We start from the raw sequence: 127,425 nt of genomic DNA, 5'->3' as shown, positions 1-127,425 counted from the left end.
TGAAGAATATCATTTAGCTCCAGAAGTGATTATATGACTAATTTTAAATTTCTATGACTCTTTCTTTTCCTCTTCAGCATCAATTCTGGGACCATAATGGGGGTGGAAATCTACCACTTGGCCTGAGAAATTGAGTCTGATTTCTGGGAAAGAGGCAGCCTGGCTCCTTAGCTGTAAGTAGGTCAGTAAGACTACACACACTGGGATTGAATGGCCCTCCGTCCCCGATGAGCTAACCCTCAGAGGACTGTGACGTCTGCCCACAGGACAATGACAGGAGGAGAGAACACAGCTCCCTGGAGAAGGGCAGTGCTGCACAGTGAGAACAGTGGCATTGGTCAAGAGGCCTGGATTTAGGTCTCTGCTCTGCCTTCGTTTGGCGGAGCCGCCAGGGCAAACCACTTCCTCTAGCTGAGGCTAGCTTTGTCATCAGTGAAGTGGGGTGAGTGCTTGCCTCTGCTTGCGTAAAAAAATGGTCAGGGCGCTATGAAAAAAAATATGAAAACTCTTTGTAACATTAAAAAAAATGGCCAGGACCTGGCCAAAGTGGCTCAGTTGGTTGCAGTGTCATCCCATAGCTGAAAGGTTTTAAGTTTGACTCCCAGTCAGGGCACATCCCTAGTTGTCTCCGGTCCAGGTACATATGATCTTCTGTGCAGGCGAATAGAAGAGACAACCAATCAATGCTCCTTTCTCACATAATGTTTTTCTCTCTCCCTCTCTATCTAAATGCAATGAAAAAATGTCCTTGTGTGAGGATTAAAAAAAATGGCCTGGCTATATATTGATGGGAATGGGCTTCGTTAAGAGTAGGCTGTTTACATTTGGAGTCATTCAAGGCTCTGAAGTTTCCAATGACTCTGTCCACAATCCAGCTCCATTCTTGGGCTCTGGGAGATTCACGAACCCTGTGAACAGCTTGCAAAGGCCTACTGCTGACTTTGTAACCTCACTTCAGCTCCCCTTTCCTTCTGAAGAAAGGGATAACTGTCGCCAACTGGCAGGGAGCTGGTCTGGCTCAGGGCACACATTCCCAAGTGCCCCGGCTCTAGTTGCTGGGTGTGTGCAAAGTTGCAAGGATGGTTGAACATGGTACTCTCCTTCCACAAGAACATTAATCAAGGACTTGAAAAGAATTGCCACCTAGAGCCCTGGCTGGTGTGGCTCCATGGATAAAGCACCTGCAAACTGAAAGGTTGCTGATTCAATTCCCAGTCAGGGCACATACCTGGGTTGTGGGCTGGGTCCCTGGTTGGGGGTGTGTGAGAGGCAACCTGTAGGTGTTTCTCTCCCTCCCTTCTCCTCCCTCTAAAACTAATTAAATAAAATCTTTTTAAAAAGATTTTATTTAGTTAGTTTTAGAGAGAAGGGAAGGGAAAGAGAAAGAGGAGAGAAACATCCATGTGTGGTTGCTTCTGGAGCACCCCCACCTGGGGACCTGGCCCGCAACCCAGGCATGTGCCCTGACTGGGAATCAAACTGGTGACCCTTTGGTTCACAGGCTGGCATTCCATCCACTGAGCCACACCAGCCATGGCTAAATAAATAAAATGTTAAAAAAAAAAAAAAAGAAGAAGAAGAATCATCTCCTAGATACTACTGTGTAACACATGCCCACATTTTAGTATTGCCCATGTATAATGTGCACTTATTTTTTCCTAAAAAATTTGAGCAAAAGAGTGTGCATTATACATGACAAAATACAGTACAGTCCTGATTTCTGAAACTTCAGCAGGAAGAAAGAGAATAATTACCTTCCAGTACAGTCAAGGCTGCATATAGAATTACACAGGAGGGCTGTTAGGAGGGAAAGGAGGCCCTCTCTAAGAATCTTCCCTTAGCTGAGCCAGGTTACATAATCACAACACAATTATAAACATTTGGAAATTAATATGGTACAATACTATTCAAATTTCACCAGCTGTCCTGCTAATCTCCCTTTGGTGGTTCAGGATGGAACCCGGAATCATAGGCTCCGTTCGGCACTATGTCTCTTTAGGCTCCTTTAACTGGGAACACTATCTCCGTCATTGTCTTTCATGTTTTTGACATTTTTGAAGAAGTACTTGCTAGGTTATTTTGTAGAATGTCCCTTTTTTAGGTGTCTCGTGTTTTTACAGGACTAAATTCAGACTGTGCATTTTTTTGACAAGAATGTTACAGATATGACGTGTCCATCTCTGCCTTCTATCAAGAGGCACACGATGCTGACTTGGTCCTCCACTGGTGACATTACCTGATCACTTGGTTAAGGTGGCTGCCGGGATTCTTCACTGTGAAGTTACCATTTCCCCTTTGTAATTAGTCATTACCTCGTGGGAGATACTTTGAGGCTGTTAATATCCTGTTTCTTATCATATTTTACTTACTAATTTTATCCCACACCGATGATTCTCCTGTAAAACAATTATTACTGTGGCATTTGCCAAAGGGTGACTTTTCTTCTACATTTCTTAACTAGAATTCTAATAATTGTATAAACTCCAGAATTTGTGAAGAAGAGCTGCCTTTCCTTTACTAATTATTCACTTACGTATTGATGGCAGCATGGGATCATAAGTTCTTACTTTGCCTTGTGGGTCACGACCCATCGCTTCCGTGATGGTGTCAGGGGAGCCCTCCCAGTTTGGCCTGTGTCTTTTAGTCATGCCCCCTTCATTTGTTGGCACCTCAGCAAAATGACTATTTTCTGGCACCACAGGATGTTCTGGGATCATCTCCAAGCCTGCAAGGTCTCCTGTGTCCTCTAATCAAAGAAGGATATTTAGAGTGATATTAGATATTGAAACCTTTAGATATTTAGAAAGATCTATGAGTTACCATGTCCATATTACTACTCTGAATGTTTGTAGTTGTGTTTTCCTTTGGACACTATGGGCCATTAATCCTTTAGTCACACACTGAGCACACACACACGTACTCACGTTTTGGTAGGAGACAGTCAAGGAGCTGGATTTCTCTTACTTCACTTGACCCTGCTGAACCTCAGCCCCAATATTCACTTGGTGCTGCCCACATGCTCACACCCAGCACCCTCCCAGCCGCTCCCATCACTTCTCTCCTCTTCTGGGACCCTTCCTGTTCATTACCTGGGGTCCCTGAAGGTAGCTTCTCCCTGCTTCCCGCTCTAATAATATTAATACTACTAACAATGGCAGCTACCTTTTTCTGAGCACCGGTGCTGCAGGTAAACATGATTTCATCAGATCCTTATAGCAATCCAGGAAGAAGGCATTATCCCCATTTTATAGCCAACATATTGAGGCTCCAGAGGGTATGTCACACAGCACAGTAAATGACAAGGCAGGGATTCTCGTCTAGCTCTGCCCTCCCCTACTCTGTGCATGCACCCTCCCCTAAGGCTGACTCTGGGTCTGCCTTCGGGCAAACCCTCAGGAGCTGAGCAGTTTAAGGCAGCAGGACCTTCAAACTACTGGACCATGCCATGCTGAGGGGCATGGAGTAGGGAGGCAGTGGGGACCAGCGCAGTGGAGACAGCTGCTGGACTCTCCACCTGAAGGAGTCTAGCAGAGGTGGGGTTGAACATGTCAAGTCCTTGATGGGCCCTAATGGGCCCTGCCCCAGGGAGCCCTCCTTCTTCCTTCTTCGCATGCACTCTTTCCGACCTCTGCTCCCTGGCTCCCAGCAAAATGTTCTCAGCCCCCTTCTTTGAGAAGGCTGGAAAATACAAAAAACACCCAAATACCTGGCTAAGGAAAGGCTGTGCTAAGGACCATTTGCTGAGGGTAAAGAGCATCAGATCTCTTCCTACTTGAGTGTTACCCATCCTTCAGAGAGATCATGAAAGCCTTCCACCTAGGAGCTGGAAAAGCAATCTGGGAAGAAGGCCCTTTTCTTCCTGCAGTAAGAAAACCAGAGACTGTAGCCCTGGGCACTTCCTGCCCCAAGATCTAGGGCGGGTGGGCACTCAGCCAGGCACCAGCTACAGGAGGAAGGGTGGCTCCTGCCCTGGATCAAAGGAGCTCCGGATTCTGATCTGCTTCCTCCATTGCCCTCACCTCACAGCTGAGTTCCTCTGTTCTCATTGGTTCTCAAAGAGCCCTCTGGAACTAGGAGAACTAGCAACGTCCTTGTGAGAAATGCAAATTCTTGGGCCCCCGCGCCTGACTCACTGAATCAGAAAAATGGGGCTGAGGCCCAGCCATCTGCTTAATCAGCCTTCCAGCCTGCTCTCCTGCCCCCAAGTTTGAACACCTCCATTCTCAGGACCTCAGATGATCAGATTATGCCATGGATGGTGACCATTCTAAAATGATGATGCACTGGGGCCCAGAGATAGTGGGAGGAAGACTTTGGTTGGCCTGGCTAGGCAGCCCTCAGCATGATTCTGTTAATTAGGCTAGATTTAAAAAACAACACTTGGGTGTGCTAAGAGCTCCTTAGGACAGAAGGGGTGTTAAATCAAGAGTCCATTAAATGAACAAAATAAACTGATGAAGAAAACAGAAACAGAAGCATGGATACATGGAACAGACTGACAGCTGTCAGAGGGGAGGGGGGCTGGGGGCTGGATGAAAAGAAGGTGAAGGGATTAAAATATATATATTTTGTATACATATTTAAATATATATAACAAAATATATACATATATATAGAACATATAGACACAGACAACAGTGTGAAAGCCAGAGGGAGAGGGGAGTGGGGGGAGGTGGAGGGGGGCAAAGGGGGTGAAATGGGGGTGGAGAGACTGCGTGGGGTGATGGGCCCACGATGCAGTGCGCAGATGATGTTTTGTCGAGGTGTATACTTAAAACCTGTACGGTTTTGCGAACCATTGTCACCCCAATAAATCCAATTAAAAAACAAAGTAAAAAGTTCATTAGAGTGAGAACCCCAATGTTAGCAGACACAATTGAAAGTTTGGTGAATAATGATGAAATTACTTGGTTCTATGGCATACTATATTGTTGACAGAGCCTGGGAGTATATTCTCAATTTAAAATTGTTTCATATCTTCTCTCCATGTCAAAAACCAGGGGGCCATGTCCCACCACTCCAGCCCCTTCCCCCAACAGGTACTGGCTGCCACTTCCTCGAATCTAACCCTCCCTGCCGCTCTCTGGTCTCTTGTGTGAACTTGCTTCTACTGTCTCCTCCCTCCTGCAAGGAACAAGCAGAAATACTTGGAGTTATTAAACATTGACATCAATCCTTGCAGCTAATTTGACTGGTGGTGAGGGAACAGATGTTCTCCAGGTTATTAAACAACAACAATCTGAGAGGGTTTATCAGTAAACATGGGATGGAATAAGGACTGTCATGCGTCCCTTGTTCCTTTTCCTACCCAGGATTAGACTCAAAATGGAGCATTCGGGTTACATGAGCCTGAAATATTTTTACTTACAAGACTTCTAATACCAAATGTATGGGGTTTTGCACACCAACAACCAGTTAGTTCTCTAATTCTCTGACACCACTTGGGTATCCAACAACTCAATTCAATACTGACACTAACTAACAGAGTTAACCTTGGATCCTACAGGTCAAGGGCTCAGTCCCAAGAGGCTGCCCCCCATTGAGGTGCTACTTGCCAGTATTGGGTGCCCAGAGTACCCAGTCTTCTATCCAACTTGGCTACAAAGTCAGGTGTTCTCACAACTCCCTCCCTGTCAGGTTCAGTAATTTGCTAGAAAAAGGTTTCAAAGAACTTAGAAAAGCGCTTTACTTGCGATGATCAGTTTATTATAGAGGATACAACTCAGAAATAGCTGAATGGAGGAGGTACACAAGGCAAGATAAGGGGGTAGAGGTGCACAGAACTTCCATATCCTCTCTGAAAGCAACACCCCGGTGCTTTCTACACTGTCATTTAGGGGTCTCATTACACAGGCACGATCGATTAAATCATTGACTATCTTCAGCCCCTCTGCCCTCCTCACAGGGCTGAAAGTTCCAACCCTTTAATCGCGCTTGGTCTTTCTGGCCACCACCCCAGTCCTGAAGTTATCTTGGGCCCAGCCCCCTCCCGCAGCCACCAGTCATCTCATTAGCATACAAAAAGCTCTCCTCACTTTAGAGAGTGTAAGGGTTTTAGGAGCTAAGTGCCGCTGGTCAGCGGCAAAGATCACCTGCTATATCACAATCCGCTAGGTGAGAGTCCACAGAGCAGTAAGGGTGTCAACTAGAAGAAAGAAAGGCCCACCTCAAAGGGCACGTCCTCCAGCTTCACTACCACTTGCAGCTGCACAAGTCTGAGATGTCCAGCCTGAGCACTTTCTCTAGCCTTAGATAAAATCTGCCTTCCATGGCAACTAAATCCGAGGAGCAAAGTGCACGTCCACCGGGCGCTGCGACTATGGCAGGGAAAAGGGCAGAGGGAGGGGACCATCTCCTACTGCAGTGGAATCTGGGGCTCCTCCAACATTCTTTACTTCCTGCCTCTGCCACGCAGACTGACACCCACACTCTCAAGGGCCCTGGCACAGGAGCTGAAGCCTGATTGCTCACCATCTTGATCTCCAGCCAGGCCCAGGCAACAGCATCTTTCCAGCAGGCTCTACTAGGGCTGATTTCCCAAGCCAAGGACAATATACTGTCTAACAAGAAGTTGTAACAATTACTTCCTTCTCCCCAGGCATCTTCTCCCTTCAAAAGTAAAGAAGGAGTTTGAACTATTACCCATAAAAGTTAGCAGGCTAAGAAACTGATTCTGATTAGGAAATGATTTTTTTTTTAAAGCGCACTAGCTCTGACTTTTCAACTCACCTGGATGGTTTTTCACTACACTGAAAGGCGGCCATGGGTGCTTTAAACATAGAGCAGAAAGTTGCTTCTAACATCGTTTCTTTAAATTGTATTATAGAGCAGCATTTTTCACAGGAATTAACATCACCTGACTGGAAAGGTGAACTGAATTTGAGACATTTGAGCCCACCAAATAATAAAGCATTTTCTCTGGTACTAGCCTTTACAGCGGCAAAATAAGTAGGAATGTGAAGGATGATCTCCATCCCCTATTTTTCTAGGTTAAAGTTCCTTAAGCCCTATATTTATTATTATTATTATTATTATTATTATTATTATTAACATATCTGTCGACCTGTGTGTGAGGTAATGCTCAAAGTTCTTGAGAAACAGCAGTGAACAAAAGAGAAAAATAAAAATTTTGTCAGAGGTGATGAGTGCTTGGGGAGAAAAAGCAAGCCCGGCAAGAGAAGAGGGAGTAGGAAGGATTCTGAACACTTTCGGGGGTGACTCCCTCCCGCCCTGATGTAATTTCAGTTGAAGCCATCCACCATTTGGGCAGTCCCCTGTGCCTGTCCTGTGCTCCTGAGGACCTAAAGATAAAAATGGAATAAAGTTGCCCAAATTTTTCCAGGGGTGATGTCCCTGAAAAGCCCAAAAGAGTTGACCAGCGCGTTGATTTTCCTCCTGAACAGGATGTACTTGCTTTCTGTTCAGCGGCATCAGGAGCTGCAGCTCGCAGCAACTCCGGGGCGGGCTGCTGCTGGCGCTGCCTGGTGGGGAACGCAGGGGTTAAGCGGTTTCCGCGAGGGCCGGGCCCGCCCCGCCCCCGCGCTTCCCGCCTCACCGGGTTCCTCCTCCGTGGGTGACGCGCTCTGGCTTTGCCCAAATATGTCCCTTTCCCCCTCCCTCGCCCTGCGCCCTGCGCCTAGCGGCACCCCTAAATCCAGGGGCTGGCACTTGGACGTCACCTGGCCTTAGGGTCCTGGGCCAGCCCTGCGGGGAGCGCTCCTCCGTGATGCCCTTCAGCAAAGGTAGGCGGGGTCCCCACCCGCGACCAGCTCGGTGCCCCGTGACCTGCGCGGGCCAGGTGAGGAGCCCGCGCCGCGAGCTGCGGGCAGCGCCGAGACCCGGCGCCGCGTTGTCTCCTCCGGGCCAGCGCTGCCGCTCGGAGCCCCTGACTTCTCTGCCCCGGCCCGGCGTTCCAGGCTCCCGCACCGCCCCGCCGCCCCTGGCCAGCGCCGCCTCTCCTGCCACTCGCGGGCCGTGTGCCGCAGCCTGTGCGCAGAGTGCTGGGCGAGAGTGTCACCACTCTGAGCGACCACCCCCCACCCCCCATCCCCACAATCGCTCCCCGTTCAAGTTTCGAGATGCAGGTGGAATGGGGTTCTCCGGAAGGACGATCCGGGAGTTTTGCAGCGGCGGGATCTTTGCAGCGCTGGATCGCGGCTGCGCGCGCTCAGTGCAGTGTGAATTTACGCGGCGGTCGGGGGGCGGAGGTGGAAGTTGCTGGGGACAAGGTTTGTGCAGATGGTAAATTACAGTGTGAGTTCCGTCTCTATCCTTTCCCGCCTTCTATCCGTGGGAAGTCATTTAATCACGCGGAGTCTCGGTTTCTTCACTGGCAAAATGGGCGCTTGAATAGGGAAGGCTGTGTGGGAACTGGTGAGACGGTGCCCGTAAGAGCCATCTCTTAGCGAGGTTAGATCGGCCTGGACTAGAAAGGTGCCCTCTGACAAGATCTTCCAGCGTGCGCTGGGCACCCCGCGCGGAGCCCAAGCTGGCCCGCCTGCGTCCCCTCCCTAGGCGGTGATGCCTCCTCGAATTTAGGCATTTCACTTTCTCTTCTGCGTGGGATGGTGGGCGTGTGTGCGAGGTCTGCCAGGAAGTCTCAGATGCTCCTGTGGTGCCTGCCTGAAGGGGGTCGCCGATGTGTTTGGCCCCACTTTATGGGCAGGGCGACGGAGGCCCTGCTGCTCCCAAGACACTGTAGAGCTGGGCTGGGACCCTGGGGCCCCCTCAGGTGGAGCCTAGGATAGGGAGGGAGACTCAAATTTACTTTCCAGTCAGAACTATCTGACTCCTCTGCCTTTTCTATTTGTGTCGAGAGAGACTTGGACTCTGGCGACTTATTGTCACGCAAGACCTAAGGCTTCCCCACCCCCACCTGGGTACAATTGAGAGTGAAAAGAACTGAGAGGAAGCCTTGACTCTGGGGTACCTGAGACCTGGTACCCGGGAGCACGCTGTGAGCTTCCTGCCTTCTCCACTCCATCTTTCGTGACCTGTCGTGACATCTCTCATAATTCAGATTGTCCAGTTAATGCTGCAGTTGCTGTGATGCCATATTGGCCTTTTCCCCTTAAACAGAGGTTGCTAAGGTGCCAGTACGAGCTCCAGACTAAGAAGGGGGATTGTTGGCACTCCCTGTCCTGTCGGGGGTGGTAAGAAGGAAGGAAACAGCTAAGAAAAGGGACGGTGAGTTCTCTTAGGTCCTCAGCCAGCTAGCTCTGACGTTTAGTCCCCTGGTTACTGTCCTCAATGCCTCCATTATTCCATATATAACACGGCCACCTTCTCTCAGGAGGTGCTCTCAGAGTCCTCCCCCGACCTCATTTAATTGCAATATGGGTGACCATTTCTCCGCCGAGTTGGTCACTTCCCCTGACCACTGTGTCCTTGGGGTCTCTGGTGGTAAACTCCTAAAAGGCAAAAATGGTTGCTTACTTGTCACAGCCCTCGGGAAACCCTTATGCAGCACGGACCAAACAACTGAGCAGCTAAAGGATTTTGATATGTGAAGATGTCACTTTATGACAGCATGTTTTAGTGTATTATTACATCACTCAGGACAAGACATGTACACATTGGCAACCATGTTAAACCTTTTGTATTTTTTTTTAATCTGAAGAGAACATTGCTTTCTGAAGAGGAGAATACTGTCTCTTCATTCTGTGGATGCTGATTTCTGAAGCTCCCGGGGTGTGAGAAACACTGCTTGCGTTTCCTGGGAGCTTTGGTGTAAGCTAGGGTGGGGGCCGTGGAGGACTTCGCGTCTAAGACAGAACTTCCCACTTTACTGAGTTGTGATCTCCTATTTAGAAGCAAACACAAGTGGAAATTACAGGGGAACAGGGTTTGTCCTACATCGGGATGAGACATCACGTGGAGCTACGGAGGTGGAAGGTGTGCCTTCCAGGCTGAGCCCCGCACTGCAATCCTGCAACTGTCAGATGGTGGAGATTTCAGGCTCCTCCCTCCGCCTCCAGGCAGATCTCACTTTGCTCACTGCTCGCTTTTCTGTCCACCGTTTCCCACACAGGAGGCCCTATTCCAGCGCCTGTTTTGCCAACGAACAAGCTGAGCTCCATCCAGGTGGTTAAATGACTAACAAGGGTTGAAAATTCTGGATTTTTAAAAAAAATTTTGAACTCTATGAATGTATTAACTATTTAAAAAAGTAATTTGAAAAATAGGAAATGAAAAGACTTTGCTGTTCCTCCCCAAGACGAAGAGAAGCCAGATGAAGAACTTTCTTCTAGCTAACCTTCTAGAAGGTTAATTAACCGCCAGCTCCCTTCCCATTCTGTGCTTCTGTGTCTTGACAAGTAAGCCTTTGGAAGCAGCTTATGCATTCATTCCTTTGTTCATTCTCTACATTGAGTGGCTTGCTATGTATGCACCAGGCACACGTGAGGCGCTGGGTTAATAAGACAGACTTGGCAATTCCTTCCCCACAGTTAGACCTTCCTGCCTCTTCAGCATGGCCCACAGTGCTATGATAATGTCAGGCAGAAACTGTGTAGCGTGAATGGAATGGCTGAGATTGGCCAGGGCAGCAGCTGGCAGGTGGGAATGAAATGTAAGCACTGCGCTCACGGTCATGTCTCTTCTCCGCCGGTTCCAGGGTGTGGGTGGCTGTAGTTGGGGAACAAAGTTGGGTCCTCGGGTAGGGTGCTGGAAGAAGTAAGTTTTCAGATTAATTTGAGTAAGGAGAAGGAAATGTTCCTGCGTGAAACACGAAGGGAATTTGTGAGAACAGGAGGAGCAGGAAAAAAATGAGACTCTGGGAGGAAGGTCATGAACTGGGTGATTAAATCTAGAACCTCGCTATAAAGGGAGGCTGATGCGGTTCTTTGAAAATAGGATAAGTGGTGATTTTTTTCAGGTGATTTAGGTGTGGCTCTGCCCAGAGATTGGGGTCTTGAGTAAATTCTTAATGTCTCATTCAGGTCGGGAAACCTGTAAGCATGTCTTCAGACAGGTGTGCCCCCAGTAATCTTGCAAATCCCCACCTTCAGAAGGGACAGAGGACTAGCAGGTTGAGGTTCTAATAATAAATAACAATAGATACCAAACTAACACTGAGCACCTTCCAAGTCCTTGGTGTCATGCTAAGTACCACACATGGGCTCATTTATCCTCGCAACTATCCTCTGGGGTGCCTGGTGTCATTACTTCCATTGTAAAGGTAAAGGGAGCAGGGTTTAGAAAAGTTGCGTAACTTGTCTAAGTTCGCTCATCAAACTTGATGCTAAACAGAGCTGGGACTTTGACGTCTGTGTTCTGCCATTCCAGCACAGACCACATGCTAGGATATGATGTATGATAGGATATGGTATGATATGATATATGATATGCTGTATGTTCAGCAGAAACCATATAATATGATGTCTCATTAAGAACCAGCAACTTCTTTCACTTCTAGAATCAAGTAGAGAGACAGACAGATGCTGGACTCATCTGAATCTTTGAGAGATGAATGCAGCCAGACTGAGATGGTCTCGCTCATGAAAACAGCTGGCCTCTGCCTCTCTTGAGGTGACTCGGGACACCGTGGTCGGTGCTGAGTGCATAGCTCCTGTTGGGTGTTGTGGAGGTGATAGGACTGCCAGGTGTCAGACCACAGCTGCACCGTGAGCTGATGCTAGTCACAAGGATCCAGGGATGCCCAGAGAATGGAGGGAAAAACAAGTTATGCCATCACGGAGGAAGCGAAACCTTTGGAATTCCTGCAGATCAGCTTCTTGCAGGAGGAACTCAATGACAGATAGATCAGCATTTTTGGACCCTAAACCAGGTTCTCTCTTTCTTTTCTCTCTGCACTGGGAGTGCAAAGAGCAGATCCTGCAAAGACATTGTCTGGGAGGACCTGGGCTGGCCCTCGGTTCTTTCCTTCCTTTTCCTGAATGCTTATGCTGTGCAGGGCTCCACCCTCTGCTCTGGGCAGGCTATGTTCTGGGGTGCTCTCTCCTCCCCTGGGACCCACCAGCTTTCTGGATGAGAACAGGTCTCCCAGGCCTTTTCAGAGCTCTGCCCCTGACACAACTACAGCATGCTCCCCAAAGATGTCTCCCCACGGGACATCGACTTGGGCTCAGTGTCTTATTGGGGCCTTCCATGTCCAGGCTTCCCCTCTGCGGTTTATCTTGTGAACTCTCAGTTGACAGTGTCTTTGCAGGCCTTTTATCATTGAGCTGTGCCCTTCTAACATTTCCTATTGCTCCTTAAAGTGCATTCTCTGCGTGGTCAAGGGTGTTCCTCATCATCCAATAGTGGCCAGCCTACGACCACCCTGTGCTTTTGTAACCTGTTGCTTCCCTCTAACACCCTCTCCTTTTCTCGGACCCAGCTGCACCCTCCCAAACGCCGACCATCCTTCGTGCTGCATTTACGCGTGCATACGCATGCGCCCATGCACGTATACACGTGCCTGTGTCTCTCATTCCCTATGGCCCTCCCTGCTCGAGTTCTCTTCTGCCCCCTTTCCATCTCCTCTGTGCAGACGGGACTTCTGTAGGTATGTCCTGTCCCATAACCAGAGATTTAAACTTGTCCTCAAAAATGCTTCCTGGATGTTCAGGTGTCAGATATTTGGGGGAGCGTCTGTATATCATACTTCTGTAGGGCCAGGTGGTAGCAAGTGCTTCATAAAGACTTGAGCTTGGTTGATTTCTCAAAAACTCCAGTTTCCTCTGGAATGGGTAGTTGCAGAGCCAAATTAAGGTCATCAGAAACCACAATCACGGAAAGATTATGGTCCTCTCCCCACATGCAGATTTAAAATAAAGACAATACCAAGCCTTAAATGTAAGCAAGGTGGACACATTTCTGATTTTCACTTTGGTCACCATTTTGCTGCTTTGGGGGAACTATCAAGTTCTGAACAACATTAACAATATCAACGGGTGCTATGAGCATAAGGTGCAGTCTGCATATTGGTTAGTTCAGATAAGGGGCCGTCTTACGCAGGCAAGAGCTGAAAGTACCAGTAGGTCTTTGAATTGTTTGAGCATCCATCACATTCTTATCTCCTCTGCAGTGAATTATGAGTCTCTCCTCTAACTTTACAGGCCACTGGGATCTTCCCAAGGGCAGGGTCTGGGCCTTCATCTTTGTCCCAGCACCTGGCCTTTCTCTTCCCTCCATATTGCAGCCGATCCCCAGGAGGTATGGGAAACAGCACCTTGGGGGTGTAAGGAAGGCCACTCTCCCTGTCCTTCCCAATTGTTATATTTATAGTAAAATGAACTAGGGGGGAAAGAGGGTCACAAAAGGGCAGTTGGAGGGTGCAGAGGCAGTGGGGCAGAGGAAGGCAGAGAGGGGAGGGGAAGGGAGGAGTGCCCCCAGCCCTCACCTTGCCTGCTGTTCTGTAGGAGTTGTGGTCTCATGTAATGAAAGAGTCCAGGTCTTCTGTAACTTCAGCCGGTCCCCCAATACGTGGCTCCCAGGTGACTACATGTGAGACCACTCCCTCATTCTGCAGGAATGTGGCCATGTTTACAGATTGGTTGGCCTCTAAGTATTATTAATCCTTTGCCAGAACAGTTCTGAGAGTGGCCCTGGCAGATACCCACAGGCAGTAAAAGTGGTGAGTCAGGACGCTGGGTGAAGCCTGTGAGGTGTGGCAGCACACACCTCTCATTAGGAATAAAATGTGTAGAAGACACTGGCCTGGGGGCGCAGAGTCTAGGTAGTGACAGGTCCACCTGTGTCGGTAATTGGCAGGGTGATCTCATATAAGCCATTTCAGGACACTTAGCCGTCTGTAAAAGAAGGGGGTGAACTGAGATTCCATCCAGCCGTGACTCAGAGATTTATGCTTCCCAAACGCTTGCTGCAAAACGGTGCCCCAAGCTTCTAGGCTAAGCTGGCTGCGGGAGGAAGAAGGAATTCCCTCTGTGCCTTGTCCTGGGATGCTGGCCTGCTCCCTCTCAGCATCTCCAGGTGAGAGGCTAAGTTTCAGGCAAGTAGCAAATGAAGAAGTCACGGTCCTGCCTTCTCTGGTCTCTGCTCCTGCAGCTCTGATTTCAGGACTGAAATTTGTGCCGAAAGGAAGTTGGTGTCGGGGTCTACCTTCTGTAGATGCACACGATACCTTTCTGTCCTATTAAGCCAGCCCGGAAGTCTCTGCCTCTGATGTTAGCCTGCCGTAATGAGGTCTGCATTTCCTTCAGGTAGCTCCAGGGCTAAGAACTCTGCTACTCTTCCCAGAGTCTAAAGTAGTCATTAGTAGCAGGTCCTCCCATGCAGAACCTCAAGAAAGAGTGACTGTCGTATACGTTCACACAGGGTCAGGGGAAGAGATCTAATTCATTTATTTCACAAATCGGAAGCCCTAGTGTTTTCCATATATGTTCAATTGTAAGCAAGTTGGAAAATGCCGAAAACTATAAAGACACAAAAATTGCTCATCATTTCATGACCTGAAGAGGGTTAGTTTCACTGTTTGCTCACGGCGATTAGGCCAGTGGAGGGGACAACAGTAAGAGAGGAAGAGTAGCCACTCTTCTTATCGGCTCCAAACAGCACCTATGGCTCCTGGCTGCTTCTCGTGTGTCTGGGGACTGGAGCACGGGGCGCCTGGCCTTGGGGTGTCTGATGTCCCGGTTGGAAGCCAGGGTGGGGAAGTCTGAGGAACAGACGGTTTTGTGGCTGTCCTGCCTCATTTACAAGCAGCGCCTTGAGATGTTGCTCCGGGAGGCATCTGATGGAACAGTTCAGCAAGCGCACTTCCCCGGCCTGGTGTTAACCATCAGTTTGTCAGAAAGAGAGACTTCCTCCTCCCTGTCATCGGCCAGACCGAAAACAGGCAGGTCTTACGGAGGTGTGGGCCTGGCCGTTGCTTTCTTCCCCCGATGAGCAGGGTGCAGAGGTGTGCTGGCTCTTTGAGGAAACAACTATGTTCGTTTTTAGGCCTGAATTGCATGACGCTTTGCCTCTGTGCTTGACGTAGTGAACCCCAGAGATCAGATTCAGGAAGCCCTCCCCATGGCTGCTGAGGTCAGGAAGCTGGGGACGTAGGCCACCTCAGGCACAGGCAGAGCAAGGTTTCGTGAGTCAGTGGGTGGTGAGCAGGGGTTTTGAGAGGTGCCCCCAAGGAAGTGTGGGCTTTGAAGCAGGAAGAGAGAAAGAAGATCCTGGCCACGAGAAAGACGCATTTTGATGCAAATGGACTCCAGGGAAAGCTTGGCCATCAGCGCCACAGCCACCTGATTCTCAGGGTGGCCAGATGCTGGCCTGGAACAAAGGGTACAGAACCACCCATTCTCCAAGAACAAAGGAACAGACCAGACACCTGTGGCTTTTATTCCAGACCACACTTTCAAGGTAACTGGGGAGTTTTTTAAGAAGTCTGATGTGCCAGAAAGTCTGACTTAATAGTTCTGGGTTGAGGACAGGACAGAAATATTCAAGAAACAGTACTTATCCTTGGAATAGAAGGTACACTCTGACATTTTTAATCTATTCCATTTCATTAGAAAAATTTCTGAGCTGCTCTGTCTGTGGAGTAGGACATTTTGTGTCTCACTGCCTCACTAATAAACTTACTTTCACTTAAAAAGTTCTGGTCTTGATCCAATAAATTGACTTCTAGGCCGCTAAGGGGACTAAGCCACAGTCTTGAAAATGCTATTCTAGGGCAATAGCTCGTACTGCAGATGCTGGGAAGCTGTTAGCTGCATTCCCCAGACTCCTTTCAGTTAGGGTTTCAGGTCTCCAGCAAGATGTGGGTAGTCCTGCTTCAGGCTTCTGCGGTCAGGCACTGGAGGTGGACAGCCTCTCTGTGGGGGCTTCCTGAGCCAGGCGGCTGTGGAAGGAAGCAGTGAATCAGGATGAAAGATGGAGGCCCCACAACAACCGGCCATTGCAGGTGCCACATTTCTCTGGGGGCATTCACAAAATAACTATTTTGGGAACACTAAGAAAAGGAGGGTTATAGACTTGGTAGCTGAGGAAATTTGGTAGAAAAGGCAAGAAACACAATTGGAAGCGAGCTGGCTGCACCTGCCTGCTGGTACCTGCCCTGGCCTGTGATGTTGTCAGTCACTTCCATAAGCCCTTGAGTCATGTGGCAAACAGCTGTTCAGTGCCTACCAGGCCAGGTGTGGGTGAAGTGCTGAGGGCACAACCTCAAGCAAAACAGACAGAAACGCCTGCCTTCGAGGAGCTTACGTGGGGGCTGACGGGCAATAAACAGATAATGAGAAAACACAGATGTGCCCGATGGGTACGGGTGCTGTGAAGAAAAGCAAGGAAGAGGAGACAGAGTGGGAGTGAAGGCAGGGGCACTTTAAAAATTGATTTGGAGAGAGAGAGAGAAGGGAAAGTAAGAGAGAAACATCGATTTGTTGTTCCACTCATTTATGCGTTCATTGGTTGGTTCTTGTCCGTGCCCGCAGCCTTGGCTCTACCAAACTGAGCTACCTGGCCAGGGCCGAGGCAGGGGCCTTTGAAATAGGATGGTCACTGAGAGGGTGACCCACAGAAGGGAGTGAGGAGTGGACTCCATGACATCTTTTTTATTTGTTTTTTCTCCATGTGACCTGTTAGGCAAGCTCTCCAGCAGGGAGCAGTGTAGGTGCAGAGACGGGGCCTCCTTGTGTTGAATGCTGGAAGCCAGTGAGGCTGGAGCCGCCTGAGTGCAGGGCTTGGGTCAGAAAGGCAGGGACAGGTCCTGGAGATCAAGGCCACTGTAAGGCCTTGGCTTCTTACTCATGGAATTAATTTTATATAAAATTACACACACACACACACAGTATGTGGCTGCCTACTGCGAGTAGCTTGTGGGTGATGAGGGCGAAGCAGGGAGACCAGGTCTGTTGAGGAGCAGTGATTGTGGCTTAGGTCAGGGTGGTAGAGGGCAGGTGGCTGTGAGTGATTGGATTCTGCATATGTTTAGGAGATAGAGAAAGCATGATTTGTCAATGGGTTGGATGCGGGGTGAGAGAAAGAGCAAGGAGCTGCATTCTGGGTGAGGTGTAGAGATGCTACTGAGAGCACTGACTGGTTTGGCCCAGCCGCACCACCAGCAGAGGCGGTGGTTACTGGGAGTTTGGTGCGGCTCTGCAGCTGTGTTGAGTAACTACAAGAGTAGAAGCAAAGGACACTTTCCTGAGGTTCAGTTTCTGTCCATGGGTCAAAAGGATTGGGACTCAGCATGCAGCCTTCTAGAAAGATCCATTATGCTCTGGGCCAATTGCCTGACAGACCCTTCTTTTAGGTAGAAACTGGCTTTCAAAATCAGGATTGATGATTATTATTATCATCACCCCTAAGGGATTTGTAAAGTTTTGTTGTGGTTTACATATGGGTACTGAGCACGGATATTTTCCAGGCTGGTAGGGAAGCATTTGGTAGATTTTCCAGGTTACCAATGTTTCTATGTTAGTAGTACCCAATTAGCAGTTAAATTTCTCTCTGTTCCTCAGTTTCCTTGAACTGTGAAAGGCTCAATTGTAGGGGAAGGGAAAAAACCTGCTCCAGGAAGGCTTCCCGAACACTCAGCCCAGCCACCAGCTGACCGAGTTAGCCTCCAAACAGGGCAACCAGCTCAACCTGCTTTGCCTGGAATCCACCCCCGCACCCCGTTTTCGTATGGAAAGTCAGGAGACCCAGCAACCTCCTCCGTCCCAGGCACACCAGGATGGTCCATCACCCTATTGACCTCCAACCCAGCCCCAAGCCATAGGCTAGATGACTTCATTTTAGAGAAATGGATTTTAAAACCTCATTAATGTTTGAATAACAGAAAGAATCCAATTTAATTTTATGGCTCTGGGCTACAGACTTGAAACTATGATGATATGTTTCAAAGCAATTCTGTCAACAGATGTATTAGAGAATCAAAACAAGAATTATTTTATCATCAATTTGCCGCCTTATAATAACAACAAAGGAATCTGAATCTATAAATTGCCTGATTTCTGTGTGAAAAATCCAAAACTTGAATGTCATCCCTTTATAATAAAAATGACTCAGTTAGCATCCATTTTACTATGAATCATGTTTGCTGTTGTTACATCATTTCCCAGCTAAAAATATAGAACAAAAAATGAAATCTATTAAAGTTGAAATCATGTTTTGTGCAAATCCTGGGTTGTATAAAAGCTATTTGAATGAAGCAAAAGGTTATGTTGTCACTACTGCTTTGGGAAATTGATTTCTTAACCTTACAGAACTTTAAAAAATTCATTTTGAAATGCATGCCAATAAGTAATGTGCAGCATGACAGTAAAACCATAATCCATTCTACAGAAGAACCAACTGTACCGAGCAAGGAGACAGTCCTTTTTTCATTTTCTAAAATCATTTTTTAAAAATTTATTTATTTGTTTTCAGATCAAGGGGAAGCGAGAGAGAAAGAGAGGGAGAGAAACATCAATTGGTTGTGTCTTGCACGCCCCCAACTGGCCCATGACCCAGACATGTGCCTTGATAGGGAATGAAACCAGTGACCTTTTGGCTCCCAGGCGGATGCTCAGTCCACTGAACCACACCAACCAGGGCCTCTTTGGCTGTGTTCCTTTCGCTGGTTTCTGTTAGAAATAACTGAATGAATGGTAAAGCCTTTTAAAAAGCAGGCAGTGTATAACATAAGGGAATAAATTTAACCTGTTCAGTGCGTGACAAGGAAAATGCAGATGGAAACTACAATGGGAGACACAATTTCACCCTTATCTGGTGGGCAGAAGTGAAGAAGTTTGACAGCTTTAAGTGTTGGAGAGAATGTGGATCAGGAGTGTCTCTGGTACATTGTGGTGGGCGTGTAAATTGGTCCAAGTGCCTTGGAAACAGTTTGGATTTATCTGGTAGAGTTGAAATTCACATACCCTATGTCATTTCAAGGTTTGTCACTGAGAGAAACTCATGCCCAGGTGATGCTCACAGCAGCACACTAATAGGAACACTTTTAAGCAACCAAATGCACACAGAGAGGAGAAGAATGAATGAATTCTCTGCTGGACAGAGCTAGGAAACAGATTTTTTTAAAATCCTAAATGGTTGCTGCTATCTCTTATTCTAGTCCAATACCAGAAAGTTCTTCCTCTCCCATTCCATAGTTGTATCTTCCATTTGCTTTTTATATTTTCTCCAGGGATGTTTTTTTTTTAATCTTGAATTTCCTTTATTCCTGGTATTATTAATTAGAAAGATAAAATCCTCAAGATTAATATCTAATTCCCCATGAGTGAAGACATTGAGGAGACCCTGAATTCAGCACAGAGGTGAGGGCTAGGATCAAAGCTCCTGGGGCTTTAAAAATAATCTGCACAGACCAGACAGTCTGGAATATTCTGTGTTCTTTCCATGTATTCTTATCATTTCACAATGAATGTATATTACTTTTTAAATAACAAATATAACATTTTAAGGCAAAACCCCCACATATAGATTGAATGTGAACATTTTGGTGTATGTTGTATGACACCATGTATATGTCCTATATATTGTGGGACAGGAAAAATAATTGTAACTCTATTCATCTAGGTTGTTGACTGAGACACCCCTACCTCCAATACAAAAATTAACAGGAGGAAAAAAAACCCAATTTTAATTATGGATGTACCTACATTCAGGAGTCCCACAAAGATGAGACTCAAAAGGCTGTCAGGTAATAAGGCCATGGGTACCACCACCCTGAGCTAAAGAAAGGGACAGGCGTCTGGGGCTTCAAAGGGGAAGAAGAAAATTCATAGGAAGGTAAGGACAGGAAATGTATGGTAAACAAAGTTTGCCGTGCCAAGCACGCAAGTCTCTCGGGTGCCGTGATCTCTGGTCATTGGTAATGGCTTTCTTCCTGGTACAGTCCCCCTTTCTAATGTCAATTTCTCTTGCAAAACGTAACTTCTGTTTTCAGAGCTTCCACTGTGTCTACAACTTCTCAAAAATAAGCCTAAAGTAATCCTTAGGTCAAGGAGGCATATTTGGGGGTGGCATATTCTGGTACCCTTCTATGGACTTCCTGGGAGCCAGGCATTGTGGGGACAGGATGAGCAAGGACCCAGAGATGAGGGGCAGAGGCAGGGGAAAGGGCTCTGCGGGTCTCACTTTAGGTTGGGAGGACAGGGAGGGGCCAGCCCAGCTATTCTTGCCCTGCCTCAAGATGCCCTGCTTCCCCCTGCCCGCGCCAACCTTCAGGCGGTCCTGGTACCAGAGGTCGCCTGTCGGGACCGGGGCGTGGGGCTGGAGCCACCTGGCAGCCGGGGACTGCGGGGGAGGGTAGGGGGGAATGCGGATGGGGACGGGCCAAACGGCCCGTCTCTCCCTCCCTCGTATTGATGTCGGGCGCGCAAGCGAGCTAAGCTTGGCTGGCCGCGAAGAGGTCAGCCCGGGACTCGCCAGCCCACCGCGAGGGGCAGGGAGGGAAAAGATCTAACGGAGCGGAGCGGGGCGGGGCCGGGCGAGGGATGGGCACGACGATTGGCTGCAGGCGCTGCGCACGAGCTGATCAGAGCACGACCCACCCCGCCTCGCCGCGCTGCACGCCGCGGTCACGCGTCGCCGCCCCAGCCTGCCCCGCGCTGCTGGGCTCTGCACGCGGAGGTAGTATGCGCTCGGCTCACGCTGGCCCGTGGTAGAGGTTTCGTGCTTGCCGTTCCTGTGAGCTGTTTTCGTTTTCCTGGCCAAGCTTCCGTCCCCCACCCCGCCCCCAGAAGCCCTGGGAGCGGCCCTGCTCTGTAAATTCGCTGGAGGTACAGGTCGGCAGGTGGTTTGCCGAATCCTGGGTTGGGTGGGGCTGGGGGAGGCGGCCACTGGCCGCCGAAGAGAAAAGCGATACATAGAGGCCTTAAATAAAAGTTATGAACGTGGGAGATTGCATAAGACCATGCAGTGTTTTTATCTTTGGGGAGTAAACAGTCTTTAAGTGCCCTACGCTACGTTTTCCTGTTTGGCAGAAAGGTGTACCCAAACCCGCTGAAAGTGTACGCGACGTTCTGTGTAACTGTGTAAACAACCCAGGCAGCTGCTGTGGGAAGACGCCTCCTGAGGGTTGAGAGCCACAGTGGTCCCCTGACACCGAAGCCTCCTGTTGAATGTCGCACTTCCAGCCTCTGGTTTGGAGCCAGTACTCAGACCCCTCACCCCCAGGGCCTAGAATACCTTGGGACACTGACCACATCAGACTCTTCCTTAAGGAGAGTGACTCAGCTAGTGAAGGGCCCAGAGACCCTGAGGAGTGGGGATGTTTGGCCCAGACTACACAGGCCCGGAGTGCACCTGAGCCTTTATGCAATGTGTGTTTAAGACTATTGTTAACGAGATTAGACTGATCAGTTTGCCTGAGGGGAGGAGAGATATTTGTCAGAGGTGAATTTCAGGTCAATTACAGAGGGGGCAGGAATGAACTTTACGGAGTTCCATCCAGGAGCTAGGTACAGCTAAGTATTTACATATATCAGTAAGAAAATGGTGGAGCTAAGATTCAAATTCTCAATTGCCAGAATCCAAAGCCCTTGCCTTTTATGATGCATCTGTTTTAATGGAATGGGTTATTTTGGGAATAATGATTGTGCTAAGGGTTTTGGCATTGATCGAACTCATTGGACTAGTCTAGAGGGTTCATTCAGCCCTGTTTTAGCTGCGTTACTACCTCCAGTGAAGAGGGAGGTTGCCCTGGGCCAGAGAGGATACCAGAGCTACATGAGGTGGAAGAGGCCTCCTACTTTACCAGGAAGTCAGACTTTCCAGCAGGGCATATCTGTGACCCATTGTCCCTGTAAGTGCTGTCACACCTGTTAAAACAGTAATTTTGACATTAACAAATGTGATCACAGTATCTTGCTGTCATCTATTTTTTTCTTACTGCCTCCTAGCCCTTCCTTTTTTGAAATCTTACACTCCTTCCTCTTGTCCACCCACTGTACTTAGACAAGGCCTGAAATGGGACCAACACAGTGAGAATGAGGACTGGGGGAGTGAACAAATGGACTCGAGTGAATTTCACTCCCGGGCAACACCAGCTACAGTGCCCTGAAAAGTCGGGAGGGAAAGACCTGGGCTGGTCTGATTCTTGTTGTGACCCTCAATGTCTGATATTTCACACTGGAAGTTTGTAGGAAAAATGCATAAAGATCAGAGGTCTTGGGTTTCATTTTATGAATTAACAGTTTCATACTTTGAAAAGACAAGAGCACTTTAGGAGTCTATTTTTGTCTCTGCTACGTGTATGAATTTGTCAGATAAAACCCATTTTAGCATCCCTGAGAGGAAGGAAGGGGTACAGAATGGGTCTAAAGAGGCACTATCTGGTTTTTCTTGGACCTCTAGCAAAGCTGGTTACAATCTCTTACCAGAAACACAGCTGGAATTTGCCTGAACACAATTTATGGAGCTCTAGAAGCTAGCTGTCTATGAAAGTCCACTTTCCTTCATTTCAGTAAGTCACCTGGTTATTCATCCTTAACCTCCTAGGTCTTAATTCTCCCCTCTGCCTCCGGCGCAGGAAGTCATTGGAGCTCCGTCAGCCCGCCCAGTCCTGAGCAAGGCTTAGAGAAGGTCCCCTGTTTCTGTTTGGCTGCTTCCTTCTGGTCCCTCTCCCTAGGTTAGTTTCTAGGTCTCAGGTACTTTCCTGTGCTCTCCTGCACATTCCTCAGGTCCCTCACTGTCATCATCTTTAAGTGATAGTAGCTCAGTTTGCATTGTAACTGACCTCAAAGATCTTTAACACAGGAGAACCCTATTCTAGTGATAGACTTTAGGGCATAAAAAACTTAGGGTTGGAGTAGGGTCAAAGGTTAGAGCACACTGTTCTGTTTTTCTTAGCCTCCCCCATCCTCCCAATGTCAACATTCTCTTCCCAGAATAGCTCCTGGGGGCAGCTGTGAAGGTGGAGGTAATGAGCGCCTTGGGAGACCAGTCATGAGATCTCTGCTTTGTTCCTGCTTACTGAACCAAGGCCCTGGTCACCCACCCTAACCATCTTTGAGTTCAATTATAAAGGGCCAGGGATTCATTTAATAAGCTCAAACTCCCCTTTCTCCCAGGCTCTAAACTGGAGTCTGGGAGTGCAAGCCAAAGAGGTGGGACATTTTGCGTGGGCTCTGGGGTTGTTAGGCTTTCTGGGTTCAAACACCAGCTCTACCACTTAGTAGCTGTGTAATGTTGGTTCCTTAATCTCTCCGTGCCTCAGTTTCCTCACCTGTGGTTGTGAGGATTGTGCTCAAAACACTCCAAACGCGGCCTGGCACATGCTTAGTGCTCCATAAGTGGTGGCTGTTCATTTCTGTCTTGAAGAAGACCTCAGTCCAGTGATGAAAGTTCTGCAGTTGTTGCCACCACCTGCTTCTGTATGAACTTAAATGGGCTGGAAGGAAGGTTCAAGGACAGGTGGTAGCACAGCAGCTGCCCCAAGTGCTGTCTGGTCTTCTAGGCCTAAACCTTGTAGTCTGCACTGATCCACCCACCCAAGACAGCACCTCCTAGAGTGGTCCTTAGCCGAACACTTCTCCTCCCTGTCCTCCCAGTGTTCTCTAACACAGTGCCCCCTCATACTTTCTTGCCAAGATGCAGCTGCGTGGTGGTCAGTGCGGCCGGGGAAGAGGTTCTCCATTCTTACGGTCTTACCTGTGGGATTGTAATAGGGTATCTGGTGGCTACAAAGCAGAGCTGAGTCTTAATTTTAATAAAAGGAGGAATGAATGTGGCTTAAAACTGGCCACAGTCGTTGGAGTTGTTGGAAGGGGGTAGGAGACAGGGGTCATAGGTAGATACAGAAGCAGACCCATCTTCCCTTGGTAGTTTTGATGTTAATCTTGGGCATGTGGTCCCCAGGTTGCCTTGTTGACTGGTGGAGGGGGAAGTGGCAGAGGAACAGGGAGAAAGGGGGCTGTTGCTGAGGTCTGGAGGGAGGCTTACAAGTGTGCAGAATCTTTAAAAACCCTTAAAAAAAACACCTCGACACCCTGTAAATCTTGTGTCCTGATGCAAAATCCCAGTCACTGAGCACTGTGTGCAGAATTGGCCACGAGAGTCAGAGGCCCGAGGGACGAAGGGCCCTTGCCTGACTCCCAGTTTCATTTTTATAGAGTTTCATTTTGTGGGTGTGTGCTGCCTGAAACCTGTCCGAGCTTTTTTGAGGTTCTGGGTCTAGATACTGAGAAGATTGAAATATTTATTGGTAGTATGTGTGGCTTGCTCTCTGGGAAGACTTTTCCTATTTGCAGAAACCATAAACTAGTAACATTTTGGGAATCTTTTTTGTGTTGAATTTCCTGAACTTCTGTTTGGGGTTGTTTTGAAGTGGCAGGACTGGGGGAACATGCTTTGGCGGCTGGCCATCTGGTTCTTTGATGAGGAGACATGTAGATTTGCTTTCAAGCAGGGGACCCATGGAGGAGTGTAAGGAGATGACCTCGGGACCGGATGCGTGGAGGTACGGAAGACTGAGAGGTTTCTGAAAAATCAGAGAAGATTACTAATTCCACGACCCCAGAATCTGCATTGAGAACTCTCCCTTTACTCCAGCAGTTGGGAAAGGCAGGGCTCACCTCATGTTCTTCCTTGGTCACCAAAGGATTGCTTTGGGTGCAGGGAGAAAACATTACAGCTTTGCTCTCTATTTATTTTTTAGCACATTGTTTGTACTTTCTAATTTTTTCCTAAGTTTTATAATGTACATAACAGATCAGTGTAGCAGTACGAGGATATAAATTACAACCGAAGGAACGTCTGATTGGGAGTTAGTAGTTTGTGACCAAAAACGCTGGGTGCCACTGCTCAAAGGAATGACGGCAGAGCAGCCAGACAACCAGCGTTTCTCAAATCCGACTACCTGTGACTCACTGGAGTGTTGTTAAAATGTAAATTTCTATTCAGTAGGTCTGGACTGGAGCCCAAAATTCCGCAGTGGAAGGCTGACTCAGGAAAAGCAAGATGGTGTTACTCCCTTTTGGTGCAGTATTCCGTTTGGTGTCTTAGTCAGAGAGGGAAACCCCAAAGCCAGCAGGGGGGCAGGATCAGATGCCGTGGTGTCTCCTAAGTGGAGCACCCAGAACTTACCCTGGCGCTGTGAGGAAGTCCCCGTGCGGTGAATCATCAGAGGAGTTGCAGGCGTCTATTCCATAAGGGTTGTGTCATTGTTAATGTGATGTCGATTTGCTTCCCGGTCAACGTGGCTCTGGCAGCCCACTTCACAAGAAGGAAAGGTGGGGGGTGTGGCCAGCAAAAAGCCGAAAAGCTGATACCTCTGAAGTGGGAGAAGGAGGAGGGTGCGCAGGTGCACTCGTTCCAGCTGGGGGTGTCCCCTACTGCCGTCTGTGCTAGGTGGACTCAGTCTTGAGTTAATTACCTTTCTTGCATCAGTCCTGGGAGGCCAGTATTCTTTTTACCACTTAGCGAGTGAGGAAACTGAGGTCCAGTATGGTTAAGTGCCTTTATCAAAGATCTCAGATCTTGTAAATAGTAGAGCAGGGCAAATTCTTCTGACTGCATGCACAGTGCTTCTTTTATTTGAATAAAAACTGCTTTTATTCTGGGAGCCAGTGGAAGTTCAGAGGCTTGAACTTTTGAGGATTTCAATTCCCATTCATTCATTCAAGTAAATATCTACACTGTGTCCGGTACTAAGTGTTCTGAATTTGGAAATGAACGATGCAGTCCTTGGCCTTGAGGAGAGAGATGGAGAAGCAAAGACACATTTACCAGACTTTGTTGAATGCCGTCATGGGGTCGGGTCACTGCTCCATGGGAGGGTCACTGTGCTAAGGGAGGGCCCCTGGGTCCACAGAAGGGACAGCAGAGAAGGTTAACAGGCAGAGAGGTATCTAGGCTGAGAACTGAAGAGTAAATAAGAGGGGGAGGCAGAACCAGTAGGGGAGTCAGTGTGCAGACATCAGGAGTTTCTCAATGTTACCAAAACAGACATGATGGCAATTAATATGTTCGAAATCTAATAAAGATAATCCTAATCACTTACGCTCATCAGTTGTTATGCCTTCTTGCTGGATCCGCCCATTCAATCACTATGAAATGCCCCTCTTGAATGCTGCTAATAGTCTTTGTTCTGAAATTTACTTTGCTGTTATTATAGCTACTCTCTTTTCTGTGGATGCCTGTTTGCATGGAATGCTTCCCTCATCTTTTTACTTTTAACTATCCATGTGTTCATGTTTAAACTGGATTTCTTATAGTTGGGCTTGCTTTTTCTTTTTATCCAATGTGGTTATGTCTTTCAGTTAGTTTTTAGACCATTTATGTTTAATGTGATTATAAACTGTTTTCAAGCACAAGAACCAAAAGCTCACTGTCTCTCATTCCCCTCAGGGGACAAAGATGTGTGTCAATGGAACTTGTTCTTCTAGTCCGTTGTGAGCCAGAGTCTGGATTTGGGGTTGGCCTACTTGCTCTAAAGATTCCTCAGTAGTCAGCCTGAGAATCAGTGACCCGGGCATGGAGCTCAAGGCTTCAGGTTTGGAGAGCTGGCGTGGGAAAGGACTGGCCAGTGAGCACTCAGGGCAGGAAAGCTTCCTCCACGCTCTCACCTGTGTCCCGTCGCTGGGGGCCTCCAACCTTTCCCCTTTCTGGCCTGAAAAGCCCCCTGGCCTCGCGATGACACCTCAGGATGGTAAAGAGCTGATTAGTGCACAAAAGAATGAAGAGCTAAACAATGTACAGTGTACTTATGAAAGGCAATGTAAGTCTTATGATAGTGGTCTGGGGGTGTGGTGAGCAGCCCTGACCCAGCTTGAGAAAAATCTCTTTGAAAACAGAAGTTTTAACACTCTCTCAACCTCCTCTCTCAACCCTTGCTCCGCATCTGCCCCCCATTTGATCACTTCAGAACTCACCTCCTTCATGAAGCTTTCCCTGACTTCTTTTGACCGAATTGGAATGCTATTCTCAGTACTTCCACCAGGCCCTTATGTACTTTATCATTGCAGTCATTGCTTGTGTTCATGCCCATGGCCACTAGCAGCCCTTGAAGGGTGGGAGTGACCTTTTGTAACCTTTTGTTCCTAGTGCTGACCACACACTTCACAGAGGGAAAGCTTGTCAGGAAGACTGTCCATATTGTTGGTTTCTCTGGTGTGTGAGTCAGTCAACACATGTTTTTAGCACCTGCATCCCATAGGGATTGTGCTGTATGCTGGGTTGAAAACAGAGAATATTCATGTTCTGAAGAAACGTAGAGATGGGTGGGAACACACACAACATATGTCCACTCACATGAAAAGGTGCAGACGAGACACCAGTCTCTGGTGTAGTATGGGAAATAAAAGCTTATGGCTACAGCAAGGGAAAGATGCTGATAGACATGGAGGATGGGTAGGGGTTAAACAAAAAGGAGAAAACGGGTTTTAGCAGAGATAGGCAGAGAGCTTGGCGGGGGACAAAGCAGATCAAACGGTCAGAGTGGGAGGACAATAAGGGAGAAAGGCTGCTTGAGAGCCCACTGTAGAGGACCTTCAGTGGGGACTGAGGAGGTTGAAAGTGGTCTCAGAGGAAGTAGGGATCCGGTGATAGTTTCTGAGTGAGGGAAGAACAGGACCAAAGTATCATTTCAGAAAACAGCTCTGTCAGTGCTGTGCACGATGGTTTGGAGTAGAAGAGGCGGGAGGGAAGGAGATGGGAAGTGACGACTTATAGTCTAGGTTAGGTTTTTAGGGCTTAAGTCTGAGTGGAGACAGCAGAATGGGAGCGCACAGTTTATTTACGTGAGGAAAGATTTAGGAGTTGGGGACTCCTAATTAGCTATGGGGATTGCAGGCACTTGAAGTAGCAAGTTACAGTGAAAGGAGGAATTAGTACTTGTCAAGTGGGTCTTGCTCTTGGAGCCCATGCATTGTCTGCTAACCTCTCTAAGCCTCAGCTTCCTTGTCTGTAACGCAAGGGACTTGGATGTCTGTGACTCACCGTGGTCTCATAGCATGGACCAACTGTTTATATCATTTCACTGACGCAGGCCTGTTTACCAGAAGAAGTCAAGCCCTCTCTTACCTCTTCCCATCTGGCCAGATGACCTATTTTCTCAGTCCATGGTAGGGGTTCTTAGGAAAGTCACCATGCCCCCAGCACCTGCTGTGGCTATGTCACACAGCGTCCAGGCAAAACACCCTGGTGCACAGCTCAAGTTCTGCAGAGTGAGGGCTTCCACAGCCTGGGCTGACCTCCTGGGCCTGCTGCCCACAGCTGCCCACAGAACCGGGGCCAAGGCGGCCGAGACTGGAGGCCCAGCTGTCAGGTGGATTTTTGGCTCTGAGAAGCCAGGCTGGTTGACACTGGACTGCAGAGACCCGGCCGACAGGGCTGAGCCCCGAATGCAGTACTTCCCCATTTCATGTCTCCTTCAGTGGCGAGCTTCTCATGAGGCCGGAGGAAGGCTCTCCTCGGCTGTGTGGCTCAGGGCTGCTCTCCCACAGCCCGGGTGTGGTGTGGGCTGTGTGTGCCCCACGGACAGCTCCTCTTTTGTTTCTTTCCAGCGGGGGTGAACGGCCCGGCTACTCTACCCGAACACCAGTTTCACCCTTCTCTGATTCCCACGTGCAAGGGGAGTACCTCTTTTTAGTTGGGAAAAATGTGAGGTTGCTGCATAAGTGGTGATAAATTAACAACAAATTGTGAAATTTCATCTCAATCTTGCTCTGTGTCCTCTCCTCTTTCTGGGCAGTTTTGGGGGCGTCCAGGTGCAGAATGGTAGGTATAATGAGCAGTTATGATGTGCAAGCATTGTTCTAGATGTGTGCACATTCAAGCTTACGGAATGAGGTCCTGTGTTCTCATCCCCATTTTACAGATGGCATAGCCGGGGCACGGAGAGGGATGGACCGGCTCAGAATGACAGCTGGAACATGAGCAAGGCAGTCTGGCTCCAAGCCTTTATCCAGGAGGTGGTTTAGTTCCTGTATGTATAGAGCCACAAAGGTCACTATGGAGAAACAAAAAACAGAAACCAAGCAAACCAAAAATAGCTTAACGTGAAAACAGTCATATATCAATCATCTTACAGTGGTGATAAAAGAAAATATCCAAACGGACAATGAGCAATGAAAAGCTTCTCTACTTCCTTAATCATCTAAGAAATTCAAATTGAAGCCACAACCAAAGACTACTATATACGTATTTTAGCCAGAATGGCTAAAAAGAAAAAGACCAAGTATTGGCAAGGCTTTGAATAACAGGAATGCTCATGTGGTAGTAAAACTTAATATAATCTCTTTGAAAAACTATTTGGCTATGTTTACTGAATGTATACATGCTCTGTGATCCAAAAATTCCACTGCTTGGCTTAGACCCTGAAAAAATGCCTGTTATGTGGCATTAAGATGTGTACAAGAATGTTCCCAGCCCTGGCTGGTGTGGCGCAATGGATTGAACACCAGCCTGTGTACCCAAAGGTTGTCAGTTCAATTCCCAGTCAGGGCACAGGCCTGGGTTTTGGGCCAGGTCCCCAGCTGGGTGTGTGAGAGAGGCAACCTGTTTCTCTCACACATCATGTTTCTCTCCTCTTTCTTCTTTCCCTTCTTTCTAAAAATAAGTAAATAAAACCTTAAAAAAAAAAAAGGAATATTCCCAGCAGCATTATTTGTGATAGCCCCAGAGTGGAAACAATTCAGTGTTCTATCAACATGGATAAATAAATTGTGGTATATTTGTACAATGAAATACTATAGAACAATGATAAGAAAGGAACCACAGCTATTAGAGGCAACTTGGACAAATCTTGTGAGCAACATGGTAAGTGAATAAAGCTAGACCCATTAGATACATGTGTGCAATTCCACTGATACAAAGTTCAAACCATACAAACTGAGTCAAGATTCCGTTCACCTCGGGGGTGGTGACTGGGAGCACGGGGGCCTCCTGGGGTCCTGGGTGTGACCTAGTTCTAGAGCTGGGCAATAGCTATTTAGATGTGTTAACTTTGAGCATTTATCCGGCTATGCATCTTTGTATGAATGCTACACTTCAGTAATATGTTTATTTATTTATTTTTAATTTAATTAATTTATTTTTAGAGAAAGGAGAAAGTGTCCCCCCACCAGGGATCTGGCCCACAACCCAGGCATGTGTCCTGACTGGGAATCGAACCGGTAACCCTTTTGTTTGCAGGCTGGTACTCAGTCCACTGAGCCACACCAGCCAGGGCATATGTTTATTTTTTTAAATGACGTGGGGCCCTGTTTTGGTAGCTCAGATGGTTAGTGCATCGTCCCAATATGCTAAGGTTGTGGATTTCATCTCTAGTCATGCATGGCTCATACAAGAAGCAGCCAACGAATGCATAAATAAGTGGAACGACAATTTGATGTTTCTCTCTCTCTCTTTTTATCTGATCAATAAAAAAAAATAAGTTTTTTAAAAACAAATGACCTGGGTTCCAGCTCTGGCTGGTGTGGCTTAGTGGATTGAGCTCCAGCCTGCGAATCAAAAGGTTGCAGTTTGATTCCCAGTGAGGGCACATGCCTGGGTTGTGGGCCAGGTTTCCCAGTTGGGGGCCAGTGAGAGGCAACCACACATTGATGTTTCTCTCCCTCTCTTTCTCCCTCCCTTCCCCTCTCCCTAAAAATAAATAAATAAAACCTTTAAAAAAATGACCTGGATTCCAGTCTTAGCTGCCACTAACTCCTGAGTGCCTCAAACAAGTAACCTCTCTCCAGATTCACTTTTCTCTAAGATCAATGGCTTGGATCAGATAGTGATTTGCAAATCTATCATAGCCATAGAACCATCTCTTCAAACAAAACCTTACCTGAGCCCTGGCTAGTGTGGCTCAGTTGGTTGGGCGTCATCCAGTAAAGCAGAAGGTTGCCAGTTCGATTCCCAAGCAGGGCTCGTGCCTGGATTGCGTGTTTGGTCCCCATCTGGGGCTCAAGCTAGAGGCAACCGATCAATGTTTCTCTCTCACATTGATGTTTCTTTCCCTCTCTTTCTCCCTTCCTTCTGCTCTCTCTAAAAATAAATACCATCTTTTAAAAAACAAAAGCTCACCGGAAATCTAAGTTTGCAGAACAGAGCGAGTGGGCTGTGATAACACTGGGGATGAAATTAGGGTGGGAGAGGCAGGCTGCCATCCAGCCGGGCCTCCAGGAACCATGGTCTGGCTGACGTGGGGATCCTGTGACTCTGGGGTAGACCCTCAGCCTACACACAGCTATTTCAGCACGTAATTGTTCTGTAATGGCTTCTTACGTGACACATTTCTTAGCTCTGCAATGAACTCTAACAGAGCAGGGCTTGACTGATTTTGATAGGGGAACTCAAGAATTAAAGATTTTAGCCTCAGTCATAGTTCATAGGCTTAAGTGTTTAATGCACGTAGAAAGCTGTTATTCTGGGAACTGGAATGCATGACCAGTGATCCAGGAAGTCTCCACACAATTCATCCTTGTGCCCCAGGGGGTCTGCAAGCACGGAAGGTGGTATTGGAGTCATTGTGTTCCAGGGAGGGAACGCCAGTGATGCAGATGAAGAATTGTGGACCAATGGGTAGGTAAATAAGTACTAGGAAAGTTGCCACCAGACTGTAACACTTACCCAATTAACCTTTTTCCCAAACCACTTACCTACCATTTCGTCTTCTTAGAAAAAGGTCAGCTTGAGATGATGGTTTTGGAGGGTATGTAACAGATAGTACCCTCAAATAGTCAGCATCTGAATAAAGCATGCATAAAGATTCAATCTTTGTCTCTACTTACTGGTTCTGGCAGTGATGGGCAGCATGAGCACCAACTTTTCCGGTTTCAATTTGACTGGTTTTCCTCCTAGTGGATGGAACAAAATTCACAAGGTACCTGACAACTGAAATGCAGCCATTCACATCTTAGTATAAATTACTCTTATCAGATTTTTTTCCCCTACACATAATGGAGTGCAATAAAATGGAGTTAATGGGAAGTTGCTGAGGCAGGGATGGGGTGGGATTGTTTGAGGAGTATGGAAAACTACTGTGAGGCTGAGAGCTTTGGGCCTCTGGGAGGATGTGTGTATGAGGGTGGGTGCTGTGTTGGGGGCCTAGGTGAAGACAAGTTCATCTAGGGGAAGGGGGAAAGTACCTAATGAAGCTCCTAAGGCTGCAGGCTGATCTGGTTTCAGCCTTGGTCATAATGGGAAATTTAAGGAATCCAAAATCAATGATCGCCAGACTGTGGGGAAGAGCCATGTTTAGTCAGGTCCTGGTTTTCCTTTGGTCCGATTGCTTTAGGCCTGTCTGTGAACCTCTCGGTACACACTGACTTGTACAGCCATCACTAATTCCTCAACAAATTCATCCATCCACTCAACAGATGTTTATGGCACACGTACTCTGGACAGGGGTTACCACCAGTCACCGCCTTTGAAATGCCTTGGGATGTGCTTTCTAGTCCCAGTTTCCTCCTCCCTATCTTGGGTAGCCTCTGTAAGGCCTGCATTACTTCCACTCTCAGTGTCCTAGAGCAAGTTATTTAATCTCCCTGAGATTCTTTGCTTATCTCTAGAACAGCCATAGTACCTACCTGGTAGGGTAGTTACAAAGATTAGAGATAATCTGTTTAAAGTACCTAATACAATGCCTGGCACATTCAATGAGAGGTAGCTATTATGAATTTATCGGCTAAGAGTAAAAGTGGCTAATACTTCTTGGGCTCTTTTTTTTTTTTAAAGGTCTCACATGTTTATTACTGGTTCAACCTACTAGTGCAGAAACATAGTAACATAAAATCATTCTTCCGATAATATCCCAATAAAACACAACACACCAAGCTGTCTAGATAGTGACCTTTCCAGTGATACGGTAAGACGTAGGCAAACTGGATACTAAGTGTGCCATCTCTTGTGCGATTCCTTACAGACCCAGCTTGGTTCTTCTCTGTTGTCTCCTCTTGGAGTTGTACCTGATTTTATAGCAGTTTCATCCGAATCCATTGGGGAATGGGCCAGTTCTGCTTTTGTTTCTTGACCAGACCTCTAGAGCAGGGATGTCAAACTCATTTTCACCAGGGTCCATATCAGCCTCGCAGGTGTCTTCAAAGGGCCAAAATAATGTTAGGACTGTACAAATGTAACTACTCCTTAACTGTTAAGGAATTGAAATTACGTTCGGCCTTTTGAGGGCAACTGCGAGGCTAAAGTGGCCCCCCGGAGAAAATGAGTTTGACACCCCTGCTCTAGATCCTGAACGTCTTGTGAGAAGACATGACAAAAAAGAGTCAACTGCACACATCACAAAGGCAGAGAAAAAGATCTTGGGCTCCATTATCTCACATTTTACCAATGAAGAAAGTAAGGCACAGAGAGGTGAAGTTCTTGGTACAAGGCCACACAGCTGGTAAGCAGTGAAACAATTCGAGCCCAGGCAGTTTGGTTACCACGGGGAGGAGCAGCAGATGAAGACGAAGCAGGCAAAAGCTTGAACTTGTCTGGCACTGTGCTGGTTTTGGACTGTTTGTCCAAATCCCTTACACTTTGCTCAAAGGTTTCTGATCATCCGCCTCAGTTCGTTCCCTTCTGTGCCTAAAGACCACGCCTATGCCGATGTAAGAAACATCTAAACCTGTAGGGATTTTTTTTCCTTCTCTCTCTTTTTTATCTAGGGAATTTTTATAAGAATGTATTTGAAGCCAAGTTGACATCGTATGATGGGGAGCAAGATCTAAAATGCTCTAGAGAATAACAGTTTTGCAGCTCTTATGCATTTGAAATTAAGGAGCAAAGATTACGTGGAGGTGGGAAAAAGCAAGGCAGAGATTGGATTATAAGATAGTCAACAAGATTATGTTGAGGGTGATTATTTCAAAGGTGTGTTAATTTAGATGCAGAGAGACAGTGGACAGGGCTTGCTTATTGCAAAGATAAGCCCCTTTATTAAAGGTGTTATATGCCTGGGGCGTGACTACCCACCCTGACCTGCCCTGTTAGGAACTTATGATCAGATCACTCTGTGAGGCTTCTTTTCATGGAACTCTTTTTCTTCTACAATGCACAAGGCTCCTGAAACTCTGCCAGTGTTGCATCAGATATGTGAGGGGGTGAGACTGGGCAAGTGTGAAAGTGCATCACAAACAAGAAGAGGGGAATGGGAAGGAAAAGCAGCCGATGGGAAGGAGTCCGGTGCACAAGTAGGGCACCTTGAGTCTTAATGCCACTCTGGGAGAAGCAGAACCCCCTGACCCACAGGCCTGGCCCTTTCCCGAGCATCTCCCTGGTCCAGCTCTGCATGCCAGGCTCTGTGTTTCAGTCTAATTGCAATGGGACTGGCAGAGCTGCAAGCTCCCGCCTGGGGGGCTACAAATGGAAATGCAGCATGTCCCTGCCCGGCACTCCCAGGCTTAGGGTCTCTTCCAGGCTCTGCCACACCAGGCTGAGGTATGGAGCCTTTGTTCTGAGGCCAGTGGGAGCCAGTGGAGAAGGAAGGCGAGACTGCCCCATACTCACTGTCTCCGCTGGACGGTGCCCAAATGTGGGTGAAGTCTGTGGTCCAGTCCAGGGGCTGGAGCCAGGGCCAGGGCCAGGAGGGGGAGGGTTGAATTTCTGCCAGACAGTGCGATCCTTTATCAACACCCCGAGGTCCCCACTTGCTGCACAGCAGGGTCAGCGAGAGTGGTTGTCTGCCCACATGGCCCCACCCTGTTGGTCTCAGGCTCAAAAAGTGGACATGGCAAGCCCTGCAGGGTCTGGAGCACCAGAGCTGAGAATGCGCACATGTGCGCACACAGGTCTCATCCCCAGGTGACTTAGTCCTTACATGTCACACCTGCTGCTGTCATCTGAGGACTTTACTCTCTGATGGGTGAGGGGACTGGGTGGGATAAATGAGGTTTCAGGGGACTTTTCCATCCTATGATAGCAGGTGATGGGAACGTTCTCTGGAAACTACCTGACAGTTTATTGTCCTAAAAATTTATCCAGCCTTCCTTCAGAAGGTCAACCAGTTATGCACTCTCAAAACCAAAACGAAACCATAAAAAAGTTCCATGGCTGCTAAATGGCTTGTCACAGCCACCTGGAAAGCAGGCTGCAGGCATGGCAGAAACACCAGTTGTGAGGGGCTCACTCATTCTAGACTCGACTTTTTCTCTGGATGATTCTTTTGACATTGATTTTAAAAACCGGTATCTATATTATGGTTTAGGTTAAATGTTCAGATTTGTGAGTTCACTCTTTTTTTTCCCCTTTAGACTAGCGTATCAGCCTGGGATCTCAATTTGTTGAAACCCAAAACATAAAACACCTGTTTCAAATAGCCAGGAAGCCAGTTTTTCACTTTATGTGAGTACTCTTGTGGAAGAAATACTAAGGTGAATAGATCATGTCCCAGATGGCTTCCTGGTGAGTCTCTTACCTGCCCAGAAGGCCTTCCAGTTCTTCCCATACATCCTTACTGGATCCCTCATTGTTACAGAAACAACTGCTGGGCTTACCTGTAACTCATTTACAAAGCATCCCAGGATGGGCTGTTTGTGCAGGTGGCTTAACTCATCCACTTTACATGGATGCTTTAGTGTCCAGTGGCCAGTGTGTCTGACCTGGTCTCGAGTTCTGGGGTGCACACTGTTGGGAGCCTGTGGCCTCTATTTACTACTTAATACATGTGTGATACCCACTTTTGTGTCATCATTTTAGGCAAAACCCTCCAAATGGTACCCCTAGAGGCCTTGATGTTATAGGGGCCGAGGAGTTCCGTTCTCTGTTTCGTGTAGAAAGGGGCAAATGGTCCATGTGTTCTTCCAGCAAGGATGCTTCATCTCTGAGACAACACACAGGGACCTCTCCCTTACGGAGTCCTCAGGAAGAAGGCTCCTTTTGGTGTGTCATAATGTGTCAATACATCTGAACACATTGCAGGAAGTGACAGAATTACCCCCATCTAGGTACAGCCTGGGCTGTCTCCTGCTGACCCAAAGTTAAGCTGCCGGGACCCAGGAATTTCTTCTTCTCTCTCCAACTTCCAGTGAGGCGCCCCTGAGTTCTCTGGCACAACTGCTACCTCACCCCTCCCCTCTCAAAAAAAAAGGAAGGACTCAGACGACTCCCTCTCTTACACTTGGTAATTGTTAATGGGCTAGTGACATATTTACTGTATTCTATTGTTTTTATTAAAGTGTTACTTAATCTAAATTTGCATTTAAAGTCCATTTGAAAAATGACAGCCTGTGTCTTCCCAGGCAAATGTTTCAGCATCAGCAAATAAGTGAGGAGAAGAGAAAGCTGCTGACCTCAGGCTCACTGGCTGGGAAGTTAAATTTTAGAAGGAGGGGGTGGGGGCTCCCAGATAGCCCTTCCTCTGGGTGACATGGGGGGTGTCCAGTGGCCCCTCCTGCCTGAGGTTCCCTAGCAGACCTTCTCTACCCCAGCCCTGCCGTTCTTCCTCTTTTCTTTCCCCCTTTAACCAGGTTCATATAAGTGTATTCCTTAAAACAGGTCTCATTTCAGGAGGCCAGTGGGGCACAATAGTTAATATCATGATTAATTTCAGTTTTGCGATCTGACACATCGGGATTAGAATCCCTGTTGTGTGACCTGGTAAAAGATTTTTTGCCTTTCAACATCGATTTCCCCCTCTGAAAAACAGTGACACTGTTAGTTACCTGGTTGAGCTGTTGAGAAAATATATGTAAAGGTTTAGCACAGGACCTGATTGGTATTAGCAGATTTTGGTGAACCTCATGATATATTTGCTAGTTAGGAGTTGCTTTTGGCTCCAGGTAACAGAATACCTGACCAACAGTAGGTTAAACCAGAAGGATGTTGTTTATGGCTTAGTGCAAAGAACTGGTCACGTGATCACATCCAGACAAGCTACTGGTAAGGGGCTGAGGTGGACGAGCCCAGTCAGAACTCACCCCTGCGGAGGGGATGGGGGGCAACTTATCTTGAAGTTGGTGGTCTCTGCCTCCCCCCATCTGCCACATCAAGGTTCAATCAGCCAGGAAGAAATGTGGAGGTGGCTGAGAGGCCACAGTGAACGGTGTTTCTACATAAATTGAAATAAATCTTCAACTTTTTATATTTTACATAACTCATGCTCTTTAACTTAGTTGTGGAAGGAAAATATGACAGATAAATTCAGGAATGGCATTGTACATTCCGGGTTGGAGATTGAAGTTTAAGCGTTGGTCTCGTCTGAGTGCAGAGCCTAATATCTTCTCTTACTCTCTTTATAATAGAAGACTGTATCTCTTGAAAGGCATCTGTTGAAAATTGTCATTATACTTTGTCTTTCAATATTGGGTTTTGAAATTTTAGAGATGTCATTGATTTGTTATATAAGGACTTTGATCAGACGCATGCAACTTCCAAGTCTGAGGAAGATCCTTTTTAGGTGAATGTGCAGAATTTTTACCATTTTATGGTCCTCATGAACCTAAAATGCTTGAGTTTTAAAGTTCCTTTTTTTTGGTATGTGTACTGCTGAAGCTGGGACTTATTTTTCATTATGAAATAATTCCAGACTTACAGGAAAGTTGTAAAAATAGTGCAAGATGTTCCAGGATAGCCTTCACCCAGATTTTGCAAATGTTAACATTTTATCCTATTTGCTTCATTATTTTCTTTCAATCTTTCCCTCATTCCTCTGCCTACCTATTATCTATCTATCTACCTATCCATACATCCATACATCCATCTATCTGTCCTCTCACGCACCCTGGGTACCTCATATAAGTGGAATCATAACAGTATGTGTCTTTTTTTGTGACTGGTTTATTTTATTTAGCATGATGGACTCAAGGACCCATATAGCAGGATTTTCTTCCTTTCTAAAGGCTGAATAATATTCCACTGTATGTAGAGACTTTTAGCTTACCCATTCATCTGTGGCTGGACATTTGGGTTGCTTCTACTTCTCGGCTACTGGGAATAATGCTATTATGAACATGGATGGGTGTGCAAATATTTCCTTGGTATCAGGCCATTTCTTTCTTGAAGTCTCCCTGAATTTGGGTTTCTTTCTTGCTTCTTTATGACTAGATTCAGGTTCTGCATTTTTGGCAGGAGCACCTGAGAAACAGTGAAGTGTCTTCAGTTCATCAGGTAGGAGACACATGATATCTCTCCCATTCCTGGTGGTGGAAACCTCACATAGGATGGTGTCCACCAGGTTTTGCTACTGTAAGGTTACTATTTTATTTGTAATTAATAACTACTTTGGGGGGAGATATTTTGAGACTACATGTATCCCAGTTCTTGTCAAACTTTCACCCACTTGATGATTTTTGTCTGAAGTAATTATTACTATGGTGATTACCAAATGGTGACTTAGAAATGCCATCATTCCTTCTCCATTTATTTGTTGACATTCTGCTGTAAGGAAAAGCTAGTTCATCTCTTGCCCTCATTCATTCATTCATTCATTTTATTTACAGTTGAATGGATTTGGGGATTCCAATTCTTCTCAGGGTTATAATCTATTAGTATTATTCATTGTGTTGCTCAGAATGTGCCAGCTTTGGCCAATGGAACCCTTTAAAGTAGGCTCTTGTGTCTTTTTTGACATATCTTTATCATTTTCTCATGATTCATATTTCAACATCAGCGTTTTCTATGCTTCCCACCTTTCAGCAGTGACCCATTATGAGTATATGTTAACTGAGATTAAATCCATCTGAAGCTGTACAATGGCCAAACCCATCACAGTGGCCAGTGATAACTCATCTGAGTGATAAGTCAGCCAAATGCCAGGAGCACACTCATCTTGCACCTTAAGTTCTGCACACTTGATACACACTGAGATGCTCTCAAGCTATTCTATTTTACTGTAAAATGTATTGGTTTGGTTCTCTGCCAAGCAGACATTAAGATGGAGCTGGAAGTGCAACAGATTTATTGGGCTAATGCTTGTGAAAAAGAAAGGGGGCAGGTTGCCGGTCTGATACCTGTGGAAGGCGAGGGGGAGGGAAGTGGGGGTGAGGGGAGAGCCTCGCACTACAGGATCGCTCTGAGAATTCTCAGCTGGCCCTGTAGGGAGCTCAGTGCAAAGCTCCCTGTAGAGGAGCCCCTTTGTGGGGGGAAATGGCCAGGCCCTGGTTCACCGTTGAGCTTAGTCACTGCCTGGGAGCTGCCAGGAGGGGCATGGCCTCAGGGCAGATGTTGCCACAGATCCCCAGGAGACTCATTTATCTGTACTCTTTGCAGGTGATTTTCTTAAAGGGAGATCAGACTGGCATGCCTTTAAGGCTACCACAGGAAAAATCTTTAACAATTGTATTTATTGATTAAAAAATTAAATATTGAAACAACACTGTTTCTACTTGGAATGTGGACCCCCTTTTCACACTTTTGTGACTCCCTGAGGTCTCAATGGTCACTAGATAGGGAATACTAGATAGGGAATACTGGGATAGATGTCAGACTTCTAGTCTGGAGTTTTAAGCTAGAGTCTTTGATTTGCTTGGGAGGTGCCATAATAATCTCCATTGCCCCAAGATATGAGTGGAGAGAAATTGTAGCACAGTTCACATGGTAATGCCAGCAGGTTGCACTCCAAAGGGCTTGTCAAAGGGATGCCCCACCCAATCCATGGCCCCGAGCCCCTTGACTACCCAGGTTGATTAAATACTAGATTACTGGTATTACTAATTACTAGTATACTAGGTTGATTAAATGACTAAATACTAGATCAGCAGCTTTATACCCAGATTCACTTAATATTGCAGTTCTAGACTTAAAGACTTTACAATAGAAAAGGACCATTGAGGTCATGAGATCATTCCAGGCTTGATGTGCAGAGAAGTGTCCTGTTCAAAGTCGTCAAGTTGGTGAGCTGGGATTGGGGCTCAGGCGCCCGCAGAATCATAGGATGCCCCATCTGCAGGGCTAGCCGGAGGCCAGTTGTTTGATTGCCAGCTCTTGTGGGAACCCTCTACAAAGTTTTCGACCACAGGACATGTAGTTGCTGCAGGGAATCCTAAGGGGAGAGGCAGTTCCTGTTTTTCTACCCCACTGCTGTTTGCTGTGGGGCAGTCGAAGCTACTACCTCCCTTGTGTCTTCTGGCAAAGTGGTTTCTGTTCCTGGGAGCAACACAGTGCAAGTCAGCTGCTCCTGTATTTGTGAGTGGTTATCATTTTATCTCGTATACTTGTTCTCTATCTCACATATCTAGCTCCTTAGCTATTTCTCACAGAGCATGGCTTCCAGGTGGCTTGAACATCCAGATTTTCTTTCTCTGGAGGAATATGAGTTTGTTAATGTTCCTGTAAAAGATGTCACCCAGAAATGAACACAGTTCTGCAGTGTGGTCTCAGCACGGGCGATTACAGTCCCCTCAACTGTAATCCGAACACTACACATTGTTAGTACAGCCCTGCCGTGGTAGGTTTTTCAATATCTAGTCAGCAATGGTTTCTAAAACCTGAACTAAAACAAATGTTTTTCCTTGCTCGGGCTCTATTTTTAGAATGCGTTGCACTGGGAGAAGCAGCAAGCAGTACGAGGGGAAACAGAAGGGAAAGAATGCCAGCTCCGATGTGCTAATCTCAGAGTTGCACCACCCCGCAGACTGGTGCGCACCGCAGCACCGCAGCGCGTAAGCGGGCCTTGCAACACAGTGCCCGTTCCCCACTTTCTCAACCTGCGCTCCCCCTGAGCAGCGCCAGGGCAAGAGGCGCTTTCCATGCTCAGCAGAAAGGGGTTTGGGTGTCAGTTTCTTTCCCTTTTTTTTTCTTGTCAGTTTCTGTTTCACTGATCCTCAGCTGTCCTCAGCTCCTCCCCTCACCTTTGTGTGTGTTTGGGGGGGAGGAAGTTGATCTGTTGAGGAAACCAAGGGGTGGAGACCAGATCGCAGAGCAGTCCAGTATCTGTTCAGGTATTTCAGTCACCCACCCTGGGGAGGACCTGGACAATTTCAAAATGCTGATGTTCATATATTTGTTGAGTACTTCACAGTGTTTCCAAGAGCATTTTTAATCATATCTGATTTGGTCCTCATAACCACCTCTAGAAGTAGGCAGGGCAGCTACTATCCTCATTTTACAGATGAACCAACTGATGGCAACAGTGAGTGGCTATCTGTTCACCTCCAAACCCTGTGTTTCCTGAAGCAGTTATGGAAGCTACTTCCAGCCTGTGATGTGAGCCACACTGAGTCATCGCAAATATAATCATTCTTCAGCAAACAAACATATACTGAACACCTCCTCTGTGCCTGGCACTGTAGTAGGCTCTGGTGATACAAAGATGAACAGGTGTCCCTGTTTTAAGTTGCTTATAGTTTAGTAATTAGTGTCAAGTTTACACTGACATTTCATTTCACTGGAGAAGTGGAAACAGTGCTTAGAGGACATCTAGATGGCTCATTGGCAGAAGAAGGATGTGGGGTCCAGAGAGAGAGTTCTTCAACCTGCTATAGACAAGGTCAGTTGTAGGGTCCAGGCCTGTAGCTCCCTGCCCAGAGCCCCTTCCTCACACTGTCCTGTCTCATCCTTGCCCCCCACACCCACTGAATTAGCTCAGGAGCCCAGGCCAGTCTGGTTCTCAGTCGTTGAGAATCTAAACCTAGATTATCCGTAGGTTCACTAGAATTGCTTTTTGTCCTAGTAACTTTGAGTTCTGGCTCATTTCAGTATTTGCCATAAGCCTGATGGTGTCACTCAACATTAACTTCTCCCTGGAACCTGATTCTTCTAACGTCATGAAGCAAATTCACGCTTTGGTTGGCTTTGCTCTGCGCTGTGTGAAAACTGTGTTTACCCTGTTTGAAAGCCCAGCAGTGGGCCTCACAGCCTGACGTTTGCATGTTTTAATGGGAGCATGCTAGCTGCTCACAGATGCCTGAGGGCTGGAAGAGCACACTGGCTTACTGTGTACTCAACAGCAGAATGAGAACTAGCAGGAGAAGGTACAGGAAGATACATACATTTGGCTCAGTGTAAGAAATGTCTGTCTGGCTAGTAACACTGTCTTATAATGGAATGAGCCTTTTTCTGCAGTCCCACCTTAGCCACTCAGCTATGTCTAACTTGCAAGTCTGAAAAATACCATGTAGCTGGGCAGCTAAAAACTGAAGTTCTGCTGCCAAGGAAGATGGGGAGAGTGGCTAGTGGCAAATGTGATGGTTAATTTTATGTGTCCACCTGACTGGGCTAAAGAGCTGGTAAAACATTATTTCTGGGTGTGTCTGTGAGGATATTTCTGGAAGAGATTAGCATTTGATTAGGTGGACTAAGAAAAGCAGATGGTTCTCCCAAAGGCAGTGGTCATCATCCTATCTGTTGAGGGTCTGAATAGAACGAACAGACAGAGAGTGAGAGTGATCTCTCTGCGGAAGCTGTGACATCCATCTCCTCCTGTCCTGAGACAGCAGAGCTCCTGCGTCTCAGACTCAGATCAGGACTCATAGGATGGGACAGACCTAGGCAGGGCTGCTTCGGCTCACCGAGAAATAACAGTCACAGTGACAGAAGTGAGACTAGGCAGGGCTGCTTTTCACTGAAAAGTCAGAGAAAAGGGGGCCTTGGCGACAGCTTCATGGGGTTGGCACTGGACGAGCTGCTGCCGTCCCATTGTTCCCCGGGCTGCAAGTCTCATGGGGGCCCTTAGAGTTTAGGAGATGCGTTCCTGAGAGGGGAGAAAGGCGTGGGCACGCTCCCGGAAGGGAGAGTGTCGCCAATCAGTCTTCTCTTACATGTACATACGTGTACGTATGTTTCTCTGGAGAACACTGACTAATACAAAAAGGAATGGAACCTCCCGAACACGTGATTGATTTCACAGAGTCAGATGGAGTGGGAGAGTAGGAGAAATCAGGGAAAACCCTTCCTTTTCTAGCTTAGATGCCACCTCCTGGTTTCGAGTTGAGGGACTGACATGAATTCTACAGAAATCTGAAGTCTTGGTTTGCGCAGAATTCCTGGCTACCAAACCTTGAGCATACACTTTGCCAGGTACTCTGCTGTGTGCTTCTCACATGAAAACTCAATTTTATAGGTAGGTATTGTCCCTGTTTTAGAGTTGGGCAAACTACTCCAGTACAGCGGGTCAAACCCAGACTCAGGATGGATACATCGATGAATATGAAGAAGGTCCCTTCCTGCCCTGCGGATTGTCCATTCTACTTCGCATTGATGTTAGCTTTGCCTGTTCTTCTTACTGCTGGAAAGTTTTCAGCTATGACTGTAGCTCCTATGGGACTGCGCTGCCCCAGAGCTCAGGAAGACGGCATCCTATTGAACACTTGGGGAAGGCCGCCATTCTGTAAAAGTGTATTATTAACAATATTGATTTGAGATTTTTCTAATAATTTGAATGACGGAGATGTAGGGTTATGTCTTCTTTCCCTTACTAATAAATTAGGACATCTTAAAACCTTTCAGAAGTACACAAAAGGCCCACGACCTCCTCCTCCACATTTTTTTGTTTAAGGTTGATTCAGTTTCATCTCATAAAACTGTTAGTTCTTTTAAAATTGGCTCTCCTAGGGTAGTGACCACGTGCCTTTTCTCCATCATAAGGCAGGGACTCTCTAGGGTTAACTGCTAAAATGTAAAGGTCTGTGAATCTTTGAGAGGCTAGCTCTTTGTTTTCCTATGTTAAGTCGGATTTTTCATTGTAGGGTCATTTGAAAGTTTTTAGTTATTAATCTTTGTAATAGTTTCTTAAGATTATTCTTATTCTTATTCTCATATTATAACCAAATCCTAAGTAATTTAGAGATTCTCATCAAAACTACTTGCACACAAAATTTTGTTGTTGGCATTGCTGTTTGGGAGAGCACTGCACATTCTAGCTGGAAAGTAACTCAGTTGGGAGAAAGTTGGAGGACTGCCAGGCTAGTTGAAGATCTTGATTTTTATTCCTTGGCTTATTCACTATGTGATCACGGGCAAGTAATAAGTATTTCTGTGTCTCAGGCTCATTAACTCTAAGGAAAAAGGTCGGAGGTGCACGTGAGACAGAGAGAGAGAGAGAGAGAGAGAGGAGAGAGATGGGGGGGCTCTATAAAATTCAAAAGCGAATATGTAATTTTGACAAGGACCACATATTACTTGACTTACAGTCCCTGGAGCAGCTGGCTCTCAGTGAATACTTGCTGAGCGTAGAAAGAAATGAGAGAACTTGACCTTAGTTCCATTTGTTCTCTTGGACTCAGCAGAGATAAAGTGAAGAACAATGAGACAGATATGAAATTCCCAACTGATCTGGGCCACTTATGAGCAGACACATGGATTTATCCATAGCCTGCATTTGGCATACTCTTGCCTCCCCTAACACCTCTGTCTTAGCTCCCTAGTTTTATCCTAATATGTGTATGTTTCCTTGCTCTGGTCTTAAATTATAAGTTCTTGGGCCTGGAAGCTATGTCGCTGTCATACTCAGCTTGAGGCTCAGCACAGGACACCATGATGACAGCCATTTCACCTGCTTCTCCTCCCTGGCTGGACCCAAGATGACTGAGGTTCCAGTTTGCTTGGACCCTCCAGTGTAGCAGTGTCCGACACACAGGTACTGCTCGTGAGCATCTAATAAATGCTGGGTACCAGAAGAAGACGGACAGAGAGCTTCTCGAGTGTTATTTATTTTTGTGCCTCCTCTCCTATCAGAAAAAAAAGGCTCAGCTTTGACCTCTTGGAGTCAGTCCTCAGTGGAACTCTGCACGATTGTCAGAGATTGTCAAGAGTTCAACGGAGAACTTCTTCAATTTGTTTGATGTGTGTAAATTGGTGACAAAGATTACAAACCCATTGATACTCTTCCAAAATCTTTGCAAAGCCCAGAAATAGAATCATCCCACAAATTAAAACATAGCTTGAATTTGATTCCATTTTTTCTCAGGTGCAGGATTTGTGCAAATTCTGTTTGTATCGTGTGTCATATGCAAGAAGCAAAGGTGTTAAAAAAACACATGCAAATCTTGGCTACCTTTCTGCCAGTTCCCCTCACCCTCAGTGCCTGTACAATCTGTGCATTCATGCCCCAAGGTTTGAGCAAAATGAGCTACGGCTGATTTTAATTTTTTTTACACTTTTTATTTTGAACTACAAGAAGTTACAAAATAGAACACAGAGTCCCATGAACCCGTCACCTAGCTTCCTCTAAAGGAGACATCTTACATGACTGGAGTGAAGTATCAGAACCAGGAAATTGACATTGGTACCATACTGTTATCTAGACTACAGAATATCTGTTTTTTAAAAAGCAGAAATATTTTAAAGTCATAAAATAATACTTTTAAACACAAATAATATATGTCTTGATATTGAGTGGGGAGGTTGACAGAAGTGTACATACTCTGAAAGCAGTCGCCAGGCGTGATGCTGGATATGAAACACCAACAGGCAGTTTTAAGATCTCGCTCCCAAGCCCCGGGGGTGCCCTCAGGCAAGGAGAGGCAGGGAGTGGGGCAGCATGGACCGGGCAGAGGAACCTGGCTGGACGGTTCAGTGGGGCTTCAGTTGCACAGTGTCTATTCATCCGGGGCCAGGCTGTGGCCACCAAGAAAGCGTCCTCACACCCCCACAACACAGCATTAAGTCTCCTTGATTGGAGAAGAGTGTACGTGACATCTGAAGAAACATAATGATTTTTGGGGAGCAGTTTTAGGTTCACAGCAAAATTGAGAGGAAAGTATAGTTTCACGCACCCGCCTGCTCGCACACATGCACAGCCCCCCCCGCCCCTCTCACCATCACTTTTTTAAGGATGCATTTTTTTTAAAGGATGAACCTATGCTGGTACATACATCATCATCACCCAAAGGCCGTAGTTTACATTAGGTTCCCTCTCGGCATTGTGCATTCTGTGGGCTTGGATAAGTGTATGATGACATGTATCCACCATCCTGGTATCGTACAGAGTAGTTTCATTGCCCTAACAATCCTCTGTGCTCCACTTATCCATCCCTCCTTCCTCCCTAGGCCCTGGCACCACTGATATTTTACTATCTCCATGGTTTCCCCTTTCCCAGAATGTCTTAAGTTGGAACCATACAGTATGGAACGTTTTCAGATTGACTTCTTTCACTCGGTAAGATGCATTTAAGTTTCCTCCTGTCTTTTCATGGCTTGATGGCTATGATAATACTTCATTGTCTGAATGCACCACAATGTATTCATCCATTCACCTACTACTGAAAGGCATCTTGCCAGTTTCACATTTTGTTGATTATGAGTAAAGGCACTATAAACCTTAGTGTGCACGTTTTGAATTGGGTTTTTAATCAGCTACTGTAGCATCGTGTGGATGTCTGTGTCTGTGTTCCATTCACGTATGAGGGGCAAACATTTTTCTTTTAAAAAGTTGCCCTCTTCCCTGTCTTTGGATGGGTGGTGAGGTGAAGGTTTATTTTTGGTCTTTTGTTTGGTGTCTCACTGCACTGTCTTATACATGGGATGGTTCACCGGAGCAAATGACGACACTTTGTGTCTAATTAGCAGCTCTGTTTGCTCACAGCCTGCCACATCTTCTTTTTCTCTGATTCTCTCACTGAGGAGGTAGGTACTAGCATGGTTTAATTGTTTCAGTCTGGCTAGCTGGCACCCAATCCTGGAAATGGGGTTGCTTTTTGCTGTTGTTATGGGAGCATCAGGGAGCAGCGGTAACAGTCATGGATTGGTCAGCGGAGGGAACTGGGCAGAGAGAGGCCATGGAGAAAAACCACTTCCAACATCCATTCTCTGCTTCTAGACCTAGCTAAAGAATTCTCCTGTCTGCTCCAGTGTGGCTCAGTGGGTTGGAGCATTGTCCCATAAACCAAAAGGTTGAGGGTGCAATTCCCAGTCAAGGCACATGCCTAGCTTGAGGACTGTACAAGAGGCAAACTGATTGATGGTTCTCTCCCTCCCTTCCCCTCTCTAAAATCCATAAGCATGTCCTTGGCTGGGGGCGGGGGGAGAATTCTCCTCTGTCAGTACCTCCATGAGGCACTACTTACTGCCCAAGAAACTCCTTCCCTGTGCTTTCCTGCCAAACAGCTCAACTGTTCTGGGTGAGAGGGCTGAATCAGTGTGGTCACCAGCTTCAGGGCTCCACTCAGCAACCCCTGGGGAAGCTTGTCTGAGTCAAGTAGGGGAAAAAAGTTCCCAGTTTGCTGTGTTTCTTGGCCTTCGACCTAGTTCCTTAAACGCTGTAATCTCTAAACTCCCCTTAACTCACTTAAAGCATGATGGGATTATCTAGCCTCAATGGTGCCGTGGATAGCAGAATCTCCCCTAATGCTTAGAGCTGTCATGGCTTTAAAAATATCTTTGTACTAGAGAATTTTGTTTTGTTTTGTTTTTTGTACTCTCCGCAGCCTTTTCTGAAGGAGTGAGTTGCTGATCACCAGTTTGGGGACCAGGAAGTTGATAAAAAGCCCTAGACAGCTGGGGGAAAGTGCAGCCATCAGCAGAACTAGGGGAAGAGTTACACGGATGGATGTCTAAACATCAATTCTGAACCAAAGTATTTAGTTGCAGTTGGGTAGTTTATAAACGTTTTTGCCGTGAAGAAATTTTATCTTGGGTAGGATGCTACCCTAATTTACTTGAGGGCTGAAAGCGTAGCACCAACTCTAGCTACCCTGCTTATTGTCAAGTTATTTTAAAGTCTGAATTCATCCTTGCCTTTCCCCCTCCCCCCATGCATTCCCTGATAGCAGAAGTGGGACGGGGATTAAGTGAACTTCCGTTTGCCTGCCACCCATCAGGTGCAGGAAGTGATGAGGCAGAACGAAGCCTTTGGGGGGCAGCAATGGCCGCCTAAGGCGTCACTGACACCGGCAGATAAAGTGCGGGGTCTATGTGGCGGTGCGAATGCTTTAAGCTGGGATCTGAGAGTTACGTCTCCTGCCTCGTGCCCTCAGAGCTGGGCCCTGGGCAGACACGTTATTGACAGGAGATTAAAGATGTGCCTTTGAGTTTTTGGTCCTTGCACGCCCTAAGCTGAAACCCAGCACAATTGTTTGCATACTTAGAGGATGGAAGAATGCCGCCGCCTTCCCTTGCCCCGTTTGGAAGTGTATGTGAAAATATCCAGTGGGAAAGTAGCAAGCATGCAGGTACCCTGGTTCTTCCCAGGGAGGAAAGGGCGCAGACATCTAGGGTCGCAGCCGCTGTCACACAAACAGCCCGCTCCCCTTCCTGACTGCAGCAAAACCCGGGGCAGCAACTTCTCCCGGAAGCGCGGAGGCGCGGGCGCTCGCTTGCGAATGCGTCTCTTTGAATCTGCGCACTCTTTTATTTAAAGAGTGGAGTGAGACTCGCCCCGGGGCGTTATAGGGGGTCATCTCTGGCATTTGCTCCCATTGCAGGAAAACAATACGGATGAAATACACTCGGGGTTCCGAACGGTTGCCGAGGGCCGAAACCCAACAGTCAGCAAAGCTGTTGGAAAGAGAGCAGAGACTCCGGGAAGGGCTGGGCGCAAAGCTGCAGTGGGGGAGGGAGGTTCTGAGCCCCCGCCAGGTGGTATTGCTCCGCGCTCCCGGCCTCTGGACTGGCTGGAGAGCTGGGAAAAGGGGAGGTTGGGCGGGGCGGGGCAGGAGCAGCTGTGTCGGCTGCAGCTGTGCCGGCCGCAGGAGATCGGGCACAGCCCCAGCAGAGCCATGCGGGACGTGAGCGACGTGTGGCAGCCTCTGCTCAGACTATGCCGCTGCAGTATGGGTTTCAGGGAGCGCCGCCTACATCCTTGCAATCACAGCCCAACCCGAGACTGAGGTATGCACCTATGCAAAGCAGGGTATCCCTTCTCTACTGATGCATCGCGCACAGCCATGTAATGTCCTCGTGCTGGTGGCAGTCCCCGCGAAAAGCGCTCCAGATCTTCACAAGCAGCCACAGGCCTGACTACACGACTGTCGCATGTCGTGGGCTGCAAAACTGAAAGGACCAGGGTGGCAAAAAGGACACAATAAACACCCAAAACTGACGAGAAAGAGCTGCAGTAAGGCTGTGCCGGATACGTGTCATGAATTTGCATAATCAAACCCCTCCTGCTGCTGCCTCCCAATAGTCATTCTGGGGCTTATAGTCAAGTAATCATTTGCGGGTCTATTACGATGTATTTTTATTTACTCTTCTACTAGGAGAAATAAAGGCACGTTGAAAATATTGTAAGTGGTGACTATGAAAACCAAGATACTTGGGTCCATTTGGGTACTGCCTCCGGGGAGTTTCCACCCCCTTCTCAGGCGCTGCTCTGATTCCAGGTCTCGGGACTGGGTGTTGGGAGAGCATTGTTCAGGACATCTCAGGGTTTCAACGGGACTCAGGAGAGCGGGCGGGGTGAGGACGAAGTACCGCGAGAGGCCCCTCCTTGTCGGTGGCGCGGGTCACGGTGGGTGAGGCTCACAAGTATTATCAAGAAGCAGCTCTAGCCAGAAGCGAACCAGAGAGCCGTTCCCCCCGGGCGCTGTCAGCATCCTACCTGAGAGTCCTTAACTTGACTGTGCCTGACGCAGACTGTGTGTTAAGAATGCAGAATATTGGCGTCCCACTCCCAGAAAAGCCATCAGTAGGATGCATGACTAGCTTCCCAGGTGATTCGGCTGCGCGGGTCCAAGGACCACTGGACAGCTCCGCTCCTTTCCTCACAGTATAATTGAGGCGATTAGTCTGGGAAGTTGTGCTCGTAGTCTTTAGGGGATGGTAGGAGGAGGCTCTTGGAGCAAAGGACCTTCAGCCAAGGCTGGGTTGGCGTTATCTGCAGGAGCAGGGCACACTACTGACGTTGGCCTGCAGGGGGCGCCAGCAGGCCGCCTCTTTGCACGCTCTCTGCCTCTCCCTACCCCCTCCCCACGTGAAGGGTGGGGGCTGGAACCCAAAGAATGCGTCCCCGCCCCTAGGCTGACGTGTGCGTCGCAGCCAGCCGGACTCTTAAAAGCCCAGGCGGAGCCCTGGGTATCCTAGCAGAGCTGAAGACGAGGCGAGCAGGTGGGGAACGTGGAGGACTCTAGCTGGCACGCGGAGACGGCGGCTGTCACTGCTATCCGAGCATCCCGGAGATTTCCCAAGTGGACGAGCCTGACCTTGCGGAAGCTGCAGGTGCAGCCCCTGATCCACCTCCCTTTCGAAGCGCTCGTGGAGCCTCACATCCCGGGCGAGCGTTCATCATTTAGCACAAAGCACGTTTCCAAAAAGCCGCGCTAGAGAAAGCGCCGGAGCCGCGCTCCCTCGCATAACCCCTCTTTTCCTTTGTTTCGGGGGGTCAACACGCCGCTCGCTTTCCCAAATCTGAATTCTTCGCAAGGAGAGGGCCGCGGAGTCCAGGCTGTGAAGATGCCCCTGGAGCTGACTCAGAGCCGGGTACAGAAGATCTGGATCCCGGTCGACCACCGTCCCTCGCTGCCTAGATGTGAGTGCAGATGTGCGCGGGGGCCGGGCTGCAGGGGAGCGGCGCGCCGCGTGGAGAGCGAAGCCTTTGTGCGGCGGGCTGGCGGGGCGCTTTTGTGCCGACTCCTCCCGCGCGTAGATGCGGGGCCCAGTGCCTCCCTCCAGAGCTGTCTCCGCCGGCTGGGGCCAGGCGCCTTCCGCTCCGCCCCGGCGCGCGGGGCGGGGTTGGCGGTGGCGCGGGGCGGGGACCGCGCGGGCTCCACCGTTGTCGCTGCGCCTCCCGTGGCTGGCTTCGCCAGTGCGTTGGCCCGGCCGGCTGCACTCCTGGGCTGCGCGGCGGGCGCCGGTGCTTCGCCCCCGGAGCGCCTGGGGCGGGAAGCGCAGGGTACTGCACGGAGCTTTTGCTTCGGAACGCTGGGGAAGGGGTTCCTGCGTGTTCCCCAGTCTCGGCCACCTTCCTGGGCGCCTTCTGGGTTGAATCCAGCCAAGGGACACGGCCGCTCGTACACTCGTCGTCACCTTGGGTCACTCCATCTCTACCTCCCATTCTCTCTAGGTCCCTTTCTACCTCTATTTCCATTGCCTTTCTTAATCTCTTTGTATGTTTCAGTCTCCTCTCCCTGCCTCTCTTTATTTCTGCCTTCTTTCATCTCTCTGTATTCCATTTCCCGCGTCTCTCTTCTGTTATTTCTAATTTTCTACTACTTCACTTTATATTTCTCTTTTCTCTTTTAATCTCTCTCTTTTTCTCTGTATTTCTTCTCCTTTCTGCTCCCACCTCCAGCTCCTGTGCTGGGGCCACAAGCGATCCTGCTCTGGAACCTGGCTCCGTTTCACTCGCGCGTTCACACACCGTGCTTGGAATTTGCTGGCAGTTCACCAACCTGCCCGTCTGTCGTTGGCCATAAATGTTTTGAAAGATTTACGTTTGTTTCCGTCCCTAGCTATGGAGTCACCTCTTCAAAGGGTGGTTCCAATGGTTTGAAGGCAACACCGCTCTTCCAAGTTGACATGCAAGTAACGTGCCCCGGAGTCCATCAGGTGGATGGAGTAGAACCCAGTATTGGGTGTTTGGCCCCAGGCCAGGTTAGATTGCCTGAGAGGTAAACTTGGAATCCCAAGTGCAAACCCTAGGGATGGCTTCCAGACATCAATGGCTCCAGTTGAGCAGGAGGTAGCCTGCTGACCTTCCCTACTGTCACATTTTGCAGGTTGCAGGGTCATCACGGCCATGGTGACAGCTCAAACAGCTCGCCACCTTGGGCTTTGCCCAGGTCTGAAATCACTGTCCCCACCCCATGTGCCCCAGGAGGTGGGGAGGGCCGGCCCTGTGGTGCTCCTTGGTCATACTGGCGATGGGGAGCTGGCAAGGCACTGTTGACACTGGGGGACACTCCACCATCTTGTCACCTCTGCTGCACCTGAGGGCCCTGGGGGGATCACAGAAGCCTTAAGGAAAACTATCTTTCTTTGCAAGAAAGAAAGAAAGTCTGGGGTTTGGCAGGTCTGTTTCTTTTAGATAAGCTCCTTTTAAAGAGCTTATAAACTGGGCTGACCACAGTATGCTTTCATTTCTATAAAACCTATGGTAGTGAGGAATGCATTGCCTCAAAACCCAAGGGAGGTTGGCCACGGCAAGATGCAGAAACAATCGCCCTTTGTGACTTGGAATAAAACGTATTTATGGAGCACTTTGTAAACTGTAATTGGTCATACAAATATAGGTTGGTTATATATATATGTAAATGCATGCATTTGTACGTATGTGTACACACATGCATATTTGGCAGTCCCCTGAGGTTCATGGTGGTGGGCTGAGGTTTGGGAGGAATAACGCTGAGGTTCTGCGCAGAGGGCACTGAGATTGGCTGCATTTGCTTAGTCGTGTGATTCTGAGAGACACGAGTGTGCAGCGAAGCTTCCTTCCTCCAGGCATTGGAGACCCATCCATTAGACTCTGTCAGTCTGCACGTCGCACACGCAGATCAGAGATTTGCCTTAAAATCCCTGTCAGAACCATTCAGAGCTTGGGGGGTGGGAGCGCTAAAGCTGATGGATTAATTCCCTGTCCCTGCCTACTTCTGGAATTCTGAGTGGTTCTGAGGTATACTCTTGGGTACGTTCGTTCTTAAAAAAATAACTGCAGCCAAAATAGTTATCATGGTATGTGCCCTTAACTCAAGTGGCGGTGACTTTCTGGGTTTACACAGCTGCAATTATCTCTCACTGGAATAGAGAAAACAAGGTATTCTTTCTTGACATCTTTCCAGATCACACCCCACCACCACCATCTTGTTCTTTAATGGCATTTGGAGCATTGAATGGATTTTCTTCCTCCCAAACCTGTTACCATCTTTCTAAGTGGCGTCCTGACTGGGGGTCTATAGCACATTCCTCTGAGGGCATGGGGAACATTACTCTTCATAGGCAGGGAACAATAAAGCAACAGAGAGGCTTAGATGGATTGGTTTGGCGATATTTCTGCTTCTGAAGCACATCCATTGGATGCCCTGTTTGTATAGCTGCATCGTGGTACTAAATGCTTCTTACAAAACCTGCGGCTTCCTTCAAATGCAAACCATAAATCAGGGCAACTTACTGAATTAGTGAATCATCTTCATCGATGGGGATAGCAATCACTGACTGGGTAAGGACTGCCTGTTCTTTCTGTTATACCAGTTACAGTGGAGAGTCTCTGCAGACGAGTCCCTACTTATTTACCCGCTCAGAGCCTCAGTTTTCTCCTCTGTAAAGTAGGTTACATACCATCTACTGACAGAAGGGTTTTCATCTCAGTAGGGACTAAAAACCACTGGTGGTATTCTAACTTAAAGAAGGAAGAAGGTGGGGAGTGTTGTTTAAGAGAAATCTCCATCTTTCCATGGGTGGCCACTACAGTTGATTCTTGGCTCTGGCTGTACATTAGAATCATTTTTTGGGGAAAAAATCCATACAGGTACTCCAAAACAAATTAGATTTACCTCAGGGGAAGCCTGGGCACCCTATTTTTAAAGAGCTTCATAGGGTCACGCACTGGTGGAGAAAGAGCTAAAGGATTTCAGGTGAGAGAGACTTGGGTGAGCCCCAGCCCTGTCCCTTAGGACTTGTTTGGTGGGCCCTCACCTCACTTGTGGGTGTTAGTTTCCTCATCTGGAGTGATGAAAACCATGAAGGCTGATGCAGATATGGGCTGCTGTAGAAAGCATTACACGTGTATTATGGTGTAGTTAATCCTTCCAAGAAACTGAAGCATCCCTCCATTTCACAGAAAAAGAAACTAAGACAGTGAGAGATCAAGTCACTTGTCCAAGGTCCAAGGAAGCCGTGGAAACTGGCTTTGAACTCTGTTTATTGACTCCAGGCCCTGCCCTCTCGGCCACTGTGCTATTGTATTGTCTCTCAAGCTTGTCAAATAATTCACTAAAAAGCCCTGTCCCTCACTGTCCTGACAGACCATGTCTGGTTGGGAAACCCATTCATTGGATAAGGATTAGTTAAGCATGCGTTCAAATGTGCACGCGAAGTAATAAGTGAGTATGGTATTCACCAAATAGTACTGAAGAGTTTTTTTAGAAAGGGTTGGCTTGGCTGGGTTCTCCTCACCCCTTTAAAGCCTCAGGCACACCCTGTTAGGGCATGCTCACTTAGATGTCGGTTCTTAACATCTACTAAGCAGAGTCTTTGGGCTGAAGCGATCCCAGGAGAGGGTTTATGTCCAGGAGACAAGAGTTAAGTGTTCACTATCACTTTCTGAGCCTGCATTTCATTCCCCCAGGTCCAGGTGCATGCAGCCAGTTACCCAGGGGGTCCTTCTTAGGTGATGGTCACAGCAGAGTCTTTTGTACCGAGTGCAGTGTGCCCTTGACATGACAGGTGGGAGTAGCTTTCAGTGGCTACTGTAGACTTGCGGCAATCAAAATGTCATTAGGCAGTGCTGGGGCTGAGCCCATCTGCGACTGTCTGTCTCAAACATCCCCTTCTGTTTGTTCCCCTGGGACTTCTCATCGAAGCAATAACTTACCCTCTTGTAGAAAAGAACACAAATGACTTGGCATCTTTTTGAGGTTAGCATTTCTGGGTAGAAGAAAGCTTGTAGGAGGGATGGGAGCACAACAGCAAAGTGTCTTCCAAGGGTTTATTTTCTGAGCCCAGGTTGTGGGTGTCGGCACGGTGGGTGAGGACAGCTGCTGAGTGCCTGCTCGTGTCAGTGCGGTACACACTGTCAGAGAGCTTAGCAGCCTAACCGGGGCTGGGGGGCTGGGATTGGAATTGCAGTCTGTCCTTCTGGCTAACCTTCTTCAGGATTGACTGCCCAGGTCACCATAGGTGCCGTTCCCTGCACTTACCAACCGGCCTCCTGGTTATCCTTTGCTTCCTGTATCCATTTACATGTAGGGAACTAGCCCATGGCAGCCGGTGTGCGTGACATACTAAGAAAATGGTGTGGCTGGCTGTGGTCAATCAGGTCTCAGCCCAGGTGCCTGTCTAGGCCCCCGGCCCGGCCTACCCAGTTTTAACTCACCCCCACGGCCACGGCTCGTCCCAGCGCCTGCACTCTCTAAAGGGATGCCTGCTGTGTTCTCACAGCGTTTGTTACTCTCCGAAAAGCCTTTGGGCTTTTGTTTGTGTAGCATCGGTCCCCCCACCGCAGACTAGATGCTTCTCAGCGCAGGGAGGGTGCCCACATATGCTTTGTGCTCACAAGGTACCCTGCACGTGGGTCCTGGAGTGAAATGTGGTGACAATGGAGAGTTGAGGGCAAGGTCCCAGAGCTTACTCAAGCGATAGCCTTAATCACGGGTGACACTGTGAGCCTGAGCACCGGCCCCCCAACTGCGATCAAGGTGTTCAGTCTGTCCGCCCAGTGGTCTCTGCACACTTGCTTCTTTGGCGCTTCACCTAGTGAACACCTGCATAACCCTGCATGCGCATTTATGTTGACACCCAAGTCGATGTCTCAGTACATCTACGTATAAAAACTTCCTTGTCAAGAAGACATTAAAATATCAAACATTTGTATAGGAGGAAATGAAACACAAGTACTTTTTGGGAAGCCCTGTGTTAAAACCCTGCTGTTCCCTAGTCTCTGTGCTGTTGGGGAAGAAGAAAAGGCAGAGCTCCAGGGAGGTTGGTATGAGGGGTGGGAAGGGTTTTCCCACGGGTTAAAATATAGGGGAGGTTGCCGAGAAGAAACTGAGGGTCTGGGAGGAGCTGAAGCAGGGGCAGGTGATTATAGGCCCACAAAGGTGCTTGAGATGTGCTGTGACTTTAAAAAAGAGCGGGAAGGGATGAAGGAGACGAAGACCCAAAGGTTTAGTCAAAAGGTTTTGTGCTTTCCCTGCTCATTTTGAGACCCAGGAGCGGCTGGGCCCAGGGACAACTGTGGCTACCTTTGGCAGTCCCCCCAGCAACTCCTTTGAATCTTATGCAAGAAGCCCAAGGAGTAGGAAGAGTGATTTCTGCTTTGCCAAATAAGGGACTGATGGTTTATTTGGGTTTGTGATTCAACCTGATTTTTCCGCTTAAGATATTTACTCTGCCATGTCTTTTGTGTGTTTTTTTTTTTTTTTTCCTGCCACAGCATCTACTGCCAGAGGAGCGTTGGAGGTTTTTGCGTGTGCTTAGTGGTTAATAGAATTAATCCCTAGTTTGATAAATCAGTTCATCTCTGTCTCCACTTCCTTGGCATGAGTCCAACAGAAGCATCCCATGCATGTGCATAGCTCAGGGCTACAGCGTGTGTGTGTCCATCTGTCCCTGTGCGTGTTTGGGTGCTCTCGGGAGCAGCAGCTTGGTGGGGATGGGAAAACCAGTAGCTTGGGGAAGAACTAGTAGAGTAAGTATTGTTCTGGAGCACATGTGAGAAGACTTTCCTCATGTGTCTCCTGCAGCTGCCACAGTGCATGCGGCAGTGTGTGTCTCGTCCCCGCTGGTTTTCGGGGTTCCCATCATCTTTCTCTGCTTGCTCCCGACTCCAGGAAGCCCACTGGCACGTCTTTGCGCACTCTTCTGCTCGCACTGGGCAGGGAAATGCCTCTGTTTTCGAGGCACTTGTTTGTTCCTGGCCACTGGAATCTGAGGAATACTAGCAGAGAGCTTTTGTGGCTCCTGAATGGGCCCTGGCCTCTTGATGGCCCTTCTCCTCCTCACTCTTCATGGAGGCACTGGTGGCTTAAAACCATGAAAGAAATAGCCCCTATGCATTGTGCTTGCTCCCTCCTTGCCCCTAGCGTACTGGTCTGGGGGCAGGCCCTAGAATAGCATGGTGGGCGTTTGGACACCTGACCTCAGTTTGGTCACCAGGCCGAGAATGGGACTGTGTGGGGGTACATCCAACTTAGGAGGAGGTGTCTTCCTTCAAGCCTGTGCCTGTCAGTGGCCTGGTGGCTTTCCCTCCTCCCCCATGTGGCATTCTCCTGTCAGAGAGAAAGAGAGCACCTAATTCTGGTGGCTGCCTAGATTTGGGGTGCAGCCTGAATAGCTTCGCCCGCACCCTTGTGGCCAGTGCCTGGGAAGCAATGCTGCACGGCTATGAGGAGGGCTGGGCTGAGTTGCTGGGCTGGGAGTGGTCAGACGCCGGCCTTTTGCTCCCAACGGCAGCTCCTGGCCCATGTGCGCTCATCAGCACCAGGATGCTGGAGATACCTGAGTCTCGGGGACAAGACATCCGTCAAGGAAATACTGTGCGCTAAATGTCTAGAATAGGGTTCTTTGGGCTGCTTGCTTAAAACAGTGAAAAACCTCTCTCCCCGGTGTTTTGTTTGATGGAAATTCTGAGGACCACGGGACAGTAGTATTGAAGCAGTGAAGCCAGAAGGAGATTTACAGGGCAAGACCTTCTGGGCTTCCCGGGGCTCTGCCTGGGTGTGGCTGGGTGACCGGGCGCATCTGGGACTCTCTGGTCTGCCGTGTCTTCAGCAGGGCCCTGGCATCAGCCAGAACTTAGCAGAGAAGGGCAGGAGAGCTTCAGAGACAGGGATTTATCTGTCACCCTTTATGGGGGTGGGGGCAGCACTCTGGGTCCCTGACCTACTTTCATATGATAAACTCTTACTTTTTAAAATTGTCTTCTTCAAACAAAAATGTTTAGGAAGGTCACCCAGACCCACCTTGAGAAATCGATGATTGGCTTCTCTCTGTATTTTGGCTGTGGAGGCCCTGCTCACCGCCCCCGCCCCCACCATGTCCCACTCTTACCTGCCACCTCAATTTATATATTGCATTTGGAAATGCTTCTCCCACTGTGAACTTCACCCTACTTGGTTTGGGGGGGGTCTCCTCCTTACTTGCCCGGAATGTCTTGCACTCTGGGGTTAGGGTTCCTGGCTGGCTTTAAGGCCCTGTGGTATCCGGCTGGGAATTAAGGTCCCTGTCATTCATCACCTGAAAGCAAGATAGATGGAGCTGCAAGGTGTGATTAAAGGGCTCTGGCCACCAGGAGGCGCTAGTCCTGCCGGATTGTGTTTGCCCAGGGCTTTACCGTTGGAATGAAATAGGAATCTCTCTGGAATTTCTAAGTTTGTTGTGGAGTACAGGACTTTGTCTGTCTCCAGCACTGCTTCATCCTTGCCACCTTTCTTTGTCTCTTTCCCAGCCTGTGGGCCGAAGCTGACCAATTCCCCGACAGTGATCGTCATGGTGGGCCTCCCAGCCCGGGGCAAGACCTACATCTCCAAGAAGCTGACTCGCTACCTCAACTGGATTGGCGTCCCCACAAAAGGTGAGGCCGTGTCCCGAGACTGGTAGTCACACTGCATGCTGCAGTCCCGCTCACCCGCCTTCCTCCCCGTGTCCAGCTGCTGGGACTCACCATGCCTGGCCTCTCTTGGCCTGGTCTGACCCTGCAGTAGGGCCAGGGGGTGGGGAGGGGCGGCTCTTTTTGCTGTGTCACCCACCATACTGTTTACTTTGTGTTGGGATCTTTTTCTCACCGACTGCCCTGTTATTCCCATTGTCCTGGATCCCGCGTAGCTCAGCCCTTGCCTCCTTCAGAAGCCTCTCTAGCCACTGCAATCTATTCTGACCTTTTCCTTTACATTCATTCCCAAGGCACTTGGTTGTGACAGTCCTCCACTGACTGTCATAAAGTGCTGCGCGCCAGTTGACGATATTTTGATGCGTCTTTGCCTGGTGTTCTTGACTATACGGAAAATCTCCGAAGGACAGGGATTTATTTTTACATTTGCTGTCCTCTGCTGGGCGCAGCACAGCACCTTACACAGTAAGTGCCCAGTAAACACGCAGTGTTTCCCGTGGGCACCGGCTGCTGCGTCAGCAGAAGAATGGCTCATCTGGACCTGGCCGTGCTCCTCGGCATCGTCCACAGACATCACTCCCCCTGTTTTCACTAGCTGTGTGACTGCCACCTGTTCTCACAGTCTCGGCCTCCAGTCCCTGACCTTGTGAGGCTGGACTGGACACTGGGCAGTAGGAGACGACCTGCAGAAAAGCAGGCGGCTCTGAGCCACGTTCAGTCTGGGGGAAGCTGAGCTGCCTTCTAAGTCAACGAAAGCACTGAACCTGGGGGTCTACTTTCTGGTTTCCATGTCCTACTGGTCTCATTCAGGATGGTGTGCATGTGTGTATTGGCTTGGTTTCCTTTGTTTGTTTGGAGAGTGTTCCCAGCGTCGAGCCGCCCCTTCTTCCTGGGGGCCAGCTGAGAGTCCTCTCTTTTCTGCCCGTAGTGTTCAACGTTGGGGAATACCGCCGGGAGGCTGTGAAGCAGTACAGCTCCTACAACTTCTTTCGCCCTGACAACGAGGAGGCCATGAGAGTCCGAAAGTAAGGCCCTAGCTGCTGCAGGAGGCCTTGGGCTTCGGTTTGCTTTGCTTTGGAACGCCAGGTTCTGTAAGAGAAAGAGGAAGGAGGCTTGCGGTGTGGCTCCTCGCAGGTGGCCATCTGATCCGGCTCCACCTCCGTGGGTGTTAGGAGGAGTTTCCTGGTCTCTCTGAGGCTTGTTGCTTTTATCTGCTCCAGATGGTCCAGTTCAGCTGATGTGATACAGATCAACAACAATGTTCCACTATTAAGAATGAACAAAATTGTTTTCATGAAAAATCAGCTGTTTACAATGAAAGGGGTTTTTTTAAGCCCAAGTTGATCATGAAATTTAAGTGCAGTGGCTTCACTGGCTACACTTGAGATTCGCCTGGGAGTTTGGAAAGATCCTGATGCCAGGCCTACCCCAGACCAGTTTAGTGAGAGTCTCCAGGTAAGACCTCGGTCAGGGGTTCTTCAGAGCTCCCAGGGGGATCTCAGGGTGGAGCCAGCATATGCACCACCCCCTGCCAGAGGCAAACACCACCCTCTGTGCAGGCTCTGGGGGGAGCCCCGACCCTCGGGCTCTGGGCCTGGCCAGCCTGAGCTTGTCCGCAGTAGAATCTCCAGTCACTCTGCTCTGCTGAACGGTCCCTGACGCGAGCTCTCTCTCCTTGTGTTGCAGGCAGTGTGCTCTTGCTGCCTTGAGAGATGTCAAAAGTTACCTGACGAAGGAAGGGGGCCAAATTTCAGTAAGTCTGGGGAATCCTCTGGATCTGTCTCCGGTCGTATAGTGGGGTGGTGCCTTGGAGAGAGTGACATGGAGATGCTGGCCAGGGCAGTACTGAGGGCCCCTGTGGGGACACCTCAGGTGGGGACAGATGCCTTTGCCCTGAGAGCTGAGGGAAGCAGGTAGCTAGAGCAGCACAGGAACCCAAGGAGGTAGTCGGCAGGATGGACTCAGGTACGGCAGCTGGTGGGCTCCGCTCAGCCCTCCTTTGTGCGCGCAGCACTGCCTTGCAAGGCAGGCTGGACCCGGGGTGGCCGCAGCCACGGAGCCAGCGTCCCTTCCCCTGCACGTCACTATTGTTCGTTTGCTTTAAGGACTATTCCCACCCCTTTCTGTCCCTCTCTGAAAGGTGGAGGTGGAGGGAGAGGGCAGGGCGGGGAGTGCCGTGGGCAGGGCGCAGTTTCTTCTGGAACCACACTTTTTGGCTTCTGCCTAGAAGCGACAGGCCTGACCTACTTGCTGACTTGGTAACTACTGTGAAACTCAGATTGGGGTTCTCTTCACTATGCTCCTTTCTCCTCCTCAGGTTTTTGATGCCACCAATACTACTAGAGAGAGGAGACACATGATCCTTCACTTTGCCAAAGAAAATGATTTCAAGGTGAGCCAAACTTCTTGTCTTGCCCTCGTGCTCAGGGGGAAGGAAAACCCTCAGGAATCAGCTGGTTGGCACTTGGTCCTTCAGCTCCCGCTGCCCTGGTTTTGCTGCGTACGGAGAGGGCCTTCCTGGGCTGGCTCTTAGGGTTACCGGGATAGCGGAGGGGGAGGCCTCTCTCTTTGTTGGGATTGAGCAGGTGGTTCATTTTTTGTGTTTTGAGGATTTGTGAGTGTTGTCATTCCTCCTGAAATGTGGTGGTTACATCCCAGTGATACCAAAGTTGGCCCTTTGTGTTACCACATGTATTATTTCCTAAGGCGCCGGTCTCTCTTCTTCCCAGGTGTTTTTCATCGAGTCGGTGTGCGACGACCCCACAGTTGTGGCCTCTAACATTATGGTAAGACAACTCGGGACCGCTGCTCTACTAGCGCCACCTGAGAAAAGCAGGGACGCAGAAGCCAGGCCAGGCCCAGGGCAAGGAACTAGACTCTGAGAACAAGCTGGCTGTCTCCACTTGATTTCTCTCTAAGAGGTGGGGTTGGGGAGGTCAGAAGTGCAGAGTGGTATTTAGCTTAGAAGCTTGTCTGTGCGCTGGCCTGGCTGTATCCAGGGTCCTTTCAGACAGTCAGCAGAAAGCATTCTTTGTGGGACAGGAGAGGGAAGGCAGGGTTCAGGAAGAGTTTCTGTGGGTGGCACAGTTTCTGGTGGGTTGCTTGGGGCAAGGGGCGGCTTCCCCTCCACACGGGAAGAGGCAGCAGGCTCTTTACTAGTAAGGGCCCTAGCAGATGAGAATGGGACTCGGCGGACTAAGGGCAGAATTCCCAAGTCTGACAAGCACGGGTGGTCAACCGTCTTCCTGCTGGTGTGTCCGCAGCACACCCCCTTCCTCTCCCTCTGCCAAGGGGAAGTTGCCTGAATAGATTGAGGGTAATTGGCAGTTTAATTTGATTAATTTTTAAATCATATCACTTCATAGCAGTATATCACAAATAAAAAGTGACTGTGGAAGCTTTACCACAAGCTACCTTCTCATGTGGTAGATGTTTTCCTGTCCCGCTTCAATACATCAGAGTAAGACGTAGCTATAAGGAGAAGCAGGTTTGCTATTTCTGCAGGAAGCTCTGTGGTTTGCTGCATGTAAGTGTGCGTCTTTAAAAGGATGCGGAATGCTCATTAGCTTCTGGTATTGGGCCTCTTCTCCAAGGCAGTGGGAATATTTGCAAGCATTTCTAAGAAATGAGTTCATATTTCAGGAAAGGCTATTCAAATTGTGGAAAACCAGTCCAGATTGGGTTCAGCGGAAGAGGCTCAAAGGATGAGGAAATAAGTCATTGTAATCTAAAGAAAGGGCTCTGCTGTTTTTCTTTGGTTTGGTTCTACTAGTTCCACTTGGTAGTAAAGGACAGAGCAGCTGCAAAGTCACTTTTCCCCAGTGAGCGGTCAGCGTGGACATGGCCAGGAGTCACTTGCCCCGCCCCTCCGAATTCAGAAGCCTCTTTCTCTGATTAAGCTGCAGAGCGACTTTGCAGCTCAGGCCTTTCCGCTGTGCTCTCCATGTGGGTGGCTGTGCTAGGGAGAAAAGATTTGCTTTTGAGTGTTCAGTTCCATTGTTCAGCAGTCACGTGACTGTGCAGCCACCAGCGCCATCCAGCTCTAGAACTTTTTACTTCCCAGATGGAAGCTTTGCGCCATGAATCACTAACTCCCCATTGCATTTGGATTTTGAAAGAGTAGCTGCCTCTCTTTTACATCCGTGCTAGTTGCTGAGGAGGAAAAGGACACATGCATTGAGAAATTCAGAGTTTCCCTGAAGTCTGCCGGGTTGCTCAGCCCTGTTGGTGTTTGCTTAGAGGAGATGGCAGGCCCAAGAGTCGGTTGTCCGTCTTCCTCCCATAAGAGCAAACCTTGGAAGGGATCCAGGTAGAAAAGCGTTAATCAAGGACCAGTTACTGTGTACTCTGCCCCGTCTGTGGGTAGTGGAGGAGGAAGCCTGCCTGACACACCAGGCCAGGGCCATTGCCAGCAGCTCTGCTAACGGACAACCTCCTCCGCTCTTGGTGTGGGAAACGTTGCAGGTGCTTACACGGAACTCAGCCGGGCTGAGGGCTGGGAAGTCTGGGGGTGACATGGCTCCTGGATTGATCCCAAACCCTGGCCCATTCATAGGTGTTCATTAGATGTCTCGTGGGTCTCCTTTTTCTGTCCACCCAGACAGTGATCCTTTGTCTGCCTTGCTGCTCTGCCCGTTTAATCACTGGGTCCTGACTCAACACCAGCATCTCTCTCTTTTCTCTTAAATACTGGGTTGGATCATCATTATTCCGAGTCTGTTTGTGCTTTCCAGTTTGTCAGCCCCAAATCCTGCTTCAGCTAAGCAGAAAGCCTCCGGCATGATTCATCAGCTGCCTCTTTGTGGTGTTACAGGAAGTGAAAATCTCCAGCCCAGATTACAAAGACTGCAACTCAGCAGAGGCAATGGACGACTTCATGAAGAGAATTAGTTGCTATGAAGCCAGCTATCAGCCCCTCGACCCTGACAAATGTGATAGGTAATTCTTAAGGGGTGATCGTCTGAATCACTTACGTTAGGGCTTTTAATGTTTCCTGAAGTTCCCACAATGCAGTCGCTCCTGGACACTTCCAGATACTCTCTTCTAAAGTATCTTTTAGCCTTGGCCAGCGTGGCTCAGTCGGTTGGGGTGTTGTCTTGTAAACTGAAAGGCTGCTTGTTTGATTCCTGATCGGGGCACATGCCCAGGTTACAGGTTCGGTCCCTGGTCAGGGCGCATGTGAGAGGCCACCCTGACTGGGTGGCCTGAATGGATGTTTCTCTCTCGCATATGTTTCTCTCCCTCTCTCTCTCTCCCTTCCCCTCTCTAAAATCAATAAGCCTGTATGTCTTTGGGTGAAGGTAAAAAGTACATATATATACATACATCTTTTAAAAAGTCCTTGAAATAGTTCACTGTTACTATTTCAGACACTATGTAGAAATATGGAAAGTGGATATTTGAGCCCAGTCTTGCTGGGGTCCCTTTGGTGTTGCCTTTATTTTCTTCCACTCTCTTGCTTTTCCCTCCCCCTCCCCTGGGAGGCGAGTCAGCCTCTCCACCACACACACTGCTGTGTGAGTTACACACTCATACTCACACTCCGACTCTCAGATCAGAGACATTCGGTCTGTGCCCTCACGGAGCGTACGCCAGACGCTGTGGCTCTGTGGGGGCTGAGCTCTGCTGTTGGCCCCGCTGGATGACCTGACCCAGCCTGGCAGTGCTGTGCTGATGGGAGGAGGGGGTCTGATCATCCGTCACCTTTCTGTGCAGGGACCTGTCCCTGATCAAGGTGATCGATGTGGGCCGGCGGTTCTTGGTGAACAGAGTTCAGGACCACATCCAGAGCCGAATCGTGTACTACCTGATGAACATCCACGTGCAGCCCCGCACCATCTACCTGTGTCGGCACGGCGAGAGCGAGCACAACCTGCAGGGGAAGATTGGAGGGGACTCAGGCCTGTCCAGCAGGGGCAGGAAGGTAGGAGGGGAGCAGGGGGCAAGGCAGGGGACTAAGGACGAGGCGTGTGCATGTCCCTGTGTGTATATGTATATGCATGTGTCTCTGTGTGCATCTGTCTGCATTTGTGTTCCTCTCTGTGTGTTGTCTATGTCTGTAACCCTGTGTATGTATGTATGTGTGTTTCTGCCACTGTGTGTTTATGTGTGTCTGTATGTGTGTCTGTGTATGTGTGTGTTCCTGTCCCTGTGTGTATGTCTGTGTCTCCCTGCATATGTGTGTGTGTTTCTGTGTGTCTCTGTCCCTGTGTATGTGTCTACGCATGTGTCTCTGTGTCTCTGTGTCACCTCTGTGGGTGGCCCTGTATTTGTGTGGATGGGAAGGGAGTGTCTCCGGGGCTGTGAGGAGGGGTTGTGGGAGTAGCTTTCCAGTTGTTCAGTCTCCTCCTCACCATTCGAATGACAGCAGGGTGACCATCCCCAGTGTGTGGTGGGAGTGAGCCCTGCACTGCTGCTCCAGCAGGCCCAGGAGCCTGCAGTCCAGTGTGTGTCCTTTTGTCCCGTGCCCTCTCAGTTTGCCAACGCCCTGAGCAAATTTGTGGAGGAGCAGAACCTGAAGGACCTCAAGGTGTGGACCAGCCAGCTGAAGAGTACCATCCAGACGGCAGAAGCCCTTCAGCTGCCCTACGAACAGTGGAAGGCGCTCAACGAAATCGATGCTGTGAGTTCCGGGCCTGGTTGTGGCTGTGTAGGGCGGGAACAGGAGAGCAGGAAGCCTCTTCCACCTGTATCTGCTGGAAATCCCGAGCCCTTTCAGACCTGTGCTGTGTTGACCAATTCAAGCTGGCCCTTGGGGCATGTTCCCTTAAGTGAACTTTGGTGTTTTCTCCAGGGGGTCTGTGAGGAGATGACCTACGAGGAGATAAAGGACACCTACCCTGAGGAGTACTCTCTGCGTGAGCAGGACAAGTACTACTACCGGTACCCCACTGGGGAGGTATGTGTACAGGTGCTGCCCCTGCTTCCATCTAGGGTCTGTTGTCCATTCGGCGGAGTATGTCAGCTGTGGCTGCTGTGTGCTGTGTGTGAGGGAGCGTGCGATGGTCCTTCAGAGGCCGGGGTGTCAGGCTAGGCCAGGAGAGGGCTGCTGGGCACCCAGGTGGACAGGTACTAGCAACAGATTGTGCACAGCGAGCCCTGCACTTGTTCCAATGCTTGTTCTGGCACTTTCACCTTTGAATCGGGTCTTCCTAATCTGAACCTTGTGACCAGCTCCGAGAGCAGTACAGTTGTATTTTCCTATGAGCAACAGTGAGAGATGTGTTTCTCTCACAACATAGCGAACAATGTGAGAGAGAACAACAATCACGGGTGGTTATTCACCCAATGCGAGGGTTCTCCCCTTGAATGCGTAGGAGATGGCAGACGTCATCTCAAGCTACTTGTGCTAACTGAATTGACACTGATGGGGGGCATTCTCAAAGGCCACTTTGGCTGAGCAAGCGGCTGCTCAGAGCTCTGGACAGAGAGTCTGGAATGCAGGTGGTACTCTAGGGTCCCCTGCAGGCCCCAGCATGGTGACACTTAGTGGGAATCCTTCCTGTCTGTGGCCTGTCACGTCTCAGTTCCCCCACGGCCCAAGGTGGTGTCCTTTTATATCACGCTGGCCCTTGTCCCCTTGGGACCTAGTTAGTAAGAGAAGGAAGGGGGACAGCAGAGAGACCATTGTAAATGGGAGTTTGGTGGCCTTAAAAATTATGGGCCTTCCCCTTGTTTTTCAACTTATTTTTTATTGACATAAAATCTACATAATACAGAATTCACTGTTTTAACCATTTTACAGTATATAATGCAGTGGTGTTTAGTATATTCATAATACCATGAAACCATTACCACTAATTCTAGAACATTCCATCAATCCAAAAAGAAACCCCAACTTGTTAGCTCTCAGTCCCAATTCTCCCTCATCTGCCAGCCATGAATCTACTTTCTGTGAAATTGCCTGTTCTGGACATTTTATATAAGTGGAATTGTACAACACGGGGACTGCTGTGTCTTGCTCGTGAAGTAGTTTAACGTTGTCAAGGTTCGTCACTTCGCTCACACTCTGGTGTAGAAGGTTAGGAGAGGGAGGGAGCAGTGAGAGGGAGGGCACGGATTACGTCCTCTGGGGATTACTTCTCCACATCCTTATCAACACGCCAAGGCTCCCTTTCTGAGGGAGCCAGCTGAGGTGGCTTCCCCAGTGCCCACAAGGGCTGTGGCTCTAAAGCACCCCTGGGTCTTGATGGACTGACTGACTGATGGTGTGTTCTCTAGTTTATAACGGGGTGGGGGGGGGGGGGCGGCAAGCTGCCGCCTTCCTGGGTGTGCTGCCCCAATACAGCACCCGTCCCTCCGCCTTGCAGTCCTACCAGGACCTGGTGCAGCGCCTGGAGCCCGTGATCATGGAGCTGGAGCGTCAGGAGAACGTGCTGGTCGTCTGCCACCAGGCTGTGCTGCGTTGCCTTTTGGCCTACTTCCTGGATAAAAGCGCAGGTGCCTCCCTCCCCTAAAACTTGCTGGGTGGGTGGCATTGGGAGCTGAGTCGCGGTCCCCGAAAGGGAGGGAAGCCAGTCTCTGAGTTTGGGTGGCTTCGGATCTCATCCTTCCTTACCCAGTCCACACGGGTTGTCTACTTAGTTGTGCTGCCGCGGGCCCTTAAGCCCAGCCCTTTCTTGTCAATCCCTGTGAAACATCGCAGCACAACAGGAGGCAGCGTGGGCCAGCAGCTCCCAGCTCCATGAAACAGCCTCCTGGAAGCCGTCAGTCATCCACTCACACCTCAGGGGCTTTGGGAGGGACAGCTCTTCTCCTCAGCCCACCTCTAGGGAACAACCGCCCAGACACTTCAAACTTAAAATTTGAGTCTGAGTCTACATGAGGTTCAGCTGTGTCTCCACACACCTAAGTTGTTTGGGAATGACTTTTTTTAACTGTAACTCATTCTGTGAGAGCCGGTTTGGGGTTTGTTTTGGTTTTGTTCTTTGGGCTAGGTGTTTTTTCTAGGGCCGTCTTGCTTGAGTGAGGGGTAGAGGGCCAGGGGAGACACCTCTGCCCGGCTAGGCATCCGAGGTTCCGACCTGGCAGATTTCTCACTGGGGGCCTGGGAATGTCTGTTCTCGAGTCTCATATCGAATCATGGGGCTGTTTCTCTTTTTTTCAGAGGAGATGCCTTACCTGAAATGCCCCCTTCACACCGTCCTGAAACTGACTCCAGTCGCTTATGGTGAGTATGGTGACGCCCAGGCCGCATGAGACCTGCTCTGTGGGATGGCGGCTCTGGTGGCTGCGGGGCTGTAAGCAGCCCGTCCCCTTTAACCAGGAGCTGCTCTCTCCTGCACCCAGGTTGCCGTGTAGAATCCATCTACCTGAATGTGGAGTCAGTGAACACACACCGGGAGAGGTCAGAGGTGAGTGGAAGTTTCCTGCCTCTGGCCCTTCAGCACCTCCATCCTGTTCTCCACCCCGAGGACTGTCGAGTGGCAGGGCAGGACCAATGCGTGTGAACTCGTGGGAAGCACCCAGCACGGTGTTGCCTGTAAATGCTGACATATGTCTTCCAGTGGGTTCTCCCTGAGGTAGTTTGTTGGGGACTCTGAGGGCCTGGGTGACTTTCTCCCCTCCCCTTTCTCAGCTTCTGTGTGCTCCTGCCCTGTCTTTCTTGTGGCTTCTTGGTGTTGTCGTTTTTCTCTTTCCATGCTTTCTTCCCCCATTTCTTCCTGACCTGAGAAGTAAGCATTACAGAGGAAGACACATTCTGCTCTTAAATGGAACCACAGCACAAATATTGTTGCCTTTTCCTTTGGGGTGCCTGAAACTACTTTCAAGTTCCGAAGTTATGGGTTGAAACAGGATCAGCAAATCTGCTCAGTCGTCTCTATGCACTGAAGTACAGAATTACCAAGAAAGGATAATCGTGCAGAAGGAAACGGGACTGGAGAAACATATGATTTGGAAATTGGAGGCACGAGGGTTGGTGGGCGGGAAGTTTTTCGGGAGACCCCAGTGCCTGGAGGCATGGGATTTCCCCCTGGAGGTCTGAGACTGGGGTGGTCGCCCCAGGGCAGAGCCAATTACTGCCCAGGCGGATGTTGGGGAAGAAAGTTGAAATTTACTTGGTACCGACTGGAAATGCAGCGCTTTGCTAGCATCAGTCTGACACTTCCCTGTATACCAAGTGTGACATTCCCATTAGTGCAGGGGACTTTCCTGTTTCTAGGGAGATTGGCCAGAAGATTTTGGCACTAAAATCCTGGCTTCCGCTGGCAGTTGCCTGGCTGGGTGACTGAAATGCAAGAGGATGGCATCCCTTGGCTCTGTGGCGCCCCCTTCTGAATGTGGGTGGTTGGAGGATGCTGCATTTCCTCTGGTTCTGGGAGGAGCAGCCTCCCAGCCTGACCCCCAGCAGTGGGGTTCGGCTGAACTGGGCTCTGATGGTCCCTGAACACTGTATTGTGCAGAACCGGGACGGGGTCTTGGTGGAGACAGACCCCAGCTCAGGCTCCTGGGTCATGAGCTACAGTGACAGGCTGTGGGGATCGCGACAGTTGTATTGGCACTTGGTCAGAAGACTAGTGTTTGGCTATTTCCACCTCCCTTGGGTCTTCTGTGTCTTCAGTCTCCTGGCTGGCTTTGAAACCTGCCTTTCTGGTCCAGAGCTGGGGCGTAGTTACGGGACGCAGGAGCCGTTCCACGTGTGCTCTGCACATCCTGGCACGTGGGCAGCATGCAGGGGTCCAGAACGGACACCTTCCCCCTGCCCTCCTGCCCCCTTAGTGGTTACCTGAGCCTCATGCCCAGGCCTCTCTCCCCTCTGTGCTCCATCTTGGAGGATGGCATCAAGGTTCTTTTCTCCCACCTTTGTATCTTCTGTAATTGAATGACTGTGCAGAACCGGTCCTGCTGTTCTTCCTTCACATGCTTTGTGAATGTCCAGTTTATCTGGGTGGGCGTCATGGAATGATCCGAAAAAGGGGCTTGGGAGGAGATCATCCCGTGATCTTGCCAACTGGGAGATGCGAGACAAAGAGGCAACCCCATGGCCCCAGGGCCATTCACCTTGTTTGGTCTTGTTGTATCAGTAAAATCCAGAAGCAGAGAAACGTGTTGTATTTGGTTTTGACTTTTTTCTTTTTTTGGCTTATTTACTTTCCTTCTCCACATAACTGTCGCCTTCTCTCTTTTGTCTTTGTCTTGCTTAGGACGCAAAGAAGGGACCTAACCCACTCATGAGACGCAATAGTGTCACCCCACTAGCCAGCCCCGAGCCCACCAAAAAGCCTCGCATCAACAGCTTTGAGGAGCATGTGGCCTCTACCTCCGCTGCCCTGCCCAACTGCCTGCCCCCGGAGGTGCCCGCACAGCTGCCCGGACAAGTGCGTTACCCCCCTTTCCTTCCTTGCAGTGTGTCTCCTGTCCTGGTGGGTGGTGGAGGGAGAGAGCGAGGGGATAGTCTCGGAAGTTTGTGACATCCTGGAAGTCCGCAGGCAGGTCCTTCCTGACCGTGGCTGTGAGTGTGCACACCTGCTTTCTGAGGAGGCGACCACAGTGGGCAGCACCGGGCAGAGCAGAAGAAATGGCAAAGTGTCTGTGTCCCATTCACATCCTTGAACAGGTTTTTCTCGAGAGAAGTTGAAGGCAGCCCCTAGTTGGGAAGTCAGTCTCCATGTAGCTCTGGGACATAGGCTCCTGTGTGGCCTGAGGGTGTCTTTTCTGTCCCAGGCCCTTGGCTGCGTAGTTTTCCTTCCTTTCTTGCCGTGGCGCCCCATTGCAGAAAAGCTGTAGTCGAAGGGGGCCCGTGGAGAGTGTGCGGGGCCTGGGGAGAACCCGGGCAGCCCGCCTCGCAGAGCTGGTAGTCTGGAAATAGCCACTTCCTCACATAGTGTAGTTCCTTTAGCAGATAGTAAAAAAAAACAAAACAAAACTGAAAACCACTAAATTTCACTTTATTCACTGTGAAGATTAAAGGCTGAAAGATCTTGGCTATTGGGCATGAAGATTTGTTTTTAGAGAACCATTTTTTCTTCAATGACAGCCAGGAATCTGTGGGACATAGAAAACTTTGGGCACAAGTTTGGATCCCACCCAGAGGTGTCTCCCCACCTCCACCCACCAGGCCTGGTCTCTTACAAATAAGTCAGGGCTAAATTTTGAATTGGGTTTGTTTTTGAGCTCCATGCAGAGGCCCGCAAACTCTTTCCACATTTCGCCTGAAGCTCTTTGAAACCCTGTGATGTCCGGAAATGTGATGTCCTCGTCCAGGCCACCGAACCTCTTCGGGCCTCGGTTTACTGTCTGTGGGGTGGGGGAGGAGCACCGACTTCCGAAGCAGATCGAATGAGGGAATAAAGGCTGAGCGTGAGCACAGTGGTGTCTGTCCCCGGCCCCAGCTGCAGGATTTTGTCAGGCTCCCTCCCTCCTGAGCCCTCATTCTCCTTATCTTTTAAAACGAGGGGGTAGGATTTGGAGATGTCTCCTTAATACTCCTTTCAGGTCTAAAATTAGAGGTGTTTTAATGAAAACTGAGAACTGAAGTTCTGCGTGGTGTGTCTATGACACTGTTTCGGTGTAAACTCCGGGGTCCTAGTTGGAAGTTTAGAGGCCACCATCAGCGACAGTTGGGGGTTCCAACCTGGGCTGGGTTCAGGGGGATGTGGTGGCTGTGCTGTCCTGGGTCACAGAGGACGTGTAGCGGGGCCTCCTCGCACTCTGACATGACAGTCCTCCTGGGTTGCCCAGCTGAATCCTCCGGGAGCCTGGAAGCTGGGCCAGGCTGGGAGGGGCCCAGCAGAGGATGTCCTGATTCCGTGTGCCTCGGACCTCATACCCCGTCCCTCTACTGACCTCTCTCTCTCTCTCCTCCTTTTCTCTCTGCAGCCTTTGCTAGGGAAAGCCTGTTTGTAAGTATTTTTCTCTGAATAATTTTGCTGCTATCACCTCTTTCTCCTTTCTTGCCAGTTTGCCCTCCTGCCTGTTAACATGTTGAGGAGAACGACAGTTTTTGTGGGATCTGAAGGAGGAAGATGGGCATGGGAGGAGGGAGAAGGGGATTCGTGAATCGTTAGCAAAGGACACAAGAAGTAATTACGGCCCAGCTGTTTGCTCTCCGTCTTGGTGCTGCCACTGCTACCGCAGGCTCCCCCTCGCTCCCTCTCAGGGTCCCGGGTGACTGTTGGTATTAATCTCATTTGTCCCTCCAGCCTCAGATTTTGGTGGTTACCCCGGCTACCACTGTGTTTTAAGTTCTGTGTCTCCCTTGGAGAGCCCTTTTGTTTTGAGAGGAAAATTTGCCCAGAGCCTAATCTGCAAAACAAATAGAGAGACCCTGCAGTCTCTCCCTCTTGTCCTGGCAGGGACCCCCACACCCTCAACTCCGGGTCTCCAAGACCTCCCCGCACTCCAGAGAGAGGTCTATTTGGAAACTGTTGCTCTGGGTCCAGTTGTTCTGTATGGGAACCTGCTCAGCCTTAATAGCCATGTTCAGGATTGGGAGCAGCTTTTGAATCAGACCCCCTTGGTTTCCCCTTTCCTACAGCCAGAGCTCTGTGCAGAAAGTTCTGATTAAGTTTCCGCCAGAACATTTCCATTGCTCTTGTGGTTCTATATCGCAGTCACAGTAACAGCCACCATGCAATATCACCTTCCCCAGCCACTCAAATCTCACAGATGAGGAGAGGGTTTGAGAGTTCAGCCTGATAAGCCCAAAAGCTTGGCTTGTCCTGGGAAAACAGTTGTTTGGCATCGAGCTTAGATTAGGTGGCTGCACCTGTAGTGGAATGTATTTTGTCATGCTCTACAGCCCTCGGAAAACGTGCTTGCTCACGTCTTCTATCTTTTTGATCCTTAAAATAACCCCAGGACGTTTGCAGGGCAGACACTATTCCCGTTTACCAGATCAGGGCTGAGGTTAAGTCACTTGGCCGTGGTCGTCCTGCCAGCCAAGTGGCAGAACCACGACTTAACCAGGCCCCCAGTCCTGAAGGTTGGCTGCTTTCTCTGGGCTGGTTTTTGGGAACAGCCATGATACTACTGTTCACCTGCCCCTGTCCTGGGCACCGACATTTGCAGCCTGTGGGGCTGCCTACAGCTGCCTGATTTACGTTTGCCTCTTGCAGCCTCTCCGTGCAGCAGCTTCCCTTCCTGAGGCTGAGGTGTGTTTACTTAATGTGGGCGTGTCCGTGAAATTCAGTCTTTAGGTGTAGTAGCAGCCCTATGGATCTGTGTATTTCTGCTCCTTTTGACCGGTGGCCTGCTGTTGCCAAGAAAGAAATCTTCCTGCTGGGGAGGGGGCATTCTCTGGGGTCTCAGCTCCCAGCCCAGCCTGGGAGAACGAGCCCATGTCTGGGGCTGCAGATCCCAAAATGAATTATTAAAGTCATACTGAGCCGGGTTTGGATCTTGGCTCTACTACCCTCTCTCCTTGGAACTCTGGGCAAGGTAGTGCAATTCTAGGATGCCAACTCCCTCATCTATAAAATGGAGATAGGAATGTTACAAGGTGTTTTGATAATGTGGCAATTACAGAATCTGTGGCACGTAGTCAGTGCCTGGTGCCTGGTGGCTGGTAGCTGTTCTCAGGGAGAGACGGTGCCCTGTGCTTTGGTGGGTACGTCCTGCGCTCTGGTTTGCATTCCACTCTGCATTTCAGTGCCTCCTGTTCCTTCCACACGGGCCAGTGGGCTTTCTTCTTATGAGGAGCAGGTGCACCAAGAGAATGGGAAGTGGGGGGGCCCCTGGGATTGTGGCTTGAGGATGCCAGTGAGGGTGGTTTCCTGGTGAAGCGGGCGAGACAGCCTAGCCAGACGTGGTGCCCTGCAGTCCCTTCCTGAGGGCTCTGTCAGTGCTTGGGGCCAGCCATTCACCATGCATCTTTGATTTTGAAATTTCAAGTGCACACTAAGAACAAAATACTACTAAAGATGTTTTGTTTTGTTTTTCTTTTCCAACATGTTTCTTCCTTTGCCCCCGCTATGCTTGAAAGACGAACTGTCTGTCACATTTTCTCAAAGTTTTCTCCTTATTAATCTTGGAAAGGTAAATGGCTCGGTGCATGCCCCTCTCTGTGCCCTTCGCATCTCTGAGTCATGGCATCTCTGCCCGGCAGGGCGTCTCGTTCTGTGTGAAGACTGCCCATTGTAAAGTACGTGACTCATACACCCCCTGCCAGAGAACTTGAGATTTTTAAGAGCAGCACCATTGTCTTGAGGTCCCCTCTCTTGCTTCCTCCTTTCCCTCCATGCATCCTGAGCCAGGGACACCGTGAGTGAATGGTTTGACATAGCCTGTGCCTGTAATCCCCAATGTCATTGTCTCATTGCTGTCCTTTGTGGGTGCTCAGAGCCTTGGGCTTACCATGTATGAGGGCAGGTTGGAGCTAGCTGGGCAGGGGGACCTCACTCTGATCCCATAAGTCAGCCGGGACCTCTCTGGTTGCAAAGTGACAGGGCCTTACCCAGCAGACCCCTCAGCCTCAGAGGCTGTCTGACGTACTTGTGGTTGGAGGGAGGGTTGGGTCACCAGGGCTGCTGAGCCCGGCTGAGAGCAGGCTCAGATCTAGGCTTTGATGCCGCCAGCCCGGGGTTCTCTTCCTGTAGGGATTTCTGCACCAGGGCCCTTGGTTCTGTATGGAAGGGGACGGGAGGGGAGGAGGCCGAGGTGATCTTTGCATATTTGTCTGCCTGGGTCCCATTCTCTCCCTGGACCCCTTTAAGACAGTGTTTCTTAGGATGGGAGAGAACACTTTTCGAAAAGTGTTTTTCTTTTTTGCAGGTAAATTGAGGTTAGGTAAAGGGACTGCGGCTATGCAGTGACAGTCATCCTCTGTCCCCAGCAGGCTGAAAAAACCTTTTTTTAAGTGGGTGAGGCTCTGGCTAGGATTGCTCTGACTAGAATAGGAAGAGGGCTTTAGTGACAATGCTCTCTCTGCCTGGTTCCGCCACCATGTCCAGCCAGCTTGCAGCACCTGTGTTCCAGTGCTGAGCCCATGTTCCTAGAACCTGGATCCCAAGGGGCGAGGTGTGCGGTTCTGCTTGAGCCACATTGAGAGGAGAGTCCTTATGCTCTTTAGGGGCCCACGGCGCATCTTCTGGCTGGCGTGGCCAGCAAGACTGCCCTGAACTCTCAAGGGCTGTGAGCTGCGGGTCTCTTAGGTGCTGACCCCATTGTTCCCCAGAACAGCTCTGACCTACAGAGCTGCCTGCTGACCCCACCCTCCTTCCTGCCTCGTGCAGGCAGATGCCAGGCCTCTGCCACGGAGGCCCTTCTCCCACGCAGCTCTGGCCTTAACCTCCCTGTGCTCCTGAGGCCTCCGTGGGCAACTGCCAACAGTTTGGTTGATACGCTCTTTCTGGTTGTGTTTTTGTCTGGGGAGAGGGAAGGTAAAATCTCAGTTGCATGGCTTTAGTGTTTTGCTTTATAAACCTAGTCAACAGTAATAATAATGCCCCTTCTCCACCCTCTTCTCTCCTGAAAACAGAACATGAATGGCTCCCAGAGCAGCGTCGACTCCTCCGGGACACACTGAGGCAGACCCGTCGGTTCCATTCCATTTCCTTTCCTGCAGCTTAGGTAGGGGCTCTTCATCCACCTGAGCCCAACGGTTTCAAGGACTTTTCCCGCAATGGGGCGGAGTGGCATAGAAGAGGGCTCTGCTGGTCATAGTGAACCCATGCCCCCCACAGCACTGGGGTGGCCGAGACCCCAGCATCCTTCCCTGTGTGTGCGCAGAGTCCATGCTTCTGTGTCTAGCTGTGGCCACCGCACCCCGGCCTCTCCCCTGTCCAGGGCTGAGTGGTCTCACTCAAGGCTGGGTGAGGACGATGAGCAGTGGAGGTGAGAGAAGGCCCTGAGGAGGGGAGGCTGGACCCCTTTGGCTGTTTTATTTTGTTTCACTTTTGTGATCTTGGCCTGGAATGTTCCCAGCTGGGGAGGTGACACTGGTCCCAGAATCCTAAAATTAAAGGGGCCTAGATCCCAGCTGCTGAAGGTTCGGGGGTGTTGAAAACTTTCACAAGTCTTGCTCATGCATCTTGGCCTGAGACGTTGATTTGGGAAGGAAGGACACATGCTGGGATGGGGCCAGCCGGAGAGCCAGTCTGGAAGTGTGGACAGATATCCCCGAGCTGGACTTGCTGGTCGGCTAAGCAGTGGCTCCACATGTCCACACACCTCCCAGGTCTGTGCTTGGCCTCTGAAGATGTTGAAGAACCATCTGGCTGTGTCAGCAAGAGGAGATAGCACCAGGGCCTCACTCTCCAGGGGAGCTATGTGGTCTCTCCACTCTCAGGCCTGGATCAGAGGCCCCTGAGAGATGGCTTTCCTGGGGCTGCCTGCTTTTGCACCTTTTTTTCTGGCAGAATATGTGACCCAAAAGTCGCACCTTCTCTTCAGGAACTTAGATGTTTGGGTTTTGTGCCCTGGGGGCTGGAGCTGTGAAAGAATGTGGGGCGTTGGGGCATGCCCATGAGATGAGGAACTTCAAGGGATCCTGGGGGCTGGCTGGAGCCTGCGCTCAGACAGTGCGGGACCACCCTGGGAGACAGTGTGCAGGAGAACGAGGATCCTGGGAGACCGTGTGGAGGAGAACGAAGATCCGGCCTCCTTCCTTCAGGACGTCCTTCACCTCCCTTATTTGCCAGGTGTGGACAGTGGCCCTCACCCTAGGCCACTTCCTCCAAGAGGCTGTTCGTGGTTTTCCCTGACCGAGCTGTCGCACACTTTCACAGAGTACCTGCTATGTGCCTGGCGTGGTGTTGGGTTCCTTGGGGAATGTCATCTCCATTCAAAGCAGGGGTTTGGGGACATGTGATGCTCAACACCTGTAGTTTCTACCTGCTGGTTTCTCCTTGTTGTCTCCAGGTCTTGGGGGAGGAAGGGGGTGTCCAGAGGCCCAGAAGAAACAATTTGGAGATTCTGCATTTGTCTAAATAACCCTTTTGAGAATCTTTCTAAAAGCTGGTGCCAAAGGTCTTTTTCCTCTCTGCCCTCTGCTTCTGAGCCTGGCATCCTCACCCCCTCAGCCCACGAAACAGCTGAGAGTGGGGGTGGGCAGGCTTGGACAGCCGGAACTGGAAGTGGAGAGAACAGCTATTTTTGTTTTTGTGTTGTTTGAGAGGAGATCCTAGAGAATGTACATGTCTCTGGTTGGCATTACATGGGAAATGGAACACACTTCAGACACCATACAATCAAGTCTGAGGTTGTCACTCAACCCCCGTCCCCCCTGCTTGGCAGTCTGCCTGCGAGGAGGTCTGTATGTACATTCTGTGCCACTGAATACCTGGGTTATTTTCCCTCTTTCCCACTGTCTTGAGTCTAGTTGACTGCAGTGTATGTGTGTAGGTTGGTCATATATTTAGACACAGGGGCCTGCAGTTCTGCTCTTGAGAATGACTTAATTGTGTCCCATCTTCTGGACCTCTCTCTCTGGGTGTCAGCGCTAACTCTGATTCTTGACTTTAATGGACGATTTGAGTGGGGCTGTGTGAAGGTGCTTCCCCTCGCCTCTGGCAGCCTGAAGTCAGTACAGACTTACATGGAGCCTGCCTACCACAGGACATGGCTTGTAAGGGCCGAGGTGGGGAGGTAGACGTAAATGGACCGGGAGGGGACCTCAGAGGGAGCAGGATGCTGCCGAGGTGAAAGCCGGTGATCTGACCTGAGGAGGTGTTGGATAGAGCTACAGTCATGGACCAATGTTTTGCCTCTCACCCTCCGCCCCCTGAAAAATATCTGGGACCAATGTTTTTAACTTTGCATATTTGTTTTGGGGTAGGCATACCCCTCTCCTTTTTCTGTCCTGAGACCGTGGATGAAACTCTTCATTTAGGGGGAGGAGAAAAACTGTTTGAACCACACCAATGATGATTTCGTTTGTAATACTTGAAATTTATTTTTTTATTACTTTGATAGCATATGTGCTATTTATTTATTTAATGTGTATAAGGGAGCCTGAAAACAAAGGTTTTCTGATTGGGTTTATTGTTCCTTGGTTGGTTTGGGGCCTTCTGTGTGTGACCTACAACCTCTCCGTATTCTGTATATCTGGATTAATTACCTGGGATGAAGCTGTGCCAGCTTTCAAACAGGGGCTGTCTTTCAGAAATTTGTATATTTTGCAGTTGCCAGAACAATAAAATACCTGATTGAAATACACTGCAGTGTGCCTCTGGTCCTTTTTGGGCGGGAGAATCTTTGACACCTGTGGTCAGCATACCCAGTTTCACTCCTTGGCTGTTACCCACCTCTCCACCCCCTTCCTTTAGACAGGACATGCGGATACGAATCACCTAGTGCCAGAGTTTGGGAAACAATAAAATGTGTCGACCTTAAGAAAAAATTAATCGACTTTATTTTTTACAGCAGTTTTAGGTTGACGGGAAATAGCAGCTAGTATGGAGTTCCCATATGCCCTCCTCTTGTCCGAGTACTTAGTCTCCCCTATTAACAAATTTCACTCGTGTGGTGCATTTGTTAACAGCTAGCTGATGAGCCAGTATTGATCCATGATTGTTCACTAGGACCCATGGTTTTCACTAGGGGTGACTGCCGCACAGTCCCATGGGTTTTGGCACGTGCATGCTGACACGGGTCCATTACAGTGGGCAGTATGCCCATCAATCTCTACTCGCTTCGTCCCATGCCCTTTCCCACAGCAGCAGTTCTTACATGAGCAGTGGGGCTGGGCCGGGCCTGCGCTCCTCACCCAGGAGCTCCCCACCTGCAGGCCAAGGTGGCTGGTGGGAGCCTCCAGCCCATTGATTCTCTCATCTTTGCCCTGGGCTCACTTTCTTCTTTTCTCGCCAGCACGATTAACATGTTTAATTTTTTTTTAGAAGGGAGAGGAGAGAGAGAGAGTAGGAGAAACATCAATGTGCGAGAGAAACGCCGATCAGTTGCCTCTCTGATGCCCTCAACTGGGGACCTGGCCCACAACCCAGGCGCAAGCCCTGACTGGGAACGGAACCAGCAGCTTTTCGGTTTGGGGTCAGCACTCGACCCACTGGGCAACACCAGCGAAGGAAGGCAACAATATTTTAACTTGGAATTATTTAAAAAACAGTATCACCACAAGAAGTGGTTAACTGTTTGGGAAGAAAAAGCTAGTGAGGTCATAGCATTGTACCATCTGTCTTGATGTGTGTGTGTGTGTGTTAATCAAACTGTTAATTGAAAAGGAGAAAATATTGGTGAATATATTTTGATGGACAGAGACCAAGCTTCAAAACAGTAAAAGAAACTGCAGGGGAAATACAGAGATTCCACAATGTAAATATTTTAAGTTCAATGTCATAAAAATCATAAGCAAAAGGAAAAATACCTGCTAAGATATTTGCAACAAATTTGACACGCCCCCCACCCCCCATTATCCTAAAATATATATACCTTGGGAACACATCCAAAGCGATAAGAAAAACAAGTTTTTCTAGATACCGGATCAAAGTCTTTTATTTCACTTTTACCACAAACTTTTTTGATGCTTTAAACTTGGAACTAAGAGAACCCTTTGCTCACTATCTGAGAGAGGTGTGGATATGTTTAATAGTGTGGGTGTCAGTGGCAGAAGCCTCACCTCCTTTGCACACACGGGTCATTAGCCACATGATTCTATGTATAGGATAAAATGAAGATTAGCGGCAGGCTGGGTTGGCGGACTGTTAGAAAGAAACCTGATGGTGGGGATGAGGGTGGGCATAGTGGAGGAGTGCCTGTCACGTATGAGGTATAACATTCCATTGCCCATAAATGCTCAATGCGAGCTGTCTGTGTTCAGTTCTTCGAGGCCTAAAATTACGATGCAGGCATCAGAGGAATCCTGCCTCAGATATTCTGGATTGATTGAGCAAAAGGTGTCTCACTGGGGTATTCTGACAAATACATTTAGTGAACCAAGGAGCAGAAAGAGCAGGCACTCGAGGCCTGGGTGGGACTAGCTGCTTTTCCTTAAGTCCCGGCTGTGTGACGGAATCCAGGGACTGGGGAGAGGGGCAGCACCAGCCTGTTGTGGAGGATTCATGAGACAAGCCCAGGCTTTGGAGATGGACAGTCCGTGGTTCACCTCTCCATCCCACAGCATTCCAAATGTGTGGACTCAGACAAGGTACTTGATATTTTTTAACTTGTTCTCCATTCATAAAAGGGGGAAATTCATGCTGTATTCATTTGTTTGTTCGTTTTTTCGAGAGACACATTGATTTGTTGTTTCACCGAGTTTTGCATTCATTGGTTGATTCTTGTATGTCCCCTGACTGGGGATGGAGCCCACGACCTTGGTGTATCGGGATGACCCTCTCACCAACTGAGCTACTTGGTCAGGGCCTCCATACTGTACTTTTTATTATAAGATGCGCCATCAGTTTAACTTTTGTACAAAACAGGGCAAACCATATGCACATTGAATGCAAGCAAAATTCAATCTTGGATGTGTTAAATGTAGACAAAAATTCTCCTTAAAAGTAAAGAAATACCATAATTACTTTTCAGGCTTTTTGTGGGGACTAAATCTTATAAATGAAGATCCCTTGTCAGTTCCTGGCAGAGTAAGCACTGAAATGGCTGTCATTAATCTAATAATGGCCCTGGCTTGTGTGACTCAGTGGATTGAGTGCCAGCCTGTAAACCAAAGGGTTGCTGGTTCGATTCCCAGTTAGGGCACATGCCTGGGTTGTGGGCCAGGTCCCCAGTAGGGGGCACGCGAGAGGCAACCACACAAGGATGTTTCTCTCCCTTTCTCCATCCCTTCCCCACTCTCTAAAAATAAATAAATAAAATCTTTGAAAAAAACCCAGGTCTGTCAGACCGGCAATCACTCGGCCTGAGAGCTACACAGCTGAGCAAGACCATGCTGGATGGATCATCAACCACAGGAATGGGACTGAGTCACACTGTTTGTTCATTAGCAAGTAGGTTTTTGTGTCCCAGGGGCTATGGAGATAGCTCTCTGAGTCCCAATGAATAACAGGTTTTCTCTACTACATGTCCAGTCTCTAAGGTTCTGTGTTTTCCCCTTCCCGCTGTTTCCACATAGGGCCTGGAGACCAGCAACTTCTGGGAGACCTTTTCCTGGAGTACATTAAAGACTTTCCCATGGGTGCACCTGAGTAGATAGTTTTAGAGGAATAGGTTTCCAGACACTCAGCTTCTACGCTCACCCTTTCTAAAACAGCCTGGGAAGTTTGCTTATAGGCACGACAAATAGTTTCTCTGCTTCGTAAACAGAAGGGAACCCCCTCACCCACCCCAAGGCACTCACCAGAGCGTGCTGGCCCCAGGATGGGAAAGCCTCCAGGCTCCCAACGCAGAGCAGCGGCTTCAATGACTGACCCACCCAGGCTCTAGAGCCCCAGGGGCTTCTCTCCGCCCCTCCTTCCGTGAGACACGGTAGGGTTTGGAATTTAGAACAATTGAAGCAGTGTGAGTTAGTGCAGCCCTTCCGACTTTTTTATTTCAAAAATACTCTTACACTTCTTTCCCCTAAGTCAAGAACCTAAAAATTTAGATTCTTTTTTTTTAATTGAGGTATAATTGACACCTCACATTATGTTAGTTTCAGATGTACAACATGATGACTTGATATTTGTAAATAAGACTTATGCTCTTAATAATTATTAAGGACTCTAAAGAGCCCTTGCTTATGCGTGCTCTATCTATCTGTCCGTACTTAGTGGATTTGAAATGGAAACTGCAAAAACCCCACATTGTTTAACACTTTATTTTAAAATAAACTCATGACATGTTATAAATATTTTATGCAAAATAACTGTACTTTTCTTTTTTTTAAGATTTTATTTATTTATTTTTTAGAGAGGAGAAGGGAGGGAGAAAGAGAGGGAAACAAACATCAATGTGTGGTTGCCTCTCATGCACCCCCTACTGCGGACCTGGCCCACAACTCAGGCATATGCCCTGACTGGGAATTGAACTGGCGACCCTTTGGTTCTCAGGCAGGCACTCAACCACTGAGTCACACCAGCCATGGCAAATAATTATACTTTTCAAAACTGAAAATGTTTAGTGAGAAGAATAACATTTATATTTTTTGTAAGTCTCTCTAGTGGCAGATTCTCTTATCTGATTCTGTCTTCAACCTGTTGGGATATACTGCTTTGGCTGAAGTATATGAAGAAAATTCAGTCTCACACAACAGACATGTAGTTGAAAAGAGAGGGGTATGCTAATATCTTTTTCAAATAATTGTGAACGTTTTTCTTTGATTCTCTACCCAAACGGGACAAAATACAGTTTCTTAAATATTAGTTGTGGTGTAAAATGTGAAACCATATGCATAAAATTTTTGTACTTTTTTACATGAAAGTGCATTTGATCAATCTTGCTTTTTGAATTGACTTTTTTACACGGGCATCATTTTGGAACATCTAACATAGATCATTTAGAAGATATTAGTTCACTGAGTTATTGACACATTTCATAATACAATATTTTAAAATATTGACTCATATCCCTCTGATGTCATCAGAAGATTCTTAAAGTTTTGAAGAGGTAGCAACCTTATAGTGGCAGCTATAAGTTTTCTACAATTCTCATTTTTTTAAATTAGTTTTTAAACATTTATATTTATTGATTTTTAGAGAGAGAAAAACATTCACTGTTTTGTGCCTTCCACTGTATTTATGCATTCATTGATTGACTCAGTGATGTGGCCTCACTGAGGACTGAATCCACAAGCTTGGTATATCAGGACGGTGCTCTAACCAACTGAGCTACGGGGCAAGGGTCCACAATTCCATTTAAGTGGAAACTTGAAATTGTCAACAAATACTATTGGTTGTTTTCGTTAAAGTGATAGACTCACTTAATTGATTTTTGAGACATGGTCTACAGGTATTGTTTTTACAATTTAAAGTCTTTTACTTTATTTATTTTTTATTTTGCGAATACCATTATTAAAGCGGGAGGCAGTGAAACAAGGAAGAGCTTAGGATAGAAGAAGCAATAGCAGAGAGCCTCGGCGGGGCTGCTTTGGCTCACTGGAAAGTCAGGGAAAAGGGGGCCTTGGAGATGGGTTTAGGGGGTCAGGCCAGGACAAGCTGCTGTTGCCCATTGCTCCCCTGGTTGCAAGTCTTGGGGGAACCTTAGAGTTTAGGAGATGTGTGCCAGAAAGGGAAGAAACATACTGGGGAACACACACTTAAAGCCTTTTTATTTTAAAAAAGTGGAAATCTGATAAGCCCTATGATAAATCCTTTCAATGGTCATTCGTTACAACATACACACACAGCGCGTTAGCACGGCAGGGAAAGTGTCCAAACCAGGGACCCTTCTGCTTCCTTCCAACCCCTTGCTCATGACCTTCAGGCTTTTCCATCCCAACTCCTACCATCCGGACCTCTGTGGTTTTCTGAGTGAGCCCTATTCCCTATTCTTGAGACTCTCTACATTCTCCCCTCTCTGACTGGATCACAAATCTTTCCCTCTAAATTCTACCAGGTCCCACTAACCATTTTTTGGAAAATATATTTTATTGATTATGCTATTACAGTTGTCCCATTCCCCCCCCCTTTATTCCCCTCTGCCCTGCATCCCCCCTCCCACCAGCATTGCCCCACCTTAGTTCATGTCCATGGATTGTACATATAAGTTCTTTGGCTTCTACATTTCCTATACTATTCTTAACCTCCCCCCGTCTATTTTCTATCTACCATTTATGTTACTTATTCTCTGTACCTTTTCCCCCTCTCTCCCCCTCCCACTCCCCCACTGATAACCCTCCATGTGATCTCCATTTCTGTGATTCTGTTCTTGTTCTAGTTGTTTGCTTAGTTTGTTTTTGTTTTCTTTTTTTTTTAGGTTCGGCTGTTAATAGCTGTGAGTTTGTTGTCATTTTACTGTTCACATTTTTGATCTCTTTTTCTTAGTTGAGTCCCTTTAACATTTCATATAATGAGGGCTTGGTGACGATGAACTCCTTTAACTTGACCTTATCTGGGAAGCACTTTATCTGCCCTTCCATTCTAAATGAAAGCTTTGCTGGATAGAGCAATCTTGGCTTGCTCTAGGTCCTTGCCTTTCATGACTTGGAATACTTCTTTCTGGCCCCTTCTTGCCTGTAAGGTTTCTTTTGAGAAATCAGCTGATAGTCTTATGGGAACTCCTTTGTATGTAACTGTGTCCTTTTCTCTTGCTGCTTTTAAGATTCTCTGCTTATCTTTAATCTCGGCTAATGTAATTATGATGTGCCTTGGTATGTTCCTCCTTGGGTCCAACTTCTTTGGGAGTCTGAGCTTCCTGAATTTCCTGAAAGTCTATTTTCTTTGCCAGATTGGGGAAGTTTTCCTTCATTATGTTTTCAAATAAGTTTTCAATTTCTTGCTCTTCCTCTTCTCTTCTGGCACCCCTATGATTCGGATGTTGTAATGTTTAAAGATGTCCTGGAGGTTCATAAGCCTCTCCTCATTTTTTTGAATTCTTGTTTCTTCATTCTGTTGTGGTTGAACGTTTCTTTTTTCCTTCTGCTCCAAACCATTGATGTGAGTCCCAGTTTCCTTCCCGTCACTGTTGGTTCCCTGTAGATTTTTCTTTATTTCACATAATGTGATCTTCATTGCTGCCTGGGTCGTTTTTTTATGCTGTTGAAGTACCCAGTGAGTTCCTGGAGCATCCTGATTACCAGAGTTTTGAACTGTGCATCTGATAGGTTGGCTATCTCTTCATTGCTTAGTTGTATTTTTTTCTGGAGCTTTGAACTATTTTTTCATTTGGGTCATTTGTTTTTTTTGTCTTCGCATGCCTGTTACATAGTAAGGGGCGGAGCCTTAGGTATTTGCCAGGGTGGAGCAACCCACGTTGCTGCACTGTGATGCTGTATGTGGGGAAGGGGTCTGAGAGGGAGCAATGGGGCTTGCTTCCCTCTCTGCCAGTTTTCAGTCACTTCCCCCACCACCCACAATCGGATTGGGCCCTTCTGGAGCAGATTCTGGGTGGGTGGGTTTGTGCATGCTCTACGTCCCTGTGGGTCTCTCCAACAAACTCTCCTGTGAGGCTGGGAGTTTCTCCTGCTGGTGCCTCGACCCCCACAGGTGTTTTCAGTCAGAGGTTTGAGGCTTTATTTCTGGTGCTGGAGCCTTGGGTTGCTCAGTCTGTTTCAGTCCTCAGTTGTTCCTCCTAGTTTTTCCTCACGCGAATGTGGGACCACCCTGTCTGCTAGCCACCGCCTTGCCATGGGTCCTCTCTGCCTGGCTGCCCGTTTCCGACCTCCTACAGGTCTGGATGAATGTTTCTTCTTTAATTCCTTGGTTGTCGGATTTCCATACAGTTCGATTTTCTGTCAGTTCTGGTTGTTTTTTGTTTTTAAATTTGTTGTCCTTGTTTTGGGTTGTACGAGGAGGCACAGTGTGTCTACCTACGCCTCCATCTTGGCCAGATGTCCCCACTAACCTTTTAAGACTCGATTTTGATGTCAATCTTTTGGACTGTCTTCCCTTCATCCTTGTGATGGTAAATTTTATGTGTTACCTTGACTGGCCCTCAGGGTGCCCAGATATTAGGTCAAATATTCTGGATACTTCTGTGTGGTATTAATATTTAAATCGATAGACTGAGAAGAGCAGGGTTAATTATTCAAACAGTTTTTATTATAAAACTAAACTCAAAAGGTGTCTACACTGTTGGCTTTTTTTTCCCCTTCTCTCACTTTAAATCAGTAGTGTAACAAGGATAAGAAAAGACAGAACTCTATTCAGTGTTTCTGACAAAAATAAAAAGTGAAAAAATAATTATGGAAGATTTCTCTCAGGTGTTTGGGTGGAGCCTGCAAGGTGAAGCACTCTCACTGCAATGCCCTGGAAAGATGTTTGTTTTTTTTTTTAAAAAAAAAAAAACACTAGGTTCAGTTACTGTCCAGCCTAGAGGGCTTCATTTTGGTAATTTCAGTGAGGACTTGACAGTATGACTTGGAAGGGGGTTATCCCCACCAAAAAGATTCTGCTGAATACCTGTTATATGCCAGTCATTAATATAAATATTTTCTTTCTTTCTGTTGTTTTTCAAAGATTTTATTTTATTTGTTTTTAGAGGGAGAAAGAGAGGGGGTGAAACATCAGTCTGTGGTTGCCTCTCATGCACCCCCTACTAGGGACCTGGGCTGCAACCCAGGCATGTGGCCTGACTGGGAACAAACCAGCGACCCTTAGGTTCTCAGGCTGGCACTCAATCCACCGAGTCACACTAGCCAGGGCTATAATTCTAAATATGAGAGATAGAAGACATTTTAAGACTTGGAGCATCCTTTCATAGCCAGCCATCTCATAGATTCAGTAGGGATGCTCAGGTTCTTAAAGTTCCACAACAGCCAAGGTAGCCATGTGGAGAAGAAAGCAAGACCTTCAGAGTCTCATTAAAGAAAAAGAGAGAGATCCCTTTAGGCACCACATTGTAGTGACTGGAAATGAGCTGCTGCTGGTCCCAGGACAATGAATTTAGCATCTTTTGTCCAGCTCCACAATTTCAGAAAACTCAATCTAAGACTTTTTTATTTTGTTTTTAAATCCCCAACTGCACCAGTGGGTGAAGTTAGTGAGGGATGACAAGCAAAGGGAGAAGAGCAGGAAGGGGAAGTAAATGCACTGTGGCTGCTTCAGAGAAACCCTTCCTTCCCTCTGAAACGAAATGAGGGCTGGCCACTCTGGACAGGCTGGCCTTTGGGTGCTGTCATGCTGATCTCATTTGCACATCTGAGCCATCCGCAGAAGGCTAGGGCTTGTTTTCCTCAGCTGCTTCTCCTGTGAGCTGGGATGGTTTCCTCCTGGGGCCTGTTCTTTTTCTAATTCACTTTGCATCTCCTCAGCTGGAGTGGGAAGAATGTGTGAGACAAATTGTTATTCATCATTTTATAACTTCAGGGAGTTTGAGTTAAATGTGTTAGCTCTTTGTTTCCTCAGCCCATGGAGGGGGCAGTGTGGCCTTGACTCAGCTGTTTGGGCCTTTCTGAGCCTCAGATGGCAAAAAAAAGAGCATGACACCAAATCACTTAGAGCATAAGAAGGCACCATACATAGGGAAATTCAGTGAAGCCCATTTAATGAAGATTATGCTTTCAGTCCTGCAAAGGAGCTGAACCACCACTGGCCACAGGAAGATGAGTATGGCCAAAATGGAAGGGAACTTGGAGAGATCGGGTTGCTCACTCCGTTTTAGAAAGACACTAACTATATTCCAGTCCTGGCCAGGCCTGAGAGCATGGGCACAGTGCCCAGGAAAAGTTGTACTCAGCAGACATTCTGGGTCAGTTGGACCCTAAAGCACACCTTAGCCCAGTCAAGCATCTGGGCTTTCTTCCACAAAAATAAATCTGTTCTGTGACAAGCAGATTATATCTGGACAAAGAATTCTTCACCTTTTAAATCCACAGCTCACAAAAGATTAGGGTGGATTGAGAAGCTAAAAAGGGCAGTTAAGGAGAAGAGTGAATTGGGGGCTCTCACCACGCCAAGATGGTGCTGAGCGGAGGTGAGATGCTCTGGGTTAAATCAGGTGCTTCCGTTAGTTCGTTCATTCATCATTCAGAATTTATGGAGTTCCTACTGTGCTCCAAGATTTTTCTAAATGCTAGGAGAAATTTTACAGGTAATGAGAAAAACATTAATTTCTATCAAAGAGAAGCATAAATGCATGCATAATGCTGCTGGTGGAAATGGGGCTCTTTCCTGGGGTCTCAAGGAAAGCATTCTGGGGACGTTCCTATGGGAGGGTGTGGTAAGATATATTGAAAAAGATGGAGCAAACATGAAGGACTTTCCCGGATTCAGCTCCAGTGTCTCATCTCTGTCTGTCCCACCATGGAAAAAGTCCAGTCTAGTCTTTATCAAGCCCAGTAGAAAGATCAAGGTCAAAAAGTTCTGTGCCATTGATTCAGTGCAGTCCGGTCTTTGTCACCATCTGACTACCTTAGTCTGTATTCCTGGCTGCACTCCAGTGGGCTGTGCCCAGGCCCATGCTTGGAGTCTGTGCAGCTGCGGACCCGCATGGCTGCTTGGACAGAGAACACACAAGCAAGCGGGTGAGTGTGTGTTACCAAGAGATGGGGGTGGGGGGGGGAACTCTTTGTTAGGCTCATTATATTATCTTAGGCTTGGGAAGAACCAGGCACTTCTTCAAACTAACCAATCAACTTCCCAAGTTTTGTGTGCTGGTGTTAGATTGACCCCCAAACTAATCCATTTTCTAGATCTTCCAGGATTCTCTGTCCTTTATCCACTCTGATCTTTTTTGTTCAGGCTAGAGTGACAGGCCTCTATGATTGCCATCTTGGCTTCTACTGTGCATGTCTCAAAGTAGAAGCACCTCCCCCTGTGCCATTTTAGCTTCTACTGGGCCTGTACCCAGCTGAGAAATTTCCACTTTATTGTTTATTCCTTCCCCCTATAGTCTGGGTGAATGGACGAGATGTACCCTGGGGAGATTGAAAAGTGGTCCTTCCTCCCTACAAGGGGAGGCCCAGGGGTGTTAATCCCTTTGGTGGGGCGATGATGCCATCTCCTGGGGTGCCTAGGAATGCTGCAACTTCCTAGAAAAGTAGGCTCATGCTCCCTAGTTGATTATGCTTAATAATGTCTGATTCCCTTTGCTCCCTTCCTTTATTAGTATCTAGCTACCTACACTAACGATAATATGAGCTTTTTAGTCTTAGAAACTTAGATTGCTAAGGTTGCAATCTTCCAGGTCTTTTAGTTCAACTATACCACTTTACAGATGAGGAAACTGAGTCTCACAGAGGGGATTTCAGGCATAATAGCAACTGGGACTAAACTGACTTAACTCCTAATCTAGTTAGTTTGTCTGTCTGTTTGTTTTTTCAGTGAGTTACTTCCCTGCAAAGAGACCAAGAAAAAAGTGGCACAGGATGTGTGGAAGCTCTGTGTGCCATTAAGGAAAAAGCTATGAGCTTCCAGATGCAACCACTACTACTAACTGCTAAGAACACATTTCCTTCCCCTCCTGAAAGCTGACTCGTCTCTTCCCCCTTCTCAAAGACTCTCCAGGACGGCTCAGCCTTCTGCTTCTTCCCGGAGCTCGAGGGTTCTCCAGGTTTGCTTTGTGGCGCTGGCTGTCTACCCTGCTAGAGTCTCCTGTTTAGAGGGTGACTTTGCCAAGTGGCTTGCACCAGGAAACTGGGGCAGTATTTCCCAAAGATAGGACTGAAGTAGTTACATGCAGATTAAATCACAGAACACAGTCCTTTAATCTCAGAACAGGCACCACGTTTCGACAGTGGCAATGAGAAGTCCTCAGGGGCTCTCTAGAACATCAGAGAAAAATACATCAGTGTTGCAAAGCTGGATGCCAAAGAAACCTCCTGAGATGGAAACAACTAGCACATGTCACCCAGAGGCTGGTGGGGTTACCTTTTTTAATGAGTCTGAAATGCAGTAAGTGCCAAACAAAGGCAGAGAGAGGGCTGGGGCCGTTATGTAGAGAAACCCAAGGCAATTTTTGCTTGTGTTCACTCACTGCAAGATATCTAAATAGCTGTCTTCATGTTCTGCTTTGCATCATGGTCGGGCCAGTATCTCTGTCAGATGGAAAACTCCAGTTCAGTCTCTGAAGGAGAAAACATTGTCAGCTAAATAAAAAAGAAGCAGTATTCTATTTGAGGGGCCAAACTTTGTTTTGAAATGGAAAGGCTTTGTATCTCAGATAGCCTGATTTAATTGCTGAACAAAGCTCTCTTCTTGTGGGGGAAAAAAGAAGAGGACTCCAACAATTAGCCCTCTCAACATGCAGGTCTGTAAAAACAATTGGGAGGAAGTAGGCAGTGACATCCATCCGCCCATTGCTTTTGGCTAATCCACGGGAAGGCAAAACAAAGGAAAACATCCCGTTGGTTCAAGAGTTCAGCTCTCCCTTCAGTAAGAGAAAAATCCATCTTTCACCTGGCCAGTCCAGATCCCTGTTCCCATTCCACTGCTGTAATGTTTTACCTTCCAGACCCCTCCTAAATGAACCCTTTCTAGGTTTTTTTTTTTTTTTAAGATTTTTTTAAAAACCTATTTTTTTAGAGAGAAGGGAAGGGAGGGAGAACGAGAGGGAGAGAAACATCAATTGGTTGCTTCTCACACGCCCCCAACTGGGGACCTGGCCTGCAACCCAGGCAAGTGCCCTGACTGGGAGTTGACCCCGTGACCTTTTGGTTTGTGGGCCAGTGCTCAATCTCCTGATGCACACTGGCCACAGCAACCCTTTCTAGTTTTGATGGGGAATATTGTACTTCTTCAGTGGTCAAGGGTGTTAGAGAAGTTCTGGAAATTTGCCTCTGGGCTAGAGGCAAAAACTTAACTTGATTTCCTTACCAAGGTACATAGAAAGAAATGGCCCCCCAAAATAAACAAAAGTGATTTTTGAGTGCCTACTCTGGGCTAGATGTTTACTCTTAGAACACTGTCTTGAATCTTCCCCACAACTCTATGAGGTAGTTACATATCTTTTCCATTCATGTTGTTAAAAGCTAGGCAACAGTCCCAAAATGGAGTCAGTTACGTTAAGCCCCGTATCACCAAATGACAACTTAATCACAGTCTGGTTTCTCCCAGAAGTAGAACCTTAAACTTATCAATCAAGAATCGCACAACCAGCAGTAGTTGGGTCACCTGCCTGGCAGACCCTTGCCATCCCCTCATGATAAGTCACCTTGCAAAAACCAACTGCTTTTTCCCCCAGTATAACTTCATTATTCCCACTTCCTTCTGCCTATAAAGTCTTTTATTTTGTACAGCTCCTTGGAGCTTCTCTCTATCTGCTAGCTTGGATGCTGCTGACCAATTTGAATCAATTTTTTGCTCTGAAGTCTTAAAATGTTTAATATGTTTATCTTTCAACAATATATATGAGAAAACTCCATCTCAGAGGTTAAATACTTTGAGAAATTCAACACCTTGCCCTCAGTCACACAGAGTGCCATGAGTAGAGGGGGAGCTAAACCAGGTAATCATCATTACCGGGTGGGTGGCCAGAGAGCCATTGCCATTGCTGTTTTCTGGTCCAGCATGATTAGGGAAAAGTCAGTGAGTTTCCAGAAAGAGGAGAAACCCTGTAGGAGCAATTTTTTTAATATGGGGGAACGGACTTTTTCTTTCACTTTTATTGTGATTTCCCTGGAAATGTGTTCACTTTCATTTTCCTGGGCCAGTGTAAAAATATAAGGTGTGACTTTATCTGGCTTGGAAATGTCACTCTGTCTCGTTTATTTGAAGTATTAAATTTGTAGTTTTAAATTTGCATTTTCCGCTTGGTGTTGAGTTCCTGAAGACCAGTGATCATGGGAGTCTGTTTAGTCAGTCACCGCAGGAACATTAACTGAACACCTACTGCGTGGAAAGCTTTATGTTGGATGCTTCCAATTTCTGCTCTTAAGTTTTAAATTCACCAATAAAGAGTGAGCCCATGAAATCCTGAGCCTCCATGCTCCACCCCAGTAAAAGCAGAACCCCAGGTCTATGGGCACTCTCCCTACCCAAGACTTGGGTGTGTACCTCTTGGCCTTCCTTATACGCCCCAGGACCTGTAGGTATTGTAATAAACTTTTTTTCTTCAGAGCTCCCTTGTAGTTATTGCCAAGGGGCATCTTACAATTGTAATAAGGAACACAAGGGTGGGTTGAATTTTGACCTTGGTTTAGAAGGGGGCGAGGTCTGTGGGAAGCTCCCTGGGGACCAGCTGAATGCCCCAGGCATTTCTAGTGAAGAGCATGACTCTCAGTAGGCAGAGACAAGCAAAAAACACTGGTGCCATGTGCTTCACTTTATACTGGGCCCCCCTGTTATGATGTCGTTAGGTGACAGGAATTTTTTAGCTCTGTTAGAATCTCATGGGACCACCTTCGTCTATGTGGTCTGCCATTGACCTGAACATTGGTATGCAGCACGTGGCTGTATCGTGCAGCACGGTATGCCCCCTTTTAAATGTATATATGCCATTTATATATATTATGTGCCAATGCACAGAAAAAAAGACCAGAAGGACTCTTAATAGAGGTAATTTAGTTTGGCAGGTGAAGTGGGTGGGGATGATAAAATAGGATCTTTATGTTTTTGTTTGTAAACTTCTACATTTGTATCTTTTACAATGAAAGCATTTACATCTGTTACATCTATAACTAAAAATAATCTTAAATTCTCCTTTAAAAACATCTTGACTTAGTTTTCTTTCTATGCATCTTCTATTAAAGTTTAGCTGCTGACTGAAAGGTGAAAAAAATTACTCTTCTAGAAATATAAAGTGGTGTCATAAAATTTAAGTAGTTGGGCAATGGCTCTGAGCTGAACTGGCTGCCCAGTGAGGTTGCACACAAGTGGTGCTGAGGTTGATGGCTGTGGGTGGCAGGACATAGTCCCCTAATGCAGCTGCATTTGCTCTAACAAGAGTGACAGTGTCATCATCCAACAGCCACATGGGTGAGGTGCATTCCATCCAGCAGCCAGGTGATGTGAATTGTTAGCTCAGAACCAGCTCCCCTATCCTTGGTCCCGATGTTCTTCCACTTTAGTCGCTGGCGTAGGGAGGGAAAGAGAAGCTGATGCCCAGACTGGAGGTGAGGGTGGGGGTGAGCAGAGGGCAGTGGGTGCTGCACCAAGACAAGAGAAAGAGTACCTTTCCCTTGGGACAGGAATAGTGTCTTTTCATTTACGTACTTTCAGATGGTGAGTTTTTCCTGTTTGTGCCCTTTTGTTTATGCACACAAGCAAATCAATCTAAATGCGCTCCTTTTTACTTAGGAGTAAAACATGGAGCTGCTGGAAGGGACCCTGGGTCACCCAGCCCAAGCCACTGCCTGGCGGGCAGTGCATGGATGCCCGGAGAGGTGACCCATACCCAAACGCAGAGCGGGCGCTCAAGTCCCCAGCATCTGGAGCCCAGAGCTACCTGCACTGCTTCTTCACTTCTCCGGTTCCCTTGAAAGCAGCTCCTACTGATACTTGGCTGAAAGAAACCACCTTAACCTGAGATGAACACAGTCCTCAAAAACGTTTTTTGTTCTATTTGTCACTGTCTCAGATCAGTGTCGGTGGTATAAAATATAAGTGTTTGTGTATGTACTTTTGTGGTTCTGTGTCAGTACAGACCAAGTAAAAATGGTATTTTTCACGAATCCAGCATGTTTCTCTGTTAGTGCTCTTGGCCCCATTTATAGCATTATGGTTTCTATTTCTTTCTAATTTCCATGTAAATGAAATAAAATTTAACCAACTTTAAAAAAAAGCAATCAGTTTTAATGTGAAAATGCAAGGTAAGATGATTTCAACAGGTGTCTCCCTTATCTCACTGTGTAAACTTGAAAGAAATAGTCATTTAAAAAAAATTTAGTTCTATTTAGTATGCAGGACTCTGCGAGGTCAGGCAAACAAAGGTGCTTGATGGTCAGGCTTCGTGGGAGCCAGTCGGCTGTGTAAATGCTATGAGACAAAGGCCGGCGTTCTGAGCGACGGGGTCACTGGCTGGCAGTGCTCCAAGTCCTCGGCCCAGAGCGGTGGCTGGTGGCTGGCGTAGGCACGATGCTAATGCTGATGGAAAAGTAGCGCCACTGCTTCCTCTGGCTTCACGTGTGTGCAAAATGTGACCACAGCGTTCTGTAACAATAAAATAATAATGTCAATAGTAATAATAAGAAGAAAGTGTTGGCAGGTGATCTGTGAGGTCTTGGCATTTACCCCGTGTTCTCTCCTGTGCTCTCTGTGTTCCTAATAACACGAGCAGTGTCTGTGAGTGGAAAGAGCCCCAGGCCAGGACTTAGTTAAGCAGGCTGCGGTCTCTGCAGTCTGACTGGCCACTGAAGAGCTGGTTTGTCACTTAAACTCTGAAGAATTGTTATTCTCTCCACCACCCCACTGTAGTCTAATCTCTGGGTTCCCTTTTATCACTAAGATTTTAGGGCCCGATGCTCTTGGAATTTACTGTGTCTTCTGCTCTCAGCGTCTGAAGTGAGATGCTTTCCTGGAGAATATTTCATTCTCTTCCCTGATGGTTTGATCCACTGTTCCTCAAACCAGAGGACAGGAGTTGAAGGCTTTTGTTTTTTTTTCTTAGTACAGTAAGAGATGAGATAGAAGGGCACTGTGAGAGGCAGGCGCAGGTGAGTCAACATGTTTTAAGTTTGTCATCCATGATAAGAAAAAGAGATAAGGTTGATAACATAGGGAGGAGAAGGCTTTGTCGGTACCCACTTGGTCCCAGGGTTGAGATCAAGTGAATGTGGCTGCAAGGCCTTCTCAGATTCCAGTTCTCAGACCGGCTGTCAGGCAACTCAGAGGCTGCAACCGCCACACCTTTTTTTTTTCACACCCTGGCTGTATGTTGTAAGTGTGCTGCCTTCATTAGTTGCCCTGGAAAGCTTCAAGAATGAGGCGGGGCTCCTCCCAGGCATAGTTAATGTGACAGAGATTTGTCATGCTCACACTTCATTTGGAACTATTCAGTGAGTGGAAATTTGTAGTCAGAGACGAGAGGGGTCTTTTGAACATTGGTAAATCAAATTCACCCAAGAGCAGGGAAAAACAAAGAAACCAAATGATTGCTGTTCTATGTTCTGTGCAAAGAGAATTGCGTGGTCTCTGCTCTGGTGGTTCCCCCACAGAGTAAGATAGTTTAGCTTATTTTTAGAGGTTTCCTAAACAAAAGGGTTCCAAATAGATTTCCATATGTCCTAGCTGCTCATTTCTGAAAGAAATATTCAGTGCAACTGGAGCCCTTTCATTTTGGAAATTCCCAGAAAACTTCACAGTGAATGAAGTCTCTCCAACATGAAGATTTTACCTTTTTTATTCGGGGCCATCCAAGGCGTTGGGAAGAGGTTAGATACTGAGATGTAAGACCCTGTAATTTCTCAGACAAAGGACTCTCTCTGAGTCATTGATCTGAAAATACGTCTGGTGGACCCAGCCTCTGGGGAGGCTGCGTGATGATAACCATTGATTACTTAGGAGTCTGATGGCAGGCAGTTCAGAAGTTGTGGGGGCTGAACTTTTCAATCCTAACCTAACCCCGGGAAAAATAAACAAGCATGCCTAGTCATTTACCTTCGTGGTCACTAATAAAGGTAGTGGGATCCTTGCAGTCATGTTTATATTCTTATTTTTAAACTATAATGGTAGGAGGCAGAACAACTGACTTGACCACCAAAGCAACTCATTAGAATAGCTGGGTGGGGCCATTAAGGACACTGTTGTAGTAAGTCTGTGTCCAGCATGGTCTGGGACAGGAAAAGTCAAAACGAGCATAAAAATCCATTAATAGGAGACTGGTTAGGTAGGTTATGGCACATTACACACCATGGAACATTGTATGTCATAAGTAATCTTCCCCGGACACACCTGCAATGAGGAGTAGTCTGCACATGACTTATTGCAGAAGTGTTCCTAGGAGAACCTGATAAACAAGGGGGAGGCAGGAGTGCAGAAGAAAAAGGAATCAAGTCAGGGAGTGATTTTCAGATAAAACTCCAGCACCTGCCTGGTCTCTCTGGGCAAGTCTGGAGTATAAATTGTAGCAACCGGGGGCCAGGAGCCAGGCTTTCACAATCCTGAAGGTCCTCCTAGTTCTCAGTGCTTCCAGGCCAATGGCTCCCGAAGCCCAGTGTCAGGCCTCAGAAGAGGCGTGCAGGTGCAAGTAGCTAAAGAAAAGTGCACAGGAGCGAGTGGCCACGCACACTGGAATGGTAATGGGACTGGAGGGGCTCTGGTTAGAGTGTCCGCTTCGCTATGCAGCTGTCAGAGAGAACGATGTACAGCCTGCCTTTGGAGGTTGTTTATGGTAGACATGGAGCTAAAAAAAAAAAAAAGCAAGTTACTGAATAGTATTTTCTGGGGTATCTCCCAACACCAATCAATTCTTCAACGTCAGCTGGGTACCCAGTGGTTCAACTCAATTCTGACACTAGCTACCTGGAGTTAGTGTCAGATCTCAGAAGTCAAAGGCTCAGTTCCATCATATTGCCCCCACGTCAGATGCCAGTCACAAGTCCCAGGTTGCCCCTTGTCCCAGGGGGACTAGCTACAAATTGAGTGTTCCCAAGACCCTTTCTTCAGGTTTGATAACTTGCTAGAATGGCTCACAGAGCTCAGGAAGGCATTTTACTTACATTTAAAGGCTTTTGGTAAAGGATACAGTTCAGGAACAGTCAAATGCAAGAGAAGCATAGGCCATGGTATATGGGAGGGGGTGCAGAGCTTCCACGCCCTCTCTGGGTGCACTGCCCTCCCTCTGCCTCCACATGTTCACCAACCTAGAAGCTCATCCAAACTCATTGTCCAAGAGTTTTTATAGAGCTTCATGTCAACCCTTCTTTCCCCAGGTCTGTGGGTGGAGCTGAAAGTTCCACCCTCTAATCACTTGGTCTTTCTGAAGATCAGCCCCTTCCTGGGGCCATCCAGGGGCCCGACCTGTATGACCTCATTAGTATAAAGTCAGGGGTGGTAAAAAAGGGGCTCCTCCTTATGAGTATAAAAAGATACTCCTACTACTCAGGAATTTCCAAGGGTTTGAGGAGCTCTGTGCCAGGAACCAGGACAAAGAGCAACTATATTGCTTATTATGCCATACACATATAGTTTGATATCATTTTTTTAAGTAAAAAGAAACATGAGCCTGTAAAGAAAAGAGTCTGGAAGGAAACAGACCTAACTGTTAATTGTGTTACCACAGGAGGGAGTAGGGGTGGGGAAGAGGGGTGGAGAGGTAGGTAGAGGCGTTTATGAGCAAGCATATTATACTTTATAATAGGAATAAAAAAATAACACAATGTACACGACCTTTGCCCTGTGACTAGAACGTGTGCCTCTGTAGTCAGTGCGCCTTTCGGTCTGCAGTTCTGAGAACCAGACAGGCCACACTCAGTGACAGGAGCATAGTGGCTACTTGGTGAGCCTGTGACGTTTCCCTGCAATGAACAAAACTTTGAAATCTACAATTACGTTCAGTACTGGACTGGAAATTGCGGCTTCAGTGGTTTCCATTCTGGATGCCTGGTTGTCAGTTTAGGATGTCTTAGGAAAACATGTTTTTAGCCAACTGCCTCCTATTCATGCTGGAATCCCTGTCCATTGGATGTGCATTGGTTTAGCCTCTGCTCCCAGGGAAGACTGTCTGGGTGGAGAAACTAGTCTCATACTCTGCTTTCAGCCCACTGGGAGCTTGAGAGAACACTTAATTTGTAGGTAAATTTGAATTGCTTATTCAAAGTGTGCACAGAATGTCAAGGCAGCAACAGAGAGCATTAAAACAAGCAAGGTGCCCTTCTAAGCATGGCGCCCTGTGTGACTGCTTAGGTCTCACACAGGTGAAGTGGGCTCTGCCTTCATCATTCCACATGTGTATCTTCTTGCATGATGAGAATGCTCACTGGTCATACTGACTCAAAGCTTTACTCAGGGCTTTATATCATTTACTCAAGGCATTGCCTCATTTGTGGGCCATGTGCAAAATGAAAATACAAAACCATTTGGTCACAAAGCAAAAGTGTCATTAAAGATACTAAAATGTAAAGTTTTTTCTTCTACAGTCTCTTGATATGGTATTTTTTAATTTTATATTTTATATCATTCTAAATAAAGAAAACTTAAAGTTTAAATTATTAGTGTGAATTCTACTGACCCTCTTTATATTGTGGAATGCCAATTTAAAATGCAAATGTAAGAACATTTAAGTTATAAACAGAATCACCAAAATCATACAATTAGTTTTTCCTAGGTTGTACATGCATATGTATTTTGTTTTTAACAAAATGATGCAATCATTATACAAAACTGACTCAGCTGTTTTTATTTCACTTCTTGACGTGCTCACACTTTACCAACACTTTCTTACTGATTAGTAAGGAAGGACCAAAATGAAGAGAAACTCCGGTTTGACCTATCTTTTCCTGTCCGTCTGTGCCATCATTTTCAGCATACATGGCTGACTAGTAGAGGCTGGGTAAGAAAGGTCGTGATAGGGCTCCTTGGTTGGTGGTGTTTCTTAGAATGCCATTGCCTTCTGTCTTCAATCACAGCAAGTTCTGGGTCAAAGTGTATGCTCAGCTACCCAGTTGTGGACATAACACATTTTCTTTGCACTGGCTTTGAGCCTCACCGAATTCCCATGTATCATGGAATCAGACTTCACTTCCAAAATACCAGTTTAGACATACAATTATTATGAACTTCATGATGGTGTCGACAGAGTGTTGAACCAAGAGCAGTGTCCTTTTGAGCACAGGGCCCTCATTGTGGACTGCGTAGTTCACAGTCCTCCTGGTTTTCAAGGGCTTCCTTGAGACTTCCCTCTTGCTCTTTGCTCCCAAGGTCTTGCAGCCACAGTGGAGGCCCAGGCACAGCTTGCTGTGATTAGGTCAAAAGTCCTCTGCATAATTTGAAGATTCAGCATCCTGGAAATGCTGAAGACATGGCTGGTTTCTTTTCACTCCTTGGTGACCTTAGGCTTTTTGGAGGTTGTACAGAGTTTTAAATTCTAGTAGCTGCTGTTATTCCTCAGACTAAAACCTTTTTTTCTTTTTTTTGTATGCCATTGTAAAAAAAAATCTTTTATTTTCCACAACAAAAGACTTTAGTCAAAAATATATGTTTGGGCTGGATAATACATTCACAAATGTCAAGCACAAAGAGGTTAAAGGTATCATTAAACTTTTTTATTTTTAATTATTTATTGCTGTTATGTACAAATAATAATTCTTTTTAAAAATTATCATTGTACTTTGGGATCTTGTTAACTTCATTTGACTAGCTCTAATAAATTATCTTCAGTATCACTTAAATATTATTTTACTTAAGTATTATTAAGTATTTACTTTAGTAATACTTAACTATTATTTTACTTAAATTAATTATGTGGTCAGAGAACTGTGACAGTTTTATTTCTTTGTTTCCAATTCTGACCTTTTATCCATCGCTCTGGTTTTACTGTTGTGAGGCCCTCCAGTACGATGTTGAATAGAAGTGGTGATGGTGGGTATCCTTGTCTCATTCCTGATTTTAGAAGGAAAGCTTTTAACTCTTCACCAATAACATGATGATTTTTTAAATGCCTCATAAAAAAGGATTTATCTTTTATTTCTAATCTTCTGTAAGTTTTTTAAAAAATTAATGAATACATGCTAAATTTTATCAAACGCTTTTTCCGCATCTGTTGAGATGTCATGCGATTCTGACTGATTGCTTTTTGACTGTTGAGCCAACTAGGCATTCCTGGAATGAGCCTAATGTGTCTGGGAAGTATTAAATTCTTTACATATTGTTGTATTTGGTTTACGCTTACTTTACTTTGCCTTTGTGCACGTGTGTGTGTGTGTTCATGAGTAAGATGGGTCTGAAATTTTCCATTTTTATAATATTCTTCAGAGATTTGGGATCATAGTTAGACTGGCTTCAAACATGATCCAAAAGTTGGAGATTGCTTTTTTCTCTTCTTGGGAAGAGTTTATGCAAGAGTAGCATTAGTTCTTCTCTAAGTGCTCTGTAGAATTCCCAGTGAATCTACCTGGACCAGGCACTTTTTGGGGGGACAGGTTTTAAATTATGGATTTAAATCAGTATTCATATTTTCTATTTTATCATGCCAGGTTTGGTAAGTTTTATTTCTCTGGTAATTCGACCATAGAGTCACATTTTCGTAGACTTGTTCATAATATCTTCTTAGTATATTTTTAATGTCTGTAGAATTTTCTTTCATTACACTTTATTTTTAAAATTTTTAAAATTTTATTGTTTATTCTATTACATTTGTCCCAATTTTTCCCCTTTTGCCCCCCTCTGCCCAGCCCACCCCTCTCTCCACAGTTAATCCCCGCTCCGTTGCCCATGTCCATGAGTCATTCATACATGCTCTTTGACTAATCCCTTCCCCTTCCTTCCACCATTCTCCCCCTCCACCCACCCCTCACCCCGTTCCTTTCCTACAGCTATGTTTCCATGTCTCTGGTTCTGTTTTTCTCCTTAGTTGATTTTGTTCATTAGATTCCAGTTATAAGTGAAGTCATATGGTATTTGTCTTTTACCAACTGGCTTATTTCACTTAGCATAATTTTCTCCAGTTTCATTCATGCTGTTGCAAAAGGAAAGAAGGAGTTCCTTCTTTCTTTATTCTGTGTACTGTTCCATTGTGTAAATGTACCACAGTTTTTCAATCCATTCACCTACTGATGGACACTTAGGCTGTTTCCAACACTTGGCTATTGTAAATTGTGCTGCTATAAACACTGGGGTGCATAGGTTCTTTTGAATTGGTGTTTCAGGATTCTTAGGGTGTATTCCCAGCAGTGGAATCTCTGAGTCATAAGGCAGTTCCATTTTTAATTTTTTGAGGAAATTCCATACTGTTTTCCATAGTGGCTGCATCAGTTTGCATTCCCACCAACAGTGCACTAGGGTTCCCTTTTCTCCACAACCTCGCCAGCACTTGTTATTTGTTGACTTATTAATGATAACCTTCCTGACAGGTGTGAGGTGATATCTCATTGTGGTTTTAATTTGCATTTCTCTGAAGGCTAGTGATGTTGAGCATTCTTTCATATGTCTCTAGGCCATTCGTATGTCCTCCTTGGAGAAGTGTCTATTGAGGTCCTTGCCCATTTTTTAAATGGGTTGTTTATCTTTCTGGTGTTGAGTCATATGTGTTCTTTATATATTTTGGAGATTAAACCCTTGTCTGATGTATCATTGGCAAATATGTTCTCTCATATAGTTGGTTCCCTTTTCATTTTCATGATGGATTCTTTATTGTGCAGAAACTTTTAAAGTTGACATATTCCCGTTTGTTTATTTTTTCTTTTATTTCCCTTGCCCTTGGAGATATATTGGCAAAAATATTGCTATGTGGGATGTCTGAAATTTTACTGCCTATGTTTTCCACTAGGACTTTTATAGTATCACAACTTATATTGAAGTCCTTTATTCATTTTGAGTTTATTTTTGTGTATAGTGTACGTTGCTGGTCTTGTTTTATTTTTTTGCATGTATCTGTCCAGTTGTCCTAACACCATATATTGAAGAGACTGTTTTCACTCAATTGTATGCCTGTGCCCCCTTTGTTGAATATTAATTGACCATAGAGACATGGGTTTATTTCTGGGCTCTCTGTTCTGTTCCATTGATCTCTGTGTCTGTTCTGAAGGGACTACCAGACTGTTTTGATTATAGGGGCCTTGTAGTATAGTTTAATATCAGGTATTGCGATCTCTCCAACCTCGTTCTTCTTTCTCAGGATTGCTGAGACTATTTAGGGTCTTTTTCTGTTCCATATAAATTTCTGGAATATTTGTTCTATATCTGTGAAATATGCCGTTGGTAATTTAATAAGAATCGCATTGAATCTATAGATTGCCTTGGGTAGTATGGACAGTTTAATGATGTTAATTCTAATCCATGAACACGGTATATTTATTTGTATATTCCTCAGTTTCTTTCTTCAGTGTTCTATGGTTTTCTGAGCACAGGCCTTTTACATCCTTGGTTAAATTTATTCCCAAGTACTTTATTTTTCTTGTTGCTCTAGTAAATGGGATTCTCATAGCACTTTAAAGATACCATTCTATTGTTTCCTGTTGAGAAGTCAACTGTCATTTTATTTCAGATCTTTTTAAGGTAATATGTTTTTCCCCGCCCTGTTGCTATGTTCAAGATATTCCCTTTGTCTTTAACTTTCAGTGGTTTCATTATGTTGTCCCTAGGGGTGGTTTCATTTTTTCTTTATCATGCTGGAGTTCTTAAGGGTTTTTGAATTTGAGATTCTTCGTCATTTTGGAAAACTTATCAGTCATTATTTCCTTAAATATTGCATTTCCCCCATTCCCTCCCCTCTCCTTCTAGAATTTCATATGCCTATATCCTAGCCAATCTTGATGTATACTCTATGTTTCCTGCTCTGTTGTGTTTTCCATCTTTTCATGCTTTATTTTTTTCCTTCTATTTGCTAATTTTTTCTTAAACCTATTCATTGAATTCTTAATTTTGGGTTTTGTATTTTCAGTTCTAAAATTTCCATTCATTCTTATTTAAAGAGGAAATTTCCATTTTTCCACCGACAATTTTAGTCTTGTCTTTTATCTTCTGGGACATAGTAAGCGTTCAACAATTTGTATTTGTTAATTGTACTCCTAAGTCTATTTCTACTGTTTATTGTTTCTGCAGGTTTTCAATCATGTAGTTTTGTGTCCTTATGTGCCTTGTTATGTGCCTTTCAGGACATTATTCTTATATAAAATTATTTGTAGAAATAGGCCATATGATGCTATCTATTTTCAGAGATTGATGATTTTTCCTGCTGAATCTCAGAGGGAACTAATAGTCTGCGATTGTTGAACTCATTTGAAACTGAGCAGCGTTCCATAAATTCACCGTTACTTTTATGGTGTGGTCCTGTGAGGTTCCAATCCAAAGTGAGGGATGTTCACCATGACCAACTCTTATGTTTGTCCCTGGGCAACAATCCACAGCCTCCTTCTCAGGTGAGGCTCCCAGAATCACTGCTCAGTCTGTAGGCCAACCCCTCTCAAATGAGCAAACACCTCCAGGAGGACGGCTGCTCTCAACACGCAGCGGCTCCTCTCCTCACGCCTTCATCTTCCCTGGATGGCATTTCTTCACTATATTTTTAGCTCCGAGTAGATGTTTGGGGGTTTTTTGTTTATTTGTTTTGTTTTTTCACCTTTTTTTTTTTTTTCAGCTGAACTAATTGTTCTGATGAGGACCTTTGTTTGGAACGACCTGTTCTCCATTATTAGGAGTGGAAGTCTTATTATTTCCATTTTACAGATGAAGATACTGAGAGAGCATAAATAACTTTCTTTAAATAAACTTAAGACTGAATTATAGACTCAGTGGCCTAGGATGATTTAGACTTGTTTTAGAAAGTAACACACAACGCTTTCTTTTCCTTTTCAGCACTCAAGTGTTTGTTTTATCTGTGGAGATGAGGCCATGCTGCTGAAAGTGCAGGCAGCACAGCCTTAGCCAGAGGCAGGACACTGCAGCTAGGAAGCCGGGAGTGACTGAGTGTGGAGGGATGAGAGGAGAAATAGGTTCAGTGTGTGGAGAGGGGGGGTAGTAAGGCTTAGACATTCGTAGGGGCACACATTAGGTGGTGTGTGTTTCTGGCCACTGGCCGAGTTATTTATGCCCAGACAGCTTCAGAAGTCAGCATGTCAAATGCATTAAGTGAGGAGGGGCATGTCCCATGTTTTAGCTTCTAGTATGCTATGACTGGGGCAAGTTGCTCTCCTTCTTCTTTATGTGTCAATATTGTTATCTCTAGAGGAGATAATGTCATTCTTTTTCCCATGCCATGAGAGAAGTGCAGTATGGATGATACGACTCATTACTCTACCGTAAAATTAGAGCAGTGGTTTTGATCATGTCATCCCAATGATTAAAGCTCCTCAATGGTTTCCTATTGTTTTCGGGGCTTAATGACAAACTCTGCCATCACAGCTCACCGTGAACTGGGTGGCCTTGCCCTTACTCGCCTCCCCAGCTTCACCACAGACCGCACTCCTCCAGTCATACTGACTTTCTGTACCTCCCTTGTCATGCTCCCTTGCCATGCTCCCTTCCCTTGCAAGGCCTTAGCACTTGCCGTTGCTTCTGGCTAGAAGTGTCCCCTCCTAGCCCAGTTAATTCCTGATTCTTCTAGTGTCACGTCCTCAGGGGAGTCTTCCCGACCTTGGACTAGCTCAAATCCCTGTGAAATGCACTCACTGGACCACATGCCTCTCTTCTGTAGGACTCCCAGGTGTGATTTTACATTTGCTGCTGTAATTATTTGTTTCCTGCCTGCTCTCTAACTAGACTTACACGCTGGGGGATAGGAAGCATGCCGGTTTTGCTCATCACTCTTTCCTCAGCCTCTAGTCCCCTGTCTGGGGATAGTAAGCGCCCAGTAAGTATTGGTCAAATAAATATATAAATGAAGGAAAGAAATCTTGTTAACTTCATTGTAACTATAGATTTTTCCAGCTTATTGTTTTCTGAAAAGTGGGTTGGGCAAGAAGCATTAGGAACAGATGATTTAAACTGACAAAATTGAAAGACCATCTTCAGATGTCCTTGCCTACAAGTAATTAGTATGCAGCCACTTCCACCATCTGGAACCTGGTTTCAAGTGCCAAGAGGAAACATGTTGAGAATTTAAACTGATTCTTCTGCAAACACCTGTGGCAATGCAATAGCTAAAATATCCAAACTAGGCTGTGTGGATAAGATATCTCTGTTCTTTATTTGCTCACCTTTTTTTTTTTTTTTTAACTGCAGACATTGTAGTGAGTATTTACCAGGTAGGGGAAGGGACACTGGTATTTTCAGGAAGTGAGGAGACTTCTTCTGACACTTGCTAATCAGCTGAGGGAAAAGACAGAGCAGCTCTGGTGGCTGCTGCCTTTGGTGCCTGTGTGCTCAAGGGTCAGCATTGTCTCTGACACCTCAGATAAGGTACGGTTAAGAATTGAAAAAAAGTTCTGCCTTCTAGTTTATTTTCTGGAGCATGTGTAGCAGCTGGGAAGCCCTTTAAGCCACTGAAAGACTCTAAAGGAAGTCTGCTGGAGCCTGGAAGCCAAGAGGCCAGAAGTCAAACTTCAAATGTGACCATGAACTAATAATGTTCAGGGAGGGGCTGTGAACCCAGAAATTCTTTGACAGTAATAAAGCCACTTCCAGGCAGGTTGCACAACCAGCTGATGAAGCGTAATGTTTGAATCAGCCATATCTGGGCTCCAACCCAAGTTCAATACTGATCTGTTTCTACCCACAGAACAGTTCTGGCATCAAATGTGCAAGTGGAATCAGTGTTCCCCACATTAATCCATTCTCTGACGCCACCTGATGTCCAACGATTCAATTCAATTCTGACACTATCAGCCTGGGATTAATGCAGGCCCCACAGGTTAAGGACTCAGTCCCAGAAGATGTCCCCTCTTCAGACACCAGTGGCAAATCCAGGTTGTCAACTGTACTTCTGACCCACTGGCTGTAAAGCTGGGGATTCATCTTCTCAGCTTTGATAATTTGCTAAAACGGCTCACAGAACTCAGGGAAGAAAACAGTTTACTTACTATTATGGGTGTATGGTCAAGGACACATCTCAGGAACACCCAGATGGAAGAGATGAATAGAGCAAGGTTTGTTGGAAGGGGTGCGGGGCTCCCATGCCCTCTCTGGGTTCACCACCCTCCCACCTCCACGCGTTCACCAACCTGGAAGCTCATCAAACCTCCTTGTTTAAGAATTTTCATAGAGCTCATCCGACACTCCTACTCCCCTTCTCAGAGGTCAGCGAGTGGAGTGAGCGCATTTGCCCATTTCTCCTCTCATCCCTCCACACTCAGTCATTCCCAGCTTCCTAGCTGCAGGTCCAACCCCCTAATTGCCTGGCATTTCTGGGGACCAGCTCCATCCTGAGGCTCTCTAGGGGCCCCACCTGTGTCACCATTAGCATAAATCTGGTGTGATCAAAAGGGGCTCCTTATGAAGAACAAGACACTCTAGTTACTCAGGAATTTCCAAGGGTTTTAGGAGCTCTGTCCCAGGAATGGAGACAAAGACCAGATATAATTTTATTATTCCACAAATACCCTGTAGCTTTGTGACTTCAAACCAGATCTTCAACCCCTTAGCATATGAGTCTCCAAACGAGGTCATTGTGTGGAATGAATGATGCAGTGTACGTACAACCCTTAACAGAAAGTGAATGTTCAATAAAGGCAGTTACCCTGAACAACCACAGGGCCTGGGGGCAGAGAGGTAGGGGAAAGAAGTGGGGGGGCGGGGGGAGGATGTCTGTGGGACAGGTGGCAGTGTGCTTTCTGCTTCCACACTTTGGCATGCTTTTACATTTTTAAATTTAGATGAACTTGGTCAACCTTGGCAGGGAGGAAGTGTTGCAACAGGGTGATAGGTTATCAGAGAGGTGGGTGTGGAAGTGGGAGAGGCTTTGTCTATTTGTGGAGGAAATATTGTCCAGTGTCTGCCACCTGTGGGAATCTGTGCTCAGCACTGGGAATACAGCAGTGGGCAAGATACGCCGTGGCTCCGCCCTCGTATCGCTCATGGTCCAGCAGGGCAGACAGATGTGAGGCAGGAGGAATGCGCTTACCGGCTACTGTGTGCACTCAGTGCCCTGCAGAGAAGGGTGAAGTGGCCCGAGTTCATGCAGCACAGGGGCTGTAACAAGGCTGGTTTGCTCTGGTGAATGGTCATTGGGGAGGGTGGCTGCTCAGAGAGGAAAAATGTCCCTGATGTCACTTCAGGACTTGAAGGTAGTAGTTTCCCTGTTCTCTCCCTTGGTCACGCTGTCTATAACAGGTGATCATTCTGATTGCTCCATTAGGGCATAGGGTACTGGGTTTCTTAACTAAAGCCTGAATGACATCAGATTTATGGCCAGTGCATTGAAACAGGCCTGCCAGGGCCCGGACAACTCTAATACGGATATGTTCTGTATCCTAGGTTTGTGCATGCCAGCTGCTATGCGGACAGATTTCATTTCAGCTCCCTTGGTAACAGGGTCAGGTGGAGGAGCAGGATTTCAGATTTGGGTAACAGGCCAGAGGACTTAGAGATTCTCAGAAAATAGAGGTGAGAAAATACTTCCCACTCTCCCAAAGTGTTCAGTGTCTTGTACTAGTGAGTGCAGTCGAGGTTGTTTTCTTGGTGATCACACGTGGACTCCCTGCGCCCCATCACCACCCCCTCACAGGTGTGGTGCACATGACCATGACTGCTATCAAAGTTAAAGATGAGACTGGAAGAAGCTACCACCTGAAAGTAAAAAATGATGCTGGAAGTGTTCCCTGCTTCCCCTGGGGGGCCTGAGAACTAGCTGCCCACTGAGTGAAAAGCTTTGCATTCTGATTGGGCTTCTCAGCTTCTGAGAGCGTGTGCACGTGGAGGGATTGCTCCCCACTTTCCAAGGGGTTTCCGCCACCATTTAACCTCCAATCGTGTGAACCTTTACAGTGTACCATGCTCTTCAAATCCTGGAAGAGGCCCCAGGAAACCTGTGTTCCATTAGCCGTTCTGTCAGTTGCTCCATTGCTTGGGGCCCCACGGGGAAAACGCAGAGACTGGACCAGAGTGTGTGTGTGCTGTGGGCTGAATTGTGTCCCCTCACAAATATGTTGGACTCCTAAGACCAGTGTCTCCCAATGTGACCTTATTTGGAGATGGTGTCTTCACAGTGGCAGTAAAGTAAAAATGAGGCCCGTAGAGTGGACTCTAGTTCTGTGTGACCGATGCCCTTATAAAAAGGGGAAATTTGAACAAAGAGACCTGCCTAGAGGGTAGTGCCTGTGAACAGACCCAGGGAGAAGGCAGCCATCTACATGAAAGGAGATTGGCTTCAGAAGAAACCAACCCTGCTGAGCACCTTGATTTTGGACTCCAGCCTCCAGAACTGTGAGACAGTGCATTTCTGTTGTTCGAGCTGCCTGGTCTGTGGTCCTTTGTCACAGCAACCCTAGCAAACTAATACGATGTCCTTAAAGTTTTTCCCCATCATGGACCCCTTTGGTGGACTAAGACGGACTCTGTGCCCCTTCTCCGAATAACACTTAAATGTAAAAAATAAAGTGCAATGGATTACAAAAGAATGAACATTTATTGAAATGCAGTTATCAAAATATTAAACCTAAACATTTATGATATAGTATACACATGCACTTTAATAGTGGGTTACAGAGCAAGATGTAGTGACAAGTCTAAATACAACTAAAAATTCCAAGTACAGATGACGAGTGAATTATATTTCAAGTACCTCCAACAACCATAATGTGAGATGAACATATGATTTTTATTGGTGGCAGACACACATGCCACTAATGTAGTATGTTGTCCACATTCCTAGATAAAATGCTAAATATCTGTTATTGGTTCGCAGAAGCAAAGATTTTTTTCCCCACTAAGTGTACATCTTCCTGAATTCTGTTCACTCCTAGACTGCATGGTGTCTAGAGGCCTTTTGAGATCTGAGATTAGGTAACTCTGTCTGTGGCTGCTTGCTTGGGTCTCCCTAATCCACCATTTCGTACCTTGGGGACTTGGTGCCTGGGGCTGGTGGTCATGGCCACACCCTCCTCTTCTCTGGGCCTCTGTTGTCACGGCAAAGGCTGACTTGGTTTCTGGAAGTTGCTCCCTTCTCAGTCAAAGGCTCCAGAGTGATGTCACTGCTCCAGAAGATTTCTCTGCGTAGCTGGTCTGTGACTCAGCCAAGGAGGTGTGTTGAAAAGGAGTCACAAGTCAGTTTCTCCAGAAGAGCCCCCTCCATCGCTGCTGTATGACTCAGCTGAGCCCTTCCTGGGGTCCCACACAGGCAGGAAGTAGCTGACTATTTATCCCACTCCATCCCTATCTACCCTTGTGAAGGAGCCAGCTGTCCATGAATCACGGACCTCCAGTCTGCTGGTCTCCACTCATACAAGGCCATCTCCAGGCTTCCGTCTCTCCAGAAGGATTCACATGAGCTCATCCAGCTAATGCAAATAACCACATTCCCCACCCCCGCTCCCCTCACACATCATCTTATGTCACAGAAAGCAAACCTTTATTCAGATCTTACATTAAAAAAAAAAAAGATTTTATTTATTTTTAGAGAGGGAAAAGGAGGCAGAAGGAGAGGGAGAGAAACATCAATGTGTGGTTGCCTCTCAAGTGCCCCCTATAGGGGACCTGGCCTACAACCCAGGCATGTGCCCTGACTGGGAATAGAACTGGTGACCTTTTGGTTCACAGGCTGGGCTCAATCCACTGAGCCGCACCAGCCAGGGCCGGATCTTGTGTTTTGAATGGAGGAATTAAACCATAATCGAAACATTCTCTTTATGGCACAAGGGACGATCCTATTCTTCAAATAAACACAGAGGTTACATTATCTCAATTTGGAGCTCTTTGGATAGAACATTACAGTATTCCATTTATTTTAAAACATGCTATTTTTCATGCTTGAATATCTCTGAATAAGAGTCTTGTGATTCATGGTGTCTTGCATTAGACAAAATAGGATGCATAAGGAGAGAGCCTTCTAGGGAATTAGAGGGTCGGAGCCGGGAGCTGAAAGACAGCTGAGACCTACATGCTACCTCTAGTCTGACCACCTGTCTCTCTGTGGTCAGCAGACCTGGGGCTTTGTTCCGGAGACTATTTGATGTGGGTCAGAGCCTCATGGTCCTGAGGGCTCAGCTTAATGCTTAGGGAGTGGTCATGCAAGGGAGTCACAGGGGGCTATTCTCTGGCCCCTGTGTTCCCCCTCCAAGGGGTCTACTTCATGACTGGGGACATGCTGGGGGAGGAAAGGTCAGGGGAGGGTCCGAACCGCATAACCAGATATGTGAAAGGACAAGGGGTCTAAACCGCAGGACCAGCAATATGCTAGGGGAGGAAAAGGTCACCCCGGGGGCGAGGTCCCACCCTACCTACCATACTTGCCCTGCCAGTGTCACCCATTGCCAGGCACTGGGGGCTTTCCACCCTGACGACCCTCCATACCTGGTTTGTCTGTCATTCCTACTTTGCCCGTGCCTGCCTAACTGCCTGCTGCATCGAATATATTTTAGATCATAATTTAGAAAATGTGTAAAAGTGCAAAATGTATGTTTGTGGGTCTATTTAATTAAAAAACACATGCTTCAGAAAGAACAATCCACGAAAAAACAAAAACAAGACGGCATCTCTGTGCAGGACACCACCGTTTGCTGGCCCGGCTGCCGCGCGTTGACTGCTGAATTTGCTCAGCCATCAGCTGTGAGGAGCTCCACTGGAATGCTGCCAAGGACCCGTGGGATCTTCGCTCTCTCAGGTGGTGGCCTCAGGGCAACAGCAGAGGTGTTGCAGCTGCTGGTGGGATTACATAGTATCCAAAAAGGAGAATACTTGCATAGTAGTTATAATGTAAAAAAATTTTTGAAACACAAACTATAGATTCAAGGAATCTGCAAAAAAAAAAAAAAAAAAAAAGTGTATAGGGAGGCTCTTGTGTTCTTCCCCAGCTCCCCACAGTGCTACCACCTTACAGAACTCCAATATAGTATCACCACCAGGGTGCTGACAGGGCCCACAGAGCTTATTCAGATTTCCCTGTTTTATATGCATTCCTGGGTGTGTGAATAGTTTTATGCAACATTGTCACATGTATAGACTCTTACAACCGCCACCAAAATCAATACACAGAACAGTTCCATCACTGCAAGCCTCCCTCACAGTACCCCATTCACAGCCGCCTACCCCTTCTCCCTCCCACCCTTAATCCCTGGCAACCACTAGCCTGCCCTCCATCTCTATAGTTTTGTTATTTCAAGAATGTTACATAAATGGCATTATATAGTGTGTAACATTTTGGTTGACTTTTTTCACTTGGCATAATTCCTCTGAGGCCCAGCCAAGATGTTGGGTGTGTTAATAATTTATTTCTTTTAAATCAAAGAATGGTGTTCCATGGCATGGGTGTGTCACAGTTTTTTTTTAAACCATTTATCCTCTGAAAAACATTTGGGGTATTTCCTGTTTTTTAGCCATTATGAATAAAACTGCTATCTGCATAGTACTGTATTTTACCATGTATAATGCACACCTTTTTACCCAAATTTTGGAAGGAAAAATAAGGATGCGCATTATAAACGGCTAGTACTAAATTCCATATCTACATAAAAGTTTTTAATTCTTTTATTTATGCTTAGGTGTTATAAGTGTAACTCTAGAAAGCAATAATGATAGCCATATGTTAAAAAATAAATGCTAAACTTCCTTTATAATACAAAAACCAAGTATCTAAATATAAATAAATAATTGAATTTAAAAATTAAAATGAAATATTTTTTCCTGAAAGTTTGGGCCAAAAATGTGGGCGCACATTACACATGGCAAAACATGGTCATTTTAAAGGTAAAAAAATACTGCTAGACCAAAGGTTTGCTGAGGGCAGACTGCATTTCGTACACATTTGTATCCCCTAGTACTTGGCACAGTGTTGCACACAGACGTTCAGTAAGTGCTTGTGTAGTGAACGGATAGCTGCATAGCACCCGTTTCAGGGTGATGGTGGGGCGGAGTGGTTAAAACCGAAGGTTTAGACTCAGACAGGGATCTGAGGCCTGTGTGTATCACCTCCTGGCTGACCTGTGCAGATCTCTGCTCCTCACCTGTGCTCACAGTGCTGCTGTTGTAAGGCTGTTGGGAGAATTGGGGGAGGAAATGCATAGAGCTCCTAGTCATCTCTGTTATACAGTAGGTGCATCATAAATTGCAGCTGTGACTACTGTTCATTAGTAGAGCATGAATCTACCTAAGATCATAATAATGCAATTAGTGACTTTTTATTGCTTTTATTGTAAAATGCTTTGTCCTTTAAATGAAGCTGTACCATTATATAGTTGATATTCATGCATATTTGAAGTTCATGATTCATTTTAAAGTTCATATTCATGAATGTGGTATTCATGTATAGGCAAACATTTAAAATAGCTAAGTACTTTCTTTTTTAAATGGTAATGCTTGCTTAACATTATAATGTTATCTTATGAACATTAATAGTCAAATATGTTAACACGCATGTGTGTGTTTTTAGACATTAGGAAGGACTGGACTGTTCTTTTCAGTGTAGCTGGTCAGGGGTTTCTCTCTACTGTGGGAAATGGTAGCTGTTCTTAGACAAGTGGGCTGAACAGATTCACTTTTTCCCCTTCATCATACTATAAACCAGGATTTTCAGGCCTTTTCCTCTCATGGCACACATTAAGTATAAAAAATCTGCGGCACACCAAAGAGTATATTGTTTCCTGATCTGACAAAAACAACAGGTATAATTTTGATTCATTTACCCCACATGGCCACTGTTGTGTTGGCTGTTGTCCTGTTTGTATTTGACCTTCTGAGGGAATAGAGGGCAGCGCCCCTGACTAAATAGTCAGGTGCTGCATGCTGTACATTCTTGTGGCACACAGGTTGGAAATCGCTGTTATAAACCCATTTGAATAAGCAGTGTCTTGCTTCCTTTCTTCTCTTCTTCAGAAACCTGGATGCTGTCTGCGCACTTAGAGGGGAGAGCATCCTGAGTGCCTGCGTGTGTGGCTGTCACGTTCGAGGGGAGTGTCTCTCCAGTGACCTCCTGGAGTGCCAGTAAAGTCCTGAGTCACGCAGAACCTCCCGCCAGGCAGCATGAGGCAGCAATTAGAAACTAACCATTAACTACCTACAGGGGCAGGAAGAGGTGAGTTAAATTTCCAGCTGTTTGACAAATAAACACCAGTGATGTTTACATTGCATAAATGGAGCTAGAGTCAAGCTCCATTGGCCTTGACATATGAAGGCCCTTCTGTGAGGGAGGGGTCCTGCTGGTGAGGTTGGCTTTAAAAGATTACTTAGTCTTTGTGTGTGACCCTGCAGGATGTGGTGTGTGTAGGAAAGGTTATTTAGAAATGTTTCTTGGAGGCATCTGGGCTTTGCGGGTGCATAGAATGGACAGATATGGGAGACAAAGAATCCCAGGGCTTGTTCACACTGTCCCCATCACACAACAGCCACACTTGACCGGTGACCTGCCTGCTGTGGTGTCTGTGCTCAGCTGCCTCCTGAACCTAAAACACCTTCCTTAAGAAATTCTACTCATCTCTCAAGTTCCACTTCTGGTGTCACTTCCCCTGTGATGCCTTCCTTCCCTCTACCAGACAGAATTATTGGTATTTTTCTTCTGTGGTGACAGATGTTTATTATAATATATATGAAATATATAAAGCTTAAAAAAGATAATATTGAAATGTACACATTATAATATGTATGTTATATAACATAATATCTATAACATCAAAATATACATACTATAATTTATAATATTAAAATATATGAAACATGTATAATATTAAAATATAGACACATACCTCAGAGATATTGCAGGTTTAGTTCCAGATCATCCCAATCAATTATTGCAATAAAGCAAATTACATGAAGTTTCTGGTTTCCCAGAGCCAGTAAGAGCTGTGTTTACACTATAGTCTATTAAGTGTACAATAGCAGTATGTCTAAAAAAAAAGTGTACCTTAATTAAGAATAATACTCTGTTGCTAAAAAAAAATGCATCACCTAAGCCTGTTGGAAAAATGGCTCCGATAGATTTGCTGGATGCAGAGTTGCCAGAAACTTTCAATTAGTCAAAAGTGCAGTATCTGTGAAGCACAATGAAGTGAGGTATGCCTGTGTATTATAAGGTATTTATATGTAAGATTATAAGCTATATAAAGATCTCTCTATCTCTATATTTTTGTAGCCTCTTAATGAGATGGAATATATGAATTGATTTTTGAATGTTCAACCAGCCTTGCATACCTGGCATGAATTCCACATGGTTGTGGTGTAACATTCTATTTGTACATTGTTGGATTCAATTTGCTATTATTTTGTTAAGGAATTTTGCATCTATGTTCATGGGAGATATTGGTCTATATACTTCTTTTCTCAGAATGTCTTTGGTTTTGGTACTAGGGGAATGTTGATGGAATGGGTTAGAAAGTATCCTTCTGCTTCTGTTTTGTAGGACAGATGGTAGATAATTGGTCTGATTAGCTCCTTAAAAGTTTGGTAAAATTCCTAAGTGAAACTATGTGGGCCTGGTGCTTTCTGTTTTGGAAGTTCGTTAATATACCCTTAGCATAATAATCCTAGTTATTTTAAATTCCAGATAACTCCAAAATCTCTACCCGATCTCTGTCTGGTTCTGATAACGGGCTTTGTCTCTTCAGACTGTGATGCTTGCCTTCCATCATGCCTCTTAATTCTCTGTCTAAAGTCACACGTGATGTCTCAGGGAAAAGGAACCATGGCAGATAAGACTTTGGTGTGAGGTTTTAGGCTTATCTGACTATCTGGCTAGAAGGTATTCTGTGTTTACACTTAGCTGTAGCTGTGATGTCAAAGTCTAAAATTTCCTCCAATCTTCTAGTTTTTGTCTCCCTCCTTATCTTACATTTTCCTAGGGACTCCTTAAATGGGGACTGAGGCTTGCAGAGATTTTTTTTTTTAGTCGTAATCCCATTATTACACAGGAATCCTATTGATGAGGTGGGGCAGTGTGAGGAGGGGAAGCATCTGTAGTCCTACCCTTAGCTCTCAGTCTTTCAGTGAGTCTGAGTCGGATATTTTTCTTCCCCCAGGTCAGCTAAACTTTCCTGAAGGCCCAGCTGGATAGATTTTGGTAAATAGTTCCTGTTGAGGGCAGGCCTTGTTAAGGAGAACAGAATGTTTTCCTTTCCTGGCAACAAGAGGGGATTTTTCTCTGGCCTTCACTATGAGAACCTGGCAGGATTCCTAGCGGTAAAACTCACACAAAAAAATGTGAGGACCCCCACCCCCAACACTGGGTCTTCTTAGAAGGGTTAATTCTGAAGCTTGTCCACAGTGAACCTCCAGCAACTGGTCAATTACACCTTAATGTGTTGCTACAGGTACTGGCTCCGGGGGCACCTTCTGCTCCTGATAAGCTATGATTCTCTGTATTTGCCTGCCTGTCTCTCCAGTTTTGAGGCTGTAGTTTGCCCTGTGATCTGTTTTCTGGTGGATCTAACAAAAGTGGAACTTGATCTTCAGTTTGGTCAGCCTTTTTGTTGATGGGAAAATGGGTGATGACTTCCGAGCTGTTTACACATCTGGAACCAGAAGTTGGTGTGTTTTTAGTCTGTCTTAGTTTATGGACTGAGATGTGTACCCACTATAGACTGATTTCTGCAAGTGTTGTTGGAAACTCCTTGGCAGCAATTTAATCTATAAAAAGGACCCCCAGACCTTGTGTATAGGAACTTGAGGAAAAGAGATGATTTTAAAAAATTTTTAAATACATTTTTTATTTTTAAGGTATAATGTATTGATTCTGCTATTACAGTTATCCCATTTCTTCTCCCCTCTTTTCCCCTCTGCCCTGCACCCCCTCTCCCACGGACATTCCCTCCACCCCCCTTAGTTCATGTCTATGGTCATACATATACGTTCTTTGGCTTCTCCATTTCCTATACTATTCTTAACCTCCTCCTGTCTATTTTCTACCTACCATTTATGCTACTTATTCTCTGTACCTTTTCCCCCATTCTCTCCCTTCCACCTCCTCACTAATAACCCTCCATGTGATCTCCATTTCTGTAATTCTGTTCCTGTTCTAGTTGTCTGCTTAGTTTTTTGGGTTTTTTTTAAAGTTCGTTTGTTAATAACTGAGTTTGTTGTCATTTTACTGTTCATATTTTTTACCTTCTTTTTCTTAGATAAGTCCATTTAACATTTCATATAATAAGGGCTTGGTGATGACGAATTCCTTTAACTTGACCTTATCTGGGAAGCACTTTATCTGCCCTTCCATTCTAAATGATAGCTTTGCTGGATACAGTAATCTTGGATGTAGGTCCTTACCTTTCATGACTTTGAATACTTCTTTCCAGCCCCTTCTTGCCTGTAAGATTTCTTTTGGGAAATCAGCTGATAGTCTTATGGGAGCTCCTTTGTAGGTAACTATGTCCTTTTCTCTTGCCACTTTTAAGATTCTCTCCTTATCTTTAATCTTGGCTAATGTCATTATGGTGTGCCTTGGTGTGTGCTTCCTTGGCCCAACTTCTTCAGGACTGTCTGGGCTTCCTGGATTTCCTGGAAGTCTATTTCCTTTGCCAGATTGGGGAAGTTTTCCTTCCTTATATTTTCAAATGACTTCTCAATTTCTTGTTCTTTCTCTTCACCTTCTGGCACCCCTATGATTCTCATGTTGGAACGTTTAAGTTTTCCTGGAGGTTCCTAAGCCTCTCCTCATGTTTTTGAATTCTTGTTTCTTCATTCTGTTCCAGTTGGATGTTTATTTCTTCCTTTTGTTTCAAATCATTGACTTGAGTCCCAGTTTCCTTCCCTTCCCTCTTGGTTCCCTGTACATTTCTCTTCATTTCATTTTGCATAGCGTTCACTTTTTCCTCCATTTTGCAGCCATACTCAACCATTTCTGAGAGCATCCTGATTACCAGTGTTGTGAACTCTGCATCTGATAGGTTGGCTATCTCTTCATTGCTTAGTTCTATTTTTAGAGCTTTGATCTGTTCTTTCATTTGGGCCATATTTCTTTTGTTGCAGTGCAGCTCTTATGTTGTAAGGGGCAGGACCTTAGGTACTCGCCAGGGTAGGACAATCTACATCACTGCATTGTGGCACTGTATGTGGGGGAGGGGTCTGAGAGGGAACAATGCTGCCTGCTCAGCTCTTGGCTGGCCTTCAGTCACTTTGCCCACTACCCACAAGCAAATCGAACCCTTCTGGTGCTGATTTCTGGGTGGGTGAGTTTGTGTACGTTTTAGGACCCTGTGGGTCTCTCCAACAAACTCTCCTGTGTGTCTGGGAGTTTCTCCAGCTGCCACAACTCCCACAGATTTTTACAGCCAGAGGTTTTAGGGGCTTTATTTCCCCACACTGGACCCTGGGTTGTGTGGTCTGTCTCGCTCCCTAGTTGTTCCTCCCAGTTTATCCTCACGCAAATGTGGGACTGCTTGGTCTGCCAGCTGCTGCCTTGCCCCGCATCCTCTCCATCCCAGCTGCCCATTTCCACCCCTCCTACCAATCTGGATGAACGTTTCTTTAACTCTTTGGTCGTCGGACTTCCATACAATTCAATTTTCTGTCAGTTCTGGTTGTTTTTTGTTTTTAAATTTGTTATTGTCCATCTTCTGGTACTGTGAGGAGGCAAAGTGTATCTACCTATTCCTTCATCTTGGCAGAAGTGTCTTTTTTAATTTTTTGAGGGACCTCCACACAAATTACACAATGAATCTATCTTTGTCTTCAAGACTCTGAGCTCCTCAGAGGTGATATTGTCTCATTCACCCTACTTCCTCCATCATTTGACATAGTGGCTGGCACACAGTAGGTGTTCAATAAATATTTGTGTTTACTGAATAAGCAGTAGATTGTAGAGACATGATGAGCTCATAAGATCAGACTTAGCAGTGAAGTCTTGTCCAATGCTGCTTTCTCTGTCCATATGAAATGTATATTAGCATGTGCTAATTTGAAATGGCATTTCCAGAGGGGAATTCCCCAATATTCTCCTGGGGTCAGGATAGCTCTGACACTAGAAGGAAACTAAGCATCACATCTCACTCTCTTTTACAGTATTATTATATTATTAACTGCCACCCAGAAGTATACACATCAGCAAATCAGTCTTGTGATGCAAAGTGGAAGTCGGAAGTTCTGGCTATTAGTTATGATTTCTCCCTGAACTTGAGTTCTGGATTCCTTCCTGATTCATTCCTGGACTTGAGTTCTGGAAGACTTGTCTTCTTGAGGGTATTATGCCATAGGTGGTAGAGAGAAGCTATTGCCATTGAGAGAAGGGTAATTATTTAGGATTAGCGATGGGACATGAATTTCTGGGTCCTATGAATAGAGAAAGACTACTATTCTCTCTGGCAGCATCCAAAAGGTGGGAAGACTGTTGAGGTGGGAATGGCTATGTGGTGCACCATGGAGGCTGGGCCCTCGCAACAGAAGCAACCATCTTGTTGCAGATTTTTCTGTCCAAGTTTGGCATGGAAGCCACAGGCTGCCAGACTTCAATGGGTCATGTGATTGTAAACAGGAGATGAATGTTTTGCCATGTGTGACTTTTTATAACTTTGGAGAAGTGTTGATCAGGAAGAAGCATCTGCATTTGTATTTTTCACTATCTCAGGGGAATGGTGACTTGGAGTTGACTTTGATTTAAAGCAATAAAGTAATGTGATAATTCATGCACACCTAGATTGCAAGATGAAGATTTATTCCTAGCACACATGTAAGACATCTAGCATGGGTCTTAGATGCTTAAGGGACTTGATAAAGATTATTGTCCTTCATGTTTACTTGTAGGTAATGGTGAACTCATACTCTTTGATCATTTGAGATACACCCTTAAAAAATAGTGAGTGTTGATCACATTTTTTGGGGTGGGTGGAAATTGATGTATTTTAAATGCATTAGGGAAACATGCCATTTTTTTAAGTGAAGAATTCTTACTGAAACAAAATTATGCTAATCTGGATTTTCAGATAGTTTATTTAATGCAATAAGTAATAGATTAAGGAAAATTCCCTTTTTTGTTGAAGTTTAAAGTTTTATAAAGCACTGATTAATCTGTGAGTGACCACCTGCCCCAGGGGGCATGGAATCTGCCTTAAAGAACAGCTCTGCTCAAAGGTCTCGTGTGGGAATTATAATGAGTAATGAGGGCAAGCCACAGAGGAGGGAGCGTTCTGATTTACTACTTACTCTATCTTGATAAGGGCAGCCACACTGCAAACTGGTCCTTTTGTTATGATTCAATACCAGGAAATGAGAGATCACATTATTCCAGTGCAAAGAGCTGGCCTGAGGGTCACTTGCTTTGCTATCTGCTCTGGTAAGTGGTTAATGACTGATCAATCTCACAAGATCCTTAGGAGGTAGTTTCCTGACTGGATTGTCACTTTGCTCTCTCACTTCCTTGTGGGAGAGAGAGACAGAGGAGTATGCTAATTATATTATTTATATAAGTCTAACATACTTGTGATTTTTCCACACTTAGCTTCCTATCAGGTAAGAATTCAGACAAACAACAAATCTTGGTTTTCAAATGTTCTTTCTTGGCTTCTGAGCTGAAGAAGTCATCTATGGAATTTGGAAAAAACCTTGGACTGTCAGAAGGAATTTTAGATATCACATCTATCCTTCTTAATAGATAAAAAGGAAGTTCAAGCTAATGTGGATTTGCCATATGCCCCAGAACAGAGTAGAGACTAGTATGGTTCTCCTAATGGCTGGTCCAGCATGTGTTGACAAAATCAAGTATATGAATGGGCTTGTAGATCACAAATATTCTGTTTTTTTAAACAACTATTTACTCATTATCTCTGTAAAAAAAAAAAACCCCAGTTGAATGTCTGTAAGAATTTATAATCTTACAAGAGTAATACACGTTATATGTTGTGTAGGCAATATACTCATTTTCAAACCTAGCAGAAACCTAATGCAAAAAAGGAAGGAGGAGCACAAGGAGGCGGTGGAGAAGGAGAGGGAGAAAATCAAAGTATAGATTGGTTTCCTTTATAAGTAGAGAAGTAAAAATTCTAATAAAAATGTGAGCAAGTGGTATAATATATCAATATTCCACTGTGCACTGGTGGTTTAATATTTAAAATTTTATTAACTGAAATATCACATAGATGTATCCATACAAAAAGCTCTTGATTAAAATTTAGATATAAAGAAAATTGAAATAAAGTGTTTATAGTGCGTTCCAGCCAAGGGAGTAGGAACAGAAGCCTTTGGGCTGAGGCTTGTAAGACACAAGTGTGCTTCATGCTCTGTTTTCCCCTTCTGCCGGCTGATTCCAATGAAAATGAGGCTCCAGAGGATGGCAGAGCCACAGGATGGAAGGATTCTGGGTCCCTGAGTTACCTCACAGAGAAGCTATGAACAAAGAGCACTTGCTTTGATCAGGTTTATAAACAAAAAGTATATCTGTGTTACTTTTGAGACATTATGCATTTTTAATTGACTTTAGAGAGGAAGGGGTGGGGAGGGGGGAGGAGGAAGAGGAAGAGGAGGAAGGGAGAGATTGATTTGTTGTTCCACTTATTTATGCATTCATTGGTTCATTCTTGTATGTGCCTGACCAGGGATTGAACCCACAACCTTCGAGTATTGGGATGATGCTCTAACCAAATGAGCTACCCGGCTAGGGCTAGACGTTATGCATTTTGGGTCAGCTTGGCCTACTCCTTTGCTTCATCCCACATCATTTCTTTAGGCCTCTGTTCTAGCACCCTAATTATGTAACAATAGTTACATGAGTCAATTTTTTTTCTTTCTCTCTAATGTAACTGCATCTTATTTCTTCTATTCTCTGGAGAATCCTGACTAACTCACCCAGGATGTCTCTCTCCCTGCCTTCCTTCTTTCCTTCTTTCCCTCCCTCCCTCTCTGTCTCCTCTCTCTCTCCCTCTCTCTCTCCTGCCCCCCCTTCCTTCTGCCACAATTACATACTGGTACTGCCTTGGTCATGACAGAAGCTTGCATCATCCAGGCTGGAAAGCTGAGGGTCCACAGGCTGGTGGCACAGCCTAACAGGAGATGGCATTCTTGCAATAGCTTTTCAGTGGAACAGCTACTGAGGAGATGGCATCACATTTTGTTTTGGGTACCATTGACTTCATTTAGAGCCTGCTCAACATCCTTGGTACTCATCTCCCTGAAACCTTCAGAAAAGAACACAACTTTGTGAATATACCTCATTGTAATTAAGAAAAAATCAGGCAGTATAATATATACTCTTTTAAATTTATTTAGGTAGTAAAAACAGGTCCTAAAGGTATGATCACCTTTTAAAAAATTTGCTACCTATAAGTTGACTTAGTTCTAAACTTCCTCTTTATTGTGTTGTAAGTAAATCTGTCAATAGTTACCCATGAGAGTAAGATATATTATTCAATCATCACTGAACATCCCATCAGGACTATATGTCTTTGCCTCCCTGATCAACATAAATTTTTCTTGTTCCTGAACTCTCCTTGACAATGATTTTATAAACATCATTTAAAAGTGCCACCCCTATTTATGAGACCTACAGAAACAAAGGAATACATTGAAGACATAGGGGAATGCATCAGCGAAATGCAGACTATAGGAAACTACAGGACAAACCACCTAATTTCTGCAACAAATATTGCCAGTGAAAATAAAAGATGTGGGTGAGGGTGGGGTTATAAATTCTGGAGAGGGACTTAGGAGACAGCTCCTCAGTCACAGTGTGAGGAATCATTTGGAGGCTGACTTCAACAAGTCACAACAAAAGAACCCCCAAGCATTGATGACATATGGGAGACAATTAGAAATTTGACCAATTGGATTTCTGATGATGTAAAGAAATTTTTGGTAATTTTAAAAGCATAATAAGAGTTTTATGACTGTTTTATAAAAATTATTTTTAAGAGACATATTAAAATAGGTATGCATTAAATGGTTGGATGTCTGAGAGCATTTGTTTCAGAATACTCTAGAAGAAGGGAGAGGTTAGGGTATAGATGAAACAAACTTAGTTAGAAGGTGATAATTGTTGGAACTGAGTGATGGATACATGAGCATTCATTGTACTATTCTGTTTTTACAAGTGTTTAAAAATACTTGACTTAATAATTGAGATTTTAAAAATGTATTATTAAGGCATAATCTACTCATAATCGATTTTTCATAATCTACTAGTACATAAAATGAATTATTCTATATGACCTACTTCACTTTAGTAAAAGTAAACTAACATTTTGAACAATTTTACAGTGCTAGGCACTACATTTTTTTTCCATTTAATTTTACCTTTTAAAAAGAGATGTTGAAATTAAGATTCAAAAAACATTCAGCTCTCTGCCTAAGGCTACACAGCTGGTAAATGGTGGCAAGAGCGTGAGCGGTGACGTCACAGCCTCTGTAGTTATATCATAAAGTCTTTCACACTGCCCTTGGTAGAAAAGGAGAACACACATCGCTTTTCCAGCTATGGAGACACCCTATCAATGGACGGTTTTTTCAATTGTCCGTGTTCACTTCTCTTCCCACACCGGCCACTATGACAGGTAGTTTACCTTTCATCGTGTGGAGTGCCCCCGTGTCCTGCTCCTGTCCTTTTGCTCTTCTCTAACACAGGACATGTTTCTTTGGTCCCTCACTGTCACACGAAAATTCTCTAAGGAGGCTCCACTGGGCAGCTGCTGCAGATATATGGGAACACTCTGTAGTGTGCATACACCGTAGTGTGCAGTGTTAACATCAGCGTAGGCTCTGGGGCTGGGAAACATGACCTTTCTCTGCATTGTCTTTCTCAAGGGTGAGGGCCTCTATGTTCCTGTATAGCTCCCGGAATCACATGTCCCTGCAAGTAGAGTCAAGGACTACATTTAAGCAAGGTCTGGTCTAAGAAAAGGCGGCAGGAAAAAAGTCCCAAGCAGGGAAAGAAAGCGACAAATTAGCCAAGTTACCACTTTGCGGAAAAGTGCTGTGTGGCTGGATCCCGAGTACAATGAGTTGGGATTTGTTTCACTGTGTTCTCTTAACACTTGTCTCTCGTCATACCCTGGGGGGATCCTGGTGATGTAGGGAAAGGCTTTAGAGACTTCTGCAGACCGGGAAGCATTAGCTAAACTTTTCCAAAGAAAACATGGAGTGAGGTGGAAAGATCCCTCTTCTCTGTCACGATAACTGATGTCTTGGCACAAACACAAATTCTCTCAAAGCTGCCTTTGGTTGGCCTCCATCCGCCCGTCATCGTCTCTCACATGATGATACATAGATAGGATGGCGCAGTGGCGGCCATCCGCCCTGGGCACGAGCAGTGATGGGTACATTGCCTATAGACTTTAAAAAACAATCCTAAATGGACGAAAATTGCACCTGCTATTTATTATCACCATGTAATGGCCACCTAAACAATGTCAATGCCAAAACATACCTCCCAGAGAAAAATCTTTTGTTGATATCACTTCTACACAATTGCTGTGGTTCTGGTTGGGTTTTAACAATGTAACTTTCATCTGAGTAGTTCATTGATAGTAACTATGGTTTTACACATGAAAGGTAATTTGGAGAACTCCCAGGTATACAGTCACCGTTCGACACTTGTGTACTTACAGATGCACACCTTTGTTTCAAGAGTAAATCTGTAATAATTCAGGATCATTCTGGCTCACTTTGGACACAGTTACTGATTCCAACCCCTATAGCACGATATATTCCTATATTGCTTTCGTACCTTCACATAAACAGTGATTGCTGGTGATCGCAAAGGCAGAGAAACAGAACTCTGTGTCGTTCTGTGTGACCTCCTGGAATTTTTAATTAGTATTTAATTTTAAACCAGTGAGACTGTGTCAACTGGGATGTATAATATTTTTGTTTGTCAAGGGCAAATTTTAACTCATGTGAAATATATCACTAAATTTGATAATATACTTAAAATTAAAACTTTTTATTGTAAATTATCTCTTTTAAAACTAAAGAATGAATGAAAATTAAATGTTAGTTGTCTGATTTAGTAGTTGCCTAAGTTATACCTTTTGCAAATGTTCTGATTTTGTTAACATTTGGTGATTGTTTTATAATTATATGATTATATACAGAAAGTTCAATACAGGGAAAATGTCAGGTTTTGCATCCTTACTCTGGCCTTTATTATTATTCATTTAATTTCATGATTATCACTAAAAATAAGTTCATAGGGGGTTGTTCCATCCACCAAATATTTGAGATCTCTGCCACTTACAACCCGCCAGTGTGGTGAGCTCTCATCCCTCCTTGCTATTCCTCCCACAGAATGCCTTTCCCATCTTGCAAACTCCAGACCATTTCCTGTATCACCTTCTCTGTGAAACTTTTCTGGTTCAATTGCACTCAAATGATCAGTCATTCCCTCTTGTTTGCCTTTACTATTCTTTGTACACTAGTTTATCCTTGATTGAAAGTCTTGAATTGTAACAATTTATTTGCAAATGTCTCTGCTACCAGAAGGTGAGATAGTTAAGAGCAGGGATTGTAGTTTGTTCACTTTAATACCCCCAGGCCCCAGCCTAAACCCCGGTATATGGTAGGTGCTAAATGATCACTGTGGGAATGAGGAAAGGAGGAAGAGAGAGAAGGAGGTGGCTCTTGGTAGCTATTAAATTGGACTTGGCTTGGAGACTGTATGCTTCATGCAATTTTTTTTCTGTCCCATGAGCACAGAAGCTTGATCTCCACTCCCCACTCACCCATCTAGTTCCTTCCGCACCTCAGCCAAACACAGCCCTTCCCGAAGGTGACGGATGGGCAGGTGTAACAGGTGGGAGACGGGTATGGGTGAGGGTAGAGAAGAGTGGGCTTCTGCTATCCAGGCTTCCAGAAATTAGAGGACCTGAAAATTCCAGGTGAGGCACAGTCACTCTTTTCTGAGAACTTAAACTTAGGATGAGTTTAAGTAGCTTGTCAGTGGAGTAATAGAAATAGTATAAAAGGAAAAAGGGCAGAATAACCTCACCTAGCAACCCCTTTCCATTAACTTTGTATTAGTTGAATACTTACTGTGGTCTAACACCATTTTAGGCTTTATGGAAATGTAGGAAAAGAAGCATGTGTTCACTGTAGAAAAACAAAAAAATACAAATAGGTGGAAATAAGTTAAGAAAAAAAGTCCACAGTCCCATCACCCACAGAAAATTGCCATTGGGACTTCAGTTTCTGTCTTTTATTTGTCTCTCCCTGTGTTTCTGGGCATATATGTGTATTCTACACAAAGGAAAATACAATATACATCCTGTTGTGTGACCTAGTTTTTCCCAACATGATAATTCATCGTCAGCATCTTTCCATGGTATTATATGATCTTTAGATCATTATTATTAATAGCTGACTAGTAGTGCTCTGTGAGGATTACATTATCATTTATTTAATCCACATTTTATTAATGGATATTTAAGTTTGTTTTAAACTTATTTTTCCTGTGAAGAACACCACCTATGCTGTTTCTAATCATAGATGAGCCATTGAGTAAATGCTTAATCATATCCTTAAGATAGAGTCTTGAAAGTGAAATTGCTAGATCAAAGGTTAAGAGTTGATAAGCTGGAAGTAACAGAGCACCTGACTAAGAGCCTCACATGGGCTCGTTACTCTCGCATTAGAAGAAGCCTGACTTGGAGGTAGGGGGTTCCAGGGTTGGTACTTGCCCCAGTGAAGTCATGAAGGACCGGGCTCTTCCTTCGTTCCACTCCTTCATCTTTCATGTGTCGGCCATGTCTCCTGTCACAGGTAATAACACATGCCACAGCTCCAAGCTTTCTGTACTCACAGGGCAGGGCCCAAGCGGAGAGGGAAGGGCCCAGGGCGAGGGACTTCCCCTTACATTGTCCTTTCTGTTACTAAGGAAGAAAAACCAACTGAGAAAGTCCCAACAGACTTTGTCTTACATCGCATTAGCCAGACCTGGCTCACCTGCCCATCCCTAAGCCAGTCAGTGGTAAGGGGGAAATGATGTGCCCTGACTGATTTCAAGGAGGACCAATCTCTGGGGGCGTGGCACAAACTGCCCCAACCTCGTCAGATTCCTTAAGCCGTGGAGCCCCGGGAAAGGCTGCTAGCCTCCAACAGCGCGTGCCCTTGGGCGATGTGCATAACACCCAGATGTTCCCCAACTGGAAACTTTGTCAGTGTTCAGTGTCGACTTCCCTATTTACCATTGCAAACAGAGTATTAATTGAATGAAGTCCTTCTCGGGGCACCCATTTGAAAAATATTCAAAAGAACAGCTCAGGAGCCCACCTCGCTTCCTGAAGTAGTGCTTGGCGTCCTCAGCAGCCCCCTGCACTGAAGTCCTGGTCTCCGACTGTTGATTAGCATTTTCAAACATGCTAAAAGTTGGAAGGATAATACAATCACTTCCTATTCAATAAATGTTAATATTTGCTGCACCTGCTTTATCTACAAATGTATACAATATTTATGCACACGACACTTCCCTCCTAACTATACTTTACATACATGTCTCACAATATGACATTGTCTTACAGAACTGCGAAGGCATCATGATGGCATCCGAGACAATTAAGCATTCTTCAATATCTTCTGAGATTCAACTATATTCAAATTTCTCCACTCATTTCACACACACACACATACACGCACACACACATATGTTTATATGTATGGCATCGAATTGTGTTTTTGTCTCTCTCTGATCTCCTTTATGTCAGAACAGTCTCCCCACTATTTTTTTCCCCATAGTAGTGACCTTTTGAAGATGCCAGGCCAGTTGTCTTATTGAATGTTCTACATTCTAGATCTGTCGGATTATTCCCTGAGAAACAAGGTGAGAAACTTGTTCCTCTATTCCCAGTATTTCCTGTAAACTGATTAGACTCAGGTAAAATATTTTTTGATAAGAATAGGTGATATGTCCTGCCTGGTGTGGCTCTGTAGATTGGATGCTGGCCTGTGAACCAAAGGGCTGCTGGTTCGATTCCCAGTCAGGGCACATGTCTGGGTTGCAGGCCAGGTCCCCAACAGGGGATGCTTGAGAGACAACCACACATTGATGTTTCTCTCCCTCTCATTCTCCTTCCTTTCCCCTCTCCCTAAAAATAAGTAAATCTTAAAAAAAAAAAAAAAAAGTGATACTGTGTTCACATTGTGTTATGTTAACATATCAGGTTGTCCTAGTATTAGTAGTGATAGATTTGCTAAATTTCACACTTCAAGAATAGAGTCCATTCTACAAAGAACCATCAATACAAATTTGTGTATATATAACAGACTTTATGTGTTTATACATGATGGACTCTATATAGTTACATATAATAGACTATAATGTTAATATTTGGGAATAACAGAATGGACTGTAGCAGAACACAGAAAATGAAATGACTTAAAACGCAATACTAGAGAACTTCAGCCCACTGCAGGGATATTCCCCACTGGCGATCTTTTCACTTAGATGCCATTAATGGCAAAGTGTGACCATGAACTCTATTTTTCCTCAGTTCAAGAGCTCTCCCTGAAAACTTGAAATTCTCACTAGAAAAATAAACAATTCCTGTTGCTTTACTGTGCTGAGCCATCTTTTCCTTCTGGGCCATCATGAGAGGATTTTACTCTTTTCAATCAAAACAGCCCATTTAGGTGTCGCCCTAAATAAAAGTCATTCATTCCAACATTCCATCCATAGCAACATGAAGAGCCCTCAAAAATTTAAAATTCCAGTTTTTAAAAAATATAATCATTTTGAATAATTAACATAGGCATATGTTTTAAAAATTTAAATGTATATAAGAGCTTATAAAATAAGCTTTATATTGTACTAAAACAATATAGTACATTGTTTGAATGTACTATAATTTATCTAATGAGTTCTCTGTTGATTGTCATTTATGTTGTTTGTGATTTTTTTGTTGTTCCACTTTATTTATGCATTCATTGGTTGACTTTTGTGCATACCCTGGCCAGGGATTGAACATGTATCCCTGGCACATCAGGACAATGCTCCATCCAACCATGTCTCATGACCAGGGCTGTGATATTTACTGTTGTTACAAAGAGGGCTTTAATAACTATCCCTGTATATGTATTTTTCCACACACATGAAATTATAGTAGGATAAATCCTAAAAATGTAATTGCTATGTCATGTTGGGAGACAATTCTCCATGGGTCTCTCAGGTTTCTACATGTCTCGTGAACAAAGGCATTAAGCTTTTATTTCAGAATACCTTTTCAAGGGTATTTGTGTGGTAAACAGACTTGAGACAGAGATCTATCTCCTTCTGGGGCAAAGGCCAGGTTGTTTACTGTCCAGTGTCATAAAGATACTTCCTCTGGAGTGATGCTCAGGCAGTCTTACTGTCTATTATGAAAGAATTGTGTTCCCTTAGTTCAGGATTTGTCTGCTGTAATGCAACCCAGTGCCCGTGCACAGAGTACTTGGCAGTCCTTTTGTAGCCTCATAGGAACTAGGGTTTAGGGAATGAGTGGAAATGCTGATGCTCTGGCAACTGCTCGCTGTTGCTGTGAGTAATAAACTGTCACTTGTCGCCGACCCAGGATTTTGTGCCAGCATCTATGTAACTGTGTTAGGCTAACCTGATAGCTTTCATGGGAAAAAGAATCTCGGCTCTTTCACAGATTTTGACAGTTTTGATGATGAATATGGGATGCGGATAGAAATTTGGCCTTTTAGAACAGAAAAGACAGCCTCATGGGCTGATTAAAAGGATTTGACAGAAGTCCATGGAATTAATAGCAACACAGAGGAGGAAAATTTTTGAGCTTGGTTTATGGACATATCAGCACAGGATGTAGGTGCAAGCCAAAAGTGGCCTTAAATAGCCAGTTACAGTGGCCTTAAAAGGCCGTAAGTGGCCTCAAAAGAAATCACCCAATGGGCAAAACTTAGGGTGTTAAACCCGGTTGCCCACTTTGTGCTAAAGGAGAAATGGCTGGAGGTTAAAATATTTGTTGACTCAAAGTGGCAAATGGCTTGGATCGCTTGTCAGGGCCCTGGAAGGAGAGAGATTGGAAGACTATGGACCAGGAAATTTGGGGTAGAGAAAGGCAGGTGGACCTACAGGAGTGGAATGGCATGTGAAGATAGTTTTATTACATGTTAGCACCCACTTGGGAACATCCAGTACAGAAGACACATTACTGGTTTAGCCCGTTGACACAACTGTGCTGCCTCTATTGGCACATGATGAGGGTGGGAGAGATGAAGGCTATGATGGCCCCCAAATTATGGACTCCCTCTTATCAAGGCTCATGTAGCCTTTGCAACCGCCAAATGTTCAACCTGCCAGCGACAGACACCAATGCTGAGCCCTTGAATAGGATTACACCACTTGGTGGCCAGTTTACTACATTGGGCCCCTTCTGTCATGGAAGGGCCAGAGATTTGTTCTAATGGCAGTAGACATGTGCTCCAGCTATGGGTTTGCCTTTTGTTCTTGCAGGACTTCACGTAGCACAACTAATTAATGGTCCAAGGGTACTTGAGTATTCCTGTGAACGTTTGTATGCAATTTTTGTGTGGACATAAAATTGTTTTTTCCATTGAACCAAGAAGGGCAATGTC

At 46.4% G+C, this 127,425-nt stretch overlaps 1 protein-coding gene and 1 long non-coding RNA gene across 5 annotated transcripts; one reads left to right on the top strand and one right to left on the bottom strand.

Annotated features, from left to right (window-relative positions):
- The first annotated feature begins 7,571 nt into the window (after positions 1-7,571).
- On the top strand, positions 7,572-76,999 carry PFKFB3 (6-phosphofructo-2-kinase/fructose-2,6-biphosphatase 3). Of its 4 annotated transcripts, none has more exons than XM_053922357.2 (16): positions 7,572-7,742; positions 57,743-57,868; positions 58,833-58,929; positions 59,591-59,657; positions 60,222-60,296; positions 60,634-60,690; positions 62,718-62,842; positions 63,620-63,827; positions 64,380-64,526; positions 64,698-64,802; positions 66,214-66,343; positions 67,011-67,073; positions 67,193-67,257; positions 69,049-69,222; positions 70,724-70,746; positions 72,828-74,300. In XM_053922357.2, the coding sequence occupies exons 1-16, from the start codon at positions 7,727-7,729 to the stop codon at positions 72,868-72,870; spliced, it is 1,521 nt and encodes a 506-aa protein (XP_053778332.1). In that variant the 5' UTR covers positions 7,572-7,726; the 3' UTR covers positions 72,871-74,300. The 4 variants fall into 4 exon arrangements, with proteins under 4 accessions (XP_053778332.1, XP_053778331.1, XP_053778329.1 ...); XM_053922356.1 differs by lacking the exons at positions 7,572-7,742; positions 72,828-74,300 and adding exons at positions 50,038-50,170; positions 74,322-76,999; XM_053922354.2 differs by lacking the exon at positions 7,572-7,742 and adding an exon at positions 50,038-50,170 and having other exon boundaries at positions 72,828-74,299.
- A 40,998-nt stretch (positions 77,000-117,997) lies between these two features.
- LOC139440828 (uncharacterized) lies at positions 117,998-123,661 on the bottom strand. The gene is made up of 3 exons (XR_011651071.1): positions 123,534-123,661; positions 122,890-122,946; positions 117,998-119,042 (listed from the first exon to the last, which is right to left on the bottom strand). It is a non-coding gene; the product is annotated as an uncharacterized lncRNA (long non-coding RNA).
- Between the last annotated feature and the right edge of the window lie 3,764 nt (positions 123,662-127,425).

Source organism: Desmodus rotundus, chromosome 4, assembly GCF_022682495.2.
Source record: "Desmodus rotundus isolate HL8 chromosome 4, HLdesRot8A.1, whole genome shotgun sequence".
Taxonomy (NCBI): domain Eukaryota; kingdom Metazoa; phylum Chordata; class Mammalia; order Chiroptera; family Phyllostomidae; genus Desmodus; species Desmodus rotundus.
Note: the sequence above shows the minus strand (reverse complement) of the source record. Positions and strands in the feature narration are given on the sequence as shown.

Bases quoted from the DNA above. Each gene is read 5' to 3' on its own strand.
- PFKFB3 (XM_053922354.2), top strand. From the start codon at position 50,095: ATGCCCCTGGAGCTGACTCAGAGCCGGGTACAGAAGATCTGGATCCCG. The intron at 57,869-58,832 runs GTGAGGCCGTGT...TTCTGCCCGTAG, and splicing joins GATTGGCGTCCCCACAAAAG to TGTTCAACGTTGGGGAATAC. The intron at 60,691-62,717 runs GTAAGACAACTC...GTGGTGTTACAG, and splicing joins TTGTGGCCTCTAACATTATG to GAAGTGAAAATCTCCAGCCC.